The 144,179-nt window shown below is 39.5% G+C and overlaps 1 long non-coding RNA gene across 1 annotated transcript; it reads left to right on the top strand.

Annotated features, from left to right (window-relative positions):
- The first annotated feature begins 87,976 nt into the window (after window positions 1-87,976).
- LOC123279674 (uncharacterized) lies at window positions 87,977-135,064 on the top strand. The gene is made up of 3 exons (XR_011496514.1): window positions 87,977-88,076; window positions 122,905-122,992; window positions 132,443-135,064. It is a non-coding gene; the product is annotated as an uncharacterized lncRNA (long non-coding RNA).
- The last annotated feature ends 9,115 nt before the right edge of the window (window positions 135,065-144,179 follow it).

Genomic DNA, 144,179 nt, shown 5'->3' with positions numbered 1-144,179 from the left:
GGATGATAATAGTACCTGGGTCTGAGATTTGATGTGAGGATTAGATGATTTAACAAGACAAAGCATTTGGTATTTGGTGTCTGACATGTGGCAAGTGCTTAATAATGGTAGCTATTGTTATTTATGGCCTGAACATGTAAAATAAGGCTTCAGTTATTTCTTCCCTGTTTCAACAAGTAGCTATAGAACATCTACTGGGTGCTAGGCACTGTGCTAACTGCTGGGAATATAAACAAAGCCCAATCCTTGTCCTGAAGGAGCTCAGAGTCTGGTTAAGGAGATAGGCCAGGGGTCAGCAACCTTTTCTTAAAGGGCCAGATGGTTTCTGGTCATATTTCAGCCTTTGTGGGCCATAGGGTAACAGTTGCACCCACTCAACTCTGCACCTGTGGCAGGAAGCTAACCCTAGATAATATGTAAATGAATGGACATGGATGTGTTCCAATAAAACTTTATTTACACAAACAGAGGGCCAGCTTTGTCCTGTGGGTGATAGAGTGCTGACCATTTAGATAATCAGTATATATAGACATTAATAGCTAGAATTCATTGAGGGCCTACCATGTACTTGTTCATTTATTTATTCAACAAACACTTAAATAGCAGTTACTGTGAGCCAGGTAATGATCAAATCAATATACATATATTGTCCTCATGATAACTCCATGAGGTTGGTACTATCTCCATTTTACAAGATGGAGTTGGTAGTAGTATTCCCATTTTACAGACAAGGAAGCCAAGTCACCAGGAGGTTAAATCAACATGAGATGAGGCTGAGATTTGAACCCCAACAATCGAGTGCCAGACTCTGGCCTTGCAATTGTTATACCACACTGCCACCCTCACATAAACACTTCATTACGAACTCTGATAAGTGCATGGAGGAGCTAAGAATAATGTCTGCCCCCCAGGTTGTTGTCACCCTGCAAAGACAAGAAAGTGCTTGGTAAGTTGCAGGGGGTTATGGAAATATTATTGTTATTTTTCTCTGGAGCAGCAGCCCCCTGCTGCTTTGAGGAGAGGGGTTTAGTTTTATTTCCCAACTGCAGAGTAGAAGCGGGTTGGGATGGCTTGTCTATAGGTCTTGGAAGGGGAAAATGAGCCAACTCTCTGAAGCCACATCTCATTTCTCCCTTTACATGTCTTTGAACTTGAGGAATAAAATATTCACAGCTGAAAGTGGTGGAGCCAGGAATGGAACTAGATTCTCTGAGTCTGAGGCCTGCCTTCTTGGCCCTGGGCACCAGGACACACTGTCCTGTGTGTGTGCATGTCGTCCCAGATCCTGCTCTTGATTTCATCAACCGATCAGCGTAGAGGGAAAGTATGAAGAATTGTTTAAACTGAGCGTCGCTGGGAAAGAAGATGGTATTCATCTTATTCAGACACTGTCTATGGACTGCAAAGAATTTAATAAACAACATTGTACTCATCCTGATAATTAAAGCTCCTGGAAAATAATGACTTGGCCCGGAGGTATCATTACTTAGAATACCAGCTTAGTGTATGTTTCAAAACAGTGATAATTTTTATGTCCTGCCATAAATGATCACTTAAGCAGCTTGAAATGAAAACGAGGAACAGTATCCCCTGTGCTTGTGGCTTTTGTGCTAGAAAGCTGAATTTACTCTTGGAGAGATGGCCAAACTGTGCCAAAAACTTCCATGAACTCACCCCTTGTTTTAATAAACTGTGGACTGCGGAAAGTTTGTCTTGAATGGAGAGGAAGGAGCTCAGAAGCTTTCTATGCTGGGTGGAAAAGAGGGCAGATGGAGTCTGAGATGGCATTGGAAACCATCTGGGAGGCTCTTGTGGGTTGGATTGTGTCCACTGTATTGAAATCCTAACTCCTGGTACCTGTGAAATGACCGTATTTGGAAATAGGGTCTGTAGAGATATAATTAAGATGTAAGTTAAGATGAGCTCATACTGGAGTAAGGTGGACCCTTAATCCAATATGACTGGTGTCCTTATAAAAAAAGAAGAGACACAGAGGGAAGTTGGCCATGTGAAGGTAACAGAGGGAGAAATTGTACTGATGCATCTACAAGCCTGGGAAGGCCACACACTGACAGCCACCACCAGAAGCTAGACGAGGCGAGGAAGGATTCTCTCCTCTGGGTCTTGGAGGGAGAATGGCCCTGCCAGCATCTTGACTTCAGACTTCTAGCCCCCAGAACTGGGGGAGAATGAATTTCTGTTGTTTTAAGCATCCCAGTTTGTGGTGCTTTGTTATAGCAATGCTAGAAAACTAATAGGTATTTCTGACTCACAAAGGGCAAGGAGGTGTGTGCCTCTGGAGGAGAGGGCTTGAAACATTGGATAAGAGTATTCGTTCGTTTCTTCTTTTGCCATTCAAACAGGAGGTAGTACCATATGGTAATTAAGAGCAAGGCTTAGGAATCAGACAAACGTATATTCGAATTTCAGCTCTGCTGCTTCTATAGTAGGTGACTATTTTTTTTTTTTAAAGATTGGCCCTGAGCTAACATATGTTGCCAATATTCTTTTTCTTCTTCTCCCTAAAGCCCCCCAGTACATAGTTGTATATTCTAGTTGTAGGTCCTTCTGGTTCTGCTATGTGGGATGTGGCCTTAGCATGGCTTGATGAGCGGTTCTAGGTCCCCGCCCAGGATCTGAACGGGCGAAACCCTGGGCTGCCAAAGCATTTACTGATGAGTTACAGTGTCCTAGGTCTTGTGCCTTGAGCTGAATATGTGATATGTCCATTTTATAGACAAGGAAACTGAGGCACAGAAAGAGTAAGTTACCCAAAGTTAAATGGCTGGTAAGTGGCCCTGGAGCTGGAGTCCAGGGACTGTGGCTTCAGAGATTCTTCTATTAGCCACGATGAAATGCTTGAGACCCAGGTTCCTCATGTGTTCAATAGCAGGCTCAGAAAAACCTGTCACAGAATTTTTATGAGGATTCTAGTTAAAAGAATTCAGGAAACATATGTAGAGAATGAAACTCAGTTATTTAAGACTCTTTATCATTGAATAGTTATAGACTCATAGGAAGTGGAAAAAATAGTACAGCAAGAACTACACATCTTCACCCCATTTCTCTCAGTGGTAACATCTTACACAGCTGCAGCACAGCATCAAAACCAAGGAAGTGACATTGGCGTAATCTATAGAATTTATTAAGATTTTACCAGTTTTTACATGCAGTTGTATGTGTGTAGTTTTATGCCATTTTATCATATATTTAGATTTGTATGACCACCACCATCAAGATACAGAATCTTCCCTCACCACAGAGGAACTCCCTTTGGTAACACTTTCATATTGCATTCTATCCCTCATCCCTGAGCCCTGGGTGTTGCTAGTCTGTTCTCCATCTCTACAGTTCTGTCACTTTCAGAATGTTACTAAAATGGAATCATACTGTGTATAACCTTTTGAGATTGGCTTTTTCCACTCAGCATTAATGGCGAAGAGTTTTTGAGCTCTTCTGTTGAGCTCTGGTGCCACGTTAGAAACTGTGGGTACAAAGATGTCAAACCTCTCACTTTAACTTGAGTTAGTCAATTGCTAGTTTGCTTTGTTACTGTGGGGAAAATGTCTCCAAATTAAAAAAAAAAATCAAAATACCATTTTTCTGGTGGCAAACTTTCTCTCTTTTTACGTTGGCTTATGTTTCCAGCCCATTTTCTTCCTCAGGCCAAGCATTCTCCGCATTGTTATTGAGGAGTCTGTGGAGAGGTTGTCTTATGGAGAAAAATTCATGGTGGCAATATTTTAATCTAGACAGCTCCACCAACACTCAATTACCCTTTATTGTAGTGATGGCCTGGGAGCCTTAATTGAGACCTTCCACAGGTAGGCTGCTTTTGTGTTTCCACCTACCCCCATTACAGCTGTGTAGTTTGGTGCATTTATGTGTAAAGGTTAATTCCCTTTGACTTGATCTATAGCAGAAAAGTGGAAAAAAATTAAGGAATTTAAGTTGGTATGTTAGCTGTTTGAAATATTCTGAGAGAACTTTTTAGTCTACGAAAGTACAAGGCGGAGCATGGAGCAGCTGCTTGTTTTATGAAAAGATTAAGATCCTGATAAACTGGTTTCTAGCCTCATCATTGTTCCTGAGAAACTTTGTGCCCTGAGTGAATTAACTCCTTTGGACCTTTTCTGTGAAATGAGGGTTTTGGATTATTTGACCTTTGAGGTCTCTTATGGATGAGAAAAATAATTCTTTTTCCGTTTTGTGATCCTAGTTTAGATAATTATCGCATCTCGGAATGCCAAAACTAAGAGTACTTTAAAAAGACCATTGGAGACCCTTATTGTCCTGTTCATTTCCCCATCCCCAAATCTGCTTTGTCTTACTGTGCTCCCTTGAACAGGTGTCCCCCTGCTATCAAAGGCTGACCTCTCCCTGAATGCTTTAGGGTCCAGCCTCTTCCACCCTTGCAAGGTCTTCACTCCTTCACTTCTCTTCTGCTGCGTCATATTCTCTCTTTACTGCTTTCTTGACTACACCATAGGAATGAACTCTGGCTTTGACTCATCTTAAAAATAAACAGCTCTCCTTGGATGCCACAACCTCCTCCAGCCACCTCCTGATCTGTCTTCCTCCCTTCACTACAAACATTTTGAGAGTCGTCCACGCTTGCTGTTTTCTGTTCCTTACTTCCCATTCTCCCTTCAACCTCCTCCAACTGGGCTTCTGTGTTCATCAAGCCACCAAAACCAGGCTTGTCTTCAACAAACCCCATGTGGCCAAGTCTAGTGGGCCCTTTTCTGTTTTCATCTTGGTGACTGCTCCACATCTTTGATCTCCCTCCTTCCTGAATCATTCCTGTCTTGGCCTCTGCTATTCCACGTCCTGGGGCCATATCTCCCTATTCACCTTTGCTGACTTCTCCTCCTCAGGATTTGGTCCTGAGCCCTTTTTCTCTCTCTCTGCACAGTCTCTGGAGGTCCTCATCTAGTCTGCTGGCTTTAAAAACATCTGAATTCTGATGGTTCACATGTGTTTGTCTTTGACCCAGTCTGCTCTTAGCTCTAGATTTTTATATCTAATGTTCTACAAGGCATCTCAACTTGAACGTTTCATAGGGATCTCAAAGTTCTATGTGTGAAACAGAGTTGTAATTTTTTTTTCTTTATAAATCTGCTTTTCTCTGTGTCTTCTTTACCTAGTTTCTCAAACCAACATGGTAGGTTCCAGGACCTAACTGAGTTTTTCTCTTTCTCTCATACCTCATTGAATCCAAGTCATTTGGGTTTAATCTCCTGAATGCATTGTAAGTTTTTCCACTTACAACCTCCCCTCTTGTTTCTCTAGTAAGTGTCATCCTCATATCTCATCTGGCTATTGTAAAACATTCTAACTGATCTCTGAACTTTTATTCTTGCCTACTCTTCATTTTCTACAAACAGCCAAAGAGATTTCAAAAAAAAATTGGATTATGTCACTTCCCTACTTAAAATTTTTCAATATCTTATCTTTGTACTTTGAATGGTGCTCAAACTTTTAACCAGAACCAAAAACTTACATCCTCTGGCTTCCTTCTACCTTTCAACCTGCCCTCGCATCAATTTCCTACTTGCTCACCAAGCCCAGTCAAGTTGGTCTTCCTTCTATTCCTCAACGAGCCAAGCTCATTTGCCCCTCTTGACTTCTGTACTCTCATATCCCTCCGCCTGATAACATGCCCTTTCCTAGACTCTTTATATGACCGGTCGCTTGACAATCACATTTCAGCACAAAGGTCAGCTCCTTAGAGAGGCTTCCCTAACCACCTTTCTTAAAGTGCCCTCCCTCAGGGTTAATGTTCATCATGTATTCTGTTTATTTTCTTCCTAGCGTGCATCACCATCTGTAAGGACCATGTTTTACTGATTTTTACTTGTGTGTTCACTGTTTGCCCCACTATCCCTGAGGTCACAGGCCTTTTCTTCCTTATTATCACTCTATCCTTATTTCTAGAACAGTAATAAGTTTTTGAATGAAACTAAGGAATGAATGAAGCTGAAAGGAAGTAATGTGTTTTTCCGGCTTTATTGAGGTGTAATAGATATACAACATTGTGTAAGCTTATGGTGTACAGCATGTTGATTTGATACATTTATATGTTGCAGAATGATGATCACCATAGGTGAGCTAACATTCCATCATGGCATATAATTACCATTTTTTTTTTGTGTGTGGTGAGAATGTTTCAGATCTACTCTCAGCAACTTGCCAGTATATAACACAGTATTATTAGCTATGAGCACCATGCTGGACATTAGATCCCCAGAGCTTACACATCTTCTGACTGAAAGTTTATACTCTTTGACCAGCGTCTCTCCATTTCCTCCACCCTCCAGTCCTGGTACCATCATTCTCTCTATTTCTATGAGTTTGGCCTTTTTAGATTCCACATATTAGTGAGATCATATAGTATTTCTCTTTCTCTGTTTGACTTATTCCTCTTAGCTTAATGCCCTCAAGGTCCTACTATTTGTTGCCATTAGTAAGATTTTGAAAGGAAGTAATTTTAGGCATGAAAAGAAAATAATAATGTTAACAACAGCTAATGCTGCAGTAGTGTTTACTGTGGAGCAGGAGCCCCACTTTCTAGGCAAGGAAACCAAGCTTAGCAAGGGTTAGTGACTCTCCAAAGACCTACAGCCACGGGGAGACAATTAGGTTTGGACAGATCGCGCTCTTAGCATTGTCAATACTGACCCATTTCATTCTGGGTAGAGTAGCAAAGAACAGAAGGTGGAGTATGGGACAAGGAACCCGACCATGCTGGAAGCCTGATCTCAGACTTCCAGCCTTTAGAACTATAAGAAATAAATTTATGTTGTGTGCAAGCCACCCAGTCTGTGGTATTTTGTTAGAGCAACCCAAATGGACTGAGATAGCAAGTATCATATTTGTTTTTTTGTATGAGATCCACCGAAAATAGTGGTGAGTCCCAGGCTGGCCATCAACCACGTGTCCATCATTTAGCTGTTTCCTCCCTTTTAGGAACTTTTGCAGGCTTCTCCTCCAGGAACTCAGTCCCCATGCATCCCCTGCCCTGAGGTTCATACCCCGATCTGCTTCTTGCAGTCCCCTTTTCCAAACACAGCTTCCTCATGGCTCCTGAGGCTGGCTGTCATAGTAGAAAGTAGTCTGATAAATTAATTCCATCTGGAGCCAAAATGATGGATAATGTTTGAACGTGCTGCCATGTTGACATTTTCACAGAGGTCTTGTGGAGAGGCAAGGCTTGAAAGCTGAGGGTTATTTCTCTCTTGGTGGAAATCCCAGCCCAGTGGCAGGTTGGGGTGGGGATATTTGAGGGCTGAGGGGCCTTCTTAGAGCCTGTAAATCATCCAACAGGTGGTTGCTGTCTCAGCTTTTGCATAAGATAGGTCCTGCATGCTCAGAAAGGGCACTTGGGAAGTCATTTGCTGGTGATTATGACACTTCCATTGAATAATGGAAAGCATCATCCAGGTGCACATCTGCTCTTCATTTGGTCCAGGGGAGTTGAAGTCAGAGGGATCTGCCACAGTTACAGGTAAAGGACTGATGCAGCTATTTACCAGAAGCCAGCCAACCCTAAATGCTTCATTATCCAGCCCTTGACTGTGGGCTGCTTTCTCCAGCGAGAGGAGAAGCCTAAGAAAAGCTATCAATTTCTAATGGAAACTGAATGAAAAAGGAAACATCCAGACCCTCACCAGACAAGGTCATGCCTAATTCACCCTAAGGTGGTTATTGTTGCTGCTCATTGATGTGCATGTGTGTATGAATATGTGTGTGTGTGTGTATACATATATATATATAAATAAAGTTTTATTTAGAAATAATTTTAGACTTACAGAAAAATTGCAACAATGCTCCAGAGAGTTCCTGTCTACCTTCATCAGGCTTCCCCTGATGTTACACCCTCGATTTTTTTTTTTAAGTTTTTTTTTCTTTTTATTGAGTTATTGATAGGTTACAATCTTGTGAAATTTCAATTGTTCATTAATGTTTGTCAGTCATGTTGTAGGTGCACCACTTCACCCTTTGTGCCCACCCCCCACCCCACCTTTCCCCTGGTATCCACTAAACTGTTCTTGGTCCATAGTTTTAAATTCCTCATATGAGTGGAGTCATACACAGATTATCTTTCTCTTGCTGGCTTATTTCACTTAACATAATTCTCTCAAGGTCCATCCATGTTATTGCAAATGGAATGATTTTGTTCTGTTTTGCAGCTGAGTAGTATTCCATTGTATATATGTACCACATCTTCTTTATCCATTCGTCTGTTGATGGGCACTTAGGTTGCTTCCACGTCTTGGCTATTGTAAACAGTGCTGCAATAAACACTGGGGTGCACAGGACTTTTGGGATTGCTGACTTCAGGCTCTTTGGATAAATACCCAGTAGTGGCATGGCTGGATCGTATGGTAGTTCTATTTTTAGTTTTTTGAGGAATCTCCATACTGTTTTCCATAGTGGCTGCACCAGTTTGCATTCCCACCAGCAGTGTATGAGGGTTCCTTTTTCTCCGCAACCTCTCCAACATTTGTTGCTATTAGTTTTAGATATTTTTGTCATTCTAACGGGTGTAAGGTGATATCTTAGTGTGGTTTTGATTTGCATTTCCCTGATGATCAGCGATGATGAGCATCTTTTCATGTGCCTATTGGCCATCAGTATATCTTCTTTGGAGAAATGTCTGTTCATGTCTCCAGCCCATTTTTTGATTGGGTTGTTTGATGTTTTGTGGTTGAGTTGCGAGAGTTCTTTATATATTAAGGATATTAAGCCTTTGTCAGATATATGACTTGCAAATATTTTTTCCCAGTTAGTGGGTTGTTTTTTTGTTTCAATCCTGTTTTCATTTGCCTTGAAGAAGCTCTTTAATCTGATGAAGTCCCATTTGTTTATTCTTTCTATTGTTTCTCTTCTCTGAGAAGGCATGGTGTCTGAAAAGATCCTTTTAATACTGATGTCAAAGAGTGTACTGCCTACGTTTTCTTCCAGAAGCCTTATGGTTTCAGGTCTCACCTTTAGGTCTTTAATCCATTTTGAGTTTATTTTGGTGAATGGTGAAAAAGAATGGTCAATTTTCATTCTTTTACATGTGGCTTTCCAGTTTTCCTAGCACCATTTGTTGAAAAGACTTTCTTTTCTCCATTGTGTGCCCTCAGCTCCTTTGTCAAAGATAAGCTGTCCATAGATGTGTGGTTTTATTTCTGGGCTTTCAATTCTGTTCCATTGATCTGTGCACCTGTTTTTGTACCAGTACCATGCTGTTTTGATTACTGTAGCTTTGTAGTATGTTTTGAAGTCAGGGATTGTGATGCCTCCCGTTTTGTTCTTTTTTCTCAGGATTGCTTTAGCAATTCGGGGTCTTTTCTTGCCCCATATGAATTTTAGGATTCTTTGTTCTAATTCTGTAAAGAATGTCATTGGGATTCTGATTGGGATGGCGTTGAATCTGTAGATTGCTTTAGGTAGAATGGACATTTTAACTATGTTTATTCTTCCAACCCATGTACATGGAATGTCTTTCCATCTCCTTATGTCGTCAACCAATTCTCTCAGAAAGGCCTTGTAATTTTCATTATATAGGTCCTTCACTTCCTTAGTTAAATTTACCCCAAGGTATTTTATTCTTTTTGTTGCGATTGTGAATGGTATTGTATTCTTGAGTTCTTTTTCTGTTGGTTCATTACTGGAGTATAGAAATGCTACTGATTTATACAAATTGATTTTATACCCTGCAACTTTGCTGTAGTTGTTGATTACTTCTAACAGTTTTCCAATGGATTCTTTGGGGTTTTCTATATATAAGATCATGTCGTCTGCAAACAGCGAGAGTTTCACTTCTTCCCTCCCTATTTGGATTCCTTTTATTCCTTTTTCTTGCCTGATTGCTCTGGCCAGGACCTCCAGTACTATGTTAAATAAGAGTGGTGATAGAGGGCATCCTTGTCTCGTTCCTGTTTTCAGGGGGATGGGGTTCAGTTTTTGCCCATTGAGTATGATGTTGGCTATGGGTTTGTCGTATATGGCCTTTATTATGTTGAGGTAGTTTCCTTCTATGCCCATTTTGTTCAGAGTTTTTATCATAAATGGCTGTTGGATCTTGTCAAATGCCTTCTCTGCATCTATTGAGATGATCATGTGGTTTTTATTCCTCAGTTTGTTGATGTGGTGTATCACGTTGATTGATCTGCGGTTGTTGAACCATCCCTGTGTCCCTGGTATGAATCCCACCTGATCCTGATGTATGATTCTTTTGATGAATTGCTGAATTCTGGTTGCCAAAATTTTGTTTAGAATTTTTGCATCTATGTTCATCAGGTTACACCCTCGATTTTTGAAGTGATAACTTTTTGCCCTAGAGAAGAAAATTGTTCACTTCCCAAATCTTTTTTCCTACTGTGCCAGGCACTGTGCTAGCACTGGGAATAGAACAATGAATAAGACAAACCCAGCTCCTGCCTCCATGGATCTTATAGTCTAGCTTAAAGTGTGGTCTCTGTACCATCAGTATCACGTGGGAACTTGTTAGAAATGCAAATTCTCTGAGTGGGCCTGGTGGCTCAGCAGTTAAGTTCGCAAGTTCGGTGCTTCGGTGGCCTGGGGTTCGCCAGGTGGGATCCTGGGTGCGGACATGGCACCACTTGGCAAGCCATGCTTTGGTACGCCTCCTACATATAAAAGTAGAGGAAGATGGGCAGGGATGTTAGCTCAGGGTCAGTCTTCCTCAGCAAAAAAAGAGGTGGATTGGCAGCAGATGTTAGCTCAGGGCTAACCTTCCTCAAAAAAAAAAAAAAAAAAGAAAAGAAATGCAAATTCTCAGGCCCCACCCCCACTGGAATCAGAAACTCTAGAGGTGGGGCCCAGCAATCTGTATTTTAACAAGCCCTCCAGGGTATTCTGATGCATGCTCAGGTTTGAGAACTGATCTAGAGGGGAAAACCAAGTATTAAATGAATAATTGTAAATGTGATGCCATTTTACCATGGGAGGTAGAGAGAGCTCCCACACAGTTGGGAGAGCTTGCCTACCCTGGAATGCAGGAAAGGCCTGGCCGAGGAAGGGTGTTAAATTGCCATCTGAAGGATGAGGAGGAATGAACCAGGTGGAGTGGTGGCTGAGGTCACTGCCTGGAACCAGGGTAAGAGAGACTTGGTGTGCTGGATCTGGACTCTCCAGCCACTGTCATATTGTGAGTCAGAAAGATTAGTTTTTGGTCCAAACCCAGCTTAATTAGAAAACCTAATTAACTAGCTCTCTGAATTTCCTAAATATTTCAGTTAATCAATATATTACAAATCAAATCTGTGTTGCATTTAGAGGTTTCTGTGATAAAAAGGAAAAGCTTTGCCATGAGGCGGGAAAAACCGCTTCTAGTGCTGACGCTGCTTATGTTAGTTCTGTCGGCCTGTTGTGCGCCTTGAATCTGCTGGCCTCCTCGTCTGCACCTGTGAAAGATTGGGGTTGGACCAGTTCTTTCTAGCCATTTCCCTTCTGATTTCATGATCCAGAATTAGCTAGATATGTTATTGTACTGCTGTTTGCTTTTTGAAAGTACATTTATATTCATTTCCTTCGATGGCTAATTCTACATATTGCCTACTGGTGACTTTAAGAGCACGTTCCTATTCTTTTCTCTGAAATTACTGCCATAAGTTTATCCCACAAGGATATATTATTTGCTCTAATGATCTGGTAATTATCAGGTAAAGAAACAGTCAACCATAAGTGTATTATTAAGAGCAGTTGCTGTGTGGAATATTTTTGTCATGGAATTAGAACTGTTACATATATTTTAGTAATGCATAAGAAGCTACATGCTGAGGAGAATGAAAATAGAGCAATATCCTTCCATCTTCTGCTGAAATAAGTCTTAAATCCATGTATAAAAATCCTAAGGAGCCTTATGCCTTGGGCTAGAGCTTAAAGCCACGCTTTGTCCTTGGGTTCACAGTGTGCCCTGCTGTTATTAATCAGAATTCTTCTCTGAGGGGAGTTGAGAATGTTGTTCCAAAGCTGGATTAGGCAGTGACATTTCTAAGCTGGCCATCCTGATTTCTCGTGTCCTCTCAATCCTCTACTGGGGAAAAGTTGATTATGAGATTACCAGTTCTGATCGGTGAAGAGTTTACACAGCAAGTCAGGCACATGATGGGCCTTGAAAAGAATGAATTAAGTTTTAACCAAACTGTATCTGAATACAGTTCTGAACTGCTTTTGCTGCATATGTAGCTGTTTTATGGACATCAGATCGTGACTTACAGTACTCATGCATCTGCATTATGAAGAACTTTGTGCTGAACGTGGAGATTCACAATGATTAATTTTGGCTTCTTAGATTTTGACCTTTGATTTTAAATCAAGCTGGCACTTACCTTCTTTTAATATGACATGTTTCAGAAATGTTTCACGTGGCAAATGAGAAGTTGCCATGCGCTCTTCCTAGCTGGAGCAGTCATCTTCTTCCCCAGTTCACTTATCCTTTGTCTGCCCTGAACAATTGTCTTATGTGCTTTACTTTCTATCTACACGTGCATCATTTCCCATTCTGGACAGGAAGCTCCTGGAGGGCGGGATCCATTTCTGACTCATCTTGGCATGATCATATCAGCAACACTTGAGAGTGCTAACTTTACATCAGGCACTTGGCATTTCATTTGTTCTTCCCCATTCCTCTATGACAGCTTTGCGCAATATGCCCAAAAATGTATTGTTGCCCTGTCCATGAGATGTTTTTAGTCCCATGTTATAGATGAGAAAACTGAGGTGCAGAGAGTTGCAGTAATTGCTTTAGCGATACTGAGCTAGTCAGTGCTGGAAAAAGCATTCAAACCCATTTCTCTCAAACTCAAGAGTCTATGCTCTAAGAAGTGAAATTATATCTCACAATAGGAAGGGACCTCTCACACTGTACAAACTCAGTAATTGTAGCCTGGATGAGTGATTCTCCATCTAGGTTGTGTGACGAGCTGATGTACTTCGGGGAAGGTAAAAATGCATGAAGGTGCAAAGCCGTATAATCTTGGGAAGTAGGTAGACAGTAAGAGGGTCTGAGACATGCTTTTGATGTAAAAGAAATGAATGCCCGATTACCTGAGTAAACCAAAGGAATTGTTTATCCTAGTCCTGCTCACAGTCAACCATGTCTGGCAGGAGCAATATTGTTCTTGAACTTGTTTGTTTTCCATGTTGTGTGGTTGATGACATTATTACTTCACATCTGATGTAATCAGACATCTTACCTATTGTTAGCTGGTTCTGATGCAACCACTTCTTTGCCCAAGTCACTCTTCATAGGTTAAGGTGTTCAGTTCTGGGGAGTAAAATTGCTAAGAGGAGTACCTGTGGGACTATAGTCATCCCATTCTACTCCACGACTTGCCATGCCTTGCTATGCCATTCCATTCCACTTCTTTCATACTCTTCTATCTAATTCTACAAACAAATCTTGAGTACTGAGATGGACTGAATGTTTATGTTTCGCCCAAATTCATATGTTGAAATCCTAACCCCCAACGTGATGGTATTAGGAGGTAGGGCTTTTGAGATGTAATTGTCATAAAGGTAGAGACCTCATAAATGGGATTAATGTCCTTACAAAAGAGACCTCAGAGAGTTCCCTCAACCCTTCAGCCATGGGGGACACAGTGAGAAGACAACTGTCTATGAACCAGGAAGCGGGCTCTCACCAGACACTGACTCTGCTTGTGCCTTGATTTTGCACTTCCCAGCCTCCAGGACTGTGAGAAGTAAATTTCTGTTGTTTATAAGCCCTCAGTCTATAGTCTTCTAAACCAGCCCCAATGAACTAAGGCAAGTGTTAGGTACTGAAGACGCATGGGGCTCAGCTTAGCCTATCCTCTGCCTTACCCAGCTTTGTGTCCAATGGGGAGATGAGAACACAGGCGATTACAATGCAGATAGGCAGCCCTATGAAAGGAGTGCTGTGGGGAGGAGGGGAGCACAGGATGCTGTGAGGAGTGAGGTTTGACACCTGAATCAGAGAAGGTAACTGGAGGGAGTGACTTCTTGGTTGTGACTTAAGAGATGAAAAGGAAGTTGCCAGGCAAAGGGCATTTAGACATCTAGTAAGAGTAGGCAACTTAAAGACAGACAAAAGCTCTTAATTTTTCTGATTTTTTCACTCTATTCTTAAAGGATTCAGCTTGCTTGTGGCTTGAGATCTCCAAATTTGCTGAACTGGAAATAGGTCATGTTCATTTAATGTTAGATGTGTGTTTCTTCTCATGTAACTGGGCAGTACAGAATTGCTTGTTATTAAGGGATGAGTGGGCAGGTTTAATAGTATTCAGAGAACTCAATAAGATTCAGGATGTGGGAATAGGGCAGAATAGAGATTTGGAGTATTTCTAGATCCATTTGCCTTTCTGAAGGAAATCTCAAACCTAATTTCTGGACAGTGATTTTCCTGGTCAAATTTGCATTGCCAAAGTTAAAGACATAACTCATCACCTCACCTATTTAATTGAATTTCTGTGGATTCTGCTGGAATATGGTTGACCTCATGTAAATTTAACAATGTATTCTTCATTCTCAAGGAAAATTCTGTACAGTTCCTTCAAATAGACAACTATTTGTTTTGGATCCCAAATTCTGAAGGTATTATTCTGCTTTTTTCTTTCCTTTAAAATACTTGAACAATTTCCTGATTATATTTGGGACACAGTCATAAGCGCCAATACTATCAACACCTGCCCCCTCTCTTTGAATCAGGAGATTGTACCCCAAATTCAGAGTAGTTTTGTTTTTCAGAGATGTTGAGTTCAGGATGGCTTCTTAGGGTCCCAAACCAATTTGTGATACTGATGATTGTGAAATGTGAATGTAAGATGTTTGTAAAAAATATTTATTTTGTTGTATGAATGTCACAGTAATTGCTAGAAAAATAACTAGAAAAGTTTTCCTCAAACAGAATATGCAGGAATAATTTTTTTTCACTCTGACTTTGCTGCTATCTTCTTGGCACTTTTTAAACAACGAAATTATTTCTAGCATGCATTTCTCAAAATAATTCTAATTAACCATTACAAATTTTGGTTACGGATTCACTGATTTTTAAGCTTACTTGACTGAGTAAGCTGGTGTATCATTTCTGTGTTGCCAGGTCTACTCTAAGTAATATTGTATCTTAATTATCTGTACATATCTATTGTGTTCTTCTCTACTTCTGGTATTCCATAAAACTAGATCTCTTATCTCTTTATTTAATGATTTAACACAGATCACTGGCAAATCTTTAAGGTTTTGTGTAGTAAAGAATTTGGCCTTTGTCCAAAGAGACCTCTGGCTTTCATCCTTCTGGGAGGTAATCTATGTCATGCATGGTAGGAGAGTCTTTGTTTAGAGCAGAGGATGACCACACCCAATAGTCATGAGGTAAGGACTCACCACACCAGAAAGGCTAACCATGGGATTTAGGATGAGGGCTTTGGGTCACTGTCAACCTGGAAGCGGAGATTAACCACATGGGCAATCAATCAATCATTCAGGCCTGTATAGTGGAGCCCTGTTATGGATTGAATTGTGTGCCTCCAAAAAAGACATGTTGAAGTTCTATCCCCTAGTACCACAGAATGTGGCCTTATTTGGAAATAAGGTCATGGCCAATGTAATCAGTTAAGATGAGGTCATTTAGCGTGTGACGTGACTGGTATCATTATATGAACAAGAGGGAGACACAAAGGGGTGATAGCTGTGTGATGACAGAGACCGGAATGATGCATCTATCCATAAGCCAAGGAAGCCTGAAAATGCCAGCAGCTAGAAGAGGTAAGGAAGGATTATCCCTACAGGACTCAGAGGGAGCCTGGCCCTGTTAACACCTTGATGTCAGACTTCCAGCCTCCAGAACAGTGAGAGAATAAGTTTCTGTCATTTTGAGCCACCTAAAATGGCTTACAATATAACAATATTTGTGGTATTTTGTTAGGGCAGCCCTAGGAAACTATACAAGCCCCAATAAAACTTTGAATACTAAGATCCAGGTGAGCTTCCCTAGTTTGGCAACACTTCATGCATATTGTCACCTACTGATGCCTAGAGGGCAACACATCCCGAGGATAGTGGAAGTGTCATATTTGGTACCTTCCCAGACTCCACCCTATGAGCCTTTCCCTTTGGCTCGTTTTAATTTGTATCCTTTCCCTATAATAAATACATAGCCATGAGTATAATAGCTTTCAGTGGGTTCTGTGAGTCCTATCGAATTATTGAACCTCAGGGTGATTTTCACGAACCCCTTGAATGTACAGTTAGTGTCGGAAGTAAGGGTCTTGTGTGGGCTCTTCCCTCTAACTTTGTAATTGAACCCTAACTCTCTGTGGTTCGTGTCGGAAATCTTAGGCTTACTTGGCAGTCTGGAGGACTGGGCCCTCAAACCTCACAGTTTGACTAACTCTGAGTAGGCTTTGTAAAACATTCTGATAAAATCCGTGTCGTTTTGACCCTCTTGGGCTTTCCTTTCACACTTCTTGGTTATAGAGTGCAGAGTTCCCACACACTATATAATTCATCTGTGTCTGACTGGGTGAGTTCAGCTATCACCAGTGGCCATGACTAAATTATAAAGTAACTGCATTTGTCATCTTTTCTCATTACTTTCCTGGGTCCCTCTTGTTCCTGTCACTCAATTACTCTAACCCAAAGCCTTCCTACTGACCTGTGATTATTTAAGACCCTTCCCTGAGCCTTGTACATACATATGTGCGCATGCCTACAAACTCACCCCCCATTGGCTCTTCTCGACAGAAACCCTTACTGTTTCCTCTTTCAGTAACCCAAATAAAACTGTAGCTTTCTCAGTAGACTGTAAAAGTTTGATATTAAGATGACTTAGTAAATAATTCCCTCTGGCATGTAAATAACTCACTTCAATCTTTTCAAGGAGTGCTTTTCAGTTAAGAAAGAAGCTTCTGTCTATTGGGCCTCTCCGCACAAAAACAGAGCAAGACTCTTGCTCTCAGTCTTTATTTTCATATATTTATGACAAACATATTCAGCCTTTCACACTTATTAATGTATTTACCATGTCTGGAACTCTTCATTTCATTGTGTAGATCCAAGTTTCTATCTGGTATGATTTTATATCCACTCAAAGAACTTCAATATTTTTTGGAGAGTAGGTTGGCTAATAATGAATTCTCTCAGCTTTGGTTCGTCTTAAAAAGACTATATTTCACCTTCATTTTTGAAAGATACTTTAATTGAGTATAGAACTCCAGGTTGACAGTTTCTCTCACCACTTCAAAGATGTTGTTCTGTTTTTCTTCTAGTGGATGCATTTTCTGATGAAGAGTCTTGCTTATTCGTATCTTTGTTCTTCTGTATGTTCTGTATTTTTTCCCTCTGACTAATTTTAAGGTTTCCTCTCTATCACTGGTTTTCAGCTATTTGGTGATGATGGGTCTTGGTGTGTTTTTCTTTATATTTATCCATATGGAATTTGAGTTTCTCGGCTCTCTGAATTTATAATATTCAAATTTGGAAATTTTGGGTCATTATTGTTTTAAATATTATATCTGCTCCATCCCCAGTCTGAGACTCCAATTACACATATATAAGGCTGCTTGATACTGTCCTACAGGTCACTGATGCTCTATTCATTATTTTCAGTCTTTTTTTTTTCCCTCTGTGCTTCATTTGTGGGTAGTTTGTTTTGCTTTGTTTTCAATCTCACCAAGCATTGCTTTAGCAGTGTCTTATCTGCTGTTCATGTTACCCAGTGAATTTTTCTTTTGCTAACATATTTTCCACTCTAGAAGTTAGTTTTCTGGATTTAAAAAATGTCTCTCATTTCTCTTCTCACTATGTTCATGTTTTCCCTTAAATACTTGAACACAGATATAATTCCTGTTTTCACATCCTTGTCTTCTAATATTATAATATTTATAATTTCTGTGTCTGTTTTGATTGATTAATTTATGAGTCACATTTGCCTACTTCTTGACTGCCTATTGATTTTTATTGACTGCCAGACATTGCATGTTTGAGTTGTTGAGAGTCTGGATTTTGTTGTCTTCATTTAAGTGTTGGGCTTTATTCTGAGAGAGAGTTAAGTTGCCTGTGGATCAGTTTGATCTTTCCAAGTCTTATTTCAAAGCTTTGTTAGGTTGGAGTAGTGAAGTGTTTACTCTAGGGATAATTTACTTCTACTATTTCTTGTGGTTAGTTCCACTACTTTTAGTTCCACTACTGTGGCCCTTTTGGGGGCCCCTTCTGAATGCTCCAAGTGATCAATGAGAATTCTCCACACTGGTTCTTGGGAATTTGAATGATTCCCAGATCTGTGTGAACCTGGAAAAAATTTGGCTCATAGACGTCTCATTGCTTATGGCCTTATCTCATGGAGTTTTACTCTACATATATGCATGATCTGTAGAGATTCCAGGTTATCTCTATGCACACTCCTGAAGCTCTAGTTTTCTGTGTAACACTCTTCTCTAGAACTCGTCCCTGCAACCTACAGCCCCTTCAAATACCCTGAACTAAAACCTTTGTTTCATCAATTCAGTGAGACCTCTGTGTTCTCATTGGGACCCCCTGTAACTGCTCAGTTACTGTAGACAGTAATCTGCCTCTTGTCAGAAAGTGAGGACAATCATAGGACCACCTCATTTGTTTCCATTCTCTCAGGGATCACAGTTCTGTATTCCTATTATCCACTGTCTGAAAACTGTTGTTTTATATATTTTGTCCAGTTTTCTGGTTGTTTTAGGTGGGAAGTTAGACCTGGTCTTTATTGCTCCATCTTGGCCACCTCAGACTAAAACAAAATAACTCATGTAATGTGTAATTAATTTCTTTCAGAATATCCAAGCTGTGTCAGTTGTCATCCTTGATCATTGAGGATGATGTTTGAAGATTATGTCCTGAGACTTTAGTTTAGAGATTCAGTGGAACTTCGTGTTTTGGGGGAAACATCTGTTTCTCCTTTGTTCAGCTCAGAGATGTTTATCTCATTGAGGATCTCACAAAGTTATATCCTCTCTGCCAGTTTCAACAGAATTAGTGACGTTCTATGACTTACTGTGAATAAGTATATTGTCTATTGCCAGAGGAATCAAGGGGCAAATATGGTTGTCTTTGTTAATTGCAAATATAGATAATATTACTTGATTGTCCTATATCACCTGTTAATAACATGCCTGTGTCCATTTACTAGCTGTATGAACTTGTGGAAGTTACTTATCCTCGTTATGCCTCAGTTTCCTTATCTTTAATTTGTGGGTCTTAATGTGTAAAGGGCTCAGAACATAATGATCACTTAATAATATTAGCTGTTTCCTGTCTTCTATGAATTTTTTTAAAAAACTTTCTGGCCTCTCCTTACACTTTTCAGCTCTGTTTCCTGACAGTTAAGATTTTAATAAAGAAAGATAATTACGTCAAAAACTATAATAGATTTCAATACAGGGTCAGGAAATACATTAATTCCTAGAAACGTTTTTCAGGGATCAGTGAAGATATGTTGACGCCACTATGTGATTGTAGAATGTGTAGCAGTCTACTATGCAATAATATCAAGGCATTTCAGACACTGTAATTGGATATTTTAAAAAGTAGAAGTAAAAGAATTTATGGTGAGTTTTATAAAAGATAGCATTACCATATGTTTGGCTAGCATTTTCAAAGTAGTTTTTTCATATGTCACTTCAATTAACTTCCTCTCCCAAAGATGTAAGAAGTGCGCATGGCAGATAATCAAGACATTTTTAAAAAGCAGGATTCTGATTTTCATTAAGGTGTAATGCCTTGTCCAGAAGTATTGTTTATGTTTAGGAAGGAATTTAAATTGTTGAGCTACTAAAGATTGAACGGTCCTGACTAATGGAATTTGTTGATGTTTAACTTTAATTTTCAGTTTCAATGACTTTAGTTCAAACAATAGTGATAACTTTAGTTGATGGATGTTAGCTCTAGAACAGGAAAGAACACATTTGATTTTCTGAGCCCTTTGGGTATCTAATATTTTTGAACATTACGCTCAGAAACAATTTAGTGAAATACGGTCTTGAGGTGTCTTTAAAAAATAAACTGATTTTAAGAAGCTAAGGAGAAAAAAAAGACTTCTCAAAGTTTTCTCCCTTCTTTCAAACTTACAAAATACTCGGTATATTTTGTAAAAGATTGAGGTTAAATAGCAGCACTCAACTCTGATGGAGAAAAGAGGTGGCATTTTTAATATAACGGTCTAATTGTCAATTCTGAAAGGCAAATAATTTCATGATTAAAGACTTTGGCCATTAGAATTGTTACTGGAATTTTATGAATAAAAAAGCATGTATAATTTCAATTAAGATAAAAGCAGCTCATCCCTTTGACTCAACAAAAATGATACTTGGATGCTTCTGCCTTTAAATCAAGTTTATTACAGTTGTGGCTCTCACTTGGCCAGCTGGAATTGATCAAACGTACCATTTTTCTGTACAATCTTTCCATTTTATTTCTTTGATTTATTACAACAGGGCCAAGTAGGCCCCAATGGCTAGGATCGTGACCAGTTTTCTTTCAGTATATGAAACCCCCTCCTACAAAGCACAGCTGAGCTGTTTCACACTAGAAAGCAGGACTGATCCAGGCTGAGACAATGAGGAAATATTTGTCTCTGCCATCCTCTTTGGGTGACCTCCTCCATTTCAAGGCTCTCCCTCTCTTCCCAAGGAATTAACACTGCTCATTTCTTTTGTTCTAGATCATTTTGTCAGGAAGCATTTGGAATATTTATTCACTTTAAGCTATTAGTGACTTAATGTTATTTTCCCCAGTGAATAAACTTATTTTAAAAGAGGATCTAGCAAGAGAACACAACTTAGCCCAAAAGAATTAACCCCAAATGGTGGAATCTTAGGTGTTAAAATGGGGAGGAATTTTGGTATTTGTGTATTGGAAACCTTCCTGTCCCCATTCTGTGAATACTGCTAGGTGATATGTGTCCATAAATGAAGCTAATCCTGTTGGTAGGAAAAAAATTAGTATGGGTGCCAGCCCCGTGGCTGTGTTAAGCTGATGTGCTCAGCTTCGGTGGCCCGGGGTTTCACTAGTTCAGATCCTGGATGCAGACATGGTACTGTTCATCAAGCCATGCTGAGGTGGCGTCCCACATAGCACAACCAGAAGGACCTACAACTAGGATATACAACTGTACTGGGGGGCTTTAGGGAGAAGAAGAAGAAAAAGCAAAAGAAAAAAAGATGGTTGTCAACAGATGTTAGCTGAGGTGCCAATCTTAAAAAAACAATTATTATGAATCTCAGAAACTATGGAACATGAGCCACTCTAGGTTGAAGCCATGCATAAATGAACAAACAAATAATTCTTGAAGTCCTCCTATATACTGCAATTTTTCTGCCCATCCTAGCCTATGGTAACTACATTTTTAAAACCATAGGTCAAGATATGTTTAAAAAATCATTCTCATATTTTTGTATGTTTATATAAACAGTCTTCCAAAGGTTTTAAAGTTAAATTTCTTCTACATTTTCTTCTACATATACTGTCTTAGTCAGTATGTGATGCTATAACAAAAATACCGTAGACTGGGTGGCTTAAACAGCAAGCATTTATTTTCACAGTTCTGGAGGTAGGAAGTCCGAGATCAAGATGCCAACTGATTAGGTTCCTGGTGAGAACCCTCTTCTTGGTTAGCAGATGGCTGTCTTCTTGCTGTGCCCTCACATGGTGAAGAGCAAAGAGAGGATGCAAGCTCTCTCTTATCTCTTCTTAGAAGGGCACTAATCCCATAATGAGGGCCCCACCCTCATGACTTAATTACCTTCCATAGCTCCAACTCCAAATACCATCCAATTGGGGTTTAGGGTTTCAACATGTGAATTTTGGAGGAACACAAACATGCAGTCCATAATATATACATTTGATGAAATGCTTTTGTTGAAAAGGAAGAAAAATATACAAAATGCTGGACCTATGGTTGCTATGGGCAGTGTAGTATTGGTTAAGAACTCTGGTCTTGGAGTCAGACAGATGACGGGAAAGTGATCTCTCTGAACTCCACTTTTCTCTTCTCTCCAACGGAGACAATAATAAGGCTCTCCTCATGTGGCTGTTTTGAAGATTAAATAGTATAAGGAAGGCAAATAAACCATCTAGTATGGTGCCAGATACAAAGGAAGTACTCAATAAACTGTAGTTATTCTAACAATATGCTAATTGTAATACTTATTATCATTTTTGAAAATATTGCTTAGAGGGGGATCTTTTGTGTGGGAGGGGAAGAATCAAAGTGAGATGGTAGAAATAAAAATTAGCACAAACAAAATTAGTAAATTCAAGAGCCACTGTACTGGTCAGCCACATAGAGTACAGAAGCAAGGACGAGGCAAGGAGAGAAAGATGTAGAACAGAACCAACCACAAGAGCAGAGTGAGGGAGGGACAAGGATGTAGTAGGAATGTGACCAAGCAGAGTTAAAGATTTCCGTCCAGGCTGCACTGGGCACAGTGTTGCTCTGTTGGCTGCCCTGTCAGCAAGAACCCCACCAAATGATAATGACATTATGTTGAGAAAGATGACACCCAAATGAGAAAATCAAACTTGCAAGAGGAGCCAAGCATGGTTTAATTAGCCCCACCTTGTGGGAAAGGTCTGGGGTAGAGTAAATAATGCAAAACCAAGAACTAGCTCTTGCAGGAAATCGTTTGAGTTATAAACAAAAGGGTTGTGTCAAGACTGTTGTTTTAAACCCCTGGATACTGGTAACTTCTTCCTTGACCTACTGACTCCACTTAAGTCTGTGCAGGTAGGTGTCTGTGTCTTCCTGTTCTGCTTATTGACATTGTTGCTATTAAGGAGACATGGAGTGAGAAAAGGTTAAAGGGTGTTCTTCTGGTGCGTGGGGGCATGGGTTAGCAGGGTTCAGGGCAATTTCAGAAGACTGTTCCTTAGTGTTTTTCCTTCATCCTTACCTTTCTCTGTGAAAGATGGACCTACTCAGAGCAAGGAATAGAACAGGGACCCAACAATCATTATTTTGTTGCATATACATATATATGCACATATGCATATACATGTGCATGGACACTGTGAGCCAAGCTCTTTGGTAGGTGCTGTGTAGGGAGATATGATCCCCGGGCTCAGAATCTGCATTTATTTGGAGGAAGTGAGTACACAGGAGATACTTCTATATGGTCACTGAATGCAGGGTACAACTGGTTCCTAAGTCTTACTGGGAAGGAGAGTGTCTCAGGAGGGAGGAGTCAAAGACCTCATCTTTGTACTACCTATGTGGACTGAGTGTGCAGCACCTTCAAAGGAGGGTTTTATTTGGGGGTTTTGAGGCCCCCTCATCCCAATAGCAAGCTAGTGAAGACACAATAAACTCATCTCACTCTTTGGCCTTTTCAGTCTCTTTTCTTTGCCTTTCCTGCACTTTCAACTTCCACTTTCCTGTCTCTCAGGCACCAATGCTTCGACCTCGTTCCCCACCTGTCTCCCTGGTCTATCATTGTAAAGTAGAGACCTGTTTTATATTCATAATCCTGCCTTTTATTTTTGATTTCCCAGGAGCTGTGCCATGTTGTTGAAATATAGCTGCAGTCATGATGCGAAGGTAAAAGGGACAAGGTACCAACTGTCCCAGCCTTAATTCTTGATTGTCTTGCCCTTTAACAGAAAACCAAAGACATTCTGGAGACAGTTATGCTCAGCCTTCTTCCAGCCTATTTTAGGGTGTGAACTTGAAACGGTTCAGTAGTGGATGGGAGTTCTATAATGCTCTGGTGAACTGAGATTAGGAAAGGTGACCTTTTGATATTCCATGGATAAATTCATACTTTGGGTAATAACTCTGCCACCTGCCTTCTCTGTAGTTTCTATTTTCCTACCATATAGCAGCTTTCTTTTGCTTGTGTGCCTCTGCTGTGCTATCTGCGATGCACAGATGGGGATGACCTGTAATCGGAGAAAGAGGTTAATTGAAATGAGGCTTGCCTGGGCTGAGTGTAGCCAGGCTTTGGAAAGCAGTGCTCTGAAATGGGAAGAGGACCAGGAAATGTTTTCATGCTTTGCCCTGAATGAGCTCTCTCCTGGGAAAATTCCCATGACCCTTCCTGAGGTTAATTAAACTCGGAGCAAGAGAGGCAAGTCTGCACATTCTTCTGCCGAGATTGTAAAGGGGATCTTTAATTGTAAAGAAGCAACAACAGAGGAGTGTGTTGAACTGGGGGACTGAGGGTCTCTTATTCTGATTATAAAAGGTGGTATTTTATAACCTTCCTGAATATTGTCCCTTTCTCTGCTGCCTCTTTTCTGGGTGATGGGTGAATAGTGCTGGGAAATTGACTTCTACTTTTCTTGTGATTCTACCTTTAGAAGAAGAGAAAGGTAGAGCGGAGAGGAGTCATCCTTTAGTTCTATTAATATGCTCATTTCAGTATTATTTACAAAAATAACTCAAACATATTCTCCTTGTAATCAACTTAAGAAATACCTAAGTACATAGAGTAAAATAAGACAGCGTCTATTTACCCCTCTGATTCCTTTCTGCCTTAACCATCTTCTGTGAACACCTCCTTATATTAATTCCCTCTGGATTTAGACCTCCTCTGAACCACACACACTTCCTGGTCAGTCTTCTTGCACATCACATTGTCATCTGTGGTTTTTCTCTAGGTTTGGATCTCTTTAGATGTGACCCTATATTCAAGGAGTCCTGGAATTTCTGAAATGCAGAACTTCTTATCCAGCAAATAGTACCCAAACAACAAACTATGCTACAGATTTATTTTGTTTTCCAGTAACTTTTATGTTGTTTTCTGGAATTTTGAGCAGGCAGGACAGAGGACGCATATGTTTATTCTACATCTGACCTAACATCTTCATGTAAATTTAGCGATGAGGTTTAGATTGCTTAAATGATTTGACTATAACTGCACTATGTGCCTGGAATAGTGTCTGTTAAAGGTATTCAGTAAAAGTTTGCTGATGAATGGCTAGAGGTAAGGCCAATTAGCTCTTCTGAGCCTCACCTTTTCCATGACACCATACTTAATCTGAGTTTTCTATAATTTATAAACATTTCTAGGCTGGCCACAGTGTTATTTGGGAGATAGATATTTAAAACATAAGATCATGGTTTAAACAGCTATGTAAATTAGCATAGTCTTGCAGTAACATGGTCTGAAAAAATTAGCCCAGGCCCAGGAGAAATTTGCCTCTGGACAAGGAAGATTGTTAACGGAAATCAGTAATGCAGTTGGAAGCTCATGTACAACGCTTTGCTTTCTATGTTTTCTCTCTGACACTCTGAACATGAAGATAATGCTAATCACTTCTATCTTCCATTACTGGGTTGTTTGAACCTATAACACTGACTTAGCACTGACTTTAGCTAACGAGCCAAAGACAGGATTTTGATGTTCCTCACAGCAGACACATTAAACGAACTGCAGGGGGAAGTGCATGGATTTGAAATTATTTGGGGTTATCTGTAGACTTGAGCTGTACCCTGGTAACCAGTGATAGTTAAGTCCCTTCATTTATTCGGCAGATATTTATTGAGCACTTAATATCTGCCAGGACTTGGTTACACAGAATTCTAGGAACACAGCAGTGAGCAAGGTAGACATGGTTCTCACAGGCTTTCAGTTGAATGTGGGAGATGGGCATTCAATGAATAATGACAGGCAAACGTTTTGTTACAATTTTGTTAAGTGATATAAAAAGATGAGAAGAGTATGTTATGGGAATTTAGTCTGTTCAATCAATGGAGAGAAATTCATTGTGGCTGGGAGAGAGGGGAGCTGGTCACATATTTTCTTAACAGAGTTTGTCATATGCCTCTTGCCAGCGACCTGTAGAGAAATCTGTAGACACTCTAGCAGTGAGAAGACAGTAAGGTCTGTAGGTTTGAATGTATTCTTTCCTGGAGAGTTTTCCTCTCTGAGAAGGAGGATCAATTTTCAAAGAACAATGGGTACACTAGCGCTATTTGTGTTCATCCAAAACCCAAGCGAAGAAGGCAGAGTTGTCTACTCTGTTGCAGCCTGAGTTGTATCTTCTAGGATATCATGAAGCAAGGTTTCCTGCATCCCAAGTGTTGTTTTTCTTATCACCCTTGAGAATTTTGCTCAGAGTTACTTGGTAATCTACACCAGGTTTAATTTATTCTGTTTTGGCACGAATCACAGCCTGAATTATTTATGTGGGAATGATTTTAAAATCTGTGTTTTGCATCTTCCAGACAAAATTAGAAAGAATTACAGTATGTAAACCACACAGGGAAAGGAAATGTCTTCCAGATCAGATCCTCCTACGAGCTGAAATGTAGAAAGGTAGGTGCTATTTTTTGTCCTCTTAATTATTTTTTAAAAAATGAACTTAATTTTATATGTACAGAAAAATCATGCAGGAAATACAGAGTTCCCATACATCCCACATCAGTTTCCCCTGTTTTAACCTCTTAGTATTAGTCACAATTAATGAAACATTTTTGTTAAGTATTATTAACCAAAGTACACACTTTTAAAAATATTTGTTTAGTTTTTACCTGATGTCTTTTGTCTGTCCCAGGATCCCACCCAGGGTACCACATTGCATTTAGTTGTCATGTCTCCTTAGGCTTCTCTTGGCTGTGACAGTTTCTTAGACTTTCCTTGCTTTTGATGACCTTGAAAATTTTGAGGAGTACTTGTTAGGTATTTTGTAGGCTGCCCTTCAGTTGGGATTTGTCTGATATTTCTCTCATGATTAGACTAGGGTTATAAGTTTTGGGGTGGAAGAGCACAGAGGTGAAGCAACATTGTCTTCACGTCGTATCAAGGGTGTGTGTGACATGACTTGTCACTGTTGATATGAACCTTGATCACCTGCTTGAGTTGGTGTTTGCCAGGTAACTCCATTGTGAAGTTCCTCTCCCCTCACCTCTTTCATGTTTTACTCTTTGGAAGGAAGTAACTGTGTGCAGCCTACACTTATGGAATGGGGAATGATGCTCTTCCTTCTTTAGGTTGGAGTATCTACATACATTTTTTTGAATTCTGCACAGGAGTTTTCTCTGCATTTATTTATTCCATCATTATTTATATCACTATAGACTCATAGTATATATCTGTGAGTATATCACTATGGACTCATAAAATAGATTTGTTTTATACTTTGGGTTATAATCTAATACTACTTTATTTTGTAGCTTAAATTGTTCAAGTTTTGGGCATTGGGAACTCTTTCAGTTGGTTTTGGTGTTCCTTAGACACACTCCTATTATTGTGGGCTTTTTGGAATACTGTTTTACTTTCTGGCTATTTTTTTGTTATATAAGGATACTGTGTTTATTGCAACCATTGATAGTTCAATATATTATAAACCCTAAGATAAAAAAAAAAGAAATAAAACAAAATAACCCCCCCCGCCCCCCAAATACCTGAAATGTCCAAGTTGGAAAAATTATTCTACTATCTTGTCATGTTTTCCTTGGCCTCTGGCCATTCCTGGTGGAAAAGCCACGTTTGTGAATTTGTGCTTTGGGTACTTTCCCTGGGTGTCAGGAAGAACCACGATTAGCCAATGTTTTCTGTAAAGATCCAGATAATAAATCTTCAGCTTTGTGATCCAGGTCTCTGTTGCAACTGTGCAACTGTGCCTTTGTGGTGTGAAAGCCGCTGTAGACAATATGCAAATGGATGAGAGGGGGCTGTTTTCCGAGAAAACTCTGCTCATATAAAGTAGCTGGTGGTCTGGGTTTGGTCAGTGGGCTGCAGTTTACCAATCCCAGTTAAGAGAACTGCCTCTCCTGACCTGAGTTCAAGTCTTGTCATTTACTGACTGTGTGGTCATAGGCAAGTAATTTAACTCCCAATAACTTCCAACAGCCTCCCACATTCCTCAGCTCAATGAAGGTGTAATGACAGTATTAATTCCGGTCCCCTATGGTGTTTAGGATTTAAATGACATAAGTAGAACACTTAGCTCAATGCCTGGTACATGCCTCTTAGCTATTATTAGAGTAATTACATAATTTACTGCGAAAACAGAACTCAGGAAGGAAAGGGGGTGATATTAATAATTATGCTGGGACAAAGGTGTAAAGAGAGATGGTCCAGGGTCTGTGCAAGAATGTGTGGCCTCTCTAGCTATTGTTATTAGGAGCCTCTCTCTCACCTGCTAATGCCTCTAATTTTCTGCAAATGTTATGTCCTCCTGCTTCTATGGCAGGACCCAGCCCAGGCTGGGAAATTACCCTTTCTTCTTTCTATGACCTCGGGAAATGACCTGATTAGATGAGTCTTGGACCATATTACTTGATCTGACTCAGCTTAGATACTTCATGTTAAATTGTGGTGAGTTTCCCCTCTAAGAATTGGCATTTTGCAATTAAATGTGATGCTTTACACATGGTAGACTTTATGGTAGCAATTCTTTTACCTTTTTTCCCCTTTTGCTTGTACTGAAAATTTCTCAGCTCTTCTCTTGGATCTCCATTTGCCATTTGCTTTAACCTGTGGTTACCAACAGCCTTTTAGTCTTTGCCTCATGTGCCTGATCACTTTGTTCTGCCCCAGCTTCTCTACCTACTTACCCTTGTTGGGAAGAGTCTGTCATTTCCAGGAGATATAAGTCTTTTTGCTGCAGTTAGTTGCTCCTCTTCTCTTGGCGTACAGAGAGGGAACAGAAAACTGGCTTAGAGAGGAAGAGACGGCATCTGCCATATTTGTCAGTCTTGACCCTGTGAGAGAAGGAGCTGGGTACTCACTAGAATGCAGGTTTCTGGGTAGCCCCTGACGCACTGCCTTAGATTCCCTTAGCAGTGATGCTCAGGAATCAGTGTTTCACCAAGTACGCCTGAGGATTCTCATGCACTCGCAAGTTGGAGAACCACAGCATTAGAGAATGTCTGAAAAAGGAGTGCAAATTACAAAAAGCTGTCTGGCTTTTATCTGGCATGTTATTTTGTGGAGAACTATCTCTGAGATCAAAGATCTTTCTTCCATGCCAGAAACTGTGACTAAAGCTCTGACCCAAGTGAGCTTTCAAGACATTTTCTCTCTGATTACCTTCATCTTTCCCTTTTCTCGACTCTCTGGTAGCCAAGGGAGGTTTGAAAGAGTCATCTCATTGGACAGGGAGAAAATAGTTGGGAATGGGGTTTCCTAGAGGCTTTGAAGGGGTGGGGGAGCAGAGGGCTGAAAAAGTCCTCCAAAGTGGGGGTGACTGTGAGTGTGATGGAGGGTCAAGGGTAGGGAAGCTGCATAGAGGAGAGTCCAGAGGGTCAGAAAAGGTGGAGTTCAGGGAGAGAGGCAGATGGAGTTGAGCCTGTCAACAAAGCACATGCTCACAGAGATTGAAGGACACGTTGAAATCATCCTTGGGGAAGTTTCTCTAGCAGGATTCAGAAGGACAGCAGAGAATTATCGAGGGTTTTATTTACGGCAAACGTTGGTTAGTAATCAATAAATATTTGCCTAGATTTTCTTTCCATGGTATTTATTCAAAGTGCAGTTATTTTAAAATAGGAATTTCAAATACGTTTTGCAGTTTAACTGGCAGAGATTTTCAAAGTGCTTAAGTTGAATAACGTCTGTGTTCATGTGTAACAGCAATTCTTGGTCACATTTGTAATGAGTCCCTTACTCATGCATATACTGGGCTAGGCACTCTTGGGGAGACACCAAAAGCATAACCCCTTGTCTTCAAAGAGCTTTTGTTCTTGGAGGGCAATCAAAAAAATGCACACATGAAAAATGACGTGCTACTAAAGCATTGGGCTTGTTAAATGCCTCATCCTTCTCATAGGTGCCTCAGAGGGTTTGGCTTCTTGAATGAGGGGGCTTGGGATAGGCCTCAAAGGAAGAATATGATGAAATAAGGGAAAAGGAAAGCAGCATTTAGTTGAGTATATTGTCAAGAAGGTGTGGGGTGAAAATGTGCATGGTTGGTCTGAGGAAGAACAAGTTGCTCCATCTGGTCAACACTGTAGGTTGTATCCGGGGAGAGAGGGAGATTGTGTGAAACATCAGCTTGGAGTCAGATTATAAAGGGCCTTAAAAGCCAGACTGCATATTCTGTTGAAGGTCCTAGGGAGTTATAAGTGATTTTGATATTAGAAGAGTAATATGGTAAAAATTGTATTTAAAAAACTTTTATTGATTATATTTTTCGGGGCGGATTGGAGCTTGAACTCACCAGGGGGAGGGAGGTGAGTTAAGAGGATTTTTGAGAATGTGAGTACAATAAGAATCTGACAAAGGTGACCGCTGTGGAAATGCAGAGAAGAAATGAAAGAAAAGACATTGCAGAAGAATGACCCGAGTCCCTGGCTCTGTGCTAGGGCCCTTGTGTGGTTTACCTTATTCCATCCCCTCAACAATTTTATGAGGTATCGTTTTTTTCCCTATTCTAGGAGTGAGGAAGCTGAGGCGTATAAAAGTTAAGTTACATGTCCAAAGACACACAGCTGGTGAGTTCAGGGTATAGGACTGTGCTGTCCACTATGGTGGTCACTAGCCACATGAGGCTATGTAAATTTAAATTAATTAAAATTAGATATTTAAAAATTAGATCCTCAGATGCCTGCACCACACTTCAAATGCCCAATAGCTAAATGTGGCTAGTAGCTGCGGTATTGGACAACACAGATCTAGGACATTTCTGTTAGTCCAGAAAGTCCTATCAGGCAGATTTGAACATAGGCATTCTAACTCCTGAGCCCATGTTCTTAAACAATTAATTCTACCACCTGCCATTAACAAAAAACTCTGTGGTTTCTAATTGGATAGCTAGACCGTTGTGGGGAGAGTCAGTCGGGACTAGTACAACATTTTAGTGTTTTTTTTCAATATATTAATGAACTTTATTATAAGCCTGTGATGTTAAGTTCTTTCCAGTGTGTTAGGTTAGCTTAAATTATATCAGGGGGAAATAAGCTTGTATTAATTCAGGACAATGTACCTCTACATGATAACAATACACCTTAGTCTCCTGAGAGGTACAGATGACAATCTGTGTGTAGTTGGGGCCTCACTTCTAATGTGAAGATTCCATTTGGCAAATTTGCAGCTTGAAAGCACAGCATAATCATGGTTATAAGTCCTGTCCCCTTTCAGGTTTCTCCTTAAGTGGCTCTTCAGCTACGTTCTCCACTTTTAAATGGACTTCAAAAGCATACTGAAAAGATAGATGTCTTCCTTCCCTGAGCGCAATATTGCGAAAGCAAGGATGCCAATTACATTGCTGTGTGATACAGGATCTGGGATATTGTTAAACTGTGGAGACATTTATTTCCTTATTTCAAATGAAAATGGAGAATCTCTCTCCTATTAGGGGGCATATAATTCCTTAGATATTAGGATAGTGATCTTGCATTACCTGTAAATAGGCATTTAGCCAAAATTTTTTATCAACTCAAAACATTAGGTCTCAGGGAGGCTGAACCTTTTTCTTAAAGAGAGTGGCTGGGAGGGCCTTATCAGAATGTTGAGCGTGAGTTGTTTTGCTAGGTGATATTGTGCTGCCCCCTCTGGTTTGCATGTACAAGAATATTAAGCCTATAATAATTTTGGGGGGGAGGGGTCCCCTCAACTGTGCTTTCTGCTAATTACTACAAGACAATCATGCAAAATGTTGAACTTCACGAATGTATTTTTGCAAGACTGGCTTCTCTGTTTTCATTACTTCTCTTTGGCACAACCCTTCCCCAAGCTCTTCAGACTATACTATTGGGGTGTGTGATTCTTTGTGTAGCTTTGTAGCAGAGTTATAACAAGACCAATTTATGAGTGCGAACTGTGAGAATGCTGACTTTCTACCTTTGGGAAGCTTCAAAACACTTCCTGAGAAATAACCTTTCTCCATCTTTCTTTCTCTCAAGGTTCAGATTATGTTCAAGTTTAAAGGTCACTTTGCAGTATAACTTTGGTTGAGTCGTGGACCGTCATTTAATATTTATCAAGCATCAACTTGTTGACAAAAGTGAGTTGTGGTCATAAAAAAATGGACTGCTGTTTTGCCTTTGGTTTGTTTCTGGATTCATCCATGTTCTTTTACTCCCTCACAAACATGGGAGGTTTATTTGGGCCTCCACCTCATACTGAGAGGAGGGTCCTAGACTCAGGATGAAGACAGTATGGGGGTTTTCCATTTTGTTCCATGCCTGAAACTAGAGTTTTTATTAGGAAGCCATTGTTCAGAAATCTTGCAATGGATCTATTTTTTTTTTGTTAAATTGGCTTATATGAATATATGTAGTTGTTCAACTTAAAGACTTTTAAGGGGTTCCATTGTTTTGTAAGAAACAAAATAACGTGCCTGATCCTAAACAATTTGCTTTGATTTTGGTGGATTCAGGTGAAGAATAATGCTCTTCCTTGGTTGCTGATCCAAGGGAGACCCAGAAGACAGTCTGTTTTTCTGAGTAGTGGGAGGTGCACAGGATCCTTTCTAGGCTGTTAAAGGTATTTCCATCACGGGTCAGGATGCCATGCAGTGAGCACCATTACCAAACCCTACACTGCCATCTTGGAAAAGGAAAACAAGCCGTGATTGTGTGTGATCTAAAATTTGGGGAGAATCAGAAAATTGGGAATCTAAGAGCTGCTTCATTGCTACCCAGAACAGTTTCCTTTTTCTTTTCTTTTGTACTTCTTCAGTGAGACTTGTAAGAGTGTAGTTTACTATACATCAAAATCTATTAAAAAATTTATCTACCTCTATTTCCCTCTGACATCCATTGTCTAACCACCAACCATTGAGAAACCCAGAGACCAGCAATGGTAACATTAGTGAAATTAGTTAACCTCTCAGATTCTTTGTCAGAAAAATGGGATGAAAATAATATTGATCTGATTGTGTGTGTATCAGTCAGTTGGGGCTATCATAACAGGATACCACAGACTGGGGGCTTAAACAACAGAAATTTATTTTCTCACATCCTTGGGGGCTGGAAGTCCAAGATCAAGGTGCTGGTGGGGTTGATTTCTCCTACAGAGTCTCTCCTTTGTTTGCTGACAGCCATGTCTTCACATGGCCTTTTCCTCTGTGTGTGTGCCTCCTTGTTGTCTCTTCCTCTTCTTATTGAGTCACTAGTCCTATTAGATTAGGGCTCCACCCTTATGACCTCATTTAACCTTAATTATCTCCTTACAGGTCCTATCTCCACATACAGTCACTTTGGGGGTTAGAGCATCAACATGTGAATTTTAGGGGATATAATTCAGTCCATAACAGTGAGATTTGAGGATTAAATGAGGTCATATATGTGGAGTACTTATCCCAGCATCTAACACATAGTGAGCACTCAATACATAACACAACTCACTGAGTGCCTGCTACGTGCCAGGCACTATTCTTGGTGCAAGGGATACCACAGCGAACAGAACAGATGCAAATCTATGCTGTCATGGAGTTTGTATTGTGTTACAATTGGTTATCATTAGCAAAAACAGTAAATAACAACTCATAGAAACCTTATTTTGTGGTTTCCTAGAAATTTTTCGGGTGCTGATTGGCAGAATGTAGCTAGTACGCTGTAGCAGAAGGTTTGACTAAGAGTGAAGTTTTGCGTCTCCTCTGGCTCTGGCTTTAACTGTGGATCTTGACCATTTCTTAACCTTTTTGGGCCACTTTTCTTGAGCTACTCCCTTTGTAGAAGGAGTTTGGAGACTGATCTGGTCAATGGTCATTCTCATTCTCCAGAAACCTGTAGCAGTTCATGGGGACATTCACATTCAAGGTTATACCCAGCTTGGTGTTCATATTTCAGAAAGCATTTACAGAAAATGTTATAAGGGTCCCTGAAGTATTTTTCCTGTATGAAATGTCTGCAATTACTCTGATCTTTAAATCCATAGTTGGCATGGGAAAAATAAATCTCATCTGAAAGGTGGGTGTTCAGGATGAGAAAAAGAATTGGGTTGACGCTTTGACTATCCAAGCACATTAATTTTATTTTAAAATTCAGTGCTATGTTATTGAATTGATTGTATGTCACAACCATATTGAGCAGGAAACTAACTTCTCAAAAAGAGATTTCACGGAAATCCAAAAACAATAAGCATGAGATGGATATTTACAGGATGTCCAAATTTTCAGAACTTTGGCAGATGTGGATGTTTCCTGTATTAGGGGCAATTTCCTGTGAATGAATTTCCATTTAAAGTAAGTCCCTATTCCATTTGGTTGTTTCCCCCACCCATCCTTAGCCATCTGCATGGTCTTTTATGAATGGCATATATCATTTTTACAAAAGCCTTTTGTGTCTTCTAAGTTTCGAAACAAATTATGAAGCCAAAAATCTCTAAAGATTTATGATTTTAGACTAAAAAACAGCAGGTTTATAGGCTAATTTAACAGTTTCTAAGCTAGATCAGACACTTTCAGGATATCAGTTTCTACTTTAGGCTTTTGTTATTCGATCTTTGATAATTCTCAGCATCCTGAGAATTACATCATGCCTCTGCAGTATGACTAGGGACAAGAATTACCATACTTCTTTTCTCTAGTTCTGTATCCATTTTCAGTTTAGCTTCTTCTTTTCCCAGATTTCTTTCATCCCCTTTCCCACCTCTCAATCTCAATAAAATAGTAGATTCTCATAAATTGAAGAAACTAAAGGTTTCTCTCGTTAAAAAGTGAATACAGGAAATTTTTCGCTAGAAGGACTTTCCTCATTCCTAGTTTTGAGTATAATTAATCAGTTGATTTTGTTGTTCTTGTTGTTTTAGTCAATTCCTTTATACACATTTATTGAACTCTGTCGTGTGCCAGACTTGAAGTTAAGCTCAGGAGGAATCAGAAAGAAATAAGAAGGTTCCTGCCGTGGAGAGGGCCATTCATGAGGAGATGAGATGTAAACATCTAAGCCCCACCTATCTCGCAAAGAGGAGCAATGGGAATAAAAACGTTGCCCAGGGGAAAGCTTGATGCATTTTTTGGGAGCTCATGGGAAAGTCTTCCAGAGGGGCTGCTATTGAGATAAATATGGTAAGAACTACTAGAAATCCAAAGAGTTCAGTGCTTGTTGGCTGGGCCTACTTCTTTTAAGCACTTGGCCATTGCTCCATTGTTATGTGCCTTGTGTGAGCAAGGTTCACATCTGGTCTGAGAGATGAAGCAGACGCTGTTCTGTTCACAAGGAGCCGGTGCTCATTTTCAAGTGGAGGCTATGAGTCTTGTCTGTAGGCAGTCATAGGAAAAAGCCTGTGGAATGGGCTGTTCTTGGCACCCTTCCTTTTCACCCTTCAGCTTCTTCACGGGGAGTGAGTATGGCTAAACACCAAGAAGGATTCTTCAAGGTGTCATGGGAAAGGAGGAAGTCACCTCTGTCCTCTTCTCCCCACTGGAGCCTCTAAGTCTTCTCGTTACCAGGGCCTTTGGCTCTGGGGGTCCGGGCTAGAGCTCAGGGGAAAGGAAGATGGGCATTTGTTCCTATAAGTGCACGGTGGTGATGTGACACTCCTGTCTCCTGGGATCTCGGGACCCTTCCTTGCTGAGCTCAGATGGGGCCTCGCTATTCTTCTCAACACAATGTGTTGAGCAGCCACTAATAGCTGATCATGAATTGGCATGTGAGTTGATTTTGGCTTCTCTTGTCCTAGAATTTTGAAAAAGGATTAAATATATGCTCAATTCACGGGATTCTAAATTGTGAGATTTTCCCCCTCCAATTTATGAGGGTAGAAAAACAGACAGGCTTAGGAGAGATGCCTCTCTCAGGGAGAAATATATTGGGTGTGTCCCCACTGGTTTTCCTCTTGGGAACTCACACAGTAAGAGACTAAGTGGGATATCACTCCTGCTGATTTAAGGGAAACATAACAGATATTAGGGGCAATGAGCCAAGTCAAGTAGCTTACATATGGAAACATTTTAAATTTCCTTGTGTTCCAGGGCAAAAAGAAGTATTGAAGGGCCTTGCATACAGTTCTAAAATTTGAGTTTTTCCCTTCCCCACACATCGTTCTCAAGTTCCCAAAGCCTACCCTACCTCAAGGCCCACTTCAAGTTTCACATTCCCCAGGACGCTCTCAATTGACTTTTCTCTCTCGGGATCATTTCTGCCCTTGAACTCTTGTAGTCTTATTCTCAGAAACACTCATCTGCACTTAATCATGGATTGTCCTGTGTTGTTGGAAATGTTTTTCACTTCCAGGAAGAATCCTCTCATTTCCTGAGGCAGAGGAGCAATTCCTCCCTGGAGAAGTCGTATTGTTGGTTTAAGACTAATGGTGGTAAGGATTTAAGTGAAGAAAGCAGAAACTGAGAGGACAAGAGTTTGTTATTTTAGTTACCTAAGATGTGGCTTTCCCAGAGGTGTTATGGGAGGAACTCTGCTCATATATAACAAGGAAAAAAGAGGTTCAATGGCCAAGAGTGTGGAAAAAAGCTGAGTTAGGAAAAATTTACGATTAATAGAATTAATAAGGCCAAGTTAATCATTGCTACCATCTATTGGGCACTTGCCATGTGCTAGGCACTTTGCTAAGTGCTTTAAGACATCTCTTTATTGAATTTCCTCAACAATTTTATGAGGGAGGAATTATTTCATTTCCATTTTGTAGATGTGAAAATGGAGGCTCAGGGAGATGAAACAATGTGCTAAAAATTCACAGCCAATAAATGGGTGAGCTAAGAAACTGGAGTCTGTCTGGGCCTAGTGCCAGGCTCTAATCACAAGATTGTTTTTTTAAACTTTGGAACCTCCAAAATCTTTTAATACTTTTAAATGCATTTGGAATCTCCAAGAGAAAGTAGAATAGAGAGCACCTCTCAAGCATCTTTTCAGAAACCATTTTTTCCCCTCAAATTATCTTGTGAGATTAGCATTCTGAGGAATACGTCTTGGGATAAGTAGGACTCAGATTTTATTATACATACAGTTTTGTCTTTATTAATAAGCTTTTATAGCCACTGTGTCATTTAATTCTCATAACTTTGGCACGAGGTACATTAGATATTATTATAGCCATTACATGGGGGGAAATTTAGATATATCAAATTCAAGTAACTTTCTCAAGTTTCACATTAAATCATGGAGGAATAGAGGTTGGAATATAGTCAATTAAAGGAGATCTAAGAGAATACAAAGTAAATTCTCACCATATTTGCTGCTGGTTATGAGAATGTGGTAAAGATTAAGTGTATTTTGATAACAATAACCAGCCTTCACTACCTCAAAAATGAACTTGCATCTGTGTTAAGTATTTCCTCTTTCGAGAGTTCTGCCATGCTTTTGAGACATATTTGTGTTAGAGGAAGGGAAAGGAAATATTAGTGGAATGGAAATATTCAGTAGAGCTTGCTGATTAGGAAGATGTGAAAGAATGGAAGGAATAGACCCCTGATAAACACGGACTATATTTTGAAGAAAACCTTTCTGGAAAACTTCAAATGTGTATAGGTTTGGACTAAGGCAAATGTCTGTACTTGTACATTGTGTAAATGCTTCTTAAATCTGGTTGTTTGAGGAAGATACGTCAGTATTGCCTCTGTTGAATATTGCATGATGAGCTACAAACAAGATTCTCAAGCGATAAACTGTCGCTATAATTGATGCTTTGAAACAGTTTTTTTCCAGTATCATCAGTTGTATCATAAACTTTTGTCCAGGTAGTAGCGTGTTAATTGAGTGAACTGCCTTAGTCTCTTGCTCACACATAAATACACTTTGTTCAAGGCCAACTATTAAATCGTGATACTTGTTCACCATATTCATCTCTATGGATTCTTTTCCACCTGAGTTCAAAATAGCATCCTCATCATTGTTACTAGCATCCTTATATTTACCTATTTTTAACACCACCATTTCCCCATCACCCAAGGAAAGTATAACAGGTGTGTCATGGTTAAGCTCAGCATTCCTTCAATGACAGCTCGTTTTCACTTTATAATTTTTTTGGTAAGCAAGGTGGTTTGCTATCTTCTTTTTATTATGTGCATGGAGTCCTTCAAATCTTCACATGCGAGCTCATTTTCAGACCTTCATTTTCAAAACTTATGCCAAGCATTTGTTGATTGATCAACATTGTTCCAACATTAACAACCATGTAAATGGCATCCTTTAGACTGAACTCTTTAAGGAAATCTTGAATCTTTTAGTTTCTTGTTCAATATTGCAAGCATAGAATTTTTTCGAAAGTATTTGTACCTATTCTTCATGGACCATAAAATTTCTTGCTCGTGAGGCTTTGTTATAAATGTCACATTGTGGGGAAATAAACACCAATCACTTTATTTTTCACAAGACATTTGGGAGAGAGACACACAACCATAAAATTTTCTTCTGGTCCAACTTATGCCTCTGGCACAAAGTATTGTTGAATCTATCAGAAAAAGATTTCTCTGATTACCCTATGTTGTTTTTTCTTTTAACAACTTTATTGATATACAATCCATATACTATCCAAACCAATTTAAATTGCTCAATGGTTTTTAGTATATTCACAGAGTTGTGCAACCATCACCACAATCTAATAAAAGAACATTTTCATTATCCCCAAATGAAACCGTGTATCCATTAGCAGTCACTTTCCATTCTCTTTCCCCCAGTCCCTGGGAACCACTAATCTGCTTTCTGTCTCTATAGATTTGCCTATTCTGAATATTTCATATAAATGGAATCATATAATATGTGGCATTTTGTGACTGACTTCTCTCACTTAGCATAATGTTTCAGAGTACAGCCATGTTATAGCATCTTGGATGTTGGCTTTTGTCAGTTATTGCCATTTTTTTCTTGCAACCATCTGAGGCATTGGTATATGCATGCAGAGTCAGTGTGTTTGCTGGCATTCTCAAGACCCCTTGTGTTCTCCATTGTTAATGTTTTCTAAGAACACAGTACCACTTCAGAGCTGTTCCATGAGCATTGTAAATTTGTTCAGGGCTAAGGTTTTCATCAGATAGTATCTTTGCAAATTTGTAAATATAACTTTCACAATGAGCAGTTCTTTGATTTCCGACACTTTACCCAAAGGCACACGTTCCTTTTCTACAGCTGATATTTTGAATATTCACACTTACTGTTAATGTTCTACAAAGTGTATTCTAGCATATGTCAAGACCAAAAAACCAGTCAATGGCATATATTCATTTTTTGGTGAACATAAATCCATTCAACACTATAAAGATCTTTATTTTTTTTATGCTTTGCAATGTTTCCAATTTATCATTAGTGCTTGGTCATCATTATCACTGTAAAACTCCCACAACTTCTCTTCCTTTTTCTTTAAGTCATATAGATTCTTCACCATATTCATCAGTAGATGCCTTACAGACAGACCTTGGCTAAGCTTTTGTGATGACTATTTTCTGTGCTATTGCTCATGAGGCTTACTGATCTTCTCACTGTTACCCTGTGATGTGTATTTAGTTCTTTCTGATATTTTCATAGTGTAATTAAGCCAAAAGTTACCAAATAGCAAAGGACAGCAGAAAAGCTTATGACTGGCAGCGTCATTGACATACCACTGACACTTCACTTCAGTTCAAGTTGGGTTTCGCCGCAAAGGATTTTGGTGCTAAATTTAAGGGTAACAAGTCTTTCAGTTTTTAAAACTTTTCATTTCAGTTTTTCTAGCTTTATTGAGGTATAATTGGTAAGTAAGAACTGTGTTACGTTTAAGGTGTACAATGTAAGATTTGATATATGTGTATATTGTGAAATTACCACAATCAACACATCCATCATCTCTCATAGCTATTATTTTTTTTTGTGGTGAGAACACTTAAGATCTACTATTAGTAAATTCCAAGTATACAAAACGGTATTGTTAACTATAGTCATCGTTCTGTACCTTAGACCCCCAGAACTTATTCATCGTATAACCAGAAGTTTGAAACTTTTGACCAACATCTCCCCATTTCCCCCAGCCCCTGGCAACCACTGTTCTGCTTTCTGGCTCTATGAGCTCAACTTTTTAGATTCCACATATAAGTGAGATCATGCAGTAGTTGTCTTTCTGTGTCTGGCTTATTTCACTCAGCATAATGTTCACAAGATTCATCCATGTTGTCACAATTGGCAGGAATTCTTTCTTTTTTATGGCTGAATAATATTCTACCATATATATATTTGATATATATACATATGTATTTCACATTCTCTTTATCCATTCATCTATTAACATATACTTACGTTGTTTTCATATCTTGGCTATTGTGAATAGTGCTGTAATGAACATGGGGGTGCAGTATCTATTTGACGTCCTGATTTCATTTCCTTTGGATACATATACCCAGAGTGGAATTACTGGATCATATGGTAGTTCTATTTTTCATTATTTGAGGAATCTCCATTCTATTTTCCAGAGTGGCTGCACCAATTTACCTTCTCACCAGCAGTATACAAGGGTTCCCTTTACACCCTCACACATATCTCCTGTCTTTTTGATAATAGCCGTTCTAACAGGTATGAGGTGATATCTCACTGTGTTTTTTATTTGCATTTCCCTGATGATTAGTGATGCTAAGCACATTTTCATGTACATATTGGCCATTTGTATGTCTTCTTGACAAAAATATGTAATCAGGTTCTTTGCCCATTTGAAAAATCAAGTTGTTTTTTACTATTGAGTTGTATGAATTCCATGTGTATTTTGGATTTTAACCTCTTATCAGATACAGGATCTGCAAATATTTTCTCCCATTCTGTAGGTTGCCTTTACATTTTCTCGATTGTTCCTTTGCTGTGCAGAAGTCATTTCAGTTTTTGAAACTTTTCAGGTTTCAGTAGTGAGAATTAGGGATTGTGGCCCTATATTTCCTGATTTAAATGTTCTTTGTTTGTGCTCCCCAAGTCCTTTGCACACATCTTTATCATAGCACGTGGCACGTTGACTTGAAGCTATATGTTCACATATCTCTTACCTCTTTATGTAATAGCCTGTGAGGAAGCATGTCTTAATCATTTTTTTTCCTCTCTGCCTACTAATTAGGAGGCTCCCAGAAAATGGTTGGTGAATTGATGAATAAATATATACTTAAGGTTATTTAGATGTCCAGAAGAGAGGGACTGGTGTGGACTAGAGCAGATGGGGGAAAACTGAGTGTTAGAATCAGGTTATGCATTTATATCAAGGTCTCTCAACTTCTGCACTATTGACATTTGGGGCCAGGCAGTCCTTTGATGTGGGGGCTGTGCTGTGCATCTCAGGATGTTTAGCAGCACCCTTGGCCTCTACTCACTGCATGCCAGTAGCATTCTTCCCTCACCTCCCATGTGATAAATCAAACACGTCTCCACACGTTGCCGAGTATTCTGGGGAGAAAAATCATCACCAGTTGTGAACTGCTGATGTCCATAATCTTGGATTTGAGAGCTGTACACACGTGGGTTGCAATACTATTCTGTCATTTACAAGGTGGGCAAGTTAACCTATAAGAGCCTCTAGTGTCCCATTTATGAAATGGGGAAAATAATAGTACATATCTCCTAAGATGATTGTGAAGATTATGTTGAGAACATGTAAAACTCCTAGCAGATAGTGAGAGCTCAAGAAAACATAGCTTTGGAACCATATCAGTAGTACCTGGATAACCGCCACACTCAGATGTAGAGTGGGTGGATCTGCATCTATAGCTAGGGCTATTTCTGTCTATATGTCTATGTGTGTCTGTCTCTGCGTTTCTATCTCTGTGTGTCTCTGTTTCTCTCGATCTATCCTCCTTATCTCTCTCTCTGTTACTCTATTTCTGTCTGTCATCCCTGTCTATGTGCCTCTCTATTTCTATGCGTCTCTCTACCTGTATGTCTCTCTCTATGTCTCTCTCTGTCTCTCTTTCTGTGTCTATCTGTGTCTTTCTATGTCTTTATATATCTAAGTCTGTCTGTCTGTCTCTGTCTCTATGACTCTCTCTGTCTGTCTGTCATGAGGATATGAGAGAATACACCCATATGGTAGAGACAGTGAGCAGTGCACTCTGACTGAAGAAGGCAGGGCCAGATTGCAGAGGGCTTTGCCTGCCTAGAGGTATAAAAGGGACAGAAGTTCCTGTTAAGGTAGTGGACTCTAGCCAAAACGTCTACACTTGGTTTGACAAGAACTGAGGAAATAGTTACATTTTCTGATATGAGGATGATAATATTTCAGGAGATTTTGGAGTTGGAAGACATTAGGGTTATGGGGATGAATCGGGATGTGGTTGTAGTGATTTAGACATAAGCTGATGAAGGTTGGAGTCAGAATGGTGCACTTGGAATGGTCAGTCTGACAAATATTTGGAGAAAGTAATGGCAGAACTTTGTAACTGACAGTGGAGGCCACGTGATAGAATTGAGAGAGTGTGGGCTTTTGAATCAGACAGATTAGAGCTGAATGATTGATTCTGCCAAATACTAGTTGTGGGGTGTTGGGCAAGTAACTCCACAGCACTGAGTCATGGTTAGTCTCTAAAATGGTGATGATGATGTCTATCTCAAGGGACTGTCATGATGGTTTGAGACCTTCTGTGAAGTGTAGCAGGAAATATTAGGCACTCAATAAAAGGTAGCAGCTATGATTTGTAGTGATCAACGGAGGAGGGAGATCAGAGTTGAGTTGTCTTGGAATGTGAAGGAACAGCATAGACAGTTAGTAGAAGCAATCTGATTTTATGTGGAGCAGCCTAATTTAAATCTCATTGTAAAGGATAAGTAAATTTTCTAAAGCAAGGAAGGCTTCCAGCAAACCAGCCTTACATTCTATAGCACCGCTGGGCATCTGGGCACCCAAACCAGGTCATTTATAGTTTTTATGAGCTTAGATAGATTTGGAACACTTGGGTTTGCACTTGAATACAAAATCCAGCCCCTCCAGGAGGCGCCATGAAATACGACTGAAGAAATCCCTGATATTGTTTATACTATGGCGCGGATGTAGAACATGACAAATGAGAGTAATAGCTGGTAACCAATATTAGATCATGATGACAAGGAAATTCATTGTTGGGAGCTTTCCTATAAAGAACGGATAGTACTATCAATCCATTCTCTCAGTCAGAAAGTTACTTTTTGAGAAATTATACTTTCCACCTCTCCTTTGCCTTTTCATGGTACCGTGGTTTGATTTAATGCCTCTCTTGATGCCTGCTTTTGCACAAAATGCTTTTTCTAAAATTCTCACTTTTCTAATGCCATACCACTCATTGACGATCATTAATTCGTAATGCTGGGGCTTGTTGCAGTTTTTATTAGGCATTGTGATAAATTTTGTATTTGAATGTTTCTTGATTATGTCTGTTTATCTATGAAATTGGAATGAGCTTCACAGTGGCTTTTGGCTGTAGGCCTTGTATGGTATATACATAACAGCTTTAAAATCTACTCCCTCCATCTCTTAACCTCCCTTTCACAATTATTTGCAGCCTTTTGCATGGGATTGGGATAAACGTGATCTGGTGGATGGCTGTATTTTTCGCCGGCCCTACATTCCTTCCCTTTGCATCTGATAAACTGTACTTTGATTTTCTGTTGCAGATCCACTGCCAACTCCATGTTGTTCTGATTGTGCTATCAATCTTGATCCCCATGGGAGGGACATGTCATTCATTTTGGCCAGAATACTCTATTCTCCAGTCACAGTGGTTGGTTTATTGATGGGTATTTTCATTCATTCATTAGACAATATTTACTGAGCACCTACTGTGTTTTAGGTGCTGTGTACTTTTTCTCATTTTGTTTTGTTCTGTTTTTTGCAGAGGAAGATTAGCCCTGAGCTAACATCTGTTGCCAATCTTCCTCTTTTGGCTTGAGGAAGATTTGCCCTGAGTTAACATCTGTGCCAATCCTCCTCTACTTTGTATGTGGGTTGCCACCACAGCATGGCTGCCAACAAATGGTGTAGTTTTGTGCCCAGGAACCAAACCTGGGTGCTGAAGTGAAGCGTGCCAAACCTAACCACTAGGCCACAGGGCTGGCCCTAGGTGCTGGTTTTTATTATGGATGCAACAGTGAACAAAATAGGGTCTCTGTGCTTACAGAATTTATATTCTATTTGAAGAAGACATAAGGTACACCAGTAAACAGAAATACAATAAAATGTCAGACAATGGTTGTATTCACAAATGTAAAAAGCATGTAGAGAGTCGATTGTGTAGGAGAGTGGGCAGCAATTTTAGAAAGGAGGTTCATGGAAGACCTCCATGGTAAAGTGACATTTGGTCTGAAGGAAGTGAGAGGATATCTTAGAGAAAAGTATTTTTGGGCAGGGGGAAGTGCAGGTGCAAAGACCCTGAGGCTGCAGCAAGGAAGTCAATGTGACTAGAATAGCATGAATGAGGGCAGAGTGATAGGGAATGAGGTCAGAGAGGTGGCCCAGGACCGAACTGTACAGGAGCTTATAGTCTATGAAGAAGATCTTGATTGATTGGAATTGTGATTGGAGGGTTTTAAATATGGCAGTGACAAGGGAGAGTTAATTAGAATGTTCCCTGAGATGTGATATGTGGATGCTGGGAGAGAAAAGAGACTTCTTTTACCTTTAGGATAATAAGCTTTGACGATGATGTAAGGTGGAGCTGCTTGTAATCCTCTTCCTGGCCACGTGGAGAAAGACAGTTATTGCACAGAAATGAAGGAACCAAGACAAAAAGGGAAATAGAAAAAAACTGAGATAGGAGAGAGACAGAAAGAAAAAGATCTCAACCAACATGAGATCCTGGATCTAGCCATTCCTGAAGTACCTCTGCTTATGTGAACTGATACATTCAATCTTTGGTTTAACTTCCGTGGAGTGTGATTTCAGTGAGGTCATTTGTCACCTAAAGAGTCCTGAGTAATAATCATTGTTTTGATGGTAGCTATTATTAATATCCAATTTTTATTTATGACTAATAAAAAACCCACTATTTTCCATTATCTTGTTTGAGTCTCATAATAATATGGTGAGGCAAGCAGACAATAAATAATCTCTGGCATGGTGGTGAAGAGGAGGTTGAGGGCACTGCACCAAGGGATTTGCTCAATGTTAAATAGATAATCCTTGGCACAACCAGAATTTGAAAGAAAATGTGTGTGACTGTAAAAATCCACACTTTGCCCTTTATTCTGTGATAGTTTAGCAGTTACTGTGCTGGCTTTAAAATATGTCCTCAAATTCTTTGATACTCCTGCTTTCAAGAGGTGGAGTCTAATTTTCTTCTCCTGCAGTGTGGGCTGGACTTAGTGCTGTGGTTCTAAAGAATAGGAAAAAAAAGAGCACAATGAGAGAGTGCAACTTTGGAGTTTGGGTCATAAAAGGTAGTGTGATTTCCTTGCTCTCTGTCGGTTCGCTCGCTCTGACGGCAGCCCATTGCACGCCATCAGGATGCTCAAGCAGTCCCATAGAGGGCCCTGTGTTGAGGAGCAACAGCCATGGGAGGAAGCTACTGCAGAAGCTGATGCTCCAGCCCTGGTCCAGCCTATGAGTGTCTACAGCCCCTGCCTACATCCTAACTACAGTCCCATCTGTTGCTGAGCCAGACCACCCGGCTAAACCACCCTGGATTCCTGATCCTCAAACATTGTGAGACAGTAAACATTTGCTTTGAGCTGTTGCGTTTTGGGGTAATTTGTTATGCAGCGATAGGTAAGCAATACAGGTAGCTTCTCTGATTTCTCCTTAGCCCTTGATGCCCTCACTGACGAGATTGGTTTCAAGACTCTTTTCTGCATTTTAAAAAAGCTATGCCTTTTTCCTTTTGGTGACCACTTGGTGTGATTTCTGATAAAGATAACGTCAAAGATTCAAGTAGATGTGGCATCACTGTAGATTCCATTTCAGAAGTGGTCTTTGCTTCTGTAAAGAGGAGTGCTTTGACGACAATGATACAATTGAATGCCAACACGACAGATCTACGGGTTACCCCTTGTGAATCAGAACTCTGAGGAAAGGGCAGATACCCTGTCTTAGGTGTGGAGGTCTGCATGATGGATAATGTTATTAGACTGGTAGATTGGAGAAAAAACTAGGTCTCAGTTTCAGTAAACACGTCATAAAAATTTGATCAATTAATTGAAACATTATAAATAATATGAATAAATGGAACTGATTCAAATATTTAACACAGGGAAGTGATATTATGATGCATTAAATAATACCTTGATGGGTTATTATGCAAATGTTAAAATTTATAATGTGAAAAAATGTAGCAACATGGGAAAATGTATGAAAATTCTACCAAATGAGTAAGCTGAAAATAAAATCATAACTATATTAAGATTATATTAATGTAACTATTAAATATAAATATGGATAAGAATATGAAATTAAAAGAAGTGACTTATTAGAATAGCAGAATTCTAGCTGTCTAGATCTCTGTACTTATAATATCACTCGTGAACTTTTAAAATGTTACATCCAAACTGGACTTAATTTTCCAGATGTGCCCTCATTAGTGAGACCATTGCCTGTGATAACCTCAAACCTATGGTTTTATAAATGCAGTGTGAGTTTTGCATTCCCTGGTTAGCTGCAATTTGTATCCATACAGTAAAGCATTTCCTTTGGGCATTATCCTTGGGTTAAGTTCCTGAGATTTAACAACTGGGTTGCTGGTGTCTGAGTATTTTCATGTGTGTGAAATCTATTTCATTAGCAAAAGAATGGGATTCAATATTTTATGAATTTCTGGTCTAGGGTTTATGAAATTTGAGTTACCCTCAAGATTGTGGCCACAGTCATGAACCACTTATACTATTATTTATGCAGTTTTGTTTTTTGATTGAGTAATATGTTCATATGTTGCTCTTCTTTCTAGATGTAGCCTAAGACTAGATCTCACCCATGAAGTGTGAGGTGTCACTTCTGGGCCCAGCATTCTAAGAAGCATGTGTATGTTATCTGCTCTTTTACCCCTTCTGCCAGATGGAAGCAGACCCCAAGAACTTAGGGGGTGGCAGGGCCTGAGATGGAAGGAGCCTGCTTACCTAATTCACCAGGTTTGTTAAAGCAGGATACCTACCGATCAGGAACGCTCTCCACAGACTAGTACCTGAGCAAGAGGTGAACTCTCATTGTGCTCAGTCTACTGACACTTTCATGCTCGTTTGTCACAGCAGCTGGCATCACCCTTATAATATACTTAAAAAAGGTAGCTACAAAAATAAACACTGCATGGGCCAGCCCGCTGGTATAGTGGTTAAGTTCACACACTCTCCTTTGGCAGCCCGAGGTTTGCAGGTTCGGATCCCAGGTGCAGACCCACACATTGCTCATCAAACCATGCTGTGGTGGCATCCCACATACAAAATAGAGGAAGATTGGCACAGATGTTAGCTCAGGGCCAATCTTCCTCACCAAAAACAAACAAACAAATAAATAAATATTTGCAAAAAATGAAAAGAAAAATTCACTTTTATACCACCTTCCACCTTGAGTGCCACCCCTTATAAGTGTATTGCACATTGGAAAATACTGTTCTGGTGCTTGGATGTGCTGATAAAACGTCATATGAGCAGTTTTCTTTCTTGTTCCTAGGCTCCTGCTGCTAGTCATCTGGAGTATTCTTTTTCGCTTTTCTAATGTTTGTGACCCGCTATTGAGATGTTGCTGACCTTGAAATGCTATCCCATCATGTCGGTGTTCCTTCTGCTTCTCGGGAGGACAGCAGTCAAAGCACAAACACTCTATTATTAATAAAAGGGAGTGACTGACAGGTCATGCGGTACATGTTCCTCCTGAGCGCGCTTTCCAAGTGGCAAGTTCTTTAATTGAAAGTGTCCAGCTCTCTATTATTCCAAAGCGCCCGTGTGTTTGGTTGCCAAGCTGTAGTCACCACTTATGACCCAACATGCTCACCCGGCGGGTGGTGGCTCCAGAAGGAGCCTCCTAGACCTGCCCTGTTGTTTCTCTGATGCTCCCTTTGCAACTTTCAGAAAGGTACCTGAGGAGAAGGATTAAGGATCGGGAACTTCTTTCTCTGGGATACATGACATATTAATTAAGGTTAGTCATGTTAACTGCGGTGACATAAAAGTCTTTTTCCTGTTCCTGGTCGATGGCCATCTTTCATTCTGGCTTTCAGAGGCCAGGCTGCTTCTCTCTTGTGGCCCTGTTCCCCTCTGGGGCCTTGAAGTCCATTCCATTAGGCTGGTGGGCGAGTAAAGTGGATTGTGGGTGGGAGGCATCTTTCACAGTGATTCTGCAGTGAGCATTTTACAGAACTGTCCCTTCCAGCACCTGCAGGCAGACAACCAGGATGCTCTTAGACTGTCTTGTGAACCCTGTTTTGCTGTGCCAGGATCTCTGGCACAGCTCAAGTTCTGTGGGACGTTTTCCCATCTGCTCTATTGTTCTAGAGGCCTCTCCGACTTTTCATTCTCATTACAGAGCTGCTGATGGGCCCCACTGAACTAAGCCTTGGCTGAGTTAATTATGATACGGGAAGTGCTTACTTATTTTATTAGCAACGATCAATTATTTTCTTTAGTTGTAGACTAAAAGTGAGTCTCTAATATGCATGCACTTGGCCCAGTGATGGTTGTGGGCTCATTACAACATGCTTTCTCATACAGATGGCACCAGGCTGCAATTTTCTCTGTGCATAGGACCCACCACCTGCTCTTAGTGCTGGAGTTGGTGATTGGGGGTCTGTGTGGAACTGGCTATTGAGTGCCTGACAGAGAGAGTCTCATGGAGCCAACTTTCCTAATAGGCTTCCTTATGTTTGAATTCTTCAAAGTTCAGGAATCGGAGAGGACCCTTGGGAGTAAAGATCTTTTGAGTCTATAAGACCTAAGCTGTTTGATATTTTCTGAGACATCACTGCTGCCTGGCCTCATGTGACACCTTTCCACCACCATATCTGTCCTGAGATGTACAAAAAAAAAAAGTTCTAAGCATGTTCTGTATTTGCTATCTTTGTTTCCTGAATGGTGCTTCCATACATTTCTTCTTGCTTCATTCTCTGGTCTCTGTTAGCTTGTGACCTTATCGATCCTTCTACAAGGTAGCTTAATGGTAAACAGCATGGGTTCTAGAACTGCTCAGCCAGACCAGGGCCACAGCTCAGTCTCACTGCTTACTGGTGTGATTTGGAGCAAGTTTTTTTTTTTTTTTTAAACTTAGTTTCCTTATCTGTGTAATGGGGACAATAGTACTCACGTTATAGGGTGGTTGTCTAAATTAACTGAGTCAATGCAGGTAAAGTGTTTAGCACATATTGGGTAGTGACTAAATGCAGCTATTATTATTGATCGTGTACCTGCCTCATCCGTTATAGTTCTCCTGGCTGAGGCTTCTCTTGGTTGGAATTTCATCCCTTTGCTATTAGCACAGGGAATCAGAGAATGTTTGGAGTGGTAGCTTTCCTGAATCATCCCAGAACCTGGAATTTTCTTTCTCCAATGCTTCCTCATTGGGAAACTTGACAATGGTGGAGATAAAACATTAATAATAAAAACAATAAGGGATAATCTTTACTGAAGGATAGTTATGTGCCAGGCTCCGCACAGGCACTTCGTGTGTGAATCATACATCATTTAATCCCTCTACAACTCTGTGGGTTAGGTATCATGATTTCCCATCTCACAGATGAGAAAACTGAGGCTAGACGGTTCACATAGCTTGCTTTAAGGGTCTACAAATAGTAGGTGGCAGAGCCAGAAAGTAAACCCAAGTCTTTCTGACTCTCAGGTGACTGTTCTTAACTGCTATTGATACCATCCTAAAAAGGTGGGTAGGACTCGTAAATCAGTCCTTGGTCTCTCAAAAACCATTTCACCTTTTCACCCTCTTGATTGTCACTGCACAACATTTACTGTATCAGTCAGGAAACCAAAACCACCCAGGTATCTCAGATGGAGGGGATACAACCCAGGGAATTAGTGACATAATGTTGGAAGGCTGAAAGAGAGAAAAAGGGGACCCCCGAAGTGGCTCAGAAATAGTAACCGCAGGAAGTGGTCATCACCCTAGGGAAAAGGGATGTTACTGACAGAGCTGGGTGCTTGAGGGGGAGGGGCTGCATGCACTGCAGGGCTGGCTGCTCAGACTTGAGGCTTGCCATGTGTCTGGTACTCAGCCCACTCGGGGCCCCAGAGTGGGGACATTGTGGGGCTGGCACCTTGAATTCTGAAAGACACAGAAGCTATCTGATGCTGTTGGAATAAGGCCAATGTGAGCTGAACACAGGAGAGAATCCCTCCCCAGCTCCCTCCCCTGTAGAACATAACTGGAGGCAGTGAACAAGGGCACCTGGGAAACAGTTTGCAGACTCTAGGCCAGAAGTGAACAGCAGAATGGAGAAAGTGGGCTTGGGCTGAGTGAAATGGGGAAATACCAGACACAATTGCTATTTCCATGCCTCGTGTGGAGGTCCAGGTGGACGTGGTGGTAGACATGGGCTTTGGAGGTCAAGTGGGCAGCTGCCTGTGAAGACAATGAACCTGGCCAGGGTAGCTGAGGGGAGATTTACTTTTCCCACTCAGCAAGCACCAAACATCCAGATAATTCGTTTTGTAGCAATTGCTATGATTTTAAGGCTTTAAGCCAAGAGCAATCTTTCAACAGAGGCTGTCTTTGTCTTTGTGGTCCTAAATGGAGAGGCACACCAGCCTACTGGGTCACTTCCCAGAGTAATTAGCTCTATTGAGCACTTTTTCCTTTTAGCCACAAATCATCCTAGTAAAAGTATAAGAAACTCTGTGGCTAGCCAGGGACTATGTTTAATTTCCTTGGAGACTTTCCTTCTCTTTGAATTACCCATTTACTCGTGTGAGAAAATGCTTTAGGGTGGAGGAAGAGCCTGGCAAGGAATAGGAGAGAAGAGAGAGCCTGCAATTTGAAATGCTGAGTGGCAATTTCGCCTCCACCAGGCTTGTCATGAGACTGATGAATGGTCCCCTCCAGCATGCTTGCTAGTGTTGTTAAAATCTCCTTCAGGTCCAAGCTGAGGCATACCTCACCTATCGGCATCGAGAGACGGTAGGTGGTGCTGTGGTGTTAAAGGATGATTAAAGGAGAGAGAGAGAATGCCATGGAGAAAAAACTTTATGGAGAAGCAGCGGGTTGGGGGACTGGCTTGCAGAAGGGCAAGATGAATATGCATTCTCATTCAGTGTCTTTCCGATTCAAGTGAGTATCTTCCCTTTCAGATCTGGAGTTGCATAGGAAAATCCAATTACAGATGCAAGCTACGTTGGACTCTTTCAAATCAAGCTGCAGATGTGTCGGTGGCATCCTGCTGACTGGATGTGCTGGCTGTACATCTAGCAATAGAAATTTTCTTTATTCCCTTCTCTCCTGGTTTTTCTTGCATTTCTTCTTTCTCTCCTCACTCCTCCCCTGCTCTCTCATTTTTCTCTTTCAGTCTTGCTTTTTCTCACACTCATTCAGTTCAGTTCAGCAAATTTTGTGCCTAGCACTATTTTCTGAGACACTGTAAGGTATCTGGGGGAACAGGGGATAAAATAACATTCTTTCTTTTAATAGAAAGCAAATTACCATTTCTTTTGTATGTATTAAGTCTAGGAACTGTGCTAGGCACTCAGACTCATTTTATCTCATTTAACCATTAACTTATTCACTTACATAACCAGTGTTTCTTGAGCACTTACTATATCCTGGGGGGGCACGGCCTGTGCCGTTGGTAATGGGGAGTCTAGAGCATTACAAAGCCACAGGCCTTTGTGTATCTTCTCTCTCACTTCGGGGTCTGAATTCTGATGCTTCAGCCACGTATTTTACATGGCTTCCTCCAAGATCCCTGCAGCTCTGGAACCAGACTGCTTCGGTTCAAATCCTGACCCTACTACTTCCTAACTATCGGAAGTTGGGCAAGTTACTTAATTTCTCAGTGTTCCAGGTTTCTTAGGTGACAAAATGGGATAATAGTTCCTACTTTGAAGGTTAGTTTCGAAAACAAAATGAGATAACACCCACACAAGTTTGGAACAATAACTGGCACTTAGAAATTACTCAGTAACCTTTAGCTTGAATCATCCTCATCAACATCTTCAAGTTACGAACAACATTATGGCCTTTGGAAGATGTAAGACAGCATCTTGTTCCCTTCTATGCCCCCAGCTATGCCTCTGAGGTCTGCATCAGATAAAAACGGAGTCGTCGGGGAAGGCTTCATGGAAGAGGCTGAATTATAGCTGCCCTTTGCTCTGAGGAAATTCACAGGCAAACTTCTGAACCCAAGAGAGTCATGCACTCTACAGAGAATCAGATGAGACTTGTGTTCTCTGTTCTCTGTCAGTTTTGTAGATGCACATCTTGCAAACAATTTCAGTGGCATCACCTAGACCTTGAAGTCAAGCATGGATATTTTGGAAGCATGGATACACCACAGGTTCAGGCCCCCCAATTTGAGGTCACTCACAGCTTGAACAATCTGTTTCAGAACGCCACAAGACAATATCAGAGAGTTTAGCAGGTGCTGTTAGTGCCCCACTCAGATCTTCTTTACCTCCCTGGGGAACCTCTCTTCTAGCTGCTGTGAGTGTTGTCGGCTAACGGCTCCTCTCTGCACTTCTTTCATGAGATTGTCCTTGGCTCCTAGGTGTGCCAAGCCAGGAGATCTTCCCCTCAACCTCGTCCTTCCCACACAGGGGTGGTCCTCAGCAATGACTAACTGATGGAAGCATATGATAGCCCAGTTGCCTTGCCGCTGGGTTGTTCAAACTCTGTGATACAGTCTGTGGTTCTGAGCTCCTGGTGCGATCAAGCTTAGACCTTTCCTGAAAGCACATTTTTGCCTACCTTTTCCCTCTGCCATACCCCATCTCCCTCACACCCCTATAGGTTTCTCCTGAGAGCACTCTTTCAATAAAGCAGTTGCACAAGAATCTCCATCTGAGTCTCTGCTGGAGGGGAGTCCTAAGTTGGAGAGGAGCTTAAGAGAGCCATGCAGAAGGTACAGAGTGAACGCAATAGATTAGGGAGGAGGGCAGCTGTACTGAGGCGCACCTCCTTTCTTCCCTTCGCCCCTTCTGCTTCCTTCCTCACTGTTCCTATTGTCTTGAGACATTCTGGTTGGTTCTAGATGTTTGGGACAGCTTTTTGGGGAGCTCACCAACCACAAGTAGCATAAGTGGTCACCTTGGAGCCCTCTGATTTCAGACCAGTTTTTCTCTTGAGCTGCAGAAAGTTTCCCTTGTACAGACGATCCCTTAATAAGGCTGCTGAACAGTGATGATTAATGTATTAGGGTGGGGAGACCCTGCTGGGGCAAGCAGTTTCTTTTGACAGACAGAACAGACTAGGCAGATAAGAGAGAATGTACAGCATCACATCTTGGTGTTTAATTTGGCAGTGCCTAGCTCATTTTAATTACTCTGAAATAATTATCTCTGGTACACAGCTGGGTTTGTCTTCGTGTAACTTGTGAGTCATTCTTCCACATTTGAATAAATCAGGCAGGTTGAAAGGAAAGACTGGAGCTAAGTGACATGTAAAAGAGGTTCAGTGGTAAAGGTTCAGAAAATGGCCAACTTTGGACCTGAATGAGAAGATTGACTTGAGATGTTGTGTCTTTGTGTCTGAGGCAAATAGCACTAGCTATCAAAATCAGAAGCAGATGAGTCTCGAGTCTGTTTTGGGAGAAGACCTGTCAGAGCTGAGTGAGGTAGTGGCATTGGAGCTAGTGGAAAGGAACACCACCAAGGACGGACCCTGTAGCACTTTGAGAAAGTCATTTCATCTTTCAAATGATGTTTCCTTATATTATAAAATTAGAAAAGTTTCTTTGGTGCTACATCATCTTCTTTCCATACATGGCTTCTGTTTTTAGTGCTGATTTATCCTACCACTGCTAAGTGGTTAAGAAAATGGCATGTGGATCATCTCTTCCCTAGTCATTGCTAAGGCAGACATTACTAATCAACCACAAATTTCTCTATAATTGGGCCTGACTATAGCCTCGTAATCTTCACATAACACTTCTAATAGCTACCTCAATCTATCCGAGTTGGCATGTTCATTGACATAATGACTTCTGGTTTAAAATGTTTCTCTTCTTTGATGTTTGGTATTCTTCTCTGTGAAATGAGGAGTTTGAAGAAGATGATCACTAAAGTCCTTTCTAACTTGATAATCCAGTATTTTAAGAGACAGAGAAATGGATCATCAGAGGTTGAATTATTTTGACTCCCATGTCTTGCTTGATGCTCTGCAGATAATCAGTAACTCAATTTGTAAGGCTGGGGCTGCTTATGAGAGAGATGACAATCTGGCCAGGAGACCAGGAGTCCGGAAGCAGTGAGGATCCATGCTTTCATCTCCAATCCCCCCGACCCTCTCTGGCCTGGTTCCCTTATCACACCCCTAACCTAATATGCCAACTCCCCCCCCAGGGTCCCACATGGTTCCCCTCCGACAACCAGGTTACAAATGAAGGTTCCTATCAGAGTCAGGAAATGCCTCAATTTCCAAGTCATCTTGTGTCTGGATCCTGCATGTTTGGTTTCTCACTAGCCTTCCTGTCTGGCCTTGAAATCTGTGGAATATCACTGGCCTGACCCTGACTTGCCATCAATGAAACTTATACTGTTCTTAAAGAGCTATTTAACTTTTAAATGATATAGTTAATATATCTTCATGGCAGTAAAATTAGAAAATATAGATAAACCAAGGACAAAGTTCATTGTTAAAATGTGGTTGTATATGATCTGCCCAGACTTTTTCTGTGTAGGTGTGTATATTTAAGATAATGTTTTATGAAGATATTTCCATGTTTGTAAATATGCTCTACTCTATAGTTTAAAATGCCATCATTCTAATTCTTCTTCTTCTTGCACTTTCCTTTCATTCAAGTCAATTAATCATTTATTGAGCATCTACTCTGTGCTGGGTACTTATAGTCTCTGTGCCCCCATGAGCCCAGAGTCTGGTAGGGGCAGGCAGACATGAGATAACTGATTATGATTCACCTTGACAAGCTATAGTAGAAATCTATACAAAGTTTTATAGGAACACAGGTTGCTGAGTGCTGAGGGGAGCCTAGAAGGAAAAGAGATCTTTCAGGGGAGGAAGCTATCAGCCAGAACGTGTGAGGATGCATGGGCCTGTGAAGGAGCCCAGCTTGCTGAGGGCAGGGTACGCAGAAGGACATGGGGCGGAAAGAGAAGCAAGGGCTATAAATGTTTTGTCCGTGACTATGTCCTCTGTCTTGCAGTAGGCCATCAAATAATATTTGATGAGTGAATCAATATTCCTAGTCCTGACATTGTCCCCATCTCCTTTCTGAACCTTGGCCTCAGCATTGAATTGAAGTGGGGTTGCATGTACCCCACCAGGTCTGGTGACTCAGAATGCCTGTGTGGCACACGTTGTCTATTTGCCTCCTACAGCCCACTGGATCACAGCTCACCTGGACCAGACTTCCATCTGACAGCTTCTGTTTCTCTTTGCCTGTGGGCTTCTTTGGTGGTTTGAACGTACTTTGCCCGCGGTGTCAGAGAATTAATGCCCTCTGAGGACAGCTGTCATCTAGTGATTTACTGGAGTTAGTTTGTAAATACCTTGGCTTCTTTAACGCTCAGGGGGATAACTTAGAGGTACCCTGGCTCCCAGACTTTCCTGCTGATATTAAGCTCCAGTTACCCCCCATAGTAACTTGCCCTGCATTGACTGTTTTTGTTTCTCTATTTCATTCCCCCCTCCCCTACTGGTGTGTTCTAGGATTCTGTCCCAAATAAACTACTTGCACTCAAATCCTGTCTCGAAGTCTGCTTCTTATGAAGTGATGGCACCCTGTGACTCTATGGGGTAAGCCACAGACGGCTGACTGGTCTTGCTGTAATCCTGTCTTCAAATAACCTGAACCGGAATCAAGTTCACAAACTTGAAGTGTTTCCTTCCAGACTCTATTTCTTGACTAATGGCTCAAGATGCGCTAAACTAATATGCATCCCTCAATGGGGTCTTGCAAAAATAATCCTGTTTCTATGCATCGTAAGGTAACATAGATACCATCAAAGGCATTTGCTTGGATCTGAAGCAATAGTAAAGCCTCTGTTGGCTTCATTACTGCGTCTGCCAAGCTTTCTTTTATAAAAAAACAGCTCCAGAAGTGAAAATATTAGCATGTAACTACATCTTGGCTGGTTGGCAAGGAGTTTGCATTTGATTTCCATAAAGGATGTAAATTCCAGGGCAAGAAAATGGTTCAGTTAAAGAAACAAAGAGAGGAAAAAAATTGGAAATTTACATCTAGGACATTAAAAATCTTCAATGTGGTTTGTTTTCATGTATTTTTATTTGTTTCTGAGGCACATGAAATTTTAATATCCAGGACCTGTGTGAGGACAGGTTAAAAAGTGAAGGGTGTTCAGTCTGGTCTGGGAAGGACAGGAGCAAAGCTTGTAAAATTAGTGTGTTAATGTGTGTGCATAAATAATCTCATTTCATCTCCTCTAGCACTCTCCGAGAGAAATAGCATTCTTCCAGTTGATAAATGGGAAATGGAATGCAGCGAGCAAGTGTTGAAGCTGGGAATTAAATCCTAGTCTATGTGGTTCTGATGCCTGTGGTGTGTCCACCTTATTGAAGCAATTCCCTTAATACCTTAATAATGAGTTTTCAGATGTACATTCCTCACTGTTTGAAAGTGACGCCTTGGCATGGAAAAGAGACCAAAGTGGATGAACCAGTGCAACTTACTCCCATTTATTTAGTGTATTCATATTATGAGCATTTTGGGTCTTGTAAGCCAAAGTAAGAAATTTAGATTTTCTTCCAAGAGCAAAGAGGAACTACTAAGCTTTTTTGGAAGGGAAGATGGCCTGATCTGACTTATGCTTTAAAAGAAGGGCTGGTAAACTCTGGGAAGGTTTGGCTAGTAAGGATTTTTGGCTTTGTAGGCCAGACTATCTGTGTTGCAACTACTCAGTTCTGCCACTGTGTTATGAAAACAGCCACAGACAGTACTTAAACAAATGACTGTGTTCCAATAAAACTTTATTTACAAAACCAGTTAGCTGGCTTGGTTTTAAAAGATCACTTTGACACCTGTGTGGAGATTATAGAAGGAAAAAGATGGAAGCCTGAGACCAGGAAGGAAGCTATCGTAGTACTTCTGGTAAAAGATAATGGTAGCTGGCACTGTGGTGGGAATCAGTGAGATAAGGAGAGAGGATTGATTTGGGATGTATTTTGGAGGGGAGAGCCTAGGGCTTGCAGAAGGCCTGGACGTGAGAGTTGAAGGAAGGGAAACAAGGATGACTTGTTTCTGGAGTTTGGACAATTGAGTCATAGATGCCATTTCCTGAGATGGTAAACACTGAGGGAGGGGCAGTTGCTTTACTTTCAAAGTCAAGTCTAGATCTGCTTTTAGCATCTCTGGTTGGGGTTTTGGTAATGTTTATCTTGGCTAAACTGGAAAAGCCAAATTTCATGTGAATGGACTTTGAACAGGATCCTGTTAAAAGGTCTTTTGATTGATTCCATGGGAGATTCAAATATGAGGGCACATCACATTACGCTTTGGTTCAGATATACTTAGACAAGTGTAACACCCCCGCCCCACCCCCCCCATCCCAGCCCATGCCCATTGGGAGCCACTGGAGTGAAGAGATCCCAATAATTTAATACTGTGTGCCCCACAGCAGGTAGCACACTGCTATATTTTAAACATGCTCAGAATATGTTAGAAAAATTGAACTGTTAAATGTGCTTTTATGTCCTATTAGAGAACATGTGGCTCTGATTGATACATGCTGGATTGGGGGTTTATGTTATCTCTGACTTTCTTTGTTCAATACATTAAGGGTAAATGTAATTACAACACTTCAGAGTATAATAGAAGCAAACGATTTCCTTTACTTTTCTTTCTCCTTGATGTGATTTTGTGTGTGTGTGTGTGTGTGTGTGTGTGCACAGAAATTCTTAAGGAAAACATGTATTCTGAGCTGTGCAATCCCCAGCTAGAGACCATGTACTGGGATATTTTTCTTCATATTTCAGAAACAAAAAACTGGGGGCAAAGTAAACATATTTTAAGAATTCCTGGGATAGCAAGACCCAGATGACTGAAGTTAGATCAAAGGATGATTCTTGAATATTGCAGTGAAATTCTGTGAATTTGTAATAAAATCCTCTTGAGTAGCAAGTACCAGCCCTCCAGCTCATGACGCCCCTGAGATCTTTAGGAAGGCAGTTATGGCATCAGATGGGGTATGTCTTCAAACTCAGACTATTCCCATAGCATAGTCTTCTAGAAGATTTTGGGTTCTGGTTGTAACAAAATATGACAGAGACCCTACGAGGCAGAGTCTCATAGAATTTATTGGCTGCATGAAACCCCATATTCCAAAGGAATCAAACAATAAATGCTCAGTCCATAGCTGATGGAGAAAGAGAAGTCTCCACAAGTATTTTCTAAGAGAACTTTCCCAGGTTTCTCTCCAATGGCTGGCCCCTCCATCATCATGCTAATTCATAAAATAAGAGGAACAGGAAGAAAGCTTTCTGGACCAGCTGATGCAGGGACCTTGTCCACACAGTTTTCTTCTTTGTTATTGCAAATGGTCCATGACAGATTCCTTATCACCCCATGCTGCACACTTCGAACTCTGAAATTCCCAGAGTTTATATGCCAGAGTGTATGGAGAGACATATGCACTTTGGCTTCAACGCTTAATTCCCTGTGTTACACCATAACCCTGCTCACTAGGACTGTAAATGATCCTAAAGTCTAGAAGTATGTTTACTGAACAGATCTGTTCTCATATGATTAACTGGAAATGAAAACAACAAAGTATGAATTTTCTGCAGTAAGGTATAGCGAAGGGAGAACTGGAGAAGGAAAGGGGGTCAAAGTTGTTTGAAATACAGAACCTTCATATAATTAATATCAGACTGCTAGATGGTTAAAAATGTTATTTTTCTACCCACCAAAATTGAAGTTTGGGGAGTTGCATATTCATAATCATCAGAGTTTTAAAAAAATTGCTACTCTGAAAAAATATTCTCTGGCAGTGACTCTGAAAACCAGTTTTCCTAGCAATGTTGTCAGCTCCTGGCTTTTATGAGTAGATTTAAAGTTTCATGAATTTTGTGACTCTTAAAATTGTTAAATTGTTTGTGTAATTTATTTTAGGCTTAGATTAATTTTTAGCATATTTGGGGCCTGGTCACTTCTGTTAATTTACATGGTCATGTTAATTTCTTATTTTATTCTAGAATGGAAGAGTTCCCTGGGATTTAGCTACTAGCCTTTTTCTTCTTGGTCTATAAAAGGAAGTGCAGAACTTTATATATTTTGGATATTAACCTTTTATAGGATACATCATTTGCAAATATCTTCTCCCATTCAGTAGGTTGCTTTCTTGTTTTGTTAATGATTTCCTTCGATACGTAAAAGCTTTTTAGTTTGATGTAGTCCCATTTGTTTATTTTTGCTTTTGTTGTCCTTGCCTGGGGAGACAAATCCAAAGAGATATTCCTAAAAGGATGTCAAAGAGCATACTGTGTATGTTTTCTTCTAGGAGTCTTATGGTTTCAGGTCTTAATTGAAGTCTAATCCATTTTAAGTTACTTTTGAAGATGGTATAAGAAAGTGGTCCAGTGTCATTCTTTTGCATGTGGCTGTCCAGTTTTCCCAGTACCATTCATTGAAGAGAGCTTCCTTTCTCCATTGTATATTCTTGCCTCCTTTGTCATAGATTAATTGACCATATAAGCGTGGATTTATTTCTGGGCTCTCTATTCTGTTCCATTGATCTATGTGTCTGTTTTTGTGCCAGTACCATACAATTTTGATTACTATAGCTTTGCAGTATAGTTTGAAATCAGGGAGTGTAATATCTCCAGCTTTGCGTTTCTTCCTCAAGATTGTTTTGACTATCTGGAGTCTTTTGTGGTTCCATACAAATTTTAGGATTATTTATTCTAGTTCTGTGAAAAATACCATTGGTATTTTGAAAGGGATTGCATTGACTCTGTAGATTGCCTTGGGTAGTATGGCCATTTTGACAATATTAAGTCATACAACTCAATATCAAAAAAAATCTGATTAAAAAATGGGCAGAATATCTGAATAGACATTTTTCCAGAGAAGATATACAGATGGCCAACAGACACATGAAAAGATGCTCAATGTCACTAATTATCAGGGAAATACACATCAAAGCCACAATGAGATATCATATCACAACAGTCAGAATGGCTATTATTAAAAAGTGAGAAATAAACAAGTGTTGGTGCAGATGTAGAGAAAAGGGAACCTTTGTGCAGTGAGGGTGGGAGTGTAAATTGATGCAGCCACTACAGAAAACAGTATGGCGGTTCCTCAAAAAATTAAAAATGGAGGGGCCAGCCCATTGGCATACTGGTTAAGTTTGCATACTCAGATTTGGTGGACTGGTGCTCACAGGTTCAGATCCCAGGTGCAGACCTAGTGCCACTTGTCAAACCACACTGTGGTGGCATCCCACATAAAATAGAGGAAGATTCCATAGATGTTAGCTCAGTCACAATTTTCTTCCAGCAAAAATAAGAGGAAGATTGGCAACAGATCTTAGCTCAGGGCCAATCTTTCTCACACACACACACACACAAAATTAAAAATGGAACTACCATGCAATCTAGCAATTCCACTTCTGGGTATTTATCTGAAAAAATGAAAACACTAATTCAAAAGATATATGCACCCCTCTCTGTGTTCATTACAGCATTGTTTACAATAGCCATGCTATGGAAGCAATCTAAGTGTCTATCGATAGATGAATGGATAAAGAAATGTGATATATATATACAATGGAATATTATTCAGCCATAAAAAGAATGAAATCTTGCCATTTGGGACAACATGGATGGACCTAGAGGGTATTTGCTAAGTGAGATGTTAGGCAGAGAAAGACAAATATCATATGATTTCAGTTATATGTGGAATCTGAAAACAAAAACAAATGAATAAACAAAACAAAACGAACAGACTCCAAGAGACAGAGAACAAACTGTTGGTTGCCAGAGGAGAAAGAGAAGCGGGAGGGGCCGGCCCCATGGCCGAGTGGTTAAGTTCTGGTGCTCCGCTGCGGCGGTGGCCCAGGGTTCAGATCCTGGGCGTGGACATGGCACTGCTCGTCAGGCCATGTTTAGGCGGCGTCCCACATCCCACAACTGGAAGGACATGCAGCTAGGATATACAACTGTGTACGGGGGGGGTTTGGGGAGATAAAGCAGAAAAAAAAAAAAAGGAAGATTGGCAACAGTTGTTAGCCCAGGTGCCAATCCTTAAAAAAAAAAAAAAAAAGAAAGAAAGGGAAGGGGGATGGGCAAAATCAGTGAAAGAGATTAAGAGGTACAAACTTCCAGTTATAAAATATGTCACAAGGATGTAGTGTACAGCCTAAGGAATATAGTCAACAGTATTGTAATAACTTTATCTGGTGACAGATGGTAACTAGTCTTATCATGGTGATCATTTCATAATGTATATTAATGTGAAACCACTAAGTTGTACACCTGAAACTAAGATTGTATGTCAACTATACTTCAATTAAAAAAAGTACAGACTTAATCAGGTTATTTATTTATTTAAATGTATTATTTTTAAAAGTTTTATTATGGTAGGAACCACACTTAACATGAGATCTACCTTCTTAGTAAGTTTTTCAGTGTGCAGTACAGTATTGTTGACTAAGTATCATGTCGTCCAGCAGGTCTCTGGAACTTATTCATCTGGCTTTACTGAGACTTGATGCTGGTTGACCCAGGGGTTCATTTTATTGAGCCCACCTCACTTCCCACACAATGGTTTTAGTGTTTGGTCAGGTTCTACTGGTAGGGAGGCTATCACCAGAGTCTCTCCCCTGGAAAGATGAATGCTGAGTCTTCAACAGACTTTCAGTACATTTTCTAAATGAGCTGTGAATCTGCCTAATCATATGTGTGTATATATGTTTGTTTGTATTTGTTTTGAATAAGTAATACATTCACATAATTTTTCAAAATAAAAATTATGAAGGATCATCAGTGAAAAGATTTTCTCTCCCCTCTGGGCCTCTTCTGCCCCTTCTTCATTACTCCCAAACAAAGGGAGCACATTCTTTGATGTCCTTCCAGAGATGTTTTCGTGTGTATGCAAGCAGATAAAATAATAGTCTCCCTGTCTCACACAGTTGGTGACATTACATATCCTGTTTTAGCCTTGTTTTTATTTTTTCCACTCAATAACAAGACTTGCACCACAGATACTTTCCATGTCAGTACATAAAGAGACCTCACTTTTTAAAAATAACCTTACATAGCTCTACCCTTAACTAGCCCACAGTCCTTCATCTTAGGTAGAAATTTATTTTGACAGAATGTAAAAAAGTTGGCTTAAATCCAGATCTGTCTAAGCCATTTCTCTGGTCTCTCAATAAATACTTTTGCATGCATAAATGAAAAGGAGCATGGTAGGGTGACCACTTATTAAAAAGGCAATGAAGTTAGTTTAGCTTGATTCGATTTTAGGGGAGCCGTGTTCTAGAAAGGGGTACTACCATTTTAAATGCTCTCAAACACGAAAAAAATATTGCTCATGGAATTTTTGCAGATGACCAACCTTCAGGCAATGGTCTCTCTAAAAGTCCTCCTCTCTATTCTTCCTCCTGGAGGCTCTCTGTCTCCACGAGTGTTCAGGGATTACCCATAGTGTGCTTGCAGAAGCCTGGGTGTGTGTTGCTTGGCTGTGAGCCTAGATCTGCTCGCCTTCCTAGCCACATGAAGCCTCCTCGGCTATCTTAGGCTTCTAGTCCCTCTTCGCTGTAATTATTTATCTCTACTGCATAGATGATAATTTTCTGTTACAGCCAACAGATGTGGTTGAGCAGGATGTTCTCTGCGCAACTTTAAGGAGTGCCATTCACAGTGTAGCACCCACAGATTAGTATGTTTATGCTAATGATATGTACTATACATATACTATATTATAAATAATATCTAAAATCATAATATGTGATTATAGTTATCACAATTTTACGTACTGCACATTAATATGTTAATATATATTATATAACATATAATATACTTTTATATATAATTATGTATTTTAAAATACATAATTATATATTGTGTATAATACATATTATATATATAATAAAATATATTTATTATGACAGCTTTCCAGCAGGGGTTGTCAAGTGTCTTGAGAAAGGGATGCCTTTCTCCACTTGGCATTAACACTAAGTAAAGATCATTAGTGGCCCTGTTCTCTGTGGTAAAGATGAATGTTAGCAAGATAGGTATCGATATGCTATACTCCTGGACTGACTTCTATTATCATTTCTACCAAGGCTCCAAGCATGGAATGTAGCATCGTCTGGCTGTTCTTGCCTCACACAGGCAGAAAAATTTTACTTTATTGTCTTTAAAATATTTCTAAAGCCTAAGTTCATTTTCTGCTTTTCTGTTGTGACATTCCTATGGACCAAGGTAATTTTATGTTAATTTTATGTTATCTTCCCTGATAGCCCTCTTTGTGAATTTGTTAAAGCTGTGGGGACTATAATATGTGCTCGGTCCTATATGGAAGACTGGGTGAATTCTGTAGGCATCTGCCCTCTAGGAATTCATCAACAGTGTTGAGCAATACTGCGATGTAAATAAGTATGGAGTGCATGCGGAAGCTGGAGCTGCATCCCAGCAAGTCTGCCGTTTGAGCTGAATCCTAAAGGATGCATCCGAAATTTCAAAAGGTGAAGAATTCATCTAAGGCAAAGATGTGAAGATCTATGACAATGATGATGAGCAATGTAACATAACTGCAGGGGGATGGAGGCAGAAGATAAACCTAATAAACTGAGCTAGGTCAGGTCATAAAGGGCCTTGACTACTATACTAAATAATTTGAAGGCAGCAGGGGATTATGGGAGGGTTTTAAGTTGTGACGTCATAAAATGAGATTTAAGTTTTGGATAAATGACTACCAATGCTTTCTGAAGAGACTTTGCTGCCAGAGTGCAAGAGAGAAAAGCTCAATTAGGGCAGGAACAGTAGAGGTAAAAATAGGGGACCAATTCAAAAGATAATTTTAAGGAAAAAGAATGAGTAGGTCACAGTGACTTTAAAAGTATATCTACATTAAAAAGAAGTTAACTGCTTGAGTGGATCCCCAAGAATCCACTTTAGTTTTTTTAGAATCTTTCACCTATCATATTGAGTAGATGGTTTTCAGTTCTATTATCAGAATTTACTTTTAAATGTTTTGTGCTATTTAGCCATTTTTTCTTTTAGAGATCACGTTTGAGGGATCACACCCAGTTTCTCAGAATCTTTTAAAAATACTATCCAAAGTCAAGGATACAAAGCAATTTGAATAAAAATGTCAACTATTTTATGGAGTTAGACAAGTTGCTACTAAAGTTCATATGGAAAAACAAACATGCACAAATAAGAAAGAAAACAATGAAAAGAACAACTATGGGGGAGGAGTAAGTGCTATAGCCATGAAAATGTACTCCAGCCCTTTGATAATTAAGACAGTACGTTACTAACACATGAATGGATAAACAGACTAATGTAATAGAACAGAAACTCCAGAGTTATAGACCCAAATATGTATGGAAGCAGGATATGACCAAGGTGGCATCTTAAATCGATAGCATAAAGATAGATCTTTAGTAAATGGTGCTAGAACAACTGGGTAGCTATTCGGATACGATACAGTTAGAGTCATGTCTCACACCGTACACAAGACTAAACTGCAAATAGGTGAGGAACCTGAATGTAAAACATGAAACTGCACAAGCACTAGAAGGAAATATAGGTGAATTCTCCTTTAATCTTAGTGTAGGAAAAATGTATTTAATAGAAATATATCTGACATATAGCATTGTATAAACTGAAGGTGTACCACATGTTAATTTAATACATTTATATATTGTAATATGATTGCCATTGTAGCAATAAGAAGCACCTCTGTCAAGTCACATAATTATTATTTTATTTTAGTGCCTGGAATAATTAAGATCTAGTCTCTTAGCCAGTTTGGTTATAATATAATAATGTCATCTATACACACTACACTGTGCGTTAAGTCTGTAGGACTTATTCCTTATTTGTTGTGAGTCTGTGCTTTTCAACTGCCTCTGTCCTGTCTTACCACCTCCATCCCCTGGTGACCACCATTTTACTCTGTTTTTACAAGTCCAGGCTTTTTGATTCCACATATAAGTGAGATCATACAGTATGTGAGTTTCTCTGTCTGACATCTCAGCATAATGTCCTCAAGGTCCATCCATGTTGTTGCAAATGGCAGGATAGCCTTCTTTCTCGTGAATGAATAATATTCCATTGTGCGTATGCACCACACCTTCTTTATTCATTCATCATTGATGGGCACTAGGTCATTTCCGCATCTTGCTATTATGAATAATGCTGCAATAAGCATCAGAGTGCATAAAGCACTTCGATATCCTGTTTTCATTTCCTTTGGGTATATACCCAGAAGTGGGATTGCTGGTAGTCCTATTTTTAATTTTTTGAGGAGCCTCCATACTATTTTCCATAGTGGCTGAACCAGTTTACAATCCCACCAACAGGGCACAAGAGTTCCTTTTTCTCCACATTCTCACCAACATTTGTTGTCTCTTATCTTTTTGGTGATGGTCATTCTAACAGGTGTGAGGTGCTATCTCATTGTGGGTTGGATTGACATTTCCCTGATGATTAGTGATGCTGAGCATCTTTTCACGTATCTGTTGGCCATCTGTACGTCTTCTTTGGAAAAATTTTTATTCAAGTCTTCTGCTCATTTTTTTTTATCAGATTGTTTGTTTTTTTGCTAATGATTTGTATGAGTTCTTTACATATTTTGAATATTAACCCAGTATTCGATATATGGTTTGTGAAAATTTTCACCCATTCTGTAGGTTGCCTTCTCATTTTGTTGATTGTTTCTTTTGCTCTGCTAATTATAACTCAACATCCAGAGGCGATAAAAGAAACGGTTGATAAATAGGACTACAGAAGAGTTTTTGCCTCACTAAAAACAATATAAACAAAGTAAAAAGACAATTGAAAAATTGCAAGAAAATATTTGCAGTGTATACCATAGAATGATAAATCTACTATATAAACATCTGTTAAAAGTTCAGAGGTAAAGGACTAAAAACCTAATAGAAAAACCTGAAAAAGCTATCAGCAATTTAAAAAAGACAGATTAAAATGGTCCTCAAACAAATGAAAACATTTAAAATATTCTTATAATTAGATAAATGCAAATTAAAACAACAACCCTGAGATATTATTTCTCACTTATTGAACTGACAAAAATGAGAAAATATGACAACACACTCTTTTGGTGAGATTGTGGGGAAACAAGCACTTTCTACACATTGCTGGGAAGAGTGCAGGTTGATACATTCCTTCTGGAAGGAAAATTGACAATTTTCCAATTTTCCTTCTAGAAGGTATGCCTTTAGTTCTCAACCCCCAAATACTAATCCTAGGCATTTACTTTGAAGATACATCTCCAGCAATATGCAAATGCACAGGCATAAGTTTGTTCACTGCAGTATTGTTTGTAACTGCATAGTATTATGAACAACCCAAATGCTCACACATAGGAGACAGGTTGAATAAACAATGGTACATCTACGCAGTTGAGTATTAGGCAGCTGTAACCAAAAACGAGGAAGATCTTTATGAACTGATATGGAGTGATTTCCAGGGCACGGTATTAGTTGAAAAAAGTAAAGCTTATAAACAACATGATTATAAATTATGTATGTTACTCTCATGTATGAAAGAAAGGAATATGAGAAAATACACAGGCATTTGCTCATTTGAGAAAAAAAAGGATAAACCAGCAACTAAAGAGATAGATCACCTACAAGGAGTGGGTGGGAAAGGGGTAGAAAGGGGAGAGGAAATGGGAAGGGCGTTCAGGAAGGATGAAGAGGGAATGACACTTTTATGAATATATCTTTTCTATAATTTAAATTTTTCATTGTAGTAAAATATACATAATATAAAATTTACCATCTTAACCCCTTTTGCAGTTAATTTGTAAGTACAGTCACGTTGTTGTACAACCAATCTCTAGAACTCTTTTCATCTTGCAAAGCTGAGGTAAGCACGTTTCTATTTTCTCCCTCTATAGATTTAACTACTTTAGGTATCTCATACAAATGGAATCATACAATGTTTGTCTTTTTTGACTGGCTTATTTCACTTAGCATACTGTCCTCATGGTTCATCCATGTTGTACCATGTGACAGGATCTTTCAACTTTTTAAGGCTGTATATTAATTCATTGTGTGAATATACTACCTTTTTTTTTAATCATTTATCTGTCAACAGACATTTGGGTTGCTTCCACCTTTTAGCTCTTGTGAATAATTCTGCTATGAACATGGGTATACAAATATCTCTTTGAGTCTATGCTTTCAATTCTTTTGGGCGTATACCCAGAAGTGGAAGTGCTGGATCATATAGTAATTCTATTTTTAGTTTTTTTGAGGAATCACCATACAGTTTTTCATAGTCACCGCACTGTTTTATATTCCTACCAATGGTGCATGAGTGTTCCAATTTCTCTACATCCTTGCAAACCCTTGTTTTTGGGATTTTTTTTTTTTGATAGTAGCCATCCTAATGGGTGTGAGGTACTATCTCATCTTGTTTTTGATTTGCATTTCCTTTATAATTAGTGATGTTGAGTATTTTCATGTGCTTATTGGCCATTTATGTATCTTCTTAGGAGAAATGTCTATTCAACTCCTTTGCACATTTTTTTCTACGTATATATTTTAAAATAGCTTTTGACTCTCAGAACTATACTAATGTTTCATATATAATTCATATACTCCCCAAATCAACAATTAGAACCAGCCAGTACATAGGAGGAACCTGAGATGGAATACACCACCAGCCAATGAACCTATTTGTATTACAAATGAGTAACGTGAATGGGATGCAGATAAAAAGAACCAACATAAGTAAGTTTGAAAACAGTATCTGGATTAGATACTATAAAGCTAAAGACAGAAAAAACTGTACATAGATGCTACAATCTAGTTAGCAAACATGTTTCTTACAGGGATATTGGTTAATAATTTCAAAACTACTTTGTGTGTATGTTAGAATTGGAATCTGAAGTATTAGTACAAACTCATGCTTTCTACTGTATTTACAGATAGATACTGAAATGTAGATGTGTATTAATGTGTGGGTTAGTTTACATGCATGTATTTCCTAGCTCTGCTCTCTGAGAAGGCCTGGATGCAGTAGCACCCCAGTAGCAATGAACACACCTAGTGCCCAGACCTTGGTTTCTAAACATCATTCTCGACATAAAAGGAGCTGGGGCTTCTTGGAGAAATAGTTTATTCCAGGGTTAGGTTAGGTAGAGAAAATATAAGACAAGCCTGTAATATTTTGTTGTGACAGAAAGTAAGGGAATGCTCACAAGAAGATGGGGACTTGTCAAAAGAACACAGGAACAAGCTGAAGGAGCTCCCAGCTGACAAAGCTGGAACAGCTGAGCAGAAATAAATAATGACAATATTGAATCATAACCCATAGAATAAAATGAATACTTATGAGTCCATACTTTTATGAATAATTAATAAGGTGCATAAATAGAGGAAAAGGGATAGCTTTTCCTTTACAGTAGAATTCAAATTACGTAGAAGAAAAGAAAGAAATAGAAAATCACCATTAGACAAATACTACAAAAATAATTATTGCGGACAAGATCTAATGCTAGAATTACTGGGGGAAAATTTAAGGAGAACAAGATTTCCATAGTTTTAAAGTATCTCCCCCAGTATATTTGGTAAATACAAAGGGAAGTATAAAAACTTTACAGAGACACCAACACAACCAAGTGAGGAAGGTAAACATCACTTGCCACAGGTCATATCAATGTCTTCAGTCCCTTGATGTGATGCACTGAGGACACAACAGTGTTCTGTGGTATGTGGTATGCAGAAACTCAGTCCAATCATGAGAAAACATCAGAAAAACCCAAAGTGAAGAATATTTGACAAAATAACTGATCAACACTCTTAGAAAACATCAAAATCATGAAAAACAAGGAAAGACTCAGAAACTGTTACAAATTGTGGAAGCCTAAGGAGAAATAGAAAATAAACATAATGTGAGGTCCTGATAGCATTCTGGTACAGAAAAAGGACAATAGTGGAAAAACTGGTGAAATTCCAGAAAGGTCTTTTTAGTTCATAGTAGTGTATCAATATTAATATCTTGGATCTGACAATTGTATTATGGTTATGTAAGCTGTTAAGATGAGGGGAAGCTGGGTGAGGAATAGAGGGAGATTCGGCAGTATTTCACAACTTTCCTGCAAGTCTAAAATTATTTAAAAAGAAAAAGTTAAAAAAAGTCGATGGTGCATATCTAACCTCAAAGTTCTATTTAGTTTTTTTGTTAACCAAATACACCAGGAGCACCATATTGCTAGGAGATCAAAAGGGCATTGGAACTATAAGGAAATCGCACTTTTACCAGCCCTTCTGAAATAAATCTGCAGATAACTATAGGGGTAACATCGATGTTCCCATGTAGTTGAGTAGAGTCTTTAGGCATCCGAAAGTTCAAGTAAGTAAGATTTTGCTAGTGGCAGAGAAGCAAAAAAAAAAAAAAAGAAAAAAGTAGTTAAAATTATTTTAGAAAGGATTATTGAATCAACTAGTTCTTTGAATCTTCTTTCAGGGGATGTCAATCTGAAGAGCATTTCTCCCTGTAGTTCAAAGAATTAAGAAGTAAGGCATCTGGGTTAGGGATGGGCTAAGAGGAAAGCAGATGAGAAGGACAAATCGGTGGATTAGCCTTCTTGTTAAGTTAGTAAGAAGCTTATTAATTCCATTTGTTGCTTGTGAAGTGCACCCAAAGAGCAAGCCAGCTGTGTTAACCTTTGTTTCCTTCCCGAGAATGGCCATGGGTTGACTGTTTAGAAAGGCGATTAAGGAGAAATGTTGAACCACTGCCTGTGGCAGATCCATGGTCCCAGCTGGTACAGTTCTCCAAAGCAGATTTCTCAACCTGTGTTCAGGATGACTTGATCCCTGTTGAAAAAGAGCCAGAGAGATAGTGGGTCATTTCTGAGATCTCTCGGAGATTCTCAAGTGCTATAGAAAGAGCAAGAGTATACCCAGCAATCCATGATTTGGTAGCTTCGGTTTTGAATCCCAGGTCTGCTTGTAATTCACTGTGCCCTGAGGCAAGTCACTTAGCCTCTTTGAATGTTAATTTGTACTCTATTAAATAAAGGAATTGAACTAGTTTTTTAAAGTTGAGATATAATTGATATATAACATAGTAAAAGTTTAAGATGTACAGCATGTTGATTTGATACATTAATATATTATAATAGGATTACCAATGTAGTATTAGCTAATACCTTTATCATCTGTCACATAATTATAATTTTAAAAATATGTAAATTTTTTTGTGGTGAGAACAATTATTATCACTATGCTGTGCTCCAAGACTTATCTACTAGTTGTAGGTTTGTCCCCTTTAACAACATCTCCCCAATTCCCCCACCCCACAGACCCTGGTGACCACCATTCTACTCAGTTTTTATGAGTTCAGCTTTTTTAGATTCCATGTGTAAGTGAGATCATAAGTATTTGTCTTTCTCTGTCTGACTCATCTTACTTAGCATAATGTCCTCACAGACCATTCATGTTGATGCAAATGGCAGGATTTCCTTCTTTCTCATGGCTGATTAATGGAATTGAACTAGTTGATTGAAGAGGCTCCTTCAACTCAAATACTCTGTATTTGATCTGATCCTAGATTTTCCAAGTGTGTCTGTTAAACATTATGTCATCACAAGAAGATCAAGGAGATTATGACTCGAGATTTGGACCTGAAATATTTTCATGGATATAAAGTGGGATTATTTGACCATTTATAAATCATATCATGGGTAGCAGAATTGCACCAGGATTATAACACAGCTCTGTCCTCTCAATGCTCACCCTTTACAAAATATAATGTTTCAAAACTGTCACAAGCAGTTATCCTGTAAAGCTCAAGACGATGTAGTATGGAAGAATGGTTTCCAAGGACTGATTTGTAGACAGTGGGCAGCTTTAAAAGAAAGAGATCTGCAAATTGCATACGAATTCAGTAGTTTTAAAATGGGTCCTGGCCACCTATATTTAAAAAGTGTTCTTTAGGTAATTTGGATGCAGAGCAGATTAATACATTCTAAGGAAGTGCAGAGCTTAAAGACTTAAAGGCTAGAGAGGTCAGAATTGGTTTGCTGTGCTGAAATTTGCATTGGTCTTTGATACATTGGTAGAATTCAAATTTCATAGGTGAGGAAGGGGAGATGGTGTTCCAGGTGCTGGAAACATCACGGACAAAGGTGATGAGGCTGCGGAAAGGATGTTTTCAATATGAGGGATGCAACTGATCTAGAGAAGAAGAAGGTACACACATGGAGCAGTGGAAACAAGGTTGAGAGGAGGCTGACTCATTCATTCATAAGTCAAAAAGTACTTATCAAATGACTACTATATGCCGGTCACTGTGCAAGACTTTGATCAGAGTAGAGAGGGCATTACACAGTCTTTCCCGAGTTTAAAGCCTTTTGCAGTCCTCTGTAACTATTGCAGTCTTTAATGTTTACATTTTAGTAAAACTTTTTATTTTATAAATATCCTATTTTGAAGTTCTGTGAATGTTCTTGAAAAAGTTGACATTGCATCTTTCTTTTATATACATGTATGAAATGCCTTATAACTCCTTGCTTGTAGATCACAAAAGATCTAGATGGTTTACAACAGTGCAGAAGACTTTAACTATGTTAATCAAAATGTTTCTGCACTTGCGGCCTCATCATTTTGATACAACATTTAGAAAGAATACTTCTGCCAGAAATAATGTGCTAGCGTGTGTATATGTCTCTAATGTTTTTTAAACAAAAGAAGTTTCATTTGGATGCCTGAAGAAATAATTTTAAAAGCTTTCCACTCTCTCTCCCCCATAGGTCTACCTACTCCATCACTTTTTTTTCTGAGATTTACAGATTCTATTTCTGCAACACACAATTCACGAACGGATGAGCATGAGGAAACAGTTGTCAGTGTGTTGCTCTTAAGAGCGGAAACAAACCAAGGGGAAAATCTACCCCCTTCTTCTTCTCTCCTTGCCTTTACTTTTTCTTCTTACTTCCTTAATCTTTCCACCGCGGTATACCAGGGAAGATAGATGTTAAATAAATCTATTGTACAAATAATTTTTCATTGAAATTGTGAAGGTGCTACAAGGGGATTGCTTCATTGTGGCACAGCAGCAAATAACTTGGCATTTACCCTAGTTCATAGAAAAAGGAAGGGACAGTTAACTCGAGACCTGAAGGATTAGTAAAAGTTAACCAGAATTTAACAACACATAACAGCTTTGTTGAAATATGATTTACACATCATAAAAGTCACCCCTTTAAAGTGTAAACTTCAGTAGTTTTTAGTATATTTATATAGATGTGTAACCATCATCACTGTGTAACTTCAGAACGTTTTGATTACTCTAAAGCAAAACCATATTTACCTATTCTTTTCCTAAGATGTTTTTGTCTGGGTTTTGTGTTAGGGTAATAACCAGTTGCATAGAATGAGTTGTGAAGTGTTCCCTGTTATTTTATTTTATCTTTTAGAAGAGTTTGTGAGGGATTAGCATTAACTTTTCCTTAAGTGTTCAGTAGAATTCACCAGTGAAGTCATCTGGTCCTGGGTTTTTTGTTGCGGGATATATATATATATATATATATTACATGCATTCTATTAATGTGATGGATCACATTTATTGACTTGTGTATGTCAAACAAACCTTAAATCCCAGGGATAGATCTCATTTGATCATGGTGTATGATCCTTTTAATGTGCTGTTGAAAAAGATTTGCTAATATTTTGTTGAGAATTTTTGCATCTATGTGCATCAGAGATACTGGCCTGAAGTTTTCTTTTATTGTAGGTCCTTGCATGGCTTTGGTATCAGGGTAACTCTGGCCTCAAAAAAATGAGTTTGAAAGTGTTGCCTCCTCTTCAACTTTTTGGAAGAGTTTCAGAACGATTGGAGTTAGCTCTTCTTTAAATATTTGGTAGAATTCACCAGTGAAACCATCTGGACGTGGGCTTTTCTTTGGTGGGAGGTTTTTGATTACTGATCAAATCTCCTTATTATTGATCATTTCAGATTTTCTATGTTTTTCATGATTCAGTGGGGTATTGAAGGTCTTGCTCTACTATTACTGTATTGTTGTCTACTTCTCTCTTAAGATCTGCTAGTATTTGCTTAATGTATTTAGGTGCTCCTATGTTGGGTACACATATATTTGTAATTGTTATATCCTTTGATGAACTGACCCCTTTATCACTATCTAATGACCTTTTTTGTCTCTTGTTTGTTACCACTTTTGAATTACGGTATATTTTGTCTGACGTAAATATAGCTACCTTTGCTCTCTTTTGGTTTCCACTTGCATGGACTATCTTTTTCCGTTGCTTCACTTTGAGCCTATGTGTGTCCTTAAAGCTGAAGTGAGTCTCTTATGGGCAGCACATAGTTGGGGTCTTATTTTTTAATCCATTCAGCCACTTCAGTGCCTTTTGATTGTGGAATTTAATCTACTTACATTTAGAGTAATTATTAATAGGGAAGGACTTACTAATGCCATCGTATTGTTTTCTGTCTACTTTGTGGTTCCCTTATTCCTTTCTTCCTCTCTTGCTGTCTTCCTTTGTTTATTGATAATTTCCCGTAGTGGTATGCTTTGATTTCCTTCTTTTTATCTTTTGTATATCTACTGTAGGTTTCTGCTTTGTGGTAACCATGAGGCTTACATAAAAACGTCTTATAGATATAACTGTCTATTTTATGCTGTTAACTTTGATTGCATATAAAAAGTCTACCCTTTTACTTCCTCCATTTTACATTTCGAGGTCACAATTTACCTCTTTTTATATCGTGTATTTGTTAGCAAATTAATTTAGCTGTAGTTGTTTTTAATCCTTGAGTTAAAAGTTGTAATATAGTTATCATTTTTGTGTAAGTGTGGGGAAGATTGGCCTTGAGCTAACATCTGTTGCCATGAGCTAACAAATCTTCCTCTTTTGGCTTGAAGAAGATTGTCACTGAGCTAATGTCTGTGACAATCTTCCTCTATTTTGTATGTGGGATGCTGCCACAGGATGGATTGATGAGTGGTTTGTAGGTCTGCACCTGGGGTCTGAACCCGCAAACCCCAGGCCACCAAAGTGGAGCATGTGAACTTAACCACTACACCACTGGGAAGGCCCCCTGTAATATAGTTATTTTTAATACTTGTATTTAACCATTTTACTAGAGGTAAGCGTTTAATCCAATAACAAATTAGAGTATTAGGGTATTCTGAATTTGACTATATACTTAACTTTATCAGTGTGTTACATATTTTAACATGTTTTCATGTTACTAATTTGGTTCATTTCAGCTTAAAGAACTTCTTTCATCGTTTCTTGTGAGTCAGGTGAGGTGGCAATGAACTCCCTCAGCTTTTGTCTGGGGACATCTTTATCTCTCCTTCATTTCTGGAGGTTAATTTTGCCACATAAAGTATTCTTGGTGGCAGTTTTTTTCTTTCAGCACTCTGAATATATCATCCCACTCTCTCCTGGCCTATGTGGTTTCTGCTGAGAAATATGCTTATAGCCTTATGGAAGTTCCCTTGTAAGTGATAAACTTCATTTTTCTTACTGCTTTTAAGATTCTCTCTTTGTTTTTGAGTTTTGACAGTTTTATTATAACCTGTCTTGGATATGATCTTTTTGAGTTGAATTTGTTTGGGGAGCTATGAGCTTCATAAACTTCGATGGCCAACTCTCTCCCCAGATTTGGGAAGTTCTCAGCCATTATTTCTTTAAATAAGCTTTCTGCTCCCTTTTCTTTCTTTTCTTTTTCTGGTACTCTAGTATTTCACAGATTGCTTCTCTTGATGGTATCTCATATTGTACATAAGCTTTCTTCACTCTTTTTCATTCTTTTTTCTTGGTTCTCTTACTAGATAATTTGAAATGTTCTGTCTTTACTTCATAGATTCTTTCTTCTGATTGATCCATTCTGCTGTTGATGCTTGATATTGCATTTTTATATTTTTCAGTTCCAGAATTTCTGTTTGGTTCTTTTTTATGCTTCTGTTTCTTTTTTAGACTCCTCTTTTTGAATTCTTTATTGGGTAAATTTCAGACCTCTGTGTCTTTGGGGTCAGTTACTGGAAGATTCTTGAGATCCTTTGGTGTCATCTTTCCCTAATTGTTTCATGTTCTTTGCATTGCTGTCTTTGCATTTGAAGTATCAGTCACCTCCTCCAGTTTTTACTGACTCACTTTGTGAGACAAATACCTCTATGAGCCCTGCTTGGGATTATGAGGCTTTCTCAGACCTTCCATGGGTACACCAGCTCCATGCTTCTTGCTCTCTCTTGTGGCAGAATTCTTAAACTTCTATGCCTTTTCTAGATCCTGCATTGCACCAATTTGAATAGTGGCAGCCTCCCTTTTGTTTTCCCAAGGGTGGTGCTAAATGCTGAAATTTGTGGTCTCTCCCTGGCCTGCAGATTCAGGCTGCCTTTCAACATGTGCTCACTAGTTGTCTGCCATTGCTTGCTCTAGCTGTTGTCAGGATCATGCACAGGGAGCTGGCTATGAGCGTGTGTGTTGGTGAGGCACATGGAGCACAGGAGATGCCTGTAGGCAAGTTGGGGGAATCTGTGAGTGAGTCGCCCCAGTGGCTCGTAGGCAAACCTCCCAGTGGAGTCTGTGATGTAGTTAGTAGGATCCACATCCCTTTGATATTTTCTGAGCCCTGAATTCTGTTCTCCTCGCTGCTTACTACCCACTAGTTGTGAAGCTCACAACTCAGTGCTCTGGGTGTGGTGAGAGAAAAATGGGACTCTTTGGCAATCCCCTGAACAGCTGGGGAAACTGGGTGCTCACTCACGTGTTCTTACTTTCCCCCAAGGGAGAAATCACAGGCTAAGAAGGGCTCTCTTGGCACTGAGTTGTGCTTCCTTGAAGGGGGAAGAGGTGATGTGGGTAACGTTAGACTGTTCTTCTTACCCTCTCCAAGGCATTCAATCTTGGTTTTTTTTTACTCCAAAAGTGTGTTGTAACTTCTCCACTGAGCTCCTGGACTTCAACAGAGATTGTCTTGTCTGTGGGTGATTGTCTCAGTTGGTGTTCTCCGGGTACTCTTGAACTGTAGCTGAAGGGGCTGAAGCCAGTTCATGAGCCACTTCAGGGCCCACAGACAGGATCAAAGTTTCTATGCTTACTACTTAATGCACAGATGGGTGAGACTCCACCTGGGTCGCTTGGCATATGGTGCCGGTTCCAAGAGCTTCCACAGAGCACTTTTGTTTGTGGATAGATGGCACATGTTGTTGTTGATGGAGAGATACAAATGAGTGACATCTTATTTGGCCATCTTGCTGATGTCACTCCTGTTCTTCTTTGTTTTTGAAAGATAGTTTTGCTAAATATAGAATTCTTGGTTGATAGTCTTTCCTTTAGCATTTTGAATATATCAACCCACTATCCTTTGGCTTTCATGGTTTCTGTTGAGAAATCAGCTGTTAATCATATTGAAGATTCCTCGTATGTGATGAGTCGCTTCTCTCTTGTTTTGAACATTCTTTGTCTTTCTATAGTTTGATTATGATATTTCTAGATATGGATCTCTTAATGTTTATTCCACTGTGTGGATCTCTTTATGTTTATCCTCCTTGGAGTATTTTTAAGCTTCTGGGATATGTAGATTAATGTGTTTTTTTTTTTTTTTTACAAATTTGGGAAAACTTCAGCAATTATTTTTTCTATTCTTTTGTTATAATTTACTATTAGAATGTTAATAATATTAACAATTAATATTAATTATTAACATTATTTTTATCTTCTATTTTTATTTGCTATCTATTCTTTTATATTCTTCTATTATCTTCTTTCTGCTCCTTTCTCTCTCTCCTCTCTTTCTAGTACTCCCATTATACGTAGGTTATTATACTTGGTTGTGTTCCATAGATGTCTGAGGCTCTGTTAATTTTTCTTCATTCTTTTTTTTTTTGTTCTGTTCTTCAGAGTAGATAATCTCAATTGCTTTATTTTATCTTTTATTTATTCTTTATTCTGCCAGCTCACATCAGAGGTTGAGCCCCTCTTATTGCACTTTTTAATTCTAGGATTTCTCTTTGGTTCTTTAAAAAAGTTTATATCTCTTTATTGTTATTCTTTATATGATGAGACACCATTCTCTCATATTTTCCTTCAGTTCTTTGAAAACACTTAAAATGGCTGATTTAAAGTCTTTATCTTGTAAGCCCAAATTTGGGCTATCTCAGAGGCAGTTTCTATGGACTGTCTTTTCCCCTATGTATATAGGCTATACTTTCCTGTTACTTTGCATGTCTTGTAAATTTTACAAAAAACTGAATATTTTAAATAATGTGACAACTCTGGAAATCAGATTCCTTTTCTCCCTAGAGTTTACTGTTTGTTTTTTTAGTGGTTTTCCTGAAATAATTAATTATGCGAAGTCTGTATTCTTTGTCATGTGTGGCCATTGATTTCTCTGCTTGGCTAATTTAATGGTTAGCTAATAATTAGAGAGAGAGAGAAAGATTAGGCCTTCTTTTCCTGAGCAGGGACACAGCCTTTCACACGTGTGTGGCTTTTTAGATTCCCAGGACTGTAGCAGAGCTTTTCAAGGCCTCTGATGGACCTACCATTCCACAGCTTTTCCTTTTAAACTCTCTGGTCAGTTTCTTGTTTTTTCCCCAACTATTATTACCACATCAGGCAGATGGAATGTTAAATAATTGCCAGTGATTGTTTTTTACCCTAGAGAAAGTGCAACATGGCTGTTTGCACTGAGCAAGCTCTGAGTTGGGTTAAATAAAGATAAGCCCTGTGTATGAGGGTTTACAAGGAGGTGCCAGATAGGTGAAATAATGACAGTTCTCTGAAAATGGAGCTTTTAAGGAAGCTTCAGACCATTTTGTCTCCTCTGGTGGTTGCTAGGCTGCTGGTTTTCATGGTTACCTCAGATGTGAGGCTGTTAGTTTTCAATGCTACAGTGGAATTGTATAGAGAGGCATGGAGATAGGCCAAAGTAAGACACCTCAAAGTTCACTTTTTTTGTGTGTGAGATGCCACTACAGCATGGCTCGACAAGCGGTGCTAGGTCTGCGCCTGGGATCCAAACCCATGAACCCCAGGTCGTCAAAGCAGAGAGCATGAACTTAACTGCTACACCACCAGGCTGGCTTCAAAAAGTTCATAGTTTTTAAAACTGAGATTCAGCTACTTCTTTCAAATAAATTTACCTTGGATTGTTTCAGTAATTTCTAGAATTCAGAAAATGTTGATTTTGAGAATTTTCCCCAGTGTCCTCATTGCTATTATCTCATTGTTTTGGCGATCCTTCCTCAGCCATTCCAGAAGTTCTCTTTTTAAAAGTTAATCTAATTTAGGTATCATGTGGGGAGTGCATTCCAGGAAAAAGCAAGAGTATTTGCAAAGGCCTGGTGATAGAGTGCTAGAAATTCTTTTTTGATTCTCAGCTTTGTCCCAGGTCTTCTTGGTGTTCTCTTGTAGAGCAAAGACTGAAAGCCTGAAAATTTCTTTTCCTTGACTTCCTTGCCAGCAGGATTTCTGTTTAGATTTCAACAATGAGAGATACTGTGTGGGATTTGACAAATAGAAGAGAAGGAGAAGCCATTGTTCTCTGGCAGTTATGGTGCACGGGGCATAAGTGTGGATAGACTATAGATTAGAGATTTGCTAGCAGATTCCAAGTGTTTTTCTGAGAATCACCCCTTCCGTATTGAAGGTAGTGGATACCAGGAGTGGTGGTTTCTTGTGATCCTTCCACTTCCTAATTTCTTAAATGCTGGCAGCAATTTCCCCAACCTTTGCTCCCTAGTCCTTTAAAAGTTTATGTTTGTAATTCCCAGTATTAAATACTTTTCTGCTTAAAATATTTAGACTGGCTTCTGTTTTCTTACAAAACATTGACTGAGACAGATTTGAAGAATCTCAATGAGTTCATTGAACTGAAAGGAGGCCAGCATGGCTGGAGTTTTGAGAATATGGGAAGAGAGTTGTGAATTCAGACTGGAGGGTGCCAAAATCAAATTATATATAGTCCAGCTGATTTTATAAATGAGTGAAGTCTGGAAAAATAAGGAGTGGGTGGTAGGGAATAGGGCAAATTGGAGAGTAGGAGTCTCATCTAAAGATGACTCAGAATTTTTCAAAGAAAGTAAGAAATCCAAAATTTTATGTCATATCACTTATGTGTAAATATTAGGTATATATTTGATTTTTAAAAAAGAAGGTACTGGCCCAAACCATATTTCTATCTATTCTGTAGGTTGCTGGTCTTTGGACAGTGGCATATCAGGCAACATCTTTTAGGATGCTTTCCTTTTTAAAAAAAAACTCTGTTCTCCATTTCTTTTCTTTCTACCATTAACTCCCTCCTAGTCTTTGTCATTTTCCTGATTTCTCTTATGTAACACATCAGACTCTAAACCCAACCTAACATAAGTTAGGGGGGAAGGTGGAGTGTCTAGCAGAGTGGGATTTGAAGGAAAATACTCCTATTCATTTCTACCTGTTAGCCTTGCTTTGAGGCATATGCAGAAACTAGTTTTCATATCTACTTAACTATTCTTACATTAAAAGAGAATTTAAAAAGATGCTTCAAGATAACCTGTACAATAAAGGTGGTTTGTGCCATTTCTAATTCTTGCTCTGTATCTTTAGGTGATAACATAATGGAATTTTATTTTAGAGGTGAGAAAATGTGAATATTTTATATTGCTCCTTTTATTGCCAAAAATATATGTTAAGTTCAACATCCCTAAATGGCTACTAAAATATGATAGCCATTGAAAAGTGGGATTTCATGTAATTAAAGAAGACACATTGACATTTCTGGTGGGATGGTGAAAGCATAGTGGAAGTAGGATGCACTTAAGAGCCAGCAAGATCTGAGTCTTGACATCACTTTGCCAGGGACTAGCTATATGGCCTTGGAAGTTTCTTAGCCTCTCTGAGCTCCTGTAAATAAGGACAAGGAGAGAAAGAGGAATCATTAATTGATTAAAAATTTCCAGAGATTCCACTCTATGCCAGCTATTGCTCTAGACGTACTTAGTTTGTCTACATGGAATTAAGAGTCTAGCAGGGCAGACAGATGAGAAACAAATGAATTGTACACAATTATTTTATTATAGTTGTGATAAGTGCTACAGAGGAAAACAACAGTGTGCAATAAGAGTAAAACTAACAGAGATTGGCTGTGCATGGCAAATAAAAATATTCATGTGTGTGAGTGCAAGTTAATGAATGCTTTTTCTTGGGTTAGATTTTAGAGATGATATTTAAGCAGCATAGTGTCTTGAATATAAGATTTCAAGGTGTTATTTATTACTTAACAGTGCTGTGCTGATACCATTTTAAAAGGGCACAGAGATGATGCTGAGTAATAATTTGGATGTGAGAGATACTATGAAAAAATGCTCCTGGTAATATACTCATTTTTAAGTTATTGCCTCTGACCAGTCTGGTCCTTACTTCTCTGCTCTCAGTGTTGGTGATTGGTAGGACACATTAAGGTTCATGATTAAGGAATTCCCATTAAATTCTCAGATGAATTCAAGTCAACACTAATGAATATGCTTAAGTGGTAGTAAAAGAAATCCTCCCCAGACAGTTTAAGCCACAACAGGTGCTCTGTATACAATAAACAGATCCTGAGCCCAGAAGTGGTGGTCAGGCCTCAGGAGAGACTGGAAATGGGTGTTAGAAAGGTATGAATCATCAAAGGAGCATTTCTTTCTCTCATCTCTGCATTCTCTCCCATCTCTGCCTTGTTCTGTTCTCACAGAGCCCTTCTCTGCTTCTCTGTCTCTAGGTTACAGGAGGTTTCAACCACCGCAGTCACTGATTAACTCCTCTCTCTCAGGAGGGATAGTCTGATCAGCCCTGCTTTGACCAGGCACTTCCCCAACTCCAAATCATAGTGGCCAGGAGAGTGGGATTTCACAATACTACATGGCTCCCGCTACCTGGAGAGTGACCTCTGGGGTTTATTCATCTGTACAGTGGGAATAATAACAGTACAGGCTTTATCAGGAATGTTGTGAAGATTAACATATAGTGCCTGGCACTTAGTAAGTATCAATAAATGTGAAGTATTATTACTGTTATTGTTGCTATTTGATATATTATTTCAATCTTTGCAAGAGATGTTCTTGCTCAGAATCATTGGAACCATTTCAGGAAGTTTAGAATAAAGAAAAAGGCTTATTCTGTAACCAACTCTTATGCAAGTTTGGGAGTGAACCCAAATGTGTCCTCATTAGTACAGTATCTATCAGTCTTAGAAACATGGCTTATGTAATTAAATTTGTTATACTCTTTTCTTTATCATTCTATTCACACAAACTTGACGGGAAGAATGCAAATAAGAAAGCTTGTCATTATCAAAGGTAAAAAAAAATATTTAAGCTAGCTGCTTAGATGTTTCTCAACTTCTAATGAATAAAATGGGCATTAATAGTAATATAATTGTTGGTACCTGTTAAAGTTTGCAGTTATTAAAGCAGTAATAAAAAGAAACTCATCATAGCCATTATATGATTTTCCCATATTTTAATAGGCATTTGCCTCTCCGAATAATTAAAACATGCCCATTAAATTCTCGGATGCATGAAGTTAATGCAAATGAACATTTTTAAGTCAATAACCCACTGGCTGAAAATGTTTTTGTCTTTTCTATTTTCTCAAGTTTTGGGCTGATGGGAAAAACCTTTTGAGTTATGAAGTCAGTCTACTATGATAAAAAGTTCCAGCGTATCTGTGGTATTTCCATATTAAATAGTTAAAAATAGGTAAAATGATCTTTTGGCAATTAGGAAAAAATAGCCTTTGATCTTCTTAGTAATAAGATGATTGTGAGCCAGGTCAGTTCGGTGAGCAGGTATCAGGCCAGGCCTGCTCTCACATCAGGGCCCCGGCACTGGTGGGTCCTCTGTCTGGGGCGCTCCTTTCCTGGATATTTGAAGGGCTCACCCCTCCCCTGCCTCATATCTTTGCTCAAATGTTACCTTCTCCATGACGCCCACTCAGCTCACCCTGTTAAAAACTGCATTCACCAACCCAGCATTCCTCAATCCCCTTATCTTGCTGGATTTTTCCCAAAGAACTTATTACATTCTACTGTGTTAGACACCTTACTTATTTATGATGTTTATCGTCTGTCTTCACACTGTTTTTATCTGTTTTCTCTGATGTATCTCCAGTTCCTTAAACCATGCCAGGCACTGAGTAGACCTTCAATAAATATCTAATGTATGAAATATATAATTTATATATAAATATTGTACACGTACATATGTATATATGTTAGTTGGGCTAAAATATTTGAATGTATGCTTTTATAGTACTATATATATATATTTTTTTTTTTGGAGGAAGATTAGCCCTGAGCTAACACCTGCTGTCAATCCTCTACCTTTTGCTGAGGAAGATTGGCCCTGAGATAACATCTGTGCCCATCTTCCTTTATTTTATTTGTGGGATGCCTGCCACAGCATGGCTTGATGAGCAGTACGTAGGTCTGTGCCTGGGATCTGAACCTGCAAACCCTGGGCCACTGAAGTGAGGCATAGGAACCTAACTGCTACGCCACTGGGCCAGCCCCTGTAGTACTATTTATTTTTTTTTCATTAACTTTCATCTTTCCATCCATCCTCCTATGAATATTTTCTGAGAACCTAATACTTTTCCCTGGAGCTCTGTTTTCCTCTGGGGTGGGGGTGGGGAGAGTAGAAAAGGAAGGAGGACATTATTCTGGTCTTTACTGAGCTTATGGTATAATTGTGGCAAGAGATAATTATTTTCTATACAATGGGATCAGAACTGTTAAAGAAGAAGTGTTGGATAGTATTGGAGAAGATACCAGAGGCCGACATAAGCTTAGGCTTCTTTGAGCAGGAGACCTGAATGATGGGTAAGAGTTATCCCAGCAAAGGGGTGTATGTGGGATTGAGAGGAGTTGTGATGGCTGGCAGAAGTATGACAGGCAGAGAAACAGCATGTGCACAGGCCTAGAGAGAGGCAGGAGAGAGTGAGGTGCTTTCAAGGAAAAGGAAGCTTAGTATTGTAGACTGTAGAGCGGGAATGAGGAGAATGAGGAGAGCCACAGAGGCTAAGTCCTCAAAGACCTTGTAAGCCCCACTGACATGTTTAAACTTGACCTGAACCATTCATGGATTTTAAGCAGCTGGGAATGACGAAATCCAATTTCCACAGAGGGTGACTGCTCTCTATGTATGGTTCATCCTCCGTTCCTCCATCTGTGAATGCCAAATATAATGCCTTGAGGTAATTGTTGGTGTCAAAGCTGTTATCTGACTGCCACTTTAGCATATATTTGCTGTCTTCGCCTGCCCAGAGTCCGTTTCTTCTTTCGCTGATCACAGCATCCAGGGTTTCCTTTGGGGGACTCTTCCCTCCTGCTTTCAGCTCTTATTTTTCAGGTGGGGCTCCACTCCTGATGGAAGAGGTGGAATCTGGGAGCGTGACATATTAGAGTGCTAAATCTCCATGGCTACAGTGATTCGTCCAGGTGGGGCAACATGACCCAGGCCCAGCCAATCAGTGTGACTTCACCCTTCTCTAGCCTCAGTAATTAGTTCAAGATGGGCGAACTGGTTTAATTAAAGTGAATTCAGGAGTTACTGGAGGAAAATTTCTTTTTTTAAAGTGAATTTGAACCTTGGTGGCTTTGGTGGTCTGAAGCTGCCGGCAGCCATCTTGACACTACATGGAGCCTGAGAGTTAAACCAAGATGGAGAAGAGCAGAGGGCAGCATGGGGTTACTGCGTCTTGATGACATTGCTTGAGGCCTAAATCAAGCTTTGCATAAAGCCAGAAAAAAACCTGCAATTTTCAGAAAAGTGTGAGTTATTTTTTGGTTTCATTTTCAGTTTTGCTTACGCAGTTTGGGTTAGATTTTTCTGTCTTTGCAGAGGTAAGCATCATGACAAATATAGATGCAAGAGATTTCCCTGCTATAGGCTCCCGTGCTGCAATTTGCTTAAATGAGGTGCTAACGGTACTTGTTGACCGTGATCAACGCTGGAAGTGAGCTGGTTCGTACACTTACCGCCAAACAACCCTTTGCTTTAAGTCGGGTACCTGCTGAGAATATTTCAGTATTTTGGCTTATGAAACTCCTTTTCCCTCTCTCCCCAACCACGGAATGCCCCTTGACCCCATCTTCTCCCTGGGTATCTGATTTTTGCCCATCACCAAGAACCTGTCTAGCTCAGTGCTCCTAAAACTTTAATTGGCATACATATCACCCAGGAATATTGTTAAAATATCAATTCTGACTCAGGTCTGGGGCAGGGTTTAAAGTTCTGAGTTTCTGACAAGAACCCAGGTGATGCTGGTACTGCTGGTCCATAGACCACACTTGGAGCAGCAAGGTTCCTGCCTACAGTAAGTTTGTTCTTTTCAGAACACTCTTGCCCTTGTAAATGTTCAATTCTGTTTCTGTTTCCCAGTATTAGTCATTTTTCCGTATGCATGCTTTTCCTAACTAAGCGAACAAATATTTACTATTGACCTACTAAGTGCTAAGCATTTCACATGTATTGTCTCAGTTAATTCCCTCAACCATCCTGATTAGATGGTATTATCACCCTCATTTTATAGTTTAGGGAATAGACTCTGAGAGATTCAGGGATAGTTTACCCAAGGTTACACACAATCTTCTTAAAAGTTCTTGAGGGTATGATCTGGGTATGATTCATATGCCTTTAACTCCATAACGATACATCGTGCAGGGGTTGACATGTTAGGAGAGTTCAATAGACTCTCAACGTTTGTTGATAAATAAAGACCTCTCCAAATCGTAATCTTAAGTATTTGTGATGATTTACAAAATACTCACAATATGACATCGAGTGAAAAAATCAGGATATAAAATGGTCAGTAAGACCATCCAAATTGTGTCAAAAGTGCATTTGTATACACAGGACAAAGGAGTTAGAAAAAAAATAAACTAACACCATACATAGTGGTTATTTTGGGGAGAGAGAGCTGGTAGTATAGGGTTTCTGCTTTTATGCTTGGCTGTATTTTTTGATTTTTGTTTTTTGCAATGAACAGCTATTACATTTATAGCCAGAAAAACCAATAAACCTAATTAAGGTATAATCAATCTATTGCTAGGATGAGGGAGAAACTTGTCCAGAGAGAACACTGGCAGCTACGTCAGGACTAGAAAGTGAAGGATGTCTGGCCCATTCTGGGGCAGTGATGCTGACCCATACATGTGGTCAGCCTTTTGAGGCAAGCCTAGTTTTTGTGTTAAACTGATTTCTAATTTTTGCTTTAAAACTTGGGAATGGCATTTATTATGTTTTAAACTTATTTTCATTGAAGTATAAGAAACCACGGGAAATTGATGTAGCTTAAGTATGCTTGGATTTCTGCTTAAGTATGCATACATTTCTACCAACCAAACACACCCATGTGAGCAGCGCCCAGATGAAGAAACAGAATATTCTTGGCATGCTCCGAATCTCCTTGTGCCCCTTTCAATCACCCCATCCCACATGTCCCACAGCCCCCAGGGTAACCTCCATCCTAACTTTCAACAGTGTGGATTAGTTTTGCCTGTTTTTACATATAAACCTGGAATCATACAGAATGCATTATTTTGTGTCTAATTTATTTTCTGCAATGTGATGTAGGTTAGATTTATCAATATTGCACATTCTTGTGGATCTTTCATTTCATTGCTGAATACTATTCCGTTGTGTGAATAAAGCACTATTTGCTTATTCTTGATGAGCATTTGAGTATTTCCAGATTTTGGTGATTATGTATAATGCTGTTATGAATATTCTACTATGGATTTTGGACAATATAGTATTTATTTTAGTATGTTCTGACAATTATTTAAAATAGATTCTTGTTATGGATTTTGGTGAATAATAGTGTCCTCAAACTTTAAGGATGCCCAAAGAATTATTTAGAGAGCTCCAGAGATTTTGAGACCATACCTTTCAGGTAAGACTGGAATCTGTGTTGTAAACAAGTGTTTTGTGGATCACATTTTGAGAAACACCTTTATAAAAAGAAAGAGTATGGGATTGAGAGAAGCCATGATTCTAATCTTGTTTTCTCCACTTACTAACACGGTCTTGGGGGAAATTATGTCACCTTATTAAATTCTCTACCTGTATTAATGCCTCCTCAGGTTGACTCTCTGGTTCAAATGAAAGAAAATATATGAAAATACTATATAAAGGACTCTGAAAGTAAGACATTATTTTTATCACCCAGAGCCTAACTATGAGGGTAAAAAGAGGCAATATGGAATTAATAACAATACCATATGCTGAGGTGACATGCCTCAGGTTTTTTTTTTTTAATGAAATTATACTACTTCTGTAAAAATCATGACAGTGCAGAGAAAACTAATTCCTATAGATAGTTGACTCCTTTTATCCCAGGGTATCAATGCCTTTTGGAAAGGGAATAATGTTCATGGATAGGTCCACAATATACTGAGTTAGTAGGTGGTCAGTTTCAGCATGGTCAAGGAGGTGGGTAAGAATACCTAAAACTAGACTAAATTAAAATATTGTTTCATAATCCTCTAACTCTATAACAAGATATAGCGCAAGACTTTACACATTATAGGCGCTCAATAAATCTGTATTGATCAGTTGATAAGTAATGAACCCTTGCTGATTCCTCATTTCCTGCATCTCTTCTACCCTCTCTAGGCTCTGCCCTGGTTGACCTTCTCTCAGAGTCCTAAATATTGCATGTTCATTCAGGCCTCAGAGCTTTTGCCCATACTGTAACCTTTCTTTGGAGTATTGTTCTCTTCCATTCTCTGCCCAGCAAATACCTATTTATTCTTCCATCTTAACTTAAAGGCCACTTGCCAGTGGGGGACTTCTCTGGCCTTTATGTAGGATCTCTGGTTACATAATCTAATATCATCTTCATATCACCCTGAATATCTTGACTAGAGCGATTTTCACAGTGCTAACTTTTCATAGCTGATTTGTCATGTGACTATAAGCTCCATAAGAGCCAAATCTATGCTTGCCTCATTGACTGCAATATCCTCAACATCCCAGAGCCCAGCAAATAATAGAAGTTCAATCATTACTTTTTGTGTGCAGCTTCTTTTCTTTTAAAAACAGACCCATTGGAAGCTGTTGATAAGGATACCCAAGAGCATTAGTACTTCAAAATTGCTCTTAGCTCCACGCAAGAATGTCGTGCCCAAAGGACATATGATGTCCATTGCTGTTTCCTTTGATACTTCACACTCTCTCTGTTTTCTATTTTTTGGACTCAGAAGAGAAGAAGCTTATGTTTATGTTGATTGCAAATGTTTGGGCAGGCTTCAGAGAGTTGCTGGATAGGTATCTTCGCAAGTAAATCTTGCCTTTCATAATAATTTCATAACTCTTTCCAAAAGAAAAGGATCAGAACTAGCATTCCACTTAATGTAGAGTGACTCACATCAGGTCATGAGCTCACTGACTCACCCATGAATATACAGTTTTGTGTTTTGAACTCACAATGGCCACTGAGATCATAGCCAGAATGAAAATAATGTCAGAGAGGTATTGCTATTTGGGTCAGGCAATCAAAGCACCCTTTGTTCTTTGCTTTCTGTCATTTGCTACTGCCACCCAACTTCTGGCCTTTTAGATTGAGGAGTGGCAGAGGTGGGACTTATTAGTGGTAGAGCTCTGAGTTATCCATCAGTCATCCACCCACCCAACCACCCATTCATCTACCCACCCGCCCATCCACCCATCCATTGGCTAAACAGATGCAGAATCACCTATTGAGTTACACATCCCAGCTCTTGAGTTGGGAAGAGGCATTATCTATTTTGAAATTTCTTAAGTCCTCAAATTTGTGCAAGACACATTGATAAAAAGGGTGGCTAGACAGGAAGAGAAGGAGCAGAAGTGTTGTAAGATTCGAAGGGGGAATTTTGACATAAGGCTAGGATGTTTGGGTTGAAAGGATATTTAAAATCACCAACCTTGCCCAGTCTTACATTCATTTGCTTTCTCACTCATTATTCATTTGGCTTAGTCGTTAGTTGCTCAGACTCTAGAGTTAGACTGCTTGGGTTTGAGTCCTGGTATCACCTGTTGCTGAATTCATGTAAGGGGTAAAGGTACGTGTTGTTTAACTGTTCTTTGTCTCAGTTTGCACATCTGTAAAATGGCAGTAATAATAGGAAATATCTTTGGCTTGTTGTGAGGATAAAATAAGATAATGTTAGGATAAAATGAGATAATGAATGCTGTGAGGATTAAATGAGATGATCAATGAAGTACTTAAAGCTCAGTGCCTGGCACATAATGAACAGTCAATACATGTTGTTTGTTATTATTCACCAAGAGTTTTAATGACCACTATGTGCCATACACTGTGCTGGTACCAAGAAAAAAGTACAGTTCCCATGTTTGTGGAATTTCCTGTCTAATGACAGAAAAAAAAATATCCTCAAATGATTATCCAATATCCTAGAGTAGAGAACAAGTTGGACAAAGTGTGCTATCAGCTCTGAGAATGGAGCAACTATTGGATATTTGATTTTATATGGAAAGGGTGAAAGAGAGGAGTGGGAAATATATTGTAGGCAAAGAGAATTGCTTATAGAGGTTTAGAGCCCTGGAATGATCAGAAAAGTTGCATGTAGCTGACTTAGAGATGTTTGGGTGAGGGAACTGAGCAGGTAGGAGGGGACTTCACAGCTCCACACTATGGGAGGTGATTGTGGAGGGCCCTGCATGCAGGGCCACATGTTATTACTGGTTGTCTCACTGGCTAGTTATCCCAAGGAACTCAGGGGTGGATTTGGATATTTTAACTGTTTTTCCAAATTGTTCTTTTTCCTTTTGTTATGTTAAGGAGATGTAATCACCAGCCCTGAACCAGACTAGGTCTCAACACAAGAGCTTTGCCTATGACCTTTGCCTTATTTTTAATGCTAAGATCTCTCCAGGACGAGCTTAGGCCTTGTTACCATAACCTGCAGTGTGTGTGTAAGCATGTTTTCCAATTGAGCCTGTGCCAGTGAATGCCCATCTCTTTTTGAATATTCATTCCCCATCCAAAATAAAGGTCCCTGCTTCCCTTTGTTCAGTAGTGCCATGACTCTGGAAATGATTCCTCATGGTCTCCTGTTTGCCGCAAATATACTTTACTTTGTGAGACAACTAATTCTGGTGGAGTGTCTGATTTAACTCCCCAGGAGGGAACCCACTTCAGTTTGGTGACAGTTGCTCTATGTGCTTCTTATAATACAGGGCTAATGTTTTCAACATTTGTTCCTGAATGTATCTTGGGGTGTGTTTAGTAGGTCTTACATTGAACTTTGAGTTTGGGAGGGGCATTATGTTTATTTCAGTTTTTTTTTTTTAAGGTTGAGAACCAAAATGTTCACGAGATGTAGCTATATCCTGCCATTGTTTTTGCTGTAAGTTAAGTGTCTGATCCAACTCTATCATAACTTTTGGCATCATCCAAGACCATTTTTCATGGATCTGTAAAAGCATTTTCCGTCCTAAAAATCAGAACAATTTAAATGGCACCTGCTATGTGCAGGGAATTGAGAGGGTTGACGTTAAGAAACACTGATATTTCTTTTTTCGTTCTTTTTTTTTTTTTTTAGCTCTGAGTTCTCTTTCTCTTTACTCACTCTTCTATTTGCATTTCTCTTTTAAGTGCTCTTTCGTATTCTCTTTCTTCCTCTGCCACCACTCCCACTCCAAAACTCGTCCCTCCTCTAGCTTCTGTTAGGACTGTGTTCCCCACACCTTCTGGGGCCTCTGTGGAGTTAACTCAGGGCCAGTGCTGGTGGGATTCCAGAATTCACACTCCAGCTTCCACCCTGCCTCTCTGACCTGCTTTATAGATTGAGTTTCTAAGTAAGATTTTGTGTGGAGAAATCGTTCTGGGGTTACAGAAAGTTTAATATTATGGCCTTAGGGTACTGAGTCATACTTCATTTCTCATTTTCTTTAATCGCATCATAAATAGTAAAACAGATTTGAGTAGGGCCCTTTTCAAATAAATAAATTTGTGTCTGTGTTATTTTTAAAAAAAATTTTGTTACAGTTTTTCTCTTGCACTATTTCTTTACTTTAGTATTTTTTGCTTACTAATTGTGTTACTGGGTGTACTTTCTGTGGGGGAATGTGTTGAATTGGTATTTTATAATCTTTCTCTAATGATACAAGTGAGAACGGCATTCTTGAATCTCGCTTTTTAAAAGTTGTCACTGACTGTTGTTGTGAGATGCTGTGTACCCATGGCATATAAGGTTCAAATGGAAGAATGATAATATGTGTGTTGATATGCTTTTCACATGTTATATAAAAGGCACATTCCATAAGGTGGGCACATTCCCATTTCCTCCCTCTGCTGGGTATGAGGTGGGCCAACTGGTCCCACAGCTCACATCAGAGGAGATAAGGAGAATCAGAGAGGAGGAAGCAGCAATTTCGCATTTATTCGATTGCAGAACTCTGCAGCTAAATGATAACTCTGCCTTATTCTCTCACCTGATCCATGGTTTTTGATAGTTTGGTGGGAGAAGAAGGGATTAGAGTGGAAAAGAGTAAATATGATTCATTATGAGTGGGAAGATGGCTCCCTCTCCTCCTCCTTTCTTACTTATGCCGAATAATTAAGTCTAAAATTAATGGAGTGAGATGGAGGGAGCAGAGGGAAATGTGTTATAGAACTTTCTTTTTAAAATTGTGTTAAGCAGATAGATACAGTGCAAAATATTGTAAATGTCTCCTTGCCATTCTGCTGTTTACTTCTCTCAAGCTTAGAGGCTGTTTGAGTTTCCTTCTTTACTTGTATTTGAACCAAGCTATACATATGTATTACTTTTAAATCTTTCCCTATAAATCCGATTTGCAGACATTTTGTTCCTTTTCTGAGCCGTATTACATTTGTCTGTATCATTCTCGCCTTTAACACAAACTTATCAAATTCCATATAGGTCCTATTCTTCCCTTGTGCTTAAATATACCTCTAAAAATAGTTTTGATCCAAATATATTCTGTCATTGTCTCAAAAAAAAAAGGAGGTTGGCATTTTATTTCTTTTTCAGTATAAATATATTTTTGGGGAGAAAGAATTCTGAATCTGATAAACCCAATTGTGTATATGACTTTGTGGTGACTTAAGTATTTCTTACAGTGAAATATAATTTCAAAGAGTTCTTTATATTCCAGAAACCAAAATGGTTCCTTCTGGGAATTTAGCCTAAGGAACTAAAATGCAGACAAAACCAAGTTGAATATAGAAGTTTGTTGCAGCAAAATTTCTAAAAGCAAAGAATAGGAAACATTGTAACAATAGGGTAATGGGGCTTCCAGGTAGGGTGTAATCCACTCAGTGTAATACAATGAATCCATTTAAATGAGGATTCTGAAGATTGTGCAGTACCGTGAAGAAACCAACATGCAACAGTACCTGTAAACTATGATTATAAGGGAGTAAAATTATGCTAGGGGAAAAATACTGGCAGGGGAATATGCTAAGATATTAATAATAGTTATGTGGCAGGAAAGCACTCAAATTCCCTCTGCCTCCCCAATTTGCTGAAGGCCTTATGTGCGAGGAATTACATGAAGTGGTTCCTTATACTAACTCTCACACTGCTTTCATATAACTGTAATGATCCCCCTTTGCAAATGAGGAAGTCTGAGGCTCAGATAGGTTAGGTGACTTTCTCAAAGTCACTTTCTGCAACTGGTGGAGCTGGGCTTCAAAGAGAAATCCAGATGTATTTTAATAAGAGTGCTGGAAACAGAACTAAGGTAGTAGTAGTTGATGTGGATTAAGGCTGCCCCAGCTAGAGAAGCCCAAGGTGACCTGGCCTACATGCCAAACTATACTACCCAGTGGACTTTTTTTATGGTATGAATTAGGACCGCCCCAGGGAGAGAAGCCCAGGGCATCCTCACCTACATGCCGATCTATATGGCCAGATTCGTATCTAAAGTTATATGACCGCACAATAACCAGACCCCATCTGCACTGAAATCATTTAATGACTTTTTACATCATCTTTTCTTTTTTCCAGTAAAAATAAGTCACGTACCCATGCCTTATAAAATTAGCCCTAACCCTCAACTCAGGGCAGCAGCAGCAGTAGCTCTGACTGCCCATGGGTCCTGTCCCCATGCGGCAGCAGCAGGAGCTCTGACCGCCCGTGGGTCCTGTCCCCACGCACCAGCTCTGCCTGCCCATGGGTCCTGTCCCCATGCCAGCGGGGGCAGCAGCAGCTGCTCTGCCTGCCCATGGGCCCTGTCCCCATGCCAGCGGGGGCAGCAGAAGTGGCAGCAGCAGGAGCTCTGACTGCCCGTGGGTCCTGTCCCCATGCCAGCGGGGGCAGCAGAAGCGGCGGCAGCAGAAGCTCTGACTGCCCATGGGTCCTGTCCCCATGCTATTCCACACTATTCTCTAAATAAAAGAGCACTACTGCCAGATCTTGAGAGTCTAAGAAATCTTTCTTTCAACTCCTCGGCTCACCAACCCCGCATCAGTAGTCAAGCATCCTGGATTCAAATGTCAGTCCTCCTACTAGATGGCTTGACCTTGATCGACCAGTCCTTATTGGTAAAATGATGGGGATTGAAATAGAACATCTACGGGGGGCCTTCTGGTGTTGAGATTCTACGGCATCTGGATTTCTAGTTTGCTGGTATGCCTCTCTTACTCAAAAAATAATATCATTCCCTGAGATTTGGATTGATAGTTTTTACTATAATTTCTCATTTTAGACACTCCACATGTCAGCCAGAAGATGCATATCTCATATAAAGAGAAGTAGTATTATCAAGAGGCAATGTGGTTCGTGTGCAAATCGGAGGGGAAAGGACTCAGTGAAGTTTAGACCCTTTTGCATTTATTTATCTAAATCAAGGAAGAGGAATGTGTGAGGGGTGACATGATTGATGTGGAGCTTCAGAGCTCTGGCTGCTGCTTGAGTATGGCTCATCAATTCCAGAAAAGCTTTCCCGGTTAGCTGGGTGCACAGCCTCATGGCAGGCAGCTGCCTGCACAGCTGGGGCACCAACCATCACTCATCATGTGGGATGCAATAAGAATGGCTCCTAACTGGTAATATGCATGCCCATCTGTTTAGATAACATGACGCCCTCGTGAACACTGGTCAACTCCATCCTCCTGTGCTTCCCTCCACACTCTTCCCCCTTACTTTCCATCCACCCCCAGCCTTGCTTGTTTCCTCTTGTTTTCACTTGTCCTTTCTATCTGGATAGTACCATGCTGCTCTCTGCACAGGCTAAGGAATTGCGTGGTGTGCATCACAGTTAAAATGATAAAATCCTGAAGGCAGAAAAGAGCTGAGAATAGCATATTATATAACAACATATTTCACAGACTAGAAGGCTAAGATTCAAAGAGGTCACATCACTTTCCAATATTAACACAACTAATTTGTAATAGAGAAAATGGTTGGTGTTTCAGGCTTAACACCCTTCTCCTAATATACTTCTGGAATTTTCTACCAGTGACCCTGGTGCTCCTCCCAGTATATTTTTAGAATTTTCTACCAGGAGTCCCATAGTCAATGTTAGTGATCAAATATTAGCCATTATCCTCCAAGACATTTTCTAGAATGTTCTTGTGAATGGACAATACAGAAGACATCCTTGAACAGAACTGATAAGGACAGTATGTGTGCTGGAAATCTGCTGTATTGTTAAGAAAATCACTTGTAGGAGAGAAATGATCTCAAGAAAATGTTGGATCCTCTAAACACTTAGAGAAGAGCAGTTCACTCACCGAGCCAGAAGGCACTGCTGAAAAGAGTAAGTGAATGCATTCCTGGGAATGAGAGGGCCGGAATCTCTTTACTCCTTCATCCATCATCTTCTTTCTCATTCTCTCTTCTCCTAAGTCTTTTCTTTTATGCTCTCCCCTCCTCTCTTCTCCTTGCATCATTCTTCCACTTCTCATTTGTGTTCTTTTTCATTTTAAATCTCTTTGGGGTTGGAAAAGTCACTTCCTGTTTGGAAGTAGGGCTAAAAATGGATCCTGCATTGCAAAGTGTTCATGACACTTCCTGTGTAACACCATTAAACGTCCCCTGAAAGCCGCATAGGCCCAGCATCATCATCACTGTTTAATCCCTTCATCTCCATTATCTTGTAGGCTACGCTTTCATTTTCAACATCTCATTGAATTTCCAGAATATTTCTGAGAAAGGGATAATTATCTCCATTTGATAGATGAGAAGAATGAGTCCCACAGAGGTGAAACTGTGGTCTATGATTGTGAGATGTGTAAACATCTGAGATGGCCTTTGTACTCCAGGTTTGGGACTCTATCAAACTTGAATGCACATGCTTATCACTTGGGGGTCTTGGTAAAATGTAGATTGAAACTTAATAGATCTGAGGCAGGGCTGGAGATTCTGCATTTCTAACAATCTCCTAGGCAATGCTTGTGCTGCTGGGCTGCAGACCACCCTTTGAGCAGATGGCTTTGTAACACACCATGCAGTTTCCTGTCTTGGAACCTTAAATCCTTGTGAGGTAACTGGATTTCTCATGTAGTCCCAGATGTTGAATATTGCTTTTCTTTTGAGTAACTTGGTCAAGATCTATAGTTCTACTTGAGGGCACATAGAAAAATCACAGGTACAGCCAGAACATGATTGGCTTTGTCATTTCACAATCATTGAAGGAAGCAGCTGATTCTTAAGACCTGAGGACTCCTGTAAAGGGTATATGGAGATAGGTGAGGTTAGAATGAGAAAGAATGAGGCTATCAGTTCTCATCTAGTAAGGCACCTCCTCTCAAATAAGAAGTGCCCCGAACTCATTCTCGTAGATTCAGTCCTATCCTCAGAGGAAGAGCTGCAGGAGAAGTGGCTGTGTGATAAATGCCAAGCCTCCAAGACTACCTGGCATCCCTGCCTATAAGATAAAGTACAGGGAGAAAACTCTGGAGGAAATGGCAGCGACTCAGCATGTGCTGCTCATCCTTATAATAGAGAAGGGAGAAAAGATGATATCCTATCAGGCCCTGTGAAGCAGTCCTGTCCTGCCTGAGTCAACACAAGCTCAGGGAAGCTCAACAGAAAGGAGTGAGAATAGAAACTAACACATATCAGGATAAGCCCAGCCTACCAAACAGCTCAGAGACCAATATTTCCCTTCCCACCATAGGACATTTGGTTTTCCACACATTGAGCTCGTATATATAATACAGAGTCCAAGGAGCCCTGGGAAAGGCTTTCAGAGGAAGAAAAAGGATTTTGAATTTTCTTCTATTTTTAAACCATTTTCAAAGAGGCAAGGCAGATTTGTAAGAATAGGGAGGAGTTCTGAGCTTTTTGTTTTCTTTGTAATCAAAAGATTACATGGTAGTTTCCTGCATCCTCCTGACTGGACCTTTGAGAGTGGAACCCATTAAGGGCCTATTATAAATCCATTTCTTTCCCATGCTCCATAATTCTAGCTGAGCAACAGAAGATTAGGTGAGGCATCTGGGTAAACCCCTTTCCCCACTCCTGGAGAACTGTTGTTTTCCCATTGAACTTAGGTGATGGAAAAAATTTTGTAAGGTGAAAACAACCTGATGACCTTTGTAATCCATAAACCTGAGCATTCTAAACTTCTGAGCAAGCTTGTGAAAATGAGGAGTTGAGATCAGTTCAGACATGTCCACACAATGTGCTTTTCCAGCATTATCTCTAGCTGTTCCTCAATGTCCACCCTACAGTATTCCTGTTGAAATAGTTCTTGTTCCTTGAACCCATCATATTCTTTCACATTTCAAGGTCTTTTTCATCTGGTGGACTCCTGGTCATTAAAAAATCCTAGCTCATCAAGTGCAGCTCTTATATAGCTGCTTTGGAAAAGGCTTTGGCAATGTCTTAGAAAGCTAAACATATACTTACAAATGACCCAGAAAGCCCATTCCTAGGTATTCACCTAAGATAAAGGAAAACACATGTCCACCCAAAGACCTGTACATGAATGTTCATAGCAGCTTTATTTATAGTAACCCCAACTGGAAACATTCCAAGTGTTCACCATCTGATGAATGGCTAAACAGATGTGGTACAGCCATACAGTTGAGTTCTACTCAGCAAGAAGAAGAAACAAACTACTGACACTTGCAACAAAGTAGACCAATCTCAGAAGCATTATGCTAAGTGATAGAAGCTAGACACAAAAGCCTACATGCTACGTAGTTCCATTTATGTGACTTTCTGAAGAAGGGAAAACTACAGGGTCAGAGAGCAGATCAGCGATTGTCAGGGACTGGGGCAAGGGGGAGGGTCTGGACAGCAAGAGGGCATAAAGACACGTTTTGGTTGACAGCTGTTTTATATTTTGATTGCACCGGCAGTTACATGGCTATATGTATTTGTCAAAATTATCAACCTGTACATTTAAAAAGCATGACTTTTACTGTATGAAAATTGTTCCTTGGTAAAGACAACTTAAAAAAAATCTCGACTCACAAATCACCTGCATTGTTAGTAATTCCTTGACCTCTTTTAGACACAGTCAGTTGCGACCATAATGCTCCAGTATAGTCCTCCAGTATACCATTCATTAACTTAGACTTGGATGTACAAATATCTCCCCTGGGGATCATGCTAAAATGTAGACTTCAATTCACTAGATCTCTAGAGAGCCTGGAGATTCTGCACTTCTAACAAGTTCCAAGATGATGCTTGTGCTGCTGGGCTGCAGACCACCCTTTGAGTAGATGGCTTTATAACACCATGAAGTTGCCTATCTTGGAACTTTAAATCTTTGGGAGATGATTGGGCTGCCGTGTGGTCCTGGGTGTTAAATGTTGCCTTTCTCTTGAGCAACTTAGTCAAGATCTGTACTTCTACTTAAGTGCACGTAGGAAAGCCACAGAGTATGATGATATTTTTCTGTACCTCATTCCCCCAATCCACTATGAGCCTCTCAGAATCAAAGTCTGTGTGTTGTTCATCATTAGCTTTTTTGCACCTGACCATTGGCTCCTAATAGGCACTCTGAAAAGCTTTGTGGAATGGATAGATGAACACATTAACACCACAAATTAAAAACAGTGAAGTACTTTTTCCAAACAGTAGTAACTGGAAGAATCCCAGGCTTTTGAGCAGAATCAGAGTCAATTTAGTGCAGGGACCAAGTCATGAGACCAGACACTATAATCAGTGAGCATCAAAAGTTAACTGGCACTTGCCATCTGTGGGCCTGTGTGTTCCCTAAAGCCCTGTCCTTTTTCTGGCTGGAGCTGCCTTGATGTCTTCTCTCTATCTTCTGGCCCATTGCCTGGTATCCTGTCACTATTCTCATAGTCTTGTCAGTTATTGAGATATCTGTCTCGTTGTTGTACTAATAACCCATTTTCAAGCTGGATCTCCAAAGCTGTAGGAATAGCTGATGTTGCTATGCCTGGAGCTTTTTGCTGGACAGGTCTAAATATAAGCTGAATGGGTGTGGATGGTTGTTTAATGGACAATCCCTGGTCAAGAAACCTCAGTTCTAGACTTGGTTCACTAGTCACTATTTTTGCAATTTGGCCAAATCACATACCCTCTCTAAGCCTCCATTTCCTCATCTGAAACAAAGGGGTCGGGGTGAACCAGGTAATGGTAAAGCTCTTCTTCATCCATAATAGTCTGAGATTTTTGAATCACAGTACCTTACCCTCTCCTGCCCTAAGCAGTATAAGGATTTTAAAACAGCTTAAATCCTCATTATTTAACTTAAATTAAAACCCAAGTCCCGGTGGTTGGTGTCCCTAGAATGACATACTCTTTACATATGAGAACTTGATTTGCCAAGTTACCCTATTATTTTCATCTCACATTCATGCCCAACAGATTTATTCAGGAGGGAAAGGCCTGTATGAAAATAATATCAAAATAAGGCCACTTGCTGGAACTTTTCTGGCCATGATAATTATGGACTTCAACCTTGCGTGGTTTCAAATGGACAGCTGTGTGTAAATATTAATTTTTCTTTGAGGGCTTTTAAAAAAGATTTTCTTCAGTAGTTTTGTTTTCACAACACAAGCAAGAGAATTAGTGCTTCTGACAAAACAGCAATTAAAACGTGTGTTGCATCTCAGCTTGTAAAGTGACATGCAGTTTTTGGAAATGGGACATCGTTTTAAATGGAATAAATTTTCTTTGTTATATTATTGATTAGAACAGTTATGATCTCAGCTCTTCTCTTTTTTCAAAAAATGTCAGTTCAGAATGTTTCTCATCTTCTTTTGAGGTTACCTTTCTAAGTGGCCAAGATGTCCCTTCTTGTCCATTGCTCTGACTTATATTATTGAACAGATCCTAATTTTTCCAGCCTTTATTCTGATTTCTGCTCTTCACTTCTCTGTTACATGTTGGATTGTTTGTAGATCTTCTCACTGTATTTTTCCCTACCATTTGGTTAGGATGTGTAGCCGACATACTACTTGACCTCCAAAGATTCATGGTCCCCTTCCAGCTGGTTTCCCAGCCAGGACTACATTTCCCAGCATCCTTTGCATTAGGTAGGACTATAAGACTAGTTCTAGCCAATGGAATGTGGGTGGTAGTAGTGTATCACTTCCTGAAGGGATTAAGAAGCAGGTTTGCCTTCTCCCTGGTCTTTCTTCATTTGCCATCTCAATGGGGAAGGCCTGAAGGACTAGAGGAGGGTGGGGCCACAAATAGAAATGAGGCAGTTTTGATGCATAAAGGACCATGTTGGAGGCCATCAGACCTACCAACTTTGGGCTATCGATGAGAAGCAAAAAAATTTCTATTTTGTTTCATCAGTGAGGTTTCAGGGTTGTTCTGCTATGGCAGCTAACATTACCTTAACTAACACAAAATGTTTTCAGTTCTGTGTTTCCATCCCAGGTTTTTGTCTCCTGTTTTCAGCATGGTATCTTTTAGGACTTACTGGTTTGTTGGAAGATGGGGAAAATCTGATCCTTCCTAGTAACTTATAATACTAGTGAGGGACACACAAATGAGTCTTAGATCACTGGGGCTTTGGGGGTTTTGTGTTGGGAAATTGGTGGGCACAGGAGAAGCGCAGTAAGAAGAATTAGACAAGAGAGAATTTTGAGAAGGTGCCAGAGTTTACTGGGATGATTTGTTACAGTTTTATTTATTGAAGAAAGGCCTAGAGGATTCAACATTGATGTAATTTTTAGGAGACAAGTTTGGATCTTGTTCTCAGATGCTTCCCAGTTTTGCTCAAGTTGAAAAGGCTGCTGGATTGTTTTGGATTTGTAAGGAGTGGGCTCAGGAGATTGTAGTGGATTTAAGGGAACAGCATGTCATGTGGGTACAAAACAGTGAAACACAGGATTAGGTAAGAGGGGAAAGACCTAGATTCTGGGTTTAGCTCTGCCTCTCTGCCTCTGTTTCACTGGTCTGGTTACTTAATTGATCTGTGTCTCGATTTCCTGATCAGTAAAATTGGTATAATAGCACTTTCCCTGTAGAATTTTGACACAGACCAAATGATAAATTGCTTAAGTGCTTAACACAGAGCCTGGTATATTGTGTCAAATGTGAGCTGCTTATCAATCTCTTTCTTTGTTTTTAAGCAAAATTGGTACATTACTATAAACTTGATCACTGCTGGGTCTTCAGCATCTAGAACAGTGCCTGGTACATAGGGATTCAACAAATAATGGTTATCTGAAAGAAAAATGATACAGTTTTTATTGTTTTTCTTTTCATGTACTGTTATATTGTAAGCATTTTCCTATAAGTTATTTGCAGAAACATGATTTTAGAATGGTTGCTGTGATCAATATTTAATAAACACATTTACAGCTCACATATCCAATTGTGAGCTTCTCTTCAGTGGTGTCAGCAGGTAACCACTTTTTCTAAAGATGCTGATGTTGAGCAGTATATTTTTGCAATTTCTCTTAGGGTGATATATCTAGAGCCTGCAGCATATTCTTTTGAACACTGACAAGGATGGCAAATTGTCAACATTTGCAGGTGAATTAGATTGTTGGAAATAGTCACAAGTCACTCTGGACCAAGTTGTTGTAAATGAAGAATAATTTGGCTTCATGGAAAAGTTAAGAGCCTAATGTTGCAGAAATTTAAAAATAACTCTGATATCAGAAAGAAAAGTTCCAAAATTTCATCGAGTAGAAGAATTCACGTTGGAAAAAGTGAGTAGCCACACAAGGTGGCTGCTTTAAGAAAAGATTCATTTGAATGTGTATCTTCCACTATTTAAAATCAGACCTCAGGTCAATGGAAAAACATTACATTTTAAAGAGATATTTCTTGGTTCAACTTTCACAAAGTTCAAAAGCCTCCAAAAATAAAAACACTTGGTTTGGCTTTTTGGCTAAAGAGCCTGAAGGAAACTCTGTTGAGAGTTGAATATGGAAAGTCTTCGTCAGTAATTTCTGGTTGCTAGAAGGTTAAATGATTGAGAAAATTAGAATACTGCTAAGTTAAGACTGTCAAGAATAGATATTTGGGTTCCTACTATTTGATATTTGATCCTACAGTGATTTGAAAGAGGTGGCGAGAGCTTTGCTTTCTGGAAAATAAAAACTTAAAGAGAGAATGGCAATATTATTATCAGTATGTAATGTCTTATAATAAATTTTAAGGGTTTGGAGAGAGAGCTGGGCCCAGTTCTCTCATTGCCTGATACTCACTGCTGCCTTTAGAGGGGAGTAAAATTATTTATATTCCTGTAACACTTTCCAAAGAAATCTCATATACTGTATTCTATTTGATCCTCCCAACATGCTAAGTAGGCATGATTATCTCTGATTCTCAGATGAAATAACCTCAGGCTGAAAGAGCCTGTGACTTGCCTATGGTCACTCAATTAGTGATTGATCTGGGCCACTAAATATTGACCAACCTGGGACACTAAAAGAAGTTTGCAGTGTACTTCTCTTTAATCTATTTTTGTAATATCCAAATATTTTGATTTTTCGGTTTTATGAATCTGGCTTCAAAATATACAAAATGGTATGTAATGTTAACTGAACCATGTTTAGAAAAATAAGTAAAAACATTTGAGGTTATTGCTTTACTTGACTGCTAACTTTATCAAAACAAAAGTACTTAGATTCGGTAAACTGGAAAGGAAACTCACATAATATTTTTCATTTTATGATTGAGAGTTAACAGTCTTGTTGAGTTGGTTCTAAAATTCGCCTCCTCTCTAAGGTAGATATATTTTATTGTATCACCAAATAAGACTAATTCATTTTTTTTCACTGAAATTTTTGATGGACAAATTTAGACAATGGGATACTAGAAAATGACATTAATTTGCTCCATGGTTTTGCCCAAATGCAAAAGAAACTCCCCTTCTGACAGAAACCTTACGTTTCAGTTGGTGACACTGCCGATTAACACACGTGATCGTGGGTGGGGGTGTCTTTTCAGCCTTACCTCAACTCCTTTGATTAATCTCTACTCATTCTTCTAAGAACACATACACAACCCAGTCATTTTGTGGGCATGCAGTACATTTTAAAATGTTGGAAATGGAATAGTATTTAAGCTTCTCACAGTAGAGGAAATGCCATTTCATTCTGGGAATCAATAGTTTTTCTCTTCAGGAGATGATTTTGATGGCAGTGGAAGCTTCCTCTCTCTGTTTCATAAAGCTGGTGACAACTGCATTCATTTCACAAGGCCATGTTGTTTTAAGAATATTAGGAGAAATTTTTCTTTCCTTGAATGCTTGGTTTGAAAACATCACCCTTTGACAGGGGGCTTCAACTGTATCTATAGTACTTTATTTCTTGGAAAATAAATCTGAAGCAAATATAGCAGGATTCTGGGATTAGGTAGATCTTGTATTAGCTACGTGACTGTTATATTTAAATAATTCCTAACAATTTGTTTGAAATGTTACATTTTTTTCCTGCAAAATTATTAGTATTATTTTTGCTTCAGGAAGGTTGTCGCTGAGCTAACATCTGTGCCAACCTTCCTCTGTTTTTCGTATTGGGATGCCACCACAGCGTGGCTTGGTGAGCAGTGCGAAGGTCCTCACCTGGGATCCAAACCCTCAAACCCTGAGTTGCCAAAGTGGAGTGCATGAACTTAACCATTACACTGCCAGGCCAGCCCCCCTAAAAAATTAATTTTCATTATAAAAAGTTATATTAACCCAAACATCCAAAAATTACAGAAGAGTATAAAACCTGTAATCTCAACACCTTAACAACCACAATGATTTAATATGGTGACAATTCTGATAGTCTAATAGTCTGATAGGTGTGTATTTGCATAATTTAATCAACATATATAAAACGTATCTTATTTTTAATTTAACATATCGTAAGCATTTCCCCATTTTTGTGCGTTGTTTTCAAAAATATCAATTTAAATGAGTGCAGAAAAGATGTGTTTTGATTCTCTGTATCATTCCCTATTAGTCATATGATTTTCTGCTTCGTCACTCTTACAAGTAATGCTGACATAGGACCTATGAATACAGATTTCCCATTTCCTTGATTATTTTTTATCACCTTTATTTCCTCCTTCAAATGGCGTATGACACTCTTGAGAACTTGTCTAAGCAACTGCCTTCAGGTGGAGGCCAGGTGTACTTGCTGTGCTCTCTGCTTACGAGGCTCTTCACCTAAATCACAGCAAGGCCAACTGCTCCTTGTAACTGTGGAGCTTGGCTCAGATGTCACTTCCTCAGAGAATTCTTCTCTGACTGCTTGTTAAGAGTTGAATTATGACCTCCTCCCTCCCCCAAAGTATGTTGAAATCCTAATCTCCAGTACTATTGAATGTAACTTTATTTGGAAATAAGGTCTTTGCAGAAGTAACCAAGTTAAGATGAGTTCATTAGAATTGGCCCTAATCTGATGACTCATGTGCCTATAAGACAAGGGAAATTTGGGCACACAGACACACAGAGGGAAGAGAGCCATGTGAAGACGGAGGCTGAGGTTGGAGTTATACTGTCACAGAATACCCAAGCCAAGGAACGCCTGGGACTGCCAGAAGCTGGAAGAAGCAGGGAAAGATCCTTCCCAGAGGCTGTAGAGGGAGCACGGTCCTACCAACTCTGATTTCAGGCCCCTAGTCTCCAGGACTGTGAGAGAATATATTTCTATCGTCTTACACCACCCAGTTTTTAGTGTTTTCTTATAGTAGCCCTAGCAAACTAACATACCCCTCTTCCTGAAGTAGCATCCACAACCGCCTTGCCCTACCATGTTGGTGTCTATCCTATTATCCTGTTTTATTGTCTTCATAGCCGCTTATGAAATGCTCATGGTCATTCACGGGTTTCTGTGTTCATTTTTCATTTCGTGCTTAGTCTTGGCCTCCTTGTTTAATTTTTTCCCCCATGGACTGTAAGCTCCTAGAGAGCAAGGACCTTGTCTGTCATTCTCGGTTGTGCTTGCAAAACACATTTGTAATAATGAATGGTCAGTGAGAAGAGGAGTATCAAAGAGTGTGATTTATGCTCATGTGGCTTTGCAGTGCTCCCTGGCCCTCTCTGGGCAGGTGGCTGGATACCTGCCTTTGAACTTGGAGCAACACTATTTTTGAAGTAGTAACCGTGGATATCTGAAAGGTGGATTCTGAAAACTTATTCAGTGCAGGTAACTTTGAGGCTGGTGCCTTAGATCAAGGAGCCAAAGGTGGCAAGAACAGGGATGAAATTATATCGAAAGAAAAGTGGAAGAGCACTTTCTTATCTCTTAGCTACTGGATCTTCTGTGACACAAAAATGCAGATTGAGACTGACACGGAGGCCTTTGTCCCTTTGCCTCTGTACTTTAGTGTGGTAGGGTAAGTAGTAATGACGATGTTTCCCATCCTTACTCAATTCCTTCATTTCTCCCCAGAGAAGCTCCTTGGAGTCTGTGATCTCACAGATAGAACTGAATCACCCTCTGTAGAAAGAGCAACAGAGGTGGACATCACGTGTGACCATCAGACTTCAAAGAAGGTGCTAGCCTAAGAGTGAGACAGAAACATTTTGATGTACTCTTTAAGCAAAGTTTCCTGTTCCTGAAGAAGATGTGATATATGGGAGGGAGAAGTAATGAGAGGGCAGGACGATTGTGGAGAGCCCACCCTCCTCTTCCCCACCAAGAGTTCAGATGTTCCAAACCTAATGTCAGGAAGCTACGTGGAAGTTTGGGTACACAGAGTTGTCCTTCTTCTTGAGAACCCCTGGCCACCAGTGGTTAAGCTATGTTTGTTGTAGGAGTTGACTCTCTTTTCTGCCAGACTCTCTGACTTTCCCATTGGACTCATGCTGGTATATTTCCCTTTTTCTTGCTTGCCCAGTTGAGAAGGGTATGAAGAGAAAGCCTTGCTGCTGACCGAGGTGAGAGTGTACAGAATCTCTTTGATATCATCCAGTGAGCTGCAATAACAGTAGAAACCACCACTGACATTATGTTAACTTTAACATATATTTTCTTAATAAGGTCTATAACGTTGCATACCAACATGCTGAAGGAAGTGTCAGTTATCATCTAAATAATACCTGGCTCATAGTAGGTGTTCTGTAAGTATTTTTCAGATGTGTGAATTGCTAAAGTCTGGTCATTATATTCTTGGAGTTTGTTATATTCTTGGGTGCTCTAAAAATGAGGATTGATTTGGTGTTGATGCAATCTCACTTTGGAATTCATTCCACTTGATAATGAATGGTGTGCATTTAAAAGGCAACTTCCCAGGGCATAGAGAGGGACTGAGGGGTATCAGAAAGCCAACTGGGCAGCCAGGAGTGAGTCTGTGGTCTTTCAGTTCCATAGTCCAATCAGATGAGCTGAATGTGAGAAACAAGGGACATTCTTACAAGTCATTCACTATAGAGAAGCCAGTCACACTTTAAAATTATGTCAGATCATGTCCCTCCCCTGATTAAAGCCTGCAATGGTTTCCAAACACACTTGAAATAAAACCAATGTCCTAACCAGGTTCTAGAAGCCTATATGATCTGGGTCCTGCCTAACTCTAGCCCTTGTGTTATGATACCTTTTCACTTCAAATACCCAAAGTCCTCTTTTGTTAAACCAATCCCTCCAAAGGTGCTTGAGTTTTATGTCCAGAGAAATTGTCCACAAAATATTATGCTTACAAAGGTCCTGATCAGGGCCTTTCTGGTGGCTATTCAAGCAGGCTTGGCTCATTGTCATTTTGAATGAAATTTCAAAGACCATGACTCAGAAAGCATGTCAGTGCTGAAGCAGCTCTTGTTAAGAACTGTTCTCTTTCTAACACTGGTGTTGTATCAAGGTGCCCTTCCAGGTAGATGCACCAACATTCAAAGACTTGATAGAGACGAGGGAGAATCGAGGATTCACAAGGAGTCAAGTGCTGAGGGGTGAAACTGTTGAAGTGCATTTAGGTTCCTTCCCACTAACAGCTAATTCAGTGTTATGATGCACAGGATTTAACAGGAATAGTCCAAACAAGCTGTGCCTAAGGAAACAATGAAAGATTTCACCACTTAACTGGGAACATGAAACTGCTGTGACACTGACGATGCCTCAGAAGTAGCTGTTCATAATGACAACTGCGGAAGGCTTTACATTTAATTAGTTACTCCTCAGCTGGTAGAGGTAGCTTTATGTGGAGTCAGATCTGGTAACTAACTTTTAAACCATGATTTCAGGTATTGGGAAGGTCTTTCTTTTCCTGACCGAGCAAAATACTTTGCCTGTCTGCTCAGTGGTTTAGAAAATTATTTTAAGAGCAGACAGATTTATGATAGACCCATAGAATGAAGTTCTATAGATTGAGAATGATCTAGATTTATATTTAATGGCATGAAAATATACCCAAGATATATTATTAACTGAAAAAACTAAAAGTATATACAGTTTTATAAAAAACAGCTTTATGAAAAAAATGTAGATAAGCATCTATTTTTTTCCAGCTTTATTGAGATATATTTGACACGTAACATTGCGTAAGTTTAAGGTGTGCTGATTTGATATGCATATCTGTTACAGAATGTTTGCCACAATAAGGTTAGTTAACATACCCTTCATCTCACATGATTCTCATTTTGTTGTTGTTGTTGTTATGGTGAGAACGTTAAAGCTCTACTCTCATAGCAATTTTCAGGTATACAATACAATACTGTTAACTATAGTCACCAGGCTGTACCTTAGATCCCCAGAACTTATTCATCTTATAACTGGAAGTTTGTACCCTTTGACCAACATCTCCCCATTTCCCCCACCCCTCAACCCTGGCAACTGCCATACTACTCTTGGCTTCTAGGAGTTTGATGTTTTTAGATTCCACATGTAAGTGGATTCATACAGTATTTGTCTTTCTCTTTCTGACTGACTTCATTTAGCGTAATGCCCTCAAGGTCTATTTCTCTATTTTTGAAAGGATATAAAGGAAGTAAGCTTAACTCTTACACACTCGAATGTTACAAGGGGTAATTTCTGGGTCATGGAATCACCTGTACTTTCCTCCAAGGGCAGGTCCTGTTGGGCAGTGATGCATAGAGATGGACGTCTCTTAAGGCAGTCATTTTCAAATTCTCAGTTTTATCAGTGGTGCTCTTTTTTCAAATCAAATACTATGTGAATGCCAAGATGTAAGACAGATGTGCATGGAATTGCTCTCACTGAAATGGAGGAGAGGCAGAGCAGATCTTTTTGTACTTCCCACCCCTGCAATTCTCCTGCAGTTGTTCCCAGGTACAAAGGGGTCTAGGGAGCACTACTTAGACACCATTACACTGGGGTTGTGGGGGGCAGGGTGGGGAGCAAGCTCTGGAGTTGGATCTTAAAATAATTAATTTAAAACCAGCCATCCATGTAATGAAAATCCCACTAGCTTGGGCTGCATTCCCTCAAGCATGCTGTGGTCACAACAGTTGAGGTATTAAGTCAAAATATTAAACAAATGCCAAAGAATCCTTTATGGTCTAAGACTTAGTATCTTTGTGTTCCTTAGGTGCCATGAAACTTTAATGTTAGAGTGGATAGATTTGAAGAGGCTTATGATCACAAACTCAGCAGGATGTTGTGTAGCTATTATGCTCAAGCACCAGACCTGTCACTCAGAAACAGTCGGCACACGATTATTCATCACCAGTGGGTGGGAGAGGACCCTAGTTTGAGCTTTTGAGAAACTACATAGAAAAGACTTTTATTTGCACAGCTTCCAGTATGGTGGCTGCTGAGTTGTTTTCCAAATGCTCAGAGGTCCCCAAGGATGTCCTTGCAGGGACGGGAGGACGTTGGTGTCCTGGACACTCTGGGTGCCACCTCCAGCTTTGAACAGATGAGTTGTGTTTCCATTTTACTATATTGCTATTCAATTTAAGGCTTCATTGGAAAAAGAAATATCTGCTGTAGAAAAGTACAAGTTTGAAAGCTACTGCTTAACATATCAATCGGTGTGCTAAAATTGGAAGTGTTTTGCCACTGGGTCAAGTGCTTATTTCTGTGAGTTCAAAATTAATGAACTTGAAACATAAATATTTTTGCCTGTGAGAAAGAAAGGGAAAATTTTATGAATTAGCCTTTTGCCTTACTTGTGATCATTTATATGCCACAAGTGAACTAAGATAAAATTATTGGTCTACTTTTTTCTGTTTTTAAAAAATTAATACTTTTTTGTAAATGGTAGAGAGCTTGAAAAATGTCGATATGCATAAAGATGAAAACATTATACACATTCCCACAGCCAGAGAAAACTACCATGAACATGATATATTTCAAGTCTCTTTTCTGTACGCTTATGTATGTGCTTACGTATTTGGCATTATAGTGTATGTAAAGTTTTATATTCTGGTCCTTTTGTTTTCCATTATATTGTGAGCTTTTCTCTCTGTCATTAAAAGTTCTGTTGTGTGGCTGTACCATCATTTATTTTACTTCTCTGTTTCTTTTGGACATTTAGGTTGTTTTAAATTTTTTACTCTTATCAATAATACAGGGTACCTCTTCGTAAATGAATATTTAGTAGTAGCTCATATTTTCTATCAGCTGGAGGCCTAGAAGTATGATTACTGAGTAAAAGGTAGAAAGGAATACCTTTAACGCTCCTCACACACACACACACACACACACAGCCCAACTTCGTGCCACCTGTGTGTGTGAGAGTGGTATTACTGCTCCCTGCTCAGCAGTGCACATTAGCGTGACTTTGGCTTTTTTTGGTAATTTGATCCATCCATTTAAGAAATATTCATTAAGCACCTATTTTGTTTCAAGCTCTGTTCCCAAAAAATGGTGTGTGGCAGGAATAGACAAAGTTCTTGTTCTCATGGAACTTACATTCTAGCAGGGAGATTGACAATAAACAAATACATTTTTAATTTACACCAATAATTTAACAGGTGAAAAGCACTATTGCAGTAAGCTTTGGCAGGGTGGGGGGTGGTTCTGTTGAAATCTGTCACCAGTGATTTCTGAGGCCCCTTTCACACTCTCGGGCAAGATGTACTGTTCGTTTGGGCCACTGTGTTCCATTTTGGCTAAGTACATTCGTTTAGGAGTTTATTTGTTTTCTTCCACATAATCCCTTTAGGATTTGCAGTTTTTTTTTTTTATCATTGGTACCAAATTAGTGAGGCATTTTTAAAAGCCTTTTATCATTTCAATGATTATAATAATGTAAATGCTTTTCAGGAAAGCAAAAAGATTCAGCAGAGGAGAACTATGATTACTTGAGTTTTTTGCATGCCTTTTTTCTCTGGTTTTGTTGTTTCTTTTCAATAGAGCTAAGGAGTAGAAAAGGAGCAATAGTATCTTCACACTGTCATTAGTGTTTGTCATTGTGTGGTCAGAAAAGAAAAATAAGATTTCTGAAAATACGAAGGGCTTCCAATATTCAGAGCGTGTGTACATATATTCAGAGTATATATTTAACATAATAGATGTAATTAAAGATCTTTCTCTTGAACTTGGTAGTAATGAGAGAGACTCTTACTGATGTTAGGGGTGTGTAACTAGTTTCTGCAGGTGCTCTTGTGCAAGGCAGAGAGGCGTACAAAGAGTTCTGGTGTGGTTAGGAGCACGCACTGTGGAGCCCGGCTGCCAGGTGCAAATCATGGCTCCACCCTGAACAGCTCTGTGACCTTGGTCAAATTACTCCATCTCTCTGGGCCTTAGATAGTCCCCATTTTAGAGATTGTGAGGATTAAGTGAGTTAATATATGTAAAGTTCTTAGAACACTGCCTGGCCCACAAAAAAAAGGCTTAGTAAGGTTTAGTTATTATCCTTATTATCATCATTATTATATTGTTGTATCACTCTATCTCTGAGAACTGCTCTAAGACCTTTGGGCCAGATGAACTATGTATTCGGGTCACTTTCTTACTCAATTTTGCTGCTAAGCACATTCATATAATTAATCTATCGTTCTGCCGTCAAAGTGCCCAGGAGATCTGATTTTTTTCTCTTTCCTGTCTTAGAATCTTCACTTAATGTCTCTTGACTTCTGGCTGCAATAGTCCTCTCCTTCCGTTTCCTAAGACAGATAAGTATTACACTCAGACACTCACAGTCTTTAATCTGCCCAGCTCTCTTGGTTCAATACCCATCTGATGACCTCTATTTTGTAACAACAGTGACGCCACTCAGTATGAAAGTGAGATCTTCTGAGATGATCTCCTCTTATGACTGGTACATCTCACAGGGTTGTACTATTTTGTGCACCCCACCAACATGAGCATCCTTCACTAGTTCTCTGTATATATCCAGTGGTTGGAAACATTTTGAAATATGAATTATTATTTAGGTTAATGAACTTTGGACATTTTGGGGAAAATCTCCCTCATCTCATGCTCATGATTACATTTCCTAGGTGTTTCTTTTTATTCCCCCTTTCCTGTCTTCTCACACACATTCCTTGCTGGAGAATTCTCCTTGGACATGTAGGCAGGTTGAGTTGGCCTGTGAGCTGGTGATTTTCACCTTGACTGCGCGTTGGATTTATCTTACGAAGTTTAGAAAATATTATTGCTGAGTTCCCAGCCCCAAAGGTTCTGATTTACCTGTTCCAGGGAAGTTGTTGCCAAGGTGTGGTTTTCACTGTTTTAACAAGACTTCTAGTTGATCCTGATGGAAACTAAAATTTAAGAACCACTGATCTTGGGTACATGACCTGATCATGGGGCATTTTAACAGTTCCTGAGATGGTTCTAATTTACAGCCAATGTTGAGAACCACTGCAATGGCTTCCTCTGGATGACATAATCATAAGAAGTATCAACTTGTAAAGATTAGTGGAGCTTTTAATGGCAAGGGTTCTGTATAAAATAGAAGTAAAAATTTCATCCATTTGTAAGCTCCTAATTGTGGGCCTATGGTAGGTTGAGTTACCAAATTGTCTCTGAATGAAGCTCAGCTTTCAGTTTTCTAAGGCAAGACAGCTTTACTATTGAGCTCTTGTGTCTTCTTCTGGAAAATTGTATATTATTGATAAAGCTTTGGCATGGGTTATTGAGTTAGGCCTATTCTTGCATTTCACTGAGTTCATAATTAAGCCAGTTTATATGAAAGACTTGACAGACAAGACTTAGAGTTAAATGTATTGATTTGCATATTGATTTTCTTTGAATCTTGTGGTTGCCACTGTATATCACACCCGACTAGAATCTGCTTTGTTTTGATAAGAAAGATAATTCAGGCAGTTGGGTTTATTGCTTAGGCTGTTAAATTGCAAAATAAAATAAAAGTTGTCAACCATTTTCTTTTATGGCTGTTGGAGGAAAGGTTCATATTAAAGTTAAAGTGACTAGGCTGAATGTTGACAGGATGTATTTATTTACCCTGGATTCAATAGTTCTGCTCATCTCTAAAACATCCTCAGATCATTCTGTAGCAGTGACTCTCTACTTTAATTATTAATTTAGTTTTTTGAGGAAGATTAGCCCTGAGCTAACATCTGCTGCCCATCCTCCTCTTTTTGCTGAGGAAGACTGGCCCTGAGCTAACGTTCGTGACCATCTTCCTCTACTTTATATGTGGGACGCCTACCACAGCATGGCATGCCAAGTGGCACGTAGGTCCGCACCTTGGATTCGAACTGGTGAATGCCTGGCCTCCAAAGAAGAATGTGCGAACTTAACCACTGAGCCACCTGGCCGGCCCCAGTGATTCTCTACTTTAGCACACTTAGAATTCCCTAGAGGGTTGTTAAAACAAGGATCCTGGACCCCACCCCAGAGTTTCTGATTCAGTAGGTCTAGGGTGGGACCTGAGAGTTTGCATCTGACATATTCTCAGGTGACGTGACTGCACCTGGTGGTGGTGGTGGTGGGGACACATATTGAGAACCACTGTCCTAAAGCATTTTCTATTATATTTCCTAGTGCGCTATTACATAGGGTGTATCTGAGGGAAAAAATTATCTTCATTAAGGTTACCCAGGAATATGTTTAGTCATAGGGAGTAGAAATATGTTAGAATAATTGCAAAATATTTGCTCTAAATATGAATTTCATACTCTTCTAATTCCATTTGTAGCTATGGGATCCCATAGTAACACACAAGAAACAGAGATCTATCCATCTCAGAGATTTGTAAAGCTTTTTGGCCTCACTGTGTTCACTCGCATAATGGGAATGTTCTATGCAAAGTTGAAAGCCTCATTCAAAGGATAAATATTTCTGGAAAATGTTAGTGTAGCACTGGGTCCATGATAGTACCTTTTTCAATCTCTTTCCAGTCCATATCCCGTAAGGATTTATATCACCTAGTGAATAGCTGAGTCTATTTTCTGGGTCCTTGGCATCTACAGCTAGAGCACCAAAAATTACGTTGTAAAAATTTCCATTCAACTGAATGCTTTCAGCTTCTGGATGTCCAAGTATACCATTACAAGCCCATACATCACTTAACATGTAGTATTTGCACATAAAAATTCTAAGACACATAATTTAAGAAAGAAAAAAGGAGATCCCTATATCCTACATGCTAACTCCAAAGAGCCTACAAAACAAGGCACTACCAAAAGGAAATGCACAGTGCTTCCAGAACCACTGAGATCCCATGTTAGAGAAGGCAAATATCCATCATAAATGTGCTGCTCGTGAGCTTTAGTTAAGGAAATACAGAGCTTGGAGTAAAGCTCACAGAGAGAGAGGAAGGACTATATATCCCACTATGGTCTCTTGCATTTCCGCATGTTTCTACATGTCTATGTCTTGTGCTTAACTGTTCCAGACTAACTTTTCAAGTGTATTTGTATGGTAAACAGCTTTGGAAGATATAGTTTCCCCCGCTGGAGCAAAGGGCAGGCATCTGTATTGCCCCTTATAAAAGATTTGGGTTCCCTAAGTTCAGCATGTGTCTCCTAAAATGCAACCCATCACATGGGCAGGTGTCACCTGACCCACTTCACATCACCCTGCTGGCATTGGGGCTCAGGGAAATGGTACAAAATGCTGACACTCTGGCTATTGCTATTGCTATGAGTAATAAATGGTCCTTTGTCTGTGACCTTGGAGTCCTGTGTCTTCTACCAGCACCCACAAAATTGTGGCAGGCTGACTTGTTAACTTGCAAGTAGGGAAAATATCAGACCCTTCAGTTCTTGGCACTGCTTTCCCTCAGTTGAGTACCCAGCACGGTTCGGTTCAGTCTTTTATTACATGCTCTCTTAGAGCTGTATTCTTTTCCTTCAGAACAATTATTTTTGTCATTGTACATTATGTTCATTCATTAGTAGGAGTATTTGATTTATATTTATCTTCTCCACTAGACTTCATGAAACAAGGGCTGTGAACTTTAATTTATTTTGTTCACTTTTGAAACTTGACTGCCCTGCATAGAGCTTAACTAAATTTAGTGAACGAATGAAGGAATGGAGCCTTCTTTGGTTAGCTCTTCTTGCAAGTTGGATTCCCTGGAAAGAGACTCTGAGACAGAGATAAGCATGCATGATGTTTATTAGAATCAACACATGTGGAGGGAAGAGAAGAAAGCAGGACTGGGCAAAAGGATTCACTCTCAACAAATTCCCATCCAGTCTCATGGGGAGCTCCCTTCAGAGTTGTCCTGAGTTGAGGCAAGGGGCCAGGACCTTTATAGCCCCTCTTCAACCATCTGTGGGATGTGACCTTCCCTGGGTAGGGGGTGCAACCATGGACAAGGCCATTTTCAAAGAGGGCTGATTGTCAAGGGCCGTATTCTGGTAATATTCCAGCATCTGGGGGAATAATTCCTTCATCACTGAAGGGAGCTCTGGGAGGCATATCACACAGTCCACCACAGCCTCCTTCAATGTTTATGTTCTTGGTCCAAGAGTAAGCCTAGAAATGACCTTCCTCTTACTATTGTTTTGTGTGGCTCTTGTGAGCTATTTAAGGGTGGGTATGATATCTTATTCATTTTTGCAATCTCTTGTTTATTTCAAGACGCTCACTCTGTCTCCCATGGAGTGTTAAATGGTGCATTGATACTGCAATGCTTGTTGGGTTTTGATATAATAATCTGCTGTTTAAGAACTGCATGTTTGGAGTTCCTTAAGACCCCTGTCATACGGAGGAGAGTTTTTGACATAGAGGGGGAAGGCCTCGAACATTCACTTCTTATTTCTCCTTCACAAGAGCTCTGTGCTCCAAATGCTTTAAAATCCTCAGAGAATATCTGGTTCTTTCATACGTTTAAGCTCTTGCATGTGCTATTTCCTTGGACCAGAATGCCAATATGTCTATCTTTCTGCCTGCTCTCTCTTTTCTCTCCATTTCTAAGAATACTTTGGAACTCAGCTCAAATGTTGCATCTTTTGCAAAATATTTTCTGAGTTTCTCCCCTGACTCTCCCCTCAGGCTTGTGTGTGTTCTCGGTGTTTTGTAGAGACTTCCTCTTAGCACTTTTCAGTTTGCTATAATTTCTTTAGTGTCTCTCTCTATTGTGGGACTGAGAGTTTCTTGTGGGCAGAGGCTATATTTTATTCACGTATCCTCAGACTTCATCACAAGGCCTGGTACCAGTGGTGTTCAGGAGCTGGCTCATAAGGACTTGTGACTGCCAAATATTAAATTTTAAGGAATTTTGTGAGTAGGTTGTGAAATACAGTGATTAGTAAAAATTAAATTACATAAAATTATAATTAAATAAATTATATCAAAAGACAAAGCAAATAAATACTCCAAACTCACCTCTTCCTAATTGTTTTTCTGCCTTTGCTGTTATCCACGCTCTTGAAGTCATTTACATCTGTGTTGTCTGTAGTGGGGACGTATTATATAGTGATCTGCACTGAGCATCTCTTCCCAACTCTGTGTTCCATCACATCATTCTGGTAGCTTGAAATTGGCTATGATGGAGGAATTTACTGTGGTAACTGGCAAATGATACAAACCAGGGCTCTACCTCAACCCAAACTGGTTGTTGAACATTTACCAGCACACCACTGCCTGGCACAAAGGTGGTGCTTGATAAATGTCAGCTGAACGTAGGGGAAAGAGATTTTGGAAAACTTCATTTGGAGTGGGCCTGAGGTTGGCAGCTATGGAGGCCCAGATGCAGATTTGAGGAAGCCCATGTGAATCTGGGACTGTTAAGGATTGCTCCTAGGGGCACAGTGTCATCGTTGGCCATTTTGATTTCTCTTCTCATCGTACCTGCCATATTTTCTTGCACTAACCAATGTGTGGGACCTGATGTGTTTTAAAACACACTCTCCAGGAGTTGCCACTTCATATTCAGTTTCTTACTTCAACAAGCTGGTGTTACCTGAGATGGAATATTAACTGAGAGAAAGAGAGATTGGCTTTTTTGTGTTTATTTTTAACTAAAAGCTCAACACACAGGCCCTGAGCGACTGCATGAAATTTTAATTGCAAATAGGATGCATTTTGATTGCCATATGGCCATATCATGATGTACATTGACTTTTTCTGAACTGCTAAGTGTGAATATTCTAAGATGACAGATGTGGTTAGTGGTGCTGTTAGGTCACTGGAGGCGGATGTTGTCCTAAAGTTGAGATCAAGGGTTGCATGTACGGAGCCAAGTGAACTGGGGAATATGAGCAATTATTTGTGATTCTGCCCAAAATGTCAGGGTCTGAGGAAGAGGGGCTGGTGCCAAAGGCTGAAGTGGTGGCAACTCTGTTTCATTTAAAGATACAGGGCTTCTCTGTCCTCCCCTATGTTGGACTAAAGGAGATATTTTATTTTATTTTTAAAATGAAAAGAGATTTTTATTTTCTTATTATAATATAAATTCATACTCCTTGTAAAATAAAATAAAAAAGGCAATACCAGAAGAAATAAAGAAGAAAGCAAAAATAAATCATCCAATATCTTATCACTTTGAGCTAACTCTTTAAACATTTTGGTATTTATCTCTCCAGAGTTTAGATATATCCTTGGCCCTACCAGTCAAAAAGATTAGATTGAATTTTATTTTCCACAACTTATGTTTAAAAACATTAGATTTCCTTGCAGTTCCTACATGTAAAATAGCATTTTAATATTTTGTTTCTTAGCACACTAGCCCCATGGCGATTCTGATGGTGCTTGATTCCTCTGAAAGATATAGTGCCTGATTTGAGAGATTTTCAAGCTAGTATGGAACTTTCACTACCTCTGGTTTCATTGGAAATTAGAGCAAATTGAAGAGGACAGGACAACGTGGGGCCCATTGGCCCTTGAATGTTGCAGAGTTCTTCTGAGAGGGAAATGAAACTGGAAATGCGGGATGGGGTTTTATTCTTTGGCCCATTCATTCAACAGACGTCTGCAGCGACTCTGTGTCAGGCACTGGTGTCCAGAGATGAATAAGATGCAGCCACTGCTCACATTCTAGTAGTGGACATCCTAGTAGTTACACAGCTGTGTAAACGAATAAAGTATGATGGGCATGATAATTGCTATTACAGGGATTTTAAACAGAAATCTATGGGACCCCAAAGGATACAGTGATTAACTCTTCTTGGGAGGCACTAAGGGACTATATGAGTTAGATCTTTTTCTCTTGCAAGTGAAAACCCAACATAAACTTTAGCAAAAAACAGAAAAGAATCCAGGGACTCAAATACTGTCATTAGAAATTTGCCTCATTCTCCTTGTCTTGACTAATTCTTCCTTGGTGAAGGCTTTATCTTTCTGCAAGCTCCTCCTATATTATGGCAAAATGGTCTACATAGCCATAGGATGACTTTTTATCAGATGTTTTATTCATACCTCTTTCTGAGTGTGGAGGAGCCCTGGAGAAAAGGTATTCTGGTTCAGCCGGTGCCACATGTCCATCTTTGAGCTAGTCCTTATGTCCAGGGTGATGCCATTCTCATTGTCCGGGCTTAGGCCACATGACCTCTCCTGTGGCCTCCCTTGAACCCTATGTACTTCTAGTGGGGAATAAATGTGTCCTGAACCAGGGGAATGGATGCTGGCAGATGTCCACAGAGGAAGGATTCACCTGGGAGGTGACACTTGGCTTGCCCTTTGCAGGATGCATAGTCTCGTACCAGGTAAAGGCTTTTGAGTGTCAGGGGATTGATGTAGGTGGCTGCGTTAGGGTGGAAGTTGGGTTGAGGCCAAAAACAGAGGTGACACGAGTCCAAATTGTGAAAGGCCTTTCAGACTACACCAAGAAATTTCGATTTATCCTGATATGAAGATGCTGATGGAAGTTTTTAATGTGGATAAATGATATGGTTAGCTTTGATGTTTAGGAAGACAATCTGGTGAAAGTATGGGACATGGATTTGAATGGAGAGAATCTGTGTTTTTCAGAAAAAGATAGAAATATGTTGGCTGAGAGTGGTGCACTCTGGTTGCCAGCTCCAAAATGGCGGCCTGGGGCACCTGGCTGAGGATTGTGGGGGAAAGAACGCCAATGGATTAGCAACGTTTGCCATCTGAATGGGATGGAGGGTGGTGGCATACAGGCTCTGTATTCAATGATCCTGATCAAGCTATGGCCAATGAAAGATTATTAAAGTTTTCCCCCTCTTCCTTTTCTTTCCAAAAAGGATAAAGAAATTCTTAACAACTTACAAAGCCCTTATTATTTATTTATTTACTATTACTGTCACCATCTTATTATTTGTTGACAATAAACTAGAATAAATCATCTTTCCATATGGCTTGCCTTATACATCAAGGAAACAATGAAACGTTACTATTTGCTTCAATATAAATGTAACAATTTTTTTAAAAGTTGGAAATTCTTGCTTGAAAGTGTCTTCCTGAGAGAGTTCTGGAAACTGAACCTTACATGGTATTCCCTGTGGTCATAGCCGTCATGTGCCCCCTGCTCTTCGGTCTTGGGTTATAAATTTTCATCTCATTTCTCTGAGCTTGAGTTTTAAGGCATAATAATAGATGGTGGTAGATGGAACTGCCACTTTTTGGTTTTCTGCTCTTACTATATGGATGGATAGATTAATTTATAGTGCTATTAATCTGTTACCCTTCACCAGCCACAAATTCAATTTCATACATTAAGGTGTGACTCTAGAGGGGATAGGCTAAGGACAGATCTCAGGGCATGGGTAACAAGTTATTAAAGTTGGAGATGAATGTGTGAATGACTGTGAGGAACAAAAGTAACTCATGGAATTTTTTAAATGACTATTTTTAAATAGACAGCCAATTAGTACCCTCTTTAAATCTATGAAAATAAGAAAGCAGTGCAATCAGATTGTTTGAGATCTCACCCCTACCTTACTTTTGAGCTTCTTCTCTTGACATCACCTGCTTCTACTTTAAGCCCCTGAAATTCCAAATTCTGTTTACAGCTCCTTTGAATGTGTCATGCTGTTTCAGAACTGTATGTTTCCGTTCATGCTGTTGCCTCTGTCTGGCATGATTTTCTTGCCCATTTTGCCCACTTAACATTTTCCAAAACCTAATTCATTTGCCATTTCCAGGAAGCATTCTTCGATGCCTCTCTCCCTTATTTCCTTCCTGTACCTTATGCAAACTTCCATTATTTCACTCATCCCACTGGACTCTATTTACTTGTTTATACAGCTGTCTGCTCTACTTGACTGTGAGCTTGTTCTTGATAAGGATCATATTCTATCGTGGTATCCTGGTATATAGTGGGAGATCAATAAATGCCTGCCAGATTGATTTCAATGCCAATGTCACAGGTATCTCAGAAGACTCTTATAAGCTGAGTATACAGCAAAAGAAAAAGATTGAGATTAGCTCCACTCTCCCAACTTTCTAATGCCAGAGGCATGGAAGACCTCAATATGAAAAGATTTCTAATTCGAGATGTTCCAGTGGAGTCCATTTTCCTTTTAATTTATTTTTGGCTCATTTGCAAAAAGCACAGCTACTTTTGAAATGGAACAGTAGATCAAGGGTGTGTTATTCACTTAGGGAAACGTCTTTCTCTTCCTAAGTACTTGGGCACATGTGCTGTCTTTGCTTCTCTTGCAGTGGCGGCTCAGGGTCAGCGCCTTTCATCTCTGATGCTCTGTGTGTAGCCTCCAGAGGATCACATTCAGCTTGCTCGTCTTGGCAATGTTTTATTTATTAAAGTGTTACCAAATGGAAATTATCTTTTGACTGTTAACAAGCTGTGCTAACATGAACCTCTATAAAAAATGAGTTAGCTCAAACTAAGGTGCGAGGATAGAGCCGTTTATCTCTCCCCTCCTGACTTCAAAATAGGACTGGGGCAGAATTCTTCTTGGGGATACTTCCCAGTAATTGGAGAGCTCTTCGCCGATCACTGTGTAAAGTAGCTCTCCATGCCTCTCCATCCCTTTGCTCTGCTTTATTTTTCTCCCTAGCACTTATCACCACCTGGCATATTTGTTTGTTTATTGTCAGTTTCTTCTACTAGAATGTAAATATGAGAGCAAGGAATGTATTCACTGCTGTTTCTGAGCTCCTAGAACCACGCCTGACTCAGAGAAGGTGCCTAATAAATATGTGTCAATTGAAAGGGGGTGTGCTTATCACCACTGTTCATAGAGCCCTCACCATGTGCCAGGCAATGTGGTGAGCATTTGGCGTATATTATTTAGTGTCCTTCTCTCACCATACAACCAGTAAGGTATTCTGCCGTTTCCATTTACCCTGAAGGAAATGAAGCTTAGAGAGATCTAGTAAGTTGTCTAAGATTTCACAGCTGTATAACTGGTGAAGCCGAACAGTGTTAGATCCAAGCAGTGTCAGCATTTTTAACCAATGTGGTGTTTGTGATGGGTAGGTTCAGGTTTGTGAATCAGTCATTGGAGTTAGGTAATGTTGTTTCTTGTGCAATATTCTGTCATTTGGGGTCTTGGGATTCCCTGTGTCTCATCCCATGCCATTCAATTTAGTCTTTTACCCATAAAAACAATAATTTGCTAAGATTTATAATTTTTAAGGTTTTAGGAACTATATCAAGTCTTGTACCTAGGTGATCTCATTTGATCCTCACGATAATCACACAGAGGAGATCTTATTATTCCCCTGGCACAGATGGAGAGAGGAGATTCAGATGATTTAAATGACTTACCCAAAGCCACATTGCTGATAAATAGCATAGCTGGGACTTGAACACAGGCTTCCTGGTTTTGGTGCCCATTTGCTGACCTATAACCCTTTACTGTCTAACTGGAAATTCTCTATGTGATATTTTGTATACAACCAGAAGAAAATAATAGTGCAATCTTAAGCTGTATATTAAGAAATTAATGTCTGTGCAATGGAAAGGAATAACCTTGGGGAACTTTGTGATGGTTGGGCCACACATGGAGAACTGTGTCCATGTATTGGTGCCACATTTTAAGGAGAGACACAGAACCAGAGAGCATCCTATGAAGGGGAGGACAATGAGGAGCTTAGGATTTGAAGAATGGTTGAGCAAGGTAGAGATGCTTGCCTTGTAGAAGGGAAAACGTAGGCCAGGGAAACGTGATGGCTGAGAGACAGGATGTGAAGCCAGGTCTGACGGAAGAGGCTTCCTGTTTATTGGGAGGCATTATATCAAGGTGGCTATAAACTGAAAGCCTGAGTTATTGTCTGTGTTTACATCCAAGCTTATCCTCTTACTGGCTGCTATCCTTGGGCAACTTATTTCATCTCTGTCTCATTGTCTTATCTGTTAAATGTGGGCAAGCCTACTTCCTTCATTGTGTTGAGATGAAAATTGAAACAGTGCATGAAAAGCCCCTAGCACACTGCCTGACACATAGTAAATGCCCAATAAACATTGGCTATCATATTGTTAGATAGCTGTGGCTTCAGAGAGAGATGTCTGTGATGGATTATGGCTCCTCGTGTGCCAGTGCCCTTAGGGAACCCTATCAGTTATCTAGTTCAGTAGCTTCATTTTGCAAAAGAGATACCGGAAACTCAGACAGGAGAAAGTCAGGGCTTGAGATTATATGGAGAGTCATCTGCGGGACTGAGTCTATCACCCAACTCGTCTACTGCACGCTGTCTGAGGTTTCGTCATGTGGCTGGTGGCTGTGCTAACTGTCAGCTCCAGTTCAGCAGTGGGGAGACACGTTGTAAACAGGGAGTGCACTCTTGGTTAGACCCAGGGTCACCGCTCTGTCGACGCCTAAAAGGGTTCTGGGAAGGAGATGGGTAACACAGAATGGTATTAACCCCTCTGTCAGGCTGTCTTGCTGATTCCACCACCAAAAATATCCAGAGTCTGACCACTTCTCTCCAGCTCTCTTGCTGCCATCTTAGTCCTTGTCACCACCATCTCTCATCTGCACAACTGCAAGTCTCCCAACTGGCCTTCCCCGCAGTCTATTTTTCTCCTACAATGGATTCTCCATGCAGAAGCCAGAGGGATCTCATGACATGTAAATTCCATCATGCTTCCCATCCCCACCCTGCTTAGCATTTTCTAACTGGCTTCCTCTTGCACTTGGAACAGAATCCAAACTCCTCATCATGGCCTGCCAGACCCTATAGGATCTACCGCTGCCTTTTTCTCTGATGTCATCCCCATTCACACTTCTACTTACTCGCAAGTTCCAGTCGCACTGGCATTCATCCTGTTCCCAAAAGTATCCATCTAGTTCATACCACAGGGCCTTTGCATATGTTCTTCCACCAGATATTTGAATGGATGGCTTCTCCTTATCACTCATATTTCAGTCTAATTTTCCCTTCCTTAGAGAGGCTGTCCCTATCTCTGGTGGCCCTGTTCTCCTTTCTCTCATTCCATTATTCTTATGGCACCTACTTTCTGAAATTATCCTGAAGTCATGTGTTTTTCTAACTAAATGTCTTTACACTGGGGCCTTTGTACTTGTTTCTTGCTATATCCTTACTCCCAAAATGGTGTCTGAATGAACTCCTTGTGAATTAGGGTTTACTGCACCACAGGGAGTTTGTGTTCATAACACAAATACAGAAAGTCACATCTGGAGAAGACATTCCGGACCCAAACTCAATCTTTCTAGGGATTTAATTTCTCACTCCGTCAGTGAGGATAAAGCTAGGTGCTTTTAAACTCAAGATACACGAAGGTAGTTATTAATGTCTAGGAGGACATTTCAGCTAAACATAAGGGAGAATCCACAAATCAGCAGCTCAGAGTTTGAGGTGAAGGGGGAGAGGGTGGGAGAGTGGTCCAGGGGGCACTTATTTATTATCTCCACCAATATTTGAAAATCCACCATTAGCTTCTTGCTCCAGACTTTCAGCTATATGTTCCTTCCCTCTTCTCCCTTTCTGGGATCCTAAGGTGGCAAAAAATATGATGAGCTTGGTTGCTGGCACCTAATCTTGCCTAGGTAATTTCTAAAGCAGGATCACAACTTCTCAGATGTCTTCAGGGGCCAGAGCGATAGCAGAAATGCAAGAATTTATATGTGTCAGAAAGTAGAGAGTCATGGGGCAGGTGGAGAGCTGGAGTGCATATGCCCACTGCAAGGTGCCCATGTTAAAAAAGAAACAAGTCAGTGGCTGGATTTGGTCTTTGGCCGGGAACTTGAGTCTCCCATTTTAAGAACTCTTCTCCTTCTGATTTTATGACTAAGCAGTTTTTTTTAACCAGTCAATACCTTTTGGATGTGTAGGTTTCCTTTATACAAGCACTTATTCAGTGTCTATTAACTTAGGATTTTGGTCTATGACCAAGAAAACTGACACATGTGTGAAGAAGTAGGCTGGGATTTTTTTTTTAAGTGGAGAGACTCCTAATTGCCCATCTTGTCTCCTTCCTTTACCTAAGGGCTTGCACTTAATACAGTGTGGCTAATTAATCAGAGTTAAAGATAAATTGTCTGCTATTTTGTTGCTTTCTCATTGTAACGTGAAAACAGCTGCAAAGTCCCAAAATCTCTGTTTTCCTAGTATTATTTATGGATCCTCTGCACAGGTGTTCTTGTAGAAGTATATTTGAATAGAATATTTGGCAGTACTACCTAAGGCTGTTTAAAAGAGGCTGTAATGTACCTAATTATTTCTAGTAACGAAATTATTATAGGAGCATGTCTGTTTAAAAGAAAATTAAATTACCCATTATCCAGTGATCAATTGGGAAAAAGTATATCAGAGAAATGATAACAGTAAATTTGTTCACTGGGAAGATTCAGAATATATTTATTTTCCTGCTCCATGGGTACCCAAGGTAGAAAATGTAAAGATTGGCTAGAACTGTGGTTTATAATGACAAATTCACATCAGGTGAGATTTATACTAGATAAATTACCTAGCTATGAATCCAGATGATTTGAAAGTGAATTAATACTCATTGGCATGAATCAATTTCTGTTGGGGATTGCAAAGGCAACGGAAAGAGTCTTTCGTGCCAAGGATCAACACAGGCCTTAAGCAAGTCATGGGCTCTCTAGTAAACAACTCCTATTCTCTGTAGAGACAGCTGGTTCTAGCAGGAGACTTCTGAGGTCCAGTGTGAGTTATTGACCCCTTATAGACTTGTCCCCAGGGTACTACTGTAAATTTAGCTCAGTTTGAGAGTAACTGGGTTCTAATACCTATGGGCTGTTGAGTAGCCTGTGTGAAATGGCGTGCAGTGTCAGGCCATTAGCATGTCAACATGCTGTACATCAACCAACCCTCTTTTACCACCTCCTTTCTCCCTCAAGGTTTTGAGACTGGGAATGAAGAGGTGAAATTAAACTGGCCTTTCACCCCAGGAGTTCTCTCTGTAGACAAGTTAAGGCACAGTGACAGGTAAGATAAACCTTTTGGGGTGTACATCTCTTCTCCTGACAGAAGTCTTCAGCTTTAAGATCTGTCCCTTTTAGCATCTTTCATCTGTATCATATGTATATGATATATGTAATATAATATATATCCTTCTTGTTCCTTAGTACTAAGTCTAGATACTGAGAATGTTCAGATGGTTTACCATCATAATAAAAGTGTGTATACACACACACGCACACACACACATATAGATTTATTTTTTTGGAACACTCTAGTACCTCATCCAGGAGTGCTCTATCTGATGAGCACTCCTCTTTTGAGCCCTGGCTTAGTTGTCAGTCCTTCACCGCCTGCATTAGAATCAGCTCAGGAGCTCGTGAGCTGTGCAGATGTTGGAGCCCTGTCTCAGACCCACTGAGTCAGAATTGTCACGGGGGAAGGCTCAGGAGTCTGCACTGGGAACAAGGGGACATGCTGGAGTTTGTCTTCCCTCCACGGACACTCATCTCCTTCCTTTGAGAGGCGCCCACATTGGATGAGATTTTATTCCTCCTTACATTTTCAATGAGTCATGCTGGGGCTAATGGTGTTGTTGACTGAACGAATGCATGAATGCATTTCTAGTTCATTTGGTTCTATCCCTGACCCTGGGACGTGATATATTGAGAGAACGCTTCTTTGGTTTTAAACAGCAAGATAACACAGGGAAGGAGAATAAAACCAGCACTCTTTAGGAAAGTTCAGATTTGAAAATGTGACACCTTGAATGGGCTGGCCATTATTTTTCTTTAAGCGCAGTTAGGTGAAATGGCACAGTGTGTGGCATACAGTAGATCTTCAATAAATATTTGTTGAACAACTAAATAAGTGAATTAACAGAGGACTCCTGTTACTAAGGGGTAGTTTGCTGGGGTTTGTGAGGGAGTGTCAATGTTTTAGCACCTTCTTAGGGGGCATGGTGCTATGGAGTGAATGTTTATGTCTTCCCCACATTCTTATGTTGGGGCTCTAAACCCCAACATAACGGTATTTGGAGGTGGGGTCTTTGGGAAGTCATTAGATTCAGATGAGGTCATGAGGGTGGGGACCCATGACAGGATTAGTGCCTTTATAGGAAGAAATACAAGAGAGGTGATCTCTCTCTCTGCCATGTGAGGATATAGTAAGATGTCTGTCTGCAAACCAGGAATTGAGCTCTCACAAGCAACCTTGACCTTGGATTGCTAGCCTCCAGAACCATGGGAAATATATATCTGTTGCTTAAGCCACCCAGTCTATAGCATTTTGTTATAGCAGCTCGAGCTGACACATGGTCGTGTGTAAGGGAGGGCTTTCTGGAAAGATAACACCACTCCGTGAGTCAAGGTATGTGTCTGTCTTTTTCGTAACTGAATCTTCAGAGCGCAGGATAATCCCTGTCCTGTAGCAGAGGCTAGATAAAGTTTATTGAATGAATGATTGCTATAAGTCTTCAACCCAAAGGAGCAACTGCAATTTGCAAGATTTCTAGATCAGAATGATAGGAACAGGCTGGTGAGCAGCAGAGGCAACTCTGTCTCCTTGAAGCTGACTTGTTTGCTCAGAGCTCTGACTGGCCCTGCTCCCAGCAGCCAGCCTCCCCTGCAGGCTCCATGTGGGTTACCCCTGGAACTGTGAAAGGAGACTTGAAAGCAAGAGGGAATGTCAGGTGAATTATAAGACAGGCCAGGCCGGGAGGGCTTCACAGCCACTCTAATAGGTGTGAGCTTCAGGGACCTGTGGCTTTTCTGCCAACTTGGCTCCAGCAGTCACAGGGAGCACTTTGTAACCTTCCTTCTGGGGACTCATTAGTGAGGGGAGGCTGCCAACACAGGGCAGCCTCTCCAAGAAGAAGGTTAATTATGGTGGGTGGACAGCCAGGGAGCACAAACAAGGAAATGTTTTGAAGTAAAATGTTAGCAGATCTATGTGGGAGTGACACCACTGGCAAATTCTAAGGTCAGCCTTGGTCTCTTCATCTACAAAATGGGGCTAATAATGTCGGTGACATCTGTCACGTGAGATTGTGAGGATGACTTGGGCTAATGTACATGGAAGCACTTTGTATATTAACGTCCTATATAAATGCTAGCCTATCCTATTTACTTTCTGGCTGTGTTCAGTTCAACAAGGACCTGCTGTATTGTAGGCTCTGTTTTTGGGGAAAATTTGGATGTCCTGGTATCTAATTGCTCCCTGCAGTATGAAGTAGAGAACTGAATGTTTTAAGAAAAGAACCAGCAAAAAGTGCTGGGGGCTCAAAGGAGGGAAAAGAAGGTCCTTTTGGGGAGGAGTTAAGATGCTTCATGGAGAGGGCAGCAATGGAACTGGGCCTTGGAGACTGGGCAGGATTTTTACAGGCTGAAGTGTAGAGGAGAGGAGACATTTCAAGGGGCGGGACCACCAATTAACAAGGCCAGGGGGTTGAGAGACGATGGAACACAACTCGAAAGTGGTGGGAAATCCACGTAGGGTATCGATGCGGGTGCAGTAGGAAACGAGACTGGAAAGGCAAGCTGGAACCAGATTCTGGAAGCCCATGAGGCAGCTGCAGACCTGATTTGACAGAGAAGGGGGCCATGAGAGGCAGTTGAGGAAGGATGTCATCTGACTCATGCAGTACTCTAGGAAAAACGAAACATTGCAGTAAGGGAAGACAGGATGCTGAAAATGCACATTATGGTTTTCATCAATTCAAGGGTTATTTTAAGCCAGAGAAAAATGAACAGGCAAGAATACTTTGAGATTTCAGACCTACTTCTGCAAAGGGATGAGGAGCAAACTGCTTTCTGATAATGATCCAAGATCAGTTCCTGCAACCAGAACAAGTTCCTATAAGAGCCAGGCCAATTCAAATATAGTAGAATCCCAGGGCAGAGCGCTTCACCGTATTGCCAGGTCAGTGAAATTGTGTTTCTCCTGGGAAGATGGCACTGGTTTTGATAGCATGATAATAACTGTGAGACTTGCTCCCCACCCCCATGTTAAAATGGGAGTGTCTGTGGCTTCAATATTACCCAGATTTTCTAATTTAAGAATAGACAGTTTCACAGAAGACTTCATGTTACCTGCATAAAATATAAATTAAAAATTAATATTTTCTGGTTTTGTTTCTAATTATAGAGCATCTTTTCAGTGCAGGAAGTTTGGAAAATATAAAGGTACCATTTCAAGATAACTACTGTTAATATTTTCCCTTCTGCTCTTCCAGCCTTAAAAAGGGTATGAATAGTGGTTGTGTATGTAAATACACAGATATGTTTGTCTGCATATACATCTGGATATGTGTATATTTATATAAGATACAATTTTTATAAAATTTCATAACATAATTTTTGTGTCTATACATACTGTCGTGTAAGTATTTACATATATCAAGGTATACATAATTATTTTTTGTGCTCAGCTTTGTTCCTTTTGAAGTAGGTTATGCACAGTTTCTCATGTCATAAAATATTTCTGGTAGTATGTGCTTTGCTGTTCAGAAAAGCGAGGTCCCCCCAAATCCTGTAAAGTCTTGACACTAATTGTGCTTATATTTGTATAGAATTTTTATGTGTATCATCTCTTGTTATAGGGATTGTCATTATTCCCACTTTATGGATTAGGAGGCTAAAATTTCAAAAAGTTGAAACTCTCTCGAGGTTGAATAGCCAGTAACTTTGCTATTGACAATGTTTGCTGTGAATAAGCCTTCATATCTGAGATCAGGACTCAAATTGTCAAGCAATTTATGGCAGTGGTTAAGCACATGGTCTTTGGAACACACTTACTGGGTTCAAATTCCAGTTCCACCACTTAGCTGGTCAAGTTTCTCAAGCTGTGCGAGCCTCTGTTTCCTTACCTGTGAAATAGGGAAGCTACTAGGACCCGTCTATCACCTGGGTGGTGATGATAAAGCAATGCGTTAATTTGTGAGCTCCTTTTAGACTATGCCCGGCTCATGGAGATACTGTCTATATGAAGGCCAACTCTTATTAAAACAGATCTTTTTCTACCTTGCCGACTGTCTCTTTGTATGTGACTGAACCTTAACCTCTTGAGTTTCTTTCTTTCTTTTTCTCCAGGAAAGGTGATTTTATATAAGACTCTAATAAATGTAACAAAAGAAAGTTCATCCAAGGAAGGAATATGCACAGCTGTCACCTCTCTTCTGAGAGGGCTCCTTTTTCCCGCAGAGCTAAATGAGCATTTGACTAGATGAGAATATTTGCAGTATTATCTTTGGGATTTTTGCTGAAGCTAGAAGCTATACTGCTTGTAAGTTTTGTATGGTGAAGGATCAAACTATTTTTGGGGGCCAGTTTTTGGCTTGTTTGACTTCTGGTGTCACCCCAGCTCCTGGCTGTGTTGCTGACACTGTTGGCTAAAATTCCAAAGTGGAGGCAGCCTCATTCCTTTGTTAATCAGGGTGTTTAATGGAAGGGCTAATGATGTGATATGTAACCACACTGCAGTTGTTAAGCCATATGGCACTTGCTTGCTGTTATTTATGGTGAAGGCATTTATGCTTTTAGTTTCCTGAAGCACTGAGCTACATCTGAAATGATGTTTCAAAGTACTTTGAGAGGCAGTGGTACTAGCTTCATGTTCTAATCCAACATTCTTAGGTCTAGCCTGTGAAGAGCATGGGGAAAATTGGCACTGGTGATATGGTTTGAATCAGAATGCACCATGTATTTGTGACTGCACAGAACAGGAAAGAACTGTAAGTACTCACCTAGAAACAAAACGTTGTCATCAACTTTTCAAGAGATTGCAAGGGTATCAACCAGAGCTCTTATGTTGAAAAGATGGTGAAAATGATATTTTCTTGGCTTCTCTTTATGTGGATGGATTTGGCTTAAAAAAAAACAAACAGAATTGAAAGCACCAGGTTAAAAAATCTGGGGTAAAATTTTATATTAACAATAAAAGTGAGAGCTGTTGTCTATCAAACTTCCTATATGCTAAGCACAGCAGCTTTAGGGGCAGGCCAGACATATGCCCAGATGCCAGTTCATAAGGAGCATGGGGGACATCCCTCTAGGTGAGATGAGAGGAGAAACTGTTTACCAGACGTCCCCACACTATGAGTGTTGTATGTGTTGCACCACTTGGATCATATATGTACACATAACCTATCATATGTGTCACTTGCCCATGAGGGAAAGTGGTACCCTCAAGGGGCTTGTTCAACTTCATAGGGCTGATATTAGAAATATTGAACAGATGGTAGGTCATGGATGCAGACCAAACAGTTCAGCTGTCAGTAGATACCGGGATGGTCCCATTGGTGCTTATCAGGTAAACACCTTCCCTGGTTTTCTAGAGCAGTAATTCTCAACCAGGGGAGCAATTTTGCCCCCCTCCCCACAGGAGACTATTGGCAACGTCTGGGGACATTTTTGCTTGTCCCAATTGGTGGAGGATGCTCCTGGCCTCTAGTGGGTGGAGGCCAGGGATATTGCTGTGCATTCTGCAATGGACAGGGCAGCCACTCCCCTCCCTACAACAAACAGTTATCCTGCCCCAAATGTCAAGAATTCTGGTGTTGATAAACCCAGCTCTACAGTGAGTCTGAGGCCAAAGTTGAATTCCTTGCAAGAGGAAGGACTGGCCAGCAGGGTCCTCTTCTCCATCCTCTCAATGTGGCATTTAGCATCTCTTCTGAAAAAACGTTAAGCAGATATTTAAAGAATCTTATCTGAAGGAATACTAATTAACTAGCCTGTATAGGACACCCTATGTCTTGGTCTAGTCCTGGGTAGGCACTTTAAATGCTGCTAAGCATTTTAAATGTGTTATTTTATTAAATCTGATAAATGACCCTACAAGACTGAAGGCAATAATACTATACTTCAGAAAACAAGAGAGAAAAGTGCAAACCTCTGCTTTTAAGTGAATACCTCTCAGTATTATTTAGAACCAATAACATGGCAATCAATACCTTATAACATGGTTGGTTTTCTAGAAGATAGAAATAAACCTTATTCTACACCCAGGAAGGGCCTAGGAAACTGATATTTTCTTAGAGGCACTACAAAGCCGTAGATTTAAAAGAATTGACAAATGGCATTATTTCAAGCCTGGTTATTATGGAGAGAATGAGCTTGTTAATCCATGCACGGAGTGCTTCCTGCCATGCAACCTTATGAGAGATGATACATTGCCATGTGCAAAGAACTATAACTTTTCCGTTGTGGTTTCCATCTGTGTGGGGACACAATACCCAGGGAACATAAATCTCCTGAACCTCAGGACCTGATTTGTTAGCTGGGCTGGTATTTCCTTATCTGCTTGGTTGATTTTGTAGGTCCAACTGTAGGGTCTGATATTGATCCCACAGACCATTAGTTTTGAAATTAACCTAGGCTCTGTTCTAAGTACGTTACACATATTAACTCATTCATGCATTATGAACATTTTCATTTTATGGACAAAGAAACTCAGATTCAGATGCCAGGGGGATAATTGCCCCATGTCAAGTCAGGGCTGAGCCCAGATTTGAACCCAGAGTCCATCCATTATGATGTGAAACCCCTCTGTTCCAGTGTGTGGGGGCTTAGCATGGTTGAATGTGGGCTTTGGACTAGGCTAGAATCCAGGCCCTGCTACTTTATTGCCATATATTCTAAACTCTTCAAGCTACAATCTCCTCATTTTTAAAATAGTAAAAAATATACCTCCAGTATTATAGTAAGTACAGTCAATCCTCCTTATTCATGGTAGTTATGGTCTATAAAGTTGCTGCAAACAGTGAAATAGTGAATATGAACATGTGGCTCCTAGGGGAACTGCAGGGTTAGGTTCCTATGAGCCTCTGGTCACAACATTTTGCTCAACCAATCAGTACATAATCTTGTTTTATGTCTGTTTCTGATTAAAGCCATCTTATTTAATATATATTGTTGACTCATTAACTTTGAACTCATGACCAATAGCACTATAACTCATGCCTGAATGAAGCTTACCTAACATAGGGATGTTTTCTGTAAGGCGTATCACACCCTTCTGGCACTTGAGAACACTAGACAGCATCAGCAGTACAGTTGGGTCATTTTAAGCAGTGATATCACCAAGAAATTGTGAGAAATGTGATACTAAATAGACTGGGAAAAGAAAAGGATACTTGTTTACATATGAGAGCTGAGACAGGAAGGCAGAGCATCGCCTTGTTTGACCTTAGCTGGGAATGTGCGTGTCAGGCAACTCAAATTTTTTGCTGCTCTGTGCATGTCTACAAGTGACTGTGACAGCACCCTGAGTATTGGTTTTGGAGATATGAATAAATTTTAGCAAGTAGGTGAATTTGCATATGCAGAATCCTTGAAGAATGAGGGTGGATTCTGTATACCTCCAGGGTTGTAGTATGTATGAACTTAGGTACGTATATATAGTGCTTAGCATGTCACCATGAGCACATGCAGAGTATTCAACAAGTGGCAACTATTTTTGTTATCTTAAATAAAAGTATGCCAAGAATCAGGTCCCTTTTGGGTGGTTTTGTGCTGGCCCTCTGTGGACCAGGAAGCTTCTGTTCAAGAGGAGACGATGAGGCTATAAGAAGCAGCCTTTATGGAGACTCTGCTTGATCTGCATACTCTCTTTACTTCAGGGTGTGAAATAGGGCAGCCAAGGGGTGGAATATATTGGATTTTGGGGGGTATGTAATAGAATAAGAGAAGATGGGAAGGGTCAGTTCAGCCCTCCACCTCTCCCAGCCTCGTAGGATTCCTTCTTTATATTCCAAAATTTTAGTTAATGCTAAGGCATGATCCCCAAACCAGCATGCAGCATCAGCATGACCTAGGAACTTGTTAGAAGTAAAATTCCCACCCAGACCTCCTGAATCAGAAACTGCGGATGGGCCCAGAATCTGTATCCAACCACCGGGTGGTTCTGAAGCAGGCTAAGATTGAGAATCGCTGCTCTGGTCTAAATCCCCATTCAGGTTATTGAGTTCTCTTGATCACTGAGTACTTTCCAGTCTATGAACCTCTGTGAGACAAGTGTTCAGTACTCCTTTCGTGATGGTTAAAACTTGCATGGATTTTTCTGGGATTGTCTGGGGCCTAATCCTTTTATTAAAAAATGGCTCCTTGTTTGGCTTATGATAATTTCTGAAACTCCCTTATTAGGTTTCAGCTTCTTATTTAATGGCTCACAGTAGAGCTTCTTTTTTATTTTGAATTCATTTTTATGCAAATGCCTACAGCCTCCAGAAAGATAAAGCATGCGTGCGAATGGATTTGTCTTCCTAGGTTTTCCTTTCATTTGCAAAAAGTTTAGACCATTTCGTGTTTCTATTTTCCCCATCTGTTCTCTAACCAGAGTTTCTTTATGGGTGTTATTTGATAACTCAGACTTTCTAGGTTGATGATATTGTGATGATTTTGAAAAATCTCCATTTTTGTCAAGCTATTTGTTTATTCATTTGTTTTGCAAATATTTATGAGACCACACCTGATGCTGGGCATTCAGCTAGATGCTGGAGAGACATTGCTGAGCATAATAACAGAGATTGTCCTTGCTCTCATGGAGCGCACCTGCTGGTGGGGCCAGATGTTAAAGATGCAACATAAAAGTGATTAGAGCTTTGGGAACTGCTGTGAAAGAAGCACACGAAACTCTGAAAGAGTACGCAATATAAATAAAACCTAGTCAGGAAAATGTGTCCATGTGTTTTTGACATTTGAATAGACTTTTTAACAGATGAGTAAAAATTAGCTAGGCAAAGGTAGGTATGGGTGGGGAGGGCGGGAAGTGTGAATATGTGTACAGATCTTCAAGAAGAAATCAAAGCGAAGGAGGGATTCAGAAAGTGAAATAGAGAGTGGAGCAAGGAGAAGCTGGTCAGGTAAGCAGATGACGTTTGCATGGCTAATACAATGCAGGGGATTGTGGCAATAAAAATTCCAGCTGATAGATCACACAAAGCACCTTGGGAAGCTAATCTAATATTCTTGGAGATCACTGTGTTGGAAGGGAAGGTGGGGGTGCTACTACCCCCATGGCCCTGTAGGATTGATGAGGAATTTAAAGGATATATGTGACTATTTGAGGAATGTTTGTTTTTCAAAGACTTATGGGACAGGTCTACCTCATACACACACTTAGATTTCAGTTATTTAAAGTCAGCAGTCACGAATGGTTGATGTTTCAACACAGTTTTCTCCATAATATCTCTTTGCTCTCGATAATCCGGTCCAGCCCTCAAGCTTCAAATACAGTCGACCTGGATTACATTTGAGGGGAGTGAGTTCACTACTGAGAGCTTGCAGTGTTGATATAGTAGCCTCTCAGGCCTAGCGATTTTTTTTTTTTATTCTGTGCCAGTAGGAATATTCTCACGGCCATAAGTCAAATTTGTATTCATTTACTCAACTTTTAAAGGAAAACATTTTCAGTAAGTTTGGGATATAAAGAAATATTTGAAATATCATATTCAAGTCTATGTTTTGTTTTGCTTTCTAGGATGAATCATTTGAGGAAATGTCTTGAGTTCCAATCATTCATCTTTCCATTGTTTACTAAATAGAAGAAAGGGCGTGGATAAATTAAGCGGATTCTTAGGAGGTCAATTTCACTGGACTTCTGGATGACTTTGGGTCCATGGTACTTCGCCTTTCTGAGTTAAGTAACACAGCAAGGGGAACAGTTATGAGTCGGGAACTGGACAAGGAAGAAGATGAAGAGAGTGATTCTGATATTTTGACTTTGAGGTACCATGAAATATTCAAGAATGTATACCCCATAGGCATTTGGGTTCCTATCTGAGAGAGACTACTCAGGAGAGAGACTGGTTTAGTAATTTCAATTGGGAAAATTTAATCATATGGATGATATAGAAAGTCTGGGTAAAGGATGAGAACTTGGATAAAGAATGAGTCAGTTGAGGAAAAAAACAAGGGTATAAATGAAGGCATGCACAACTCTGGCATTTAAAGGAGGGAAGGAGGAAAAGGAGACTGCGGAAGGTTACTGAGAAACAGCAGCTGGAGAGGAAAAAAGAAAGCAGGAGAATGTGTGGGCTCCTTAACCCATGCTCTGCTGGCTTCCTCCTATCTCTCTGACTCATCTTTGTCTGACAAGTATTTTCAGTTGTTCAAGGAGACAGCTGTCAAGGAAAATGAGGACAGAGCAGTATTCGCTATGTTTAGCAACAAGGAACCATCGGGAAGTTCCTTGGCAAGAATCCTTCCATGGAATCCTTTCTTCCTCCCTTTTCTTTTTTATACTTTCTATTACAAAAATTTTCAAATGTACACAAAAGTGGTAGGACAGTATAACAAATGCCTACAAACCTACAATCTAGTCGCAACCATGACCATGCTTTTTGCATTCTTGTATCCTATTATTTCCTTTTTCAAACGTTAGTGTCTAGCACAGAGCCTGGCTCTTTAGAAGCAGTCATTAAATATTTGTGGAATAAATGTAAATGAATCAACAGTGTGTAGTGTACTGTTAAGGGGTGCAAAGGTACAAACAAAGGTGCATTTCCACCCTCAAGGAGTTTACAGTCTGGTTGGTTGGGGCAGACACAAGGCCGCAGGAGTTAGGTCCAAATAAGCAAGGGCTTGGGTTCCTTTGCCATTATCATAGTTCCAGGGAGCATTTCTATATTCCATTCACTCCTTGCCCCAATGATAAGTGAGGTGCAGTGGAACAGCACAGTCTGACTGGACTTCCATTCTGACTCCAACCTTTCCCTGCTGTGAGATTTTGGGCTACTCATTTACCTTCTCTGAGCCTCAGTTTCATCATGAAATTTTCATGGCGAGATGGAGAAAGAAATTAATCCTTTAGAATTGTTTGAGAATCAAATGAGAAGTGGATGTAGAGCACTCAGCCCAGAGACTGACCCAGGGCAAGTGCCCAGTAGATGGTAGCGACCATCATTATCGTCATCGTCATCTATCAGTCTATTCTCCAAGAAGAATTTTCTGCTCTTCTAGTCTGGTTCCCTCCTGCTCCCAAGCACACTTTCTTTCATGTACCTTCCCATCACACACCTCATCCTCATTTTCCCTCCTCACCTTTCCAGTTTTATTCTTCCTGTCTTGGAATGCTGTTGGAGTAAATATGTAAGCCTAGCTCCAGTCTGCTTAAAGGCTTTCCCACCTGCATCTACCAAATGAGACATGGCTTTCTGTCCTGGCATTCAAGGCTCTCAGCAGCACAGCCCCGCCCGCATCTTGGCAGTCTGACTTCCCACTGCTCCTGAACAAGTCTCCAGGCTGCACCGCTCGTTGTTCCCTGAACACACACGTTTGTGGGACCTTTGTAATAATAATCCTTCCACTTGAAATCATCTTTCTGCTCATTTACAGCCTTTACCATGGAAACCCTACCCGCCCTTCCTGTTTGGATATTACTTCTTCCATGAATATTTGCCAATATTCCCACAATTGAGTATGGTAGCTCCCCCCTCTGATATATGATACCCTTTGCTGCTCTCCTTGTCTTTATCATATTTTCCTTTATATGAAGGCATATCTACGTATCATTCTATATTACGTAAATGTTCTCAGGATTAAATATTGAAAATGAGATGACATGCCTGAAAGTACTTAGTAAAGCATAAAGACTGACAAATATAAGCTCTAACAGCAATGACATAGAACATTAATCAGCACTAATCATGCACCCCATCTATAAAGACAAGGCACACAGTGTCTCAGTCTTTATAACAACATTATGAGATATGTATAAGTACCACTCATTTTTGTTTTGTAGGCAAGGAGACAGAAATCTAGAGATGTTAAGTGATTTGTCCAAGCTCAAGTAACTATTAAAGAGCAAATCTAGGATTCAAACCCGGGCCTGTCGGACTCCAGGGTGTAAGCACTTAAGTGATCTCTTAGACTTGCTTTAAAAATCATTGTAAGTACAACTTTGCCTCAAATTAGCTAAATGACCTTTCTATTAAAAGAAATATATATATTCCTATAATTACAGTGAGATTAGCCTCCTTTTTTTCAGCTTAGATATCTTTTCATCTGCTGTAATTATCTACTTTCCATTGTTAGTGAAGACCTGGTTAAATGAAGAGATTTGTTGCTACTGAAATTGAAATGAACCTGTGTTAAAATTATGGCAAAGCACCTACCCCGGGGCCTGAGATGAAGCCATTAATATGAGCATCTTATCTTATTTCAGAGGATTTTCAACTTGAATTTCCCAACTGGAGTGCATTAACAGAGCTGATCAATGCCCCAATCATTAAAAACAAAACATTGTCTTTGCACATGGGCTTGCTTGCTTTTTTGTTTACAGCTCATTTATAACTTGTTTTTTTCAGGGGATGGGTGGTAGTTGGGGACCTTGGGCTGCCTCAGGAAGAGACAAACGGTTCTCTCAATCTTGGTTAGTGTTATGTCTTGGGTGAAAATTTCTACCCATTTATTAATTGACACTTAGGGATATTTCCTTAGACTACCTTCTCAGAAGTGTAATTACTGGGTCAAAATCTATGGATTTAAAGTGGCCTTTATTTTTATTTATTTTTTATTTATTTTTCCAAGGAAGATTAGCCCTGAGCTAACATCTGCTGCCAGTCCTTCTCTTTTTTCTGAGGAAGACTGGCCCTGAGCTAACATCTGTGACCATCTTCCTCTATTTTATATGTGGGACGCCTGCCACAGCATGGCTTGCCATGCGGTGCCATGTCTGCACCCGGGATCCGAACCAGCGAACCCTGGGCCACTGAAGCGGAACGTGCACACTTAACTGCTACACCACCAGGCTGGCCCCCCCAAAATGGCCTTTATTTTAAAAACACATTGTAAAGTTGTTCTCCAAAATGATCACGTTAGTCATTACTGCAGCTCACCAACATATGTCCCTACTCTTCTTATCTCCCTCTCTGTGCTTTGTGTGGGGCTGTATGACAAGTTCTAGCCAATGGGTCAACAGGTATTGTGTCAATACCTGTCAATCGTGTATTTGCGTGGAGCCATATGACAGTTCTAGCAGAAGTGACAGGTAGCACTTCTGGGATGAAGGATTTCATGGCCATTGCAAGACTCCCATTGCCTACCCCACCAAGAATGCTTTTTCCTCTGCATGGGGACTGATAATATTGTTCTGTCAGCCTGGGTACTGGATGAAGAACCATGTGGAACAGAGCCCCTGGCCACTTGACCCATGACAAACATGGAATGTGGGGGAGGAATGGACTTGTTAGGAGAAACCACTGAAATTTAGAGTTATGTGCTGCAGTCTAACCCAGCTTATCTTGACCACTATGATGGTTGTATAATTTAAAATGCCATCAGAAACATTTTTTAAATATAATTTTGTAACTAGGTATTACCTTGGCACGATTAAAAAGTAAATGGCAGGGTTACTACGCATAGACACCTCTCCATCCGTGTCTCCATCTGCTCAATTCACCTGAATTCACCAAAAATGACATTTGTTTCTTTGGTGTTCATAAAGAAGTTTTTAATGTGTTTTTCTTTATAAAAGAGTTTATGTTTTCTGTTTTTTTCTTTTTACACAAAAGGTAGAGTACTCTACAAACCTCTCTACACCTTTCTTTTTAACCTAAATTATATTTTGGAGATCTTCCCTATCAATACACAGAAAAAGCTTTGTCATACTTGTACAGCTGGACTGTACTGACTCATGAATTATCCTAAATTAATCACTCCCCTACTGTTGGACAGATTGCTCTTAATCTTCAGGCATTGCAACAATGATGTAGCAAATAAACTTTATCTTGGGTAATTTCATGTATGTGCCAGTGTATCTTCAGATAAATTTCCAGAAGTGGAATTGGTGACTCCAAGGGTGTAAGCATTTGCAATCTGGTTTAGTATTATTAAATTTCCCTCCTTATACATGGCATCAATTTATGCTTCCACCAGCAACGAATGCAAATGCCTGCTTCCCCATAACTTCATCAACTTCTTAACCTATTTGAAAGTTTTCTTCGCATTGGTTTGATATATTTCTTGTTCAGTTTACTTTTAGGCATTTTATCTTCCTTGTTGCTATTGTAAATGGAGTGTTTTCTTCCATAGTATCTATCTCCTAACAAGTTGTTGTTTTTATATACGAAAACAGTTGGTTTCTAAATTCTACATGCTCTTAACTTACTGAATTGTCTTAATGCTTCTAGTAGTTTGGATTTTCTACATATGCAATCGTATTGTTTGAAAATAGTGATAGTTTCCATTATTCTAATTTTTTCTCTTGTCTAATTTCATTGGCTAGTACAAAGTCAAATCCACGTGGTGATGGTGGGCATCCTTGTTCTGTTCTGGAGTTTTATTAGAATGCTTCTACTGTGTCACTGTAAAGCATGACACCAGCTTTGGGACTGAGAAATATATTTTATCATATTAGGAATGTATCCAGCTTTTCCTGTATTTAGAAAAATCATGAATTTCCTTCGTGAATTGTTGATTTTTATCAAGTATTCTTTTGGTGTGTTGCTGGGTTCTTTCCCCTAACTGTTTCTGTAGGATTTTAAAAAAATAGGCTTTATTTTTTTAGAGCAGTTTCAGGTTCACAGGAAAATTGAGTGGAAGGTATAGAGATTTCACATACACTCCCTGCCTTCACACTCACAACCTCCCCCATTATCACCATCCCTGCTCTCCCCCAACCAGAGTGGGGCATTTGTTAAAATTGATAAACCTACATTGACACATCATTATCACCCAAAGTCCATAGATTACATTAGGGTTCACTCCTGGTGGTGTACATTCTGTGGGTTTGGGCAAATGTCTAATGATATGTCTCCACCATTATAATATCCTGCACAGTAGTTTCATTGTCCTAAAAATCCTCTGCTTCGCTATTTGTCCGTCCCTCCCTTTCCCCTAACCCCTGGCAACCACTGATCTTTTTATTGTCTCCATAGTTTTGTCTTTTCCAGAATGTCATATTGTTGGAATCATACAGTTTTAGCCTTTTCAGATTGGCTTCTTTTACTTAGTAATATGCATTTAAGGTTCCTCCATGTCTTCTCAAGGCCTGACAGTTCATTTCTTTTTAGTGTTAGATAATATTCCATTGTCTGATGTACCACAGTTTACTCATCCATTTATCTGCTGAAGGACATCTTGGTTGCTTCCAAGTTTGGCACTCTGAATAAAGCTGCTATAAACATTTGTGTGCAGGTTTTTCTGTGGATATAAGTTTTCAACTCCTTTGGATAAATGCCAAGAGTGTGATTGCTGTTAAGGGTATGTTTAGTTTTGCAGGAAACCACAAAACTGTCTTCCAAAGTACCTGTGCCATTTTGTACTCCCACCAACAATAAATGAGAGTTCCTGTTGCTCCACATCCTCATCAGCGTTCACTGTTGTCAGTGTTTTGAATTTTGGCCAATCTAATAGATTTATAGTGTTATCTTGTTGTTGTTGTTTTTTTTGAGGAAGATTAGCCCTGAGCTAACTACCGCCAATCCTCCTCTTTTTGCTGTGGAAGACTGGCCCTGACCTAACATCCATGCCCATCTTCCTCTACTTTATACGTGGGATGCCTACCACAGCATGGTGTGCCAAGCGGTGCTATGTCCGCACCTGGGATCTGAACCGGCGAACCCCGGGCCACAGAGAAGCGGAACATGCTAACTTAACTGCTGCGCCAGTGGGCTGGCCCCAGTGTTATCTCATTTTAATTTGTATTTTCCTGATGATATATGATGTAGAGCATCTTTTCATATGCTTATTTGCCATCTTATGTTGGATTTTTATATTAAGAGTAATAATATCTGTAGATTGGTGTGTATATAATTTTTAGTTGTTCTATAAAAAAAGAATTTGGAAGTTTTCCTTTTTTTTATTAAACAGTTTAAATTGATTTGAAAATGCTCACTTTTTAAGAGTCTGTTAAAATTCTCCCTCAAACTCATCTGACTCTGTTTTTGTTTTTGTTTTTGTTTTCTATTTTTGGGGGGGCAGGGAGCACGAGTAGCAATTTGAGACCTACACCTATTTCTTTAAAAAGAATCTTTTTGAGGGAAAATTGATCTGTTTAGATTTTAAATCTCCTTTAGTTTTAGAAACAATTTTCCAAGAAAATTTTCAGTTTTACCTAAGTTTTCAAACTTTCATAATTTTTAAAAATTCTGTTCATGAGGTAATATACTCTTTATTATTACTTATTGCCTGCGTTTTGTGGAGTTCCCATTTTTCTTATTAGGTTAGTTAGTGGTTTGTTTTATTTTACTTTTGAAGAATGACCTTTTGAAATGTTTTAGAATGCACTGATTAGTTCTACTGTTTTCTGTTTATCTCCTTAGTTTTGCTATTTTTTGTTTGTCATTTCCTTTTATATTTTTCAGATGTTTAAAATTTTTTTAGTCATTTGTCTCATATCAGTTTTTACTCTTTGTTTTTTAATGATAAATGCATTTACTGTTTCAAATTATCCTCTGTGTACTGCTGTGGTTGTATTCTGCTATTTTGAAAAAGAAATTGTGCAGCTTTAGTTTGCGTTCCTCTTTAAAGTGTTAAGAGCAGTTTATTTAACTTTTTAACTTTCTGATGTTATTAATTTTTAATTTTACTATACAATGAGGGAAAATTGTTTTACTTCTTCCTTTCAGAATTTAATGAGATGTCCTTTGTGACTTAATATATGATCAATTTTAATGTTTAGTGGTAAAGAAAAGGTATATTTTCTGTTTTCGGTAGTTAGATATTTTTCAAATATTTTTACTTTATTAATTATTAAAGTCTTCTATACTCTTTCTTATATTTTTGACCACTTGATATGTCATTTATTGACTGATAGAGGTTAATTAAACTTATCTATTTCTACTATGTGTTTTGTCTATCGTTTTTTATATCCCACAACTTCTACCTTATGAATATTGCTATTTTTTGGTTCATAGATATTTGTAATTGTTTTAATTTTATTACGAATTGTCCTTTTATATAATAAACTGCCCATACTTGTTATGTTTAACACCTTTGGATTATATACTACCTTTCTGCTATTACAATCAGAAACTTTGCTTTCTTTTTGTTTGCATTTGTCTGGTATATTTTGCCTGTCTTTTAATTTTTAACCCGGATCACTTTTTTGGGAGATGAGGTGGTGATTTTCTTACTTGTATTAAAACTATTTTCTTTAGTTCATTTCTCACTCTGGCCACCCAACCCTATCCTTCATTGGAAACAAATATACTTAAAGTCTCTGTGGAATATTATTATTACTGCTGCTGCTACTGCTACCATTACTACCACTATGGTTATTTTATTAATAGTGTTATTAATTGAGAGCCAGCCCTGGTCGTCTAGTGGTTAAGATTCCGTGCTCTTACCACCACAGCCCGGGTTCATTTCCCGGTCAGGGAACCACACTGCCCATCTGTTGGTTGTCATACTGTGGTGGCTGCATGTTGCTGTGATGCTGAAAGCTATGCCACCTGTATTTCAAATACCAGCAGGGTCACCCATGGTGGACAGGTTTCAGCAGAGCTTCCAGACTAAGACAGACTAGGAAGAAGGACCTGGACACCCATTTCCTAAAAAATTGTCCATGAAAACCTTATAAATAGCAGTGGAGCATTGTCTGATATAGCACTGGAAGGTGAGAGGATGGTGCAAAATAGACCTGGCAGGGTTCAGCTTTGCTGTACGCAGGTCACTTGGAATTGACTCTAGTGGCAGTAACAGCAAATTATTATTTGAGACGCTTGCTTTATAATAGCATCTCAACCTTTTTCTCTTAATTTCCTATTTATCCTTCTGAAATCTATACTTGTTTTGGAGGGTATGTGTATCTGGGTTCCCCTCAATGGGTCATCCAATAATAACAAGCAAGAAAAATATTAGAGATATTCAAAAGCAATTACTTGGGACAAATAGAAAAACCAAAATAAAGCCTTTATGTTGGTGTTGGGCCTTTCAAGGTGCTTCCCTTAGCGGGGATGATGTCAGATCTTTGATTTATAAACAAAAGAAGATGTTCAAGTTTTTCTGTCTCCCTGATTCGTTCCACTTCTCCTTGAATATCATGTTACTTTATGATTCATGTTTGGTCTCTGTGTTATTAGTCCTCTATAAACTTAACTCATTAGGACTCCTCAGTAGTAGCTAGCATAAACTTCCTTTGGTGATGGTTGGTAAAACTGTCCTTTGTAGACATTAATTCATCTGGTATGAGAAGCTGAGATTTTACTGAGCTAAAACTATAGCTAAGAACACTGAATCTGTTATTCAAGAGCATGTGATCTAAAAAATGCAAAAAAGCTAGAGATTTTATGGGAAAAAATGCACTGAGAATATCTTCTTTGGTTCAGATTAAAGATATTCTCCTTTCAAATTTGTCTTGTAAAATGTTTCATGGCAAACTATGGGGATACATAGTTTTTCCATTCCTGTAATTTAAAAAGATTTTCTGATTCTTCCATAGCCAGAATGCTCACAGCAGCCAATTTTTATTCTTTGTGAGAATTCTTTCAATTTAAATATTTATATCCATAATCACATTCTGATTTTGACATATTAATGTGAGTGTTATATTAATTTTTGATGTTTTCATCCTTTTTGTCATTTAATTAATTGTTTCTCCCTAATTTAATTAAATACATACTGTCATAAGACTAATTATATCATATCTCTGAGTGGTTCGATCTGTGGAATGACTTGAAAATGTGTTGTACTTGCTTCATTTTGCCTGGAGGAAAATCACTAAAGGATACATTACTATCTCAGCAAATATAAATTATACTGAGTTCTTCTTCTAGTTCCAGCTTAATTGGCTTGGTGGCGATTAATTTGTAAAACGAGATCTCTTTTTTAAGAATTATTGAGGGAATGCAAGTTGTAGAGCCTAAAGATTGTTTTTAGAGTTAATAAATGTTGTTAACTAAGCTATTTTGGATATCTGACACTTTGACCCTCCCCTAGAGAATCCTGGGACATCTGTGTTTTGTTCCATTCTTCCCCAGTTTTGAGTTAGCTGAAAACTGTCAGTGGAAAATGTCAGTGGAAAAATGGATCTATTATTTCAATTTCCTTTGATTCCGCAATTTTCCTTTGAGTTTTTAAACATATACATGCATGCTTTCATGCATACACATGCACACGCACACATGCAGTGTTAAAGCAGAGTTTTCAAAAGGAGTGACCAGCTGTGGGATGATCCAGCCTTAGAATCTAATCATGACTGTGTGGCTCTGAATTTGCAACATTCTGAGAAATTTCTTTGACTTGTCAAAACTTTAGATTCTCATCTGTAAATTGCAGTTATAATACCAATCTTACACAGTTGCTCTGAGGATTAAGTTAACTAATTTATGTAAACAGACCATATAATACCTGGTATAGAGGCTAAACTCTGTAATAAGTACAGTGGGATTGCTGTTAATCATTTTTACTGTTATTAATAAATCAAATTTTGAAACAAAATGGAAAAATCACCCTTAATTCCATTCTTCTAATAAAATAATGTCTATTTTTTCGTATTATTCACTGGTGTGTTTTTACAAATTCACGTTATAAAATTTATTTTTAAAATTTACAAAACATTTTATCTTCAGAAGTATTTGAGGTAGCTTACATGATTGCTCATTGTTAATTGAGAACAAAAGCAAAACACAAAATTATGCTTTTTATCAAAAGCATTGTCCTTGTCTTGATTATGGTCGTAAAAATGACTGCATAATATTTTATTGAAAATTGACATTTTGTAAGTTAATTAATAAATCTCTATGCTTGGATATTTATCAAGCTTCATTTTTTTATCAGTGAGAAAATATTGGAGTCAGCCCTGATGGCCTAGTGGTTAAAGTTTGGCACACTCTTCTTCAGTGGCCTGGGTTCAGTTCCCTGGCGTGGAACCATACCACTCATCTGTCAGTAGCCATGCTGTGGCAGCAGCTCACATAGAAGAACTTACAACTATACACAGCTGTGTACTGGAGATTTGCAGGGGAAAAAAAGAAGAAAAAGGAGGAAGATTGGCAACAGATTTTAGTTTAAGGCAAAACTTCACCTGTAAAAGATACATACATACATAGGTAAATAAATTGCATTAAAAAAAAAGAAAATATTGGAGAAGCCTATTTATTTTTCTTGCAATGAATTATCTCCTTAAATTTTCTTGAGAAAAATTACTGATTCAAAGGGTGTAACACTTATATCACTTGATATTATATTGCTGCATACTAGCTCTGGTTTTTTAAAAATTATTTTATTGAGGAATTAATGGTTTATAACATTGTGTAATTTCAGGTGTACATTATTACATATCAGTTTCTATATAGACTGCATCATGCTAGTCTAGTCTTTATCTGTCACCATACATATATTGCCCCTTTACCCCTTTTGCCCATCCCCTACCCCCCTCCCCTCTGGTAACCACTAGTCTATTCTCTTTATCCCTGTGTTTGTTTATCTTCCACATGTAAGAGAAATCATGTGGTGTCTGTCTTTCTCTGTCTGGGTTACTTGGCTTAACGTAATACCCTCAAGGTCCATCCATGTTGCTGCCAATGGGACAATTTTGTCTTTTTTATGCTTGAGTAGTATTCCATTGTATATACATATGGCACATCTTCTTGAAGGGGACTTGAGTTGGTTCTACATCTTGGCTCTTGTGAATAAAGCTGCAATGAACATAAGGGTGAATAAATCTCTTTGCATCATTGATTTCATGTTCTTTGGATAAATACCCAGTAGTGGATAGCTGGATCATATTGTATTTCTATTTTTAACTTTTTGAGAAATCTCCATACTGTTTTCCCTGGTGGCTGCACCAGTTTGCATTCCCACCAGCAGTGTATGAGGGTTCCCTTTTCTCCACACCCTCTCCAGCATTTGTTATTTTGTGTCTTGTTAATTATAGCCATTTTGACAGGTGTAAGGTGATATATTAGTGTAGTTTCGATTTGCATTTCCCTAATGATTAGTGATGTTGAACATGTTTTCATGTGCCTGTTGGCCATCTGTATATCTTCTTTGGAAAAGTGTCTGTTCACGTGTTCTACCCATTATTAAATTAGGTTCTTTGTTTTTTTGTTGTTGAGTTGTCTGAGTTCTTTATATATTTTGGAAATTAACCCCCTGTTGGATATATGATTTGCAAATATTTTCTCCTAGTTGGTTGTCTTTTCGCTTTGTTCATGGTTTCCTTTGTTTTGCAGAAGCTTTTTAGTCTGATATAGTCCCATTTGTTTATTTTTTCTTTTGTTTCCCTTTCCTGAGTAGACATGGTATTTGAAAAGATGCTGCTAAGACCCATG

The sequence above is a fragment of the Equus asinus genome, chromosome 21, assembly GCF_041296235.1.
Source record: "Equus asinus isolate D_3611 breed Donkey chromosome 21, EquAss-T2T_v2, whole genome shotgun sequence".
NCBI classification, from domain to species: Eukaryota; Metazoa; Chordata; class Mammalia; order Perissodactyla; family Equidae; genus Equus; species Equus asinus.
The sequence above is the reverse complement of the archived record's forward strand: the minus strand, read 5'-3'. Positions and strand labels throughout refer to the sequence as shown.